General features: G+C 41.7%; 1 protein-coding gene across 1 annotated transcript; it reads left to right on the forward strand.

The window, feature by feature from the left end:
- Positions 1-5351: 5351 nt before the first annotated feature.
- LOC124556689 (epoxide hydrolase 4-like) lies at positions 5352-100962 on the forward strand. The gene is made up of 6 exons (XM_047130664.1): positions 5352-5834; positions 5910-6034; positions 69462-69737; positions 75218-75369; positions 82802-83053; positions 100176-100962. The coding sequence occupies exons 1-6, from the start codon at positions 5622-5624 to the stop codon at positions 100355-100357; spliced, it is 1200 nt and encodes a 399-aa protein (XP_046986620.1). The 5' UTR covers positions 5352-5621; the 3' UTR covers positions 100358-100962.
- Positions 100963-144179: the final 43217 nt, after the last annotated feature.

Raw genomic sequence — 144179 nt, forward strand, 5'->3', positions numbered from 1 at the left:
CAAGCTCTTATGTCAAACATATGAAGTATGTTCTCGGCCAAATGGAAAGTATGAAAGTCACATGAGACGAAAGCAGCGCATTTTCTACAGGAAATACGAAAGTGCCAAGACACCTAATTGAAAGTTTCGTACGTTTGTGTTTTTATTACAATATTTATACAGTAGACACGTAAGATGATATTATGTGACGGCTATTGCAAAACACAAACTGTTTCACTGTTGCGAAACATTACATTGTTCTGTTTCATTTGTTTCGAAACAGTTCCCTTTTGCTCATCTGTAATAAGAACAGTTAATATCTTGCGAATTGCGCAGGTCCCGCCAAAAAACTGTTAAGAACAATTATGCGAATTGACATAATGTGACCTGACGCAAACAGTTAATATCTTGCGAATTGCGCAGTTCCTGCCAAAAAACAGTTGAGAACGATCATGCGAATTAACATCACGTGACATGACGTGGCGTGTAACATGAATACATTTTAAGTACTTTATCCTGTTCTACAAAGAAGCATTTGACTATTAGCACTGTCTTTGTATTGCGGTACATAGATGTGTCCATTTAAATCCAAGCCGATTCAGATCCGCCTGGTTTAAGCAGTACGGTATTTACATTATATGCTGTTCAAAAGCCTTGTTTCTCCTTCGCAGACAAACAAAAGTTTCTTAAGATCTGATTACTAAAACGAAGCCTGCCTTTCGCTATACAATCGAACTCGTAAGATCTTTTCACCTTTCTGTTGTTTAATTCATAGGTACTTTTTGAGTATGGATTTAGGACTACTGAAACCACCTCTAAGGACTAAGGTTCAAAAAAATGGTTCAAATGGCTCTGAGCACTATGGGACTCAACTGCTGAGGTCATTAGTCCCCTAGAACTTAGAACTAGTTAAACCTAACTAACCTAAGGACATCACAAACATCCATGCCCGAGGCAGGATTCGAACCTGCGACCATAGCGGTCTTGCGGTTCCAGACTGCAGCGCCTTTAACCGCACGGCCACTTCGGCCGGCTCTAAGGACTAAGGCTTGTAGCATTTTAAGGCGCGTTTTCGCTGAGGTCGCAACATTGTTCGTGGCTAGTAATGGACTACCGATGTTCGCAACACTTAGATAATTTAATTATTGTTTGTTACTCATATTCTGTCTGTATCTCTTATATGTATTCTGCTATGTGCAGTATTGACCACCGTCATCTCTCATCACGCACCACCTTTTTTATACAGGGTGATTCAAAAAGAATACCACAACTTTAGGAATTTAAAACACTGCAACGACAAAAGGCAGAGGTAAGCACTATCTGTCGGCGAATTAAGGGAGCTATAAAGTTTCATTTAGTTGTACATTTGTTCGCTTGAGGCGCTGTTGACTAGGCGTCAGCGTCAGTTGATGCTAAGATGGCGACCGCTCAACAGAAAGCTTTTTGTGTTATTGAGTACGGCAGAAGTGAATCGACGACAGTTGTTCAGCGTGCATTTCGAACGAAGTATGGTGTTAAACCTCCTGATAGGTGGTGTATTAAACGTTGGTATAAGCAGTTTACAGAGAATGGATGTTTGTGCAAAGGGAAAAGTTCTGGATGGCTGCGAACGAGTGATGAAAATGTAGCACGCATCCAGCAAGCATTTGTTCGCAGCCCAGGAAAATCGACTCGCAGAGAGCTGCAAATTCCACAATCAACTGTATGGAGAGTCCACATTGGCACTTATCTGTCCGTAACTACCTGAACGTCAACTACCCGAGGCGATGGATCGGCCGCCAGGCAGCCTGTGACAGAGCGCTTCATCACTGGCCTCCAAGAAGCCCTGATCTTACCCCCTGCGATTTTTTCTTATGGGGGTATGTTAAGGATATGGTGTTTCGGTCACCTCTCCCAGCCACCATTGATGATTTGAAACGAGAAATAACAGCAGCTATCCAAACTGTTACGCCTGATATGCTACAGAGAGTGTGGAACGAGTTGGAGTATCGGGTTGATATTGCTCGAGTGTCTGGAGGGGGCCATACTGAACATCTCTGAACTTGTTTTTGAGTGAAAAAAAACCTTTTTAAATACTCTTTGCAATGATGTGTAACAGAAGGTTATGTTATGTTTCTTTCATTAAATACACATTTCTAAAGTTGTGGTATTCTTTTTGAATCACCCTGTATTTTGTCTATGTATCCTATATGTGTTCTACTACCGGTATGTGAGTTATGTGCCACTACTGTCATCTCTCGTCATATACCATCTTAACATAATTTTTCAAATTGACTTGTCCTATATCATGATGTGCTTTGCTGTACAAATTGTATGATCTGCAGGACCAATAATAAATCAAAACAAATCAAACATATTCGCAATACAAAATCAATGTTGCACAGCTGCGTCATTAGAGATCAAAGAAACATTGTTCGTGACCTGCTACCACTAAATTCCGCTACGCAGCGCTAGTGTTCATTTGCTCTTAGTGAGTGTTTTGTGTTTATTTTGCTGGAGTGTAGTGGTGCGTATGTTTTATGTGCCTTCATTTTTATTTGAAATGGAACAGTCACGAGACAAAATTTTCCAATCGATATCGCTCTATGAGGCAGAGGAGTGCCTGTGGAATTTACGTTGCGCAGGTTACAAAAATACCAAATATCTAACATGAGTCATTACAAAAAGTTGCTGCGGCGCTTGGCACTAGCAGCAGTGACGTGGACAAAAAAATTAAATCTCTCTTGTCTAAGTACCGACGAGAGAAAAGAAAAATAGAGGAAAGTAAAACATCTGGATGTGGTACTGACACACTTTACGAAACGAAGTGGTTTGGATTTAAATATCTACGTTTCCTGGATGATAAGGAACTATCTGAGATATGGCTGGCTTTGATAGGAGTCTCCTGACGCCAGAAAATGAAGAGTAACAACAAATCTTTGGTTCACAGGGATTGATTATCTGAAATTTGTGTCTTTCTTTGAAACAACTGGTCCTATAATATTCAACAATATTTCAAAATCTGACGGCGACATCCTAGTGAAATTACAAAAGCCAGAACCGTCTTCCATATTCAGCTCACAAAGCATGTCATTCCCGCCACGTCTCCTATAGTATGTTTTGGTCCTCCAACGTCGGACTAAGTCGTTTTCTTCATCTGTTTATTTCGTTTAGTATTATTAATGCAGCACCAAATGTCATTAATTCTTCCTCTTCACTTGGCTTAGCGTATGTCTTGATGTGAATACACACAGTAACCTATCAGTTCACCGCAGCAGACTATGCGAATACATAGAAAATCAGAATTGTTGGTCATAGTGTAAACGGGAATGCGAACAACGAACAATGTTGCCAACATGTTGAGGGAACAAGTTGCACACAATGTTCCGAACAAATACAGGGTGTTTCAAAAATGACCGGTATATTTGAAACGGCAATAAAAACTAAACGAGCAGCGATAGAAATACCCCGTTTGTTGCAATATGCTTGGGACAACAGTACATTTTCAGGCAGACAAACTTTCGAAATTACAGTAGTTACAATTTTCAACAACAGATGGCGCTGCCGTCTGGGAAACTCTATAGTACGATATTTTCCACATATCCACCATGCGTAGCAATAATATGGCATAGTCTCTGAATGAAATTACCCGAAACCTTTGACAATGTGTCTGGCGGAATGGCTTCCCATGCAGATGTGATGTACTGCTTCAGCTGTTCAATTGTTTCTGGATTCTGGCGGTACACCTGGTCTTTCAAGTGTCCCCACAGAAAGAAGTCACAGGGGTTCATGTCTGGCGAATAGGGAGGCCAATCCACGCTGCCTCCTGTATGTTTCGGATAGCCCAAAGCAATCACACGATCATCGAAATATTCATTCAGGAAATTAAAGACGTCGGCCGTGCGATGTGACCGGGCACCATCTTGCATAAACCACGAGGTGTTCGCAGTGTCGTCTAAGGCAGTTTGTACCGCCACAAATTCACAAAGAATGTCCAGATAGCGTGATGCAGTAATCGTTTTGGATCTGAAAAATGGGCCAATGATTCCTTTGGAAGAAATGGCGGCCCAGACCAGTACTTTTTGAGGATGTTGGGACGATGGGACTGCAACATGGGGCTTTTCGGTTCCCCATATGCGCCAGTTCTGTTTATTGACGAAGCCATCCAGGTAAAAATAAGCTTCGTCAGTAAACCACATGCTGCCCACATGCATATCGCCGTCATCAATCCTGTGCACTATATCGTTAGCGAATGTCTCTCGTGCGGCAATGGTAGCAGCGCTGAGGGGTTGCCGCGTTTGAATTTTGTATGGATAGAGGCGTAAACTCTGGCGCATGAGACGATACGTGGACGTTGGCGTCATTTGGACCGCAGCTGCAACACGGCGAACGGAAACCCGAGGCCGCTGTTGGATCACCTGCTGCACTAGCTGCGCGTTGCCCTCTGTGGTTGCCGTACGCGGTCGCCCTACCTTTCCAGCACGTTCATCCGTCACGTTCCCAGTCCGTTGAAATTTTTCAAACAGATCCTTTATTGTATCGCTTTTCGGTCCTTTGGTTACATTAAACCTCCGTTGAAAACTTCGTCTTGTTGCAACAACACTGTGTTCTAGGCGGTGGAATTCCAACACCAGAAAAATCCTCTGTTCTAAGGAATAAACCATGTTGTCTACAGCACACTTGCACGTTGTGAACAGCACACGCTTACAGCAGAAAGACGACGTACAGAATGGCGCACCCACAGACTGCGTTGTCTTCTGTATCTTTCACATCACTTGCAGCGCCATCTGTTGTTGAAAATTGTAACTACTGTAATTTCGAAAGTTTGTCCGCCTGAAAATGTACCGTTGTCCCAAGCATATTGCAACAAACGGTGTATTTCTATCGCTGCTCGTTTAGTTTTTATTGCCGTTTCAAATATACCGGTCATTTTTGAAACACCCTGTACATGTTCTGAGCTCAATGTAAACGCGCCTGTACACATGTTAAGCGCTTTTATGTTTACATTTACCTACGTTGAGAGTTAACTACACTTCTTGCACCAGGCTGATACTACACTTTTTAAAATGGTTTCTCACAAATAACCGCGCCATCTGTGAAGGTCTCATAGTGCAACTGACAACTTATTCTTCAATTTTAATTACAAAATACAAACATGTGAAGCTTTGAAAGAGATGAAACTGCGACTGCCAATGTGCATAAAAAAAGAAGAAATACTCAAGAACTCCCACCTTTCGTTGGTGTCAGATGACTACAAAGGTTTCACTTTCACATATAGGAGGGAAATATGGTAGTTACCTTAAATATTTTACTTGCATATCATTTTAGCTCATTCTATAACAACGATTTTCTCAAAAAGATTGTGATTCACATCTTTCTCCTTTAGTGCACTCATTCCTAGTTCCAGTGACTCACATCTTTCCCCTTTAGTGCACGCATTTCTAGTTCCAGTAACTGATGCGATTATTTCGTCACTGTTTTCCGTATCCTCATATCACAAAACCATGTACGTGACGATTAGTATTGAGTACTGGAAGTCTTTGATCATAGAGGTGAAGGACGCAACTGCGTGCCCGTAGACGTCAGTTTTAAAGTTCATTGCTTGGTTGTAGTTGGTGGTAAAATTTTGCAGTGAGTGACAGTCACGGAGAACGGCAAACATAATGAGTGAAAAAGAAGCTTGTGTTGTGAGCATATCGCATTGGGATACATTGCGAATACACGCAATATCGTGTGTTATTGGCAGCTGGGTTGTTTTCCGAAGACTCGTCAGATCATTATGGAGCCCATTAAATCTAAATCTACAGGATAGAGAGAAACCTCCTCAATGCCTGGTTGACTCTTCACTGGGGCAACATTCGTATATAAAAGTCAAAGTAAGTGTTGAAGTAATGTTTGTTGCACGTCTACGCACTGTACAGATCACCTTAAATTATCCATATTATCCACAGGGTGCCAAACTACATTATGTAGAAGCTGGTTCACGAAGTAAGCCGATGCTTTTGCTCTTGCATGGTTTTCCTGATTGCTGGTTAACATGGCGATACCAGATTCCAGCACTCGTAAAGCATTTCAGGTTGGTTGCTACTCAATCAAATATGCCGGCTGCACAGAAACGTGGAAATATGTTGTGTTGTCTTACTCTAAAACTGTATTGACAGTGATGGAACTATTTGTTTCCACATTTATAGCTATTAAATGTCAATTAAGGACTAACAACATATCAAGTGTTTAAAGATGCTGACAATCCAATCCATTATTTATCAGCACTAAATGCCTTCTCTTATGTGAAACTGTTGATGTGAACATGTTTCTCTGTTTGATATTAAATTAAACATTATAACACTGTGCCATGTGCTTCAGTGGATTGCAGTGTATGGATGTAAATGTGAAATATATTTCACATAAAACTTTATTTTCTAGGACATCAAGTAAAATATTTATACTTGTATTAAGATACACTCCATTCTGATGGTTTATAGAATATGACCATTTTGGTACCACAAGTATAGATGTGAATCACAACTGCACATGTCAACATTACGCAGTTAACTAATGACAGTTGTTAGGTCAACGGTAGAAAATTATCACTTTATCCTCAGAGGCTCGGATTGAAGTAAATGAGATTTGTATGCTTACATATGCATGGTAATTTTTGGTAGTGTTAAAATTCCCGGGTTATAGATACCTTTGCTAATGCAAAATGTTGGTTCTTCTTTGATAGCGGCTTATTCATACTAACCTTTTGTTATTCATTTTTATATATATATATATATATATATCTCTCTCTGCCGCTTAGGTCAACCAACACATTTACAACGCTTATGTGATAAAGCTATGCCAATGATTTGGCCAACATGATGCTTTTACGTTGTTTATATTAATAGAGGCATATTAGGGATGTGTGACATCCATTTAATATTTCTTGAAAGGGACACAGAGAGCAAATATTAGTACATTCCTAACTTTATTTGAAAGTGTTCTGGTGTTTAAATTTTGCATATCGACTGGAGACCATTCAAATAAATTGTTATTCAAGGGCAGTGTACTATTAGAAACATTGTTTTAATTTCTGCTGCTAGATGTGATGGACAGCATTGCAGCCTTAAAAAAACTAAACTGACCAGTTTAAACTGTTGTAACTGAATGGTATCCAAGTAGTTAATTATTTCCTTTAAGGCTAAATAAACACATTACTGTGTATTTTACTGGGAAGCATAGGTGTTGTTCCAGTATTTGTAAGCCAGAAATCATAACTAAATAAACTTGTTCATGGATTTTTATTCAGTACAATAATTTCATACTAATGAAGTGATATGCATACTGTAATCATTCTGCAGTGTTTATTTCTCTTGATAGCCAACTTTTGGCTTAAAAGGTCTTTGTGAAATAACATTAAGTTTGCACTTTCTCGAGAGGAAACAGTAAACTGAAACAGTTATTTTGCTTTGAAGTTTGTGCAAAGATAGCACTGCTGTGGTCACTGTAGTATTCTCTCTCTTCCCTGTCCAATTTCACTTAAAAGTATTCCATAATTCACACAGTCTATGGGATGCAGGAAGAAGGCCAATGGAAGTTGTGGACAGAAGCACAGAGATTTGAGTTTATAGAATACAGCAATATAAAAAAGTTGGTACTACAAATATTGCAATAAAAGCTGATTTCACTACTTATAAGTTTGAGTCACTGTGGATATTCACTGAAGAGTTAAGCTGTTGTACACATAAAAAAAAGTAAAAACCTCCTATCCAAGTGATAGAGAGAATCATTTAGCTTGTGAAGCCCATTCTAAGTAATAATTTACACAACCTGCAGATTGACCTTTGAATACACCTACCAGGTCAGTTACAGGGGCACCTGAACCATGGTGTAACTTGACATTTTTCAGATTAACAGTTCATTGACAGAGATGGAAAAAAGTGATAAGTGACACAAAAAATCCTTGGCCTGGCTTGGGACTTTAATCAGGGCATTGGGACCTTTTAAAAAGCAAAGAAGTATTATGCCTTCAGTATAAGGTTGTATGTAAATGAATCATTGGGCAGTTTTTATGATTATGAGCAGTAGAATTTCACCTGCCTATAGTAAAATATAGCACCCACTTTGACCTTGATGGTAGTGAGGTAGCAATAACACATTGTAGTATCTACTTTGAGAGTCCAAAAGTGTTGGGAAGCCCTTCTCATTCGTGACCACTCGAGAGCACCCACAATTCATGGAGATTGGTTAGAGCTGGGTCCAAGATGCACTAAATAATATTTAGGTCAGGTGACCTGACAATTTAGGATTGATACAGTTGTGCATTGTTTTGCTGAAGGAATTGCCAGTGGCATGATGTAAGTGAACAAACATCTGCATGTGGCTGGGTAAAAGGCTCCTGTACCATTCAGTGTCACAAACTTATTTCATTTAAATGCACAACTGTATGAGAGAAGCTTAAGTGTATGCTAATATGTGACGTGTAATGATAGTTGGACACTGTCTCCATGCTCAGTGTCAATGGCAGTGTTCTTGCCCATATGTTAATCTGTGTCATAGTCCATGTAGAGAGAAGAGGTGCATGTGTGGAGGCTGTGGCTTCTGCACTTCATAATTGGGGGACAGTTCTGTATGGTATGGCTATCTAGCTTTGAATTGGTGAGACGTTTGCTCACAGAGGCCTATGTATTTGATATTCAAATTTCTATTTATCTTTGATGGGATACTATCAAGTTGATGTCAGTGGCAATTGGCATTGATACTAGTAGTTTTCTCTGAATCAAAGTACCTTTGGGCTTATCATTTACATGATGGCACATGAGATTCACAATCACTAGAACATCTGAGATGGAGTGTCCTGGCCTTGACCAGATGTGCTGCTATCATGCATTTTGCTCATCATGTGTTACTGTAAAGCTGATGGTCAGTATAAGGTCTGAAGAGATTCCAGTTATGTGACACACTATTCTATTCAAAACACAATGACAGTCCCCAATCCAGTTGCTCATGAGTATTGTGTAACATTCTTAATGGCACTGTTTATTTATTTAGAGAGACTGGAACATCTATTACTTCGTGTAAGAAACTTAATCTTAGTTTTCAATCATCATTCCCTGAACTTTAAACCCTTTCACTATTGGATGGCTTGCACAGGTGCATGAAAATGACAAGATTTGGATACATAATACAATAAAATAAGTTTCGTGCAGTCTTATTGCTGGCAATGGGGGTATGGCCTGTGCATCCACCTCATTATTTTCAGTTTCAGATGCGATTGCATATGGGAGAACTGCATCTCATGACCAAGGAGAGATTATTCTGCATCCGATTACAATAAACTCATTTGAAAGTTACTGGCACACCTGCATTAAGGGACTACGGACTAGTCAGGATTGGAGACAGGACTAAAGATGGGGTGGCTGTTGTAATTGATGAGAGGTACCACTCCTCTCCCGACCCTCTTACCACTGCTGTCCAAGTAATTGAATTGGAAGCTTTTGTGCCTGCTAAAATCACAATGTGTTCTTTATAGTTTCCACTGCATGATATGCTGGTTGTAGATGCACTGACAGCTTTTCCAGGTACTCGCTCCACCCATTCTCTCAAGTGACTTCAGTGCATGTAGTGTGCTGGAAGGCTCAGCTACCACGTGCCCCAAGGGGTTGAATTATTGAGTGCTTCATCCATTCAGAGAGTATCTGACTTCTGAACTGTAGTCAGAGGACTCTTTCTTTTCTACAGCTACAAGATCTTCAGCAATTGACCTTTGTTTTTGCTCTCCAGCTATTGCAGACTCTGTCCAGGGGAAGAGGCTGCAGATTTTTATTCCAGTGAAACACACTTTCTTGTGTGTTTCCACCTGCTAAGTGGTACAGTGACAGGTTGAGACTGCAATGATGGATGCTCTAAAGGGCAAATTGGTCATGATACAGTCAGCAGGCCATCTTCAAACAGGACTGTGCCCAGGAGATTGTGGATCATATAACCTATCTGATCCACTGAGCTGCTGTCGATTTCATTTGCCAGTCTAGTAACCATCTCAGATGACAACCCGTTCCTTGGTGGAATAAATAATGTCACAGGCAGTCAGAGCCAGGCATTCAGCTTTGGAGAAATTCAAACACTGTCCAACTGCAAAAAATCTTTTGCCTTCAGGGCTGCGAGAGTACAAGCAAGGTGAGTGATAAAAGGAATGCTGAAAGGAATTCACCACTTCCATCAGTCGATCAGTTTCCACTGTGAGAGTTTGAGAATCAGTTTGGAGGATTTCAGCAGGTGCTGTACACCTCCCCTTATGGTTTTGATGAGAAATGGGGTATTTATGTACCTAGAAATGTGGCTCAGGTTTTTAGCTGTGTCATGTGGCAAACTCTAGAGTTCCAGGTGTTCTGTAGAACTGTAGAGACAAGAAGGCTCTGTTTCTTTTTGTGTAATAAGGAGTTCTACAATCGTCCATTCTCCATGTAGGAACCAGAATCAGCTCTGTCCGCAGCCAGAGACATTGCTCCAGGACTGGATCAGGTTCATTATGCCATAGTCATCTGTGCCCTAGGGCCAAAGATGAGCTCCTATCTTATTCCAATCAGATGTTGTTTGATGACTAGTACCCAACCACTTGGAAAGAGGCAACATTAATTCTCATATGGAAACCAGGTATAGGTTGTATCTACCATCAGAGTTCCTGGAGTGTAGCCCTTACCAGCTGTATGGGTGAGACTCAAGAACGCATGTTCGAATGCTGCCTTATCTCGCTGCTTGAATCCAGAGTTCACATGTGCCACTTTCAGTGTGGTTTCAGGTGCAACCATTCCACCCTTTAAAACTTAATTCCACTATAGTCAGTGAGACAGGAGTGTCTCTTATGCTGAATCCATTTAGTGACATTGTGACCATGAAAAGGTATATGACACCACTTGGAGGTAAAACATCCTTTGCCAACTTCATGAATGAGGAACTATGTTCATGACTGCTGCTTCTTATTCAGTTCTCCCTCAGTGCTAGATACTTTCTCTTTAGCATTTCTGATGCCTCACGTGACTCTTTATGTTAAACAGAATGGGGTCCCCCTAGGCAGTGTACTCATGTGAGAACTATGGCTGACAGTCAAGAAGCTGGAAACATGAAACAATAAAACTGGTTTTAGGTTCTCACTACACAAGACTACTTCTTAATTTTAACTGTGCTCATCATGGTTTTAACGAATTAGTGCTCACAGTGGGGAACAGTATTCTAAATTTTAAAGACAATAATGTTTTTTTTAATCTACTATTTAACTCAAAACTAACCTGGCTCCCACACCTGAAAGACCAGCAAACAAAGGACATAAAATCATTGAATATTTTGAAATACCTCGACGGAAAGATGTGGGTGAGCTGTCAGGTACTGCCTTATGCAATTTCTTACGGCATTTGTTAGATCATGATTAGATTACAGCATTGTGTTTGTGGATGAGCACATACTTTTTACCTCAACATGGTATGTGCTGTCCACCATGAGGGCATTTGTATATCATCTGAGACATAAGGGACCAACCCAGTTCAGAATCAGTGTGCAGAGAATGGTGAACCACCACTCCAGATTTGGCAGCTCCTCCTTCTGGCTTGACCGGTCCTGAAAAGTCTTATCATTGCCTCAGTCATGGACATGTAGTGCGGTGGGCAACCACAACTTTGAGCGGGTGTTCAGGAATCAGCTGCCTGTAACCAAGCCATTAAGTATCCCTCCCACTGTCTGTCTCATATATCTTGATATATTGGACTTCAGAATATCCAGCTGGGGATGGAACAAATTGCCATCTTATCTTCAGAGTCTTGATCTGATTTCAAGCTCAACACATTACAAGTTAACTTGTATTCGAGATTGTTTTTACAAATTTGTTTTCTTCAATTTTAAGTAAGTGCCATCATTTAATCATTATACATATGGTTGAATCCCAGCAAGGGAATGCTCTTGGCTGTTCAGTTGGTTTCACTGATAGGGTTTCCCAAGTACACCTTCTGGAACAATTCACAAACTATCGTGTGGAGTTATAAGACATAATGGTGGCAATGGAATGGATTCAGAGGCATCACAGTACAAGGTTTCTCATCTGACTTGCTCAGTGTGCTAAAAGTGTTCCACCGTGTGTGTCCAGTAGACATGTTGATTCATCTATGACACCTTAAAGTTGATCTATCTCAGAGGCAAGGTGGTGGTCTTTTGATGGGTACCTGGAGACTTCGGAACGCAAGGAAATGACTCAGCTGACAAAGCAGCCAAAGAAGCATGTGGGGGTGGTGTTGTACGTTTGAGTGTTGTCACCTTGCGTGATGCCATCTGATTGTGATGCCATCTGATTGTCTGACAGAAGAATCGTGCGTGATGAATGATTGGAAGTGGTGAGCAACAAATTGCAGTTGCACAGATCAACCTAGTAGGCATGGCAGACGTCATACCAACCACACCAATGGAAGTAAAGTTTCTCACCAGACTGTGCATAGGGCATTGCGGATTAACATATGGTTTCCTCGTGCGGCAGGATGAGCCACCATTCTCTGAAGTTCGTGCTGTGCAATTTTCAGTTCAGCATGTTTTAGATACTGACATAAGGGTGACCTTTGGTTTTGCTGGAGGTTTGCCTACCATCCTCACTGATGCTGACACTAATGTAAGCTCATTTTTAAATTTCGTGAACTGTTGGTTTTCTTCTCCAAAGTGTTGGCGACAAGAGATCAACATGCTGTGAATGAATAGCTTGTCAAGACAGTTCAGCATTTATATTACTTGATTTTGTTTCATAGTTTAGTGTGTCATGATATCGTTTTTAGAAATGATTGGTGGATTTAAATGCATTTTAAGCATATCTGCATATGGGGACAACCTTTGTTCCCCAAATGAGAATGGCACACTGACACTTTGTACAAGTGCTGATCACCACGCACGGGACTGCCCTACATAAAACATCATTACTTTCATTTCCCTTGTTTAGAGGTAAAATGCCAAGTGCTTAAATATAAGAAATGATAAATGTGGAGTAAGTGACTAACTTTAGCCAGTGCAAATACACACTACACAATGCTTCAGAAACTTTTTAAATATATTATGAACACATTATTTACTTTTGACGCAAACTTGCAAATTTTCAGTTTTTCTTTCTTGAATGTAAGTTGATGGTAGCTTTCATATCATCTCTAAGAATGTTAGTTTGTAAGTAATAGGCTTTGTACAGTTGCTGGTGGACTTAAACTGTGATGGACTCAAACCCTTGTCTACTGGGGGCAACAGTGGTGTTAACTGTATTTGCATTACTTCTTGCTTTGATTTGTTGATGTGCATAAATATTAATGCAAATGCTACACTCTCACATTAAACAGCTGGGAGTAACGTCATGAAATGACTCCAAAGATGTAAAGTAAGGATGACAATGATGTGTAGTAGATGCAGAAAACACCATGAAGAGAGTTTGACCAGATAAGATAATGGCTGTGTGTATACTTACTTAATGTTCACTTATGTTGCCAGAACATGTCAAGGCTGGTTTTCTCAGGCTTGAAGTGAAACTATATGTACTCAACCAGTTGAGGTGTGCTAATGTCAATGCACTAGATTTGTCACCATGTCATGCAAGTTCCAGGCAACATTTAGTAAAAATGGCAAAGCTGCTTCAGAACTCAGCACACAATGGTAGTTGCTATTCTGTAAATTATTCTAGAAATTGAGTTTGGAGTCACAAATGGGAAGCTTTTGTTCAGAAAAAGATTGAGATTATAGCTTACCAGTTGTATTTCTTATGCCAGAGCTTAAAGTATAAGATTGTTGGGCCATTAGTATTCATGTAATTTACATCTATGACCAAAAAATTAGTGAATACATCTATACTCAGCAAACCATTGTGAAGCGCATGTCAGGGGGTTACAGCCCATTGTAGCAGTTATTAGTGTTTTTTACTGTTCCATTCATGTATGGAGGAGAGGTGGAATTATTGCTTAAATGCTGTAATTAGTCGAATCTTGAATTTGTGACCCCTATAGGAGTGGTATATAGGGACTTGTAATATATTCCTAAATTCATCATTTAAAACTGTTTCTTGAAACTTCGTAAGTTTTCACTCGATTGTTTGTGTCTGTCTTGAAATGTCTTCTAGTTCAGTTCTTCAGCCATGTTCATAAGTCTCCCATAGGTTGAACAAACCAGTTACTATTAGTGCTGCCCTTCTTTGTATTTGTTCTATATGCCCAGTTAGTCCTACTTTTTGTGGGTCCCACAGACTTTAGCAATATTCTAGGATGGGTTGCACAAGTGTTTTCTATGCAGTCTCCTTTGTAGACTTGGTTTTTTTTCTTCTGTAGTATTCTGCTAGTGAACCACCTGCCATCTGCTTTACCCACAGCTTGAATCCATGTGGTTATCACTGCTACCTCGACTCCATAATGGATTATATTAAATTGAATCCATGTGATCATTGTTTCATTTCTTTACAAATTGGTGCACCAGAGTATTGTATGAGTTGGCAGATTACAACTGTGCCTCATTGATATTACAGTTATGATATGCAAGTTTTTTTTTTTTTTAAGTGCACAGTTTTACACTTCCGAATGTTTAAAGCAATTTACCAATCTGTGCACCACTTCAAAATTTTGTCAAGATCTGACTGAACATTTATGCAGCCTCTGTCAAACAATACTTCATTATAGATAACTCCAAGTCCTGCAAATAGTCTGAGGTTACTGTTAATATTGTCTACAAGGTCATTTGTATAAAACTTGAACAATATGGGTCTCATCATACTTCCATGAGGCATATTCAGAATTACTTCTACATCTATCGATGACTTTCCATCCAAGTGTACCAAACATTCCTCAGTCCAGTCACAGATTTAGCTTGATACTCGATATGATCATACTTTCATTAATAAATGTTGGTGTCATATTGAGTCAGATGCTTTTCAGATGTCAAATACTAAACCTACCTGATTGCTTTGCTCCATAGCTTTCAGGATGTCACATGAGGAAAAAAAAATGTGACTTGGGTTTCACTTGATCAAAGTTTTCAGAATCCATGCTGGTTACCATGGAGGAGGAGGTCTTTCTGTTTGAGGTACCTCAGTAATCTTTAATTCTACAACAAATGGATGGAAAGAATATTGGACAGTAGTTTTATGGACCACTTCTGCTACCCTTCTTGTAGGTGGGTGTGACTTTTGCTTTCCTCCAAATATTGAGCACAGTTTTTTGTTTGTGGGATCTGTGGTAGGTAATAGCTAAAAGAGGAGGTAACTCAGCCTCAAATTCAGTATGGAATCTGATAGGGATTCCAATGTTTAATATCCCTGTCACTGGATGACATTGATAGTGTTTCAGTGGTGTTGCAGCTCATGAGTGAAGAGTGCCACCAATGGCACAGACATTGTCTGTGGGCTCAGCCGTTCACAGTAGTGGGCTAAGCAAGCAGCTGTGGCTCTTTCGTAAATAGCATGCCACATAGCTCTTCCAGATCTCGCCTAGCTGCTATCTGAAAACCAGTCTTTCTATGGGTTTGAATATTCTGGTTATTACTGGCATTCCTTCTGTGTGCCACTCATGAAAAACTTGACAATGATTGTGTTGGGAGTGGACATACAACATTAGGCCCGGAAGCATTTTCAGTTTTAATGATTTTTGCAGTTTCTTGATGAGGTGCAGCAAATAGGTAGGATGCTGGTGATCTGGAAAACAGGGCAGTAGTGGTTAAGAAGGGAGAGAATAAAGACATAACATCACTGAAAAGCTATAGATCTTTTGCTTATTAAGCATCTTGGCCAAAGTTTAGGAACATCTGCTTCGTGATGGGTTGTAGGTGCACAGGGAGCTTTCGGGTCTGAGCCAGTACCAATGTGTGTTCAGAAAAGGGAAGTTTATCGATGATACTGGTAATAGATCTCCTCAGATTATAGAAAATTTGCCAACGAAGTATGCACTGTGCTCATGAAGCGAATTCTATAATTTTCAGTGCCCTGCGATGTTTGTGCACGGCAGTGATCTTGGGGATGTCTATAGACCATTGTAGTGGGCATAGGGTCCAGTGGCCTGCAGAGCAGAAACAGCAATCAAAACTATCGCTAAGGGTTGTCATCAAGGCTCCATATGTGGTCCATTGTTCTGGAATCTTACAAGGGAACTTCCCCATCGCACCCCCCTCAGATTTAGTTATAAGTTGGCACAGTGGATAGGCCTTCAAAAACTGAACACACATCAATCGAGAAAACAGGAAGAAGTTGTGTGGAACTATGAAAAAATAAGCAAAATATACAAACTGAGTAGTCCATGTGCAAGATAGGCAATATCAAGGAGAGCGTGAGCTCAGGAGCGCCGTGGTCCTGTGGTTAGCGTGAGCAGCTGCTGAATGAGAGGTCTTTAGTTCAAACCTTCCCGTGAGTGAAAAGTTTACTCTCTTTATTTTCGCAAAGTTATGATCTGTCCAATCGTTCATTGACGTCTCTGTTCACTGTAATAAGTTTAGTGTCAAGAAAGTTTCAAGTTTAGTGTCTGTGTTTTGTGACCGCACCACAAAGCCGTGCGATTAGTTGACGAAAGGACGTGCCTCTCGAATGGGAACCGAAAACATTTGATCGCAAGGTCATAGGTCAAGCGATTCTTCCACAGGAAAACACGTCTGATATATTCTATACGACACTGGCGACAGCATGTGCGTCACATGACAGCAATATGTTGTCGACCCACCCAACTAGTACACTTCGCGAATGGGTAAAAAGATTCTTCTACCTTACCCGATTTAGGTTTTCTTGTGGATGTGATAATCACTCCCAAAAAAGTGATGAAAACATAAGAGTTTGTCACATAAACTGAAAATAAAAAGTTAAAATTTTCACTCAAGGGAAGACTGGAACCAAGGATATCTCGTTCCGCAGCTGGTCACGCTAACCAGGGGACCACGGCACTCCTGATCTCATCTCTCCTTGATATTGCATATCTTGCGCATGGACTACTCAGTTTGTATATTTTGCTTATTTTTTCATAGTTCCACACAACTTCTTCCTGTTTTCTCGATCGATCTATGTTCAGTTATTCAAGGCCTATCCACTGTGCCAACTTATAACTAAATCTGAGGGGGGTGCGATGGGGAGGTTCCTTGTTGGTACTGAAACCCTGAAGGTGGCAGGGGTAAAATACAGGGAGCGAAAGGCTATTTACAATTTGTACAGAAACCAGATGGCAGTTACAAGAGTCGAGGGGCATGAAAGGGAAGCAGTGGTTGGGAAAGGAGTGAGACAGGGTTGTAGCCTCTCCCCGATGTTATTCAATCTGTATATTGAGCAAGCAGTTAAGGAAACAAAAGAAAAATTCGGAGTAGGTATTAAAATTCATGGAGAAGAAGTAAAAACTTTGAGGTTCGCCGATGACATTGTCATTCTGTCAGAGACAGCAAAGGACTTGGAAGAGCAGTTGAACGGAATGGACAGTGTCTTGAAAGGAGGATATAAGATGAACATTAACAAAAGCAAAACGAGGATAATGGAATGTAGTCAAATTAAATCAGGTGATGCTGAGGGAATTAGATTAGGAAATGAGACACTTAAAGTAGTAAAGGAGTTTTGTTATTTAGGGAGCAAAATAACTGATGATGGTCGAAGTAGAGAGGATATAAAATGTAGACTGGCAATGGGAAGGAAAGCGTTTCTGAAGAAGAGAAATTTGTTAACATAGAGTATTGATTTAAGTGTCAGGAAGTCGTTTCTGAAAGTATTTGTATGGAGCGTAGCCACGTATGGAAGTGAAACATGGACGATAACTAGTTTGGACAAGAAGAGAATAGAAGCTTTCGAAATGTGGTGCTACAGAAGAATGCTGAAGATAAGGTGGGTAGATCACGTAACTAATGAGGAGGTATTGAATAGAATTGGGGAGAAGAGGAGTTTGTGGCACAACTTGACTAGAAGAAGGGATCGGTTGGTAGGACATGTTTTGAGGCATCAAGGGATCACAAATTTAGCAATGGAGGGCACCATGGAGGGTAAAAATCGTAGAGGGAGACCAAGAGATGAATACACTAAGCAGATTCAGAAGGATGTAGGTTGCAGTAGGTACTGGGAGATGAAGGAGCTTGCACAGGATAGAGTAGCATGGAGAGCTGCATCAAACCAGTCTCAGGACTGAAGACCACAACAACAACAACAACAACAACAACAACAACAACAACCCCTGTTACATCTGTTAGGCATGGCGGATACTGCTGAAGATCTTTTTGCATATAAGAGTGAGATCCTAGTGGTGGTGTCTGTGGACACCAGGACGAAACTTGAAGAAAACAAGAATGATGTGCTACTTCAGATACAGCGTTGGTGCACAGGAAACACACTAATTATAGCTGTTCGTAAAAACACACACACTTCTGAAGCCCAGATATTTTCTCTCACCAGAAAACCACTGCTGAAGTTTGATGGCATCCTTATAAAGGGCAGAACTGTTTGCAGGTATCTGGGCATTCTCTTACACAAGGTGAACTTTCTAGAATATGTAAAATCTGTTACTCAGAAAGAAGCTAAAATCGCACACAAGACTGCCATGCTTGCACTGCTGACAATAAATTACTGCTGCATGTTATATGGTCATGTCAGAAAGCAATCTTCAACATTGTTATGGGCTTCACTGCTACCTGCTGGTTTCATTGACTTTGACTGGAGAGCTGCAAATGGAAACTGGGATGAATTCGGTGGAGCACACTTCTGAGGCTCGCTGGCGCCTTTTGGAACTAAGCCTCTTGAGGGTTTACTGGAGATTCTTGGCATATGTCCAATGGATATCGTTGTTACAGGTGGTGATGAATTGGTTGTTGCATGAACAGTAATTTTGTGGGTAAGAGATCACAGGAGCTCACATTACTGATAAGACATTTACAAGATTGAAAGTTAGGTGAATGGCGATCTGACTGGGACATGAGATGCACAGCAAAATGGGTATATAACATATTTCCAACCATTAGGAACAGATTCAAATTGCACAAAACTGCCCCTAATCGAGGTATGTTGCACCTATTAACAGGTTATGGTCTGTAGACCAAACATTTGCATTCTAGTGTCATTTTCAGCTGTCACCATTCCCAGTTAGTGTTGTAAGTGAAGAGAAATTTGTGGACTACAGTTAATCATTTCACATTGAATATCTAAAAGGCAACTGCTCAGTTTTTTTCTATAGTGTTAAGTGCACAGTAAGGATGCCAAATAAATGTCAGTATACATAAAATTAAGAGGAGCATTAAAATATATACATATATACATATGTAAATATAAAATGCAGTGGTCTCTCAAACAGGTATGCGTAGACTCCAGGATTGCCGAGACACACACACACACACACACACACACACACACACACACACACACACCTGTGTGAGCAATGTAGAATAGTGTAGCAACAGTGAGGTCTAGGAGTAGGTGTAGTTGTTGTTAGTCAGCAAGCCTAGAGTTCCTCAGAGCTTGTCAGTAACATGAGTACTAATAGAAGCTGGAAGTTATCAACATAGAACTTCAAGTAATTCCTTTTATTTTTATGTTGTTATTATTATTTGATTAAATTTTCAATATTCTGATTATGCTGTTAACATAGTTTAAAATTGTGTATATGTTTAGTAAGCAGTGTTAAGTCACCATGAGTACTGAACAGTAACAGGTCTCAAATTCATGGCAATCAATTGAATTGAACTGAAACTGTACCTCCGTTCCACTGACATTCTGTTTCTCCTCTTTTCAGTGGAATGAGAATTGAATTGGGGGAATTCTTGGGGTTTTCTTTCGTATAGGGACATTTTAAAACGGAGTTGCCCATTTTTGCTTTTGCTTCACTACCCACAATTTCAGTTCCTGTTTCACCAGTGAGTGCCTTGACACTCACTGTGGTGCCACTAACATCATTTACATATGACCAAAATTTCCCCCCTGCAGGCCTGGGGGTTAGAATAGGCGTGAAGTATTCCGACCTGTCATAAGAGGTGACTGCAAGGAGTGTCACACTTTTCGGCCTTTATGTGATCATCCCCTGTAGGGTTTGACCTCCATTTTTCAAAATTTTCTTGAAGAGCGAGCCAGTTGGGGAAGGGCGCCTTACATGGTGCATCGTGCATTGGGATTTTTAGCCCACTTTCTCGTCACGGCACTGTAGTCCTGCTCATCCTCCATTTCTTGAGTGAGGACACCTTCCTGAGTGTGTTTTCCTTCATCCACTATGCAGTGTCGTTTCCTGCGCCGACAATGACCATGGAATTCTTTACACCTCATATCCAGCAAGGTAGCCAGTCTGTTGTGGTACCCCCGACTACACAGGGATGGCTCCACTGATGCCTACGCCCTTAACTCCCCACATATGCCAAGGAGTATATGCCCGTGACCCTGGGGCATCGGGACTCCAAGCAATGGCCATCCTGCCAGGTGGCCTTCGCTGTGGCTGGGTGGCGCCCTTGGGGAGGGACCCTGGTCGGAGTGGGTGGCACCAGGGCAGATGATGTGCGATGAAGTGTACCACGTTATCAGTTGTTGGTGATCAAATGCCAGCAGTGTTCAAAGTCTCAGTACAATGCAAGGAAGTATGATCCCAAATCATTCCCCTCCCTGGCGACACCATGGGAGGAACACCAGGCTAAGGATGGCAGCGAATTTTATTCACCCTGGTACCTTGTATGTACGATAGCTGATGGGAAATCTTTCATGATGATGAAGCCACAGTTTTTGTTGAGCATTTAGAGGACAAGTTTGGGGAGGCGGAGGGCTTGTCCAAAATGAAATCTGGGTCAGTCTTGATCAAAACAGCATTCTCTGCCCAGTCACAGGGTTTACTTGCTTGTGACAAGCTGGGGGATGTTTCTGTAACCATAAGAGCTTGTATATGACCCTGGCTCTCATATTACACAGGGACTTTGTTTTGCAGTCCCACGATGAGCTGCGCGCCAATTTAGAGCGGCGAGGTGTACATTTCGTTTGGCATGCCCACCAGGGTCCAAGGGATAAACAGGTTGCCACCGGCGCCTTCATCTTGACCTTAGAGGGTGATATATTACCCGATAAGGTCAAGATGATGGTCTACCGCTGTGACATCAAGCCTATATCCCTCCCCTGATGTGGTGCTTTAAGTGTTGGAGGTTCGGCCATAAGTATTCCGCTGTACTTCCAGCCCCACCAGTCGAGATTGTGGACGACCATCGCATCTCAATACTCCATGTGCCCCACCTCCCATCTGTGTCAACTGCGAAGATAATCATTCACCATGGTCACCAGGCTACAGGATTTTACAGAAAGAGAGGAAAATCATGGAATATAAGACCCTGGACCGACTGACCTACGCTGATGCTAAGAGGAAATTCGAACGGCTACATCCTGTATGTATGACATTGTCTTACGCCAATGCTACAACAGTTCTAGCTCTGTCAGCTCCACCAACCTGTCACCTCTCAGAGCCGTAAGACTACACATGCCCCCTCCCTGTTGTTCCTGCACCACCTACTTCAAGAGCAACACTCCCCCCAACAATCGGGGATATCAGTCGCCACTTCTGCACCGGAGAAGTGAAAGTCTTCTTCAGCTCCTCTTGCTAGGAAGGGGTCCCTTGGGCCACTCCCTTCCCAGGTTGCTACTAGTGGTAAAGATGACACCCGGCAGTGGCTGAAGAGCTAAAAAGCAGCTGGTTGTAGGGCTTCACACTCATCCTCAGTCACAGAGACTGAATCGGTGAAGTCCTCCCAGCCAGGGAAACCCAAGGAGCAGCTAGAGAAAGCCAAAAAGAAGATCCCCAAGACCAAGGGAATTGAGGTGGCACCCACACCACTGCTACCTAAAAGCTCTGCGTCTGTGGATGAGGTGGAGATTCTGGCGTCCGCTGAGGACCTAGATCTCGCTGGACGCTCAGACATAATGGATATTGACTGCTTAGGCAAAAAGTCGGTGGCAGTAGGTGACCGTGAGGCGTAAACTGCCTCATTGAATGTTACATTCCTTCCCAGTCTCAAGATGACGACATCCTCAGTGGATTTGTGACCATTTTTTCCACCGCCTGGCTGAGATACGGCAGCTGTTAAGCTTTACATCTGCTTTCTGCATTGCCCTCCAGGAAACCTGGTTCCCAGCAATGCAGACCCCTGCCCTCTGCAGCTATAAGCGATATTACAGGAACTGTAGCGACTATAATCAAGTGTCAGGTGGAGTTTGCGTTTATGTTCTAAACTCAGTCTGTAGTGAAACTGTGCCCCTTCAAACACCTCTTGAAGCTGTGGCTAGCAGAATAAGGACGACACAGGAAATAACTGTCTGCAATGTATATCTTCCTCCAGATGGCGCAGTACTCCTAAATGTATTAGCTGCACTGATTGATCAGCTCCCTAAACCTTTCCTACTTTTGGGAGATTTTAACGCCCCTAACCCCTTGTTGGGTGGCACTGTGCTTATTGACCAAGGCAGAGATGTCGAAACTGTACTGTCTTACTGTTACAGTTTGACCTCTGCCTCTTAAATATTGGGGCCACCACACATTTCAGTGTGGCTCATGGTAGTTACTTGGCCATTGATTTATCAATCTGCATCCCAGGACTTCTCCCATCTATCAGCTGAAGAGCACATGACGACCTGTCTGGAAGTGACCACTTCCCCGTCTTGATTATCACTGCCCTGGTATCAGGCATACAGACGCCTGCCCAGATGGGCTGAAAACAAGGCGGACTGGGAAACTTCAACCTCTACAGTCACTGCTGAATCTCCCCCACACGGGAACATTGATGTGTTGGTTGAACAGTCCTTTCTGTGACAGAAAATGCGATACCTTGCTCTTCAGGGTGCCCCTGGCGAAAGGCAGTCCCTTGGTGGTTGGCGGAAGTCGGTGAAGCAATTAAGGAGCGTCGGTGAGCTCTACAGTGGCATAAGCAGCACCCTTCCTTGGAACACCTCATGCCCTTTAAACAGCTCCATGACCACATTCGCCAACTTATCAAACGACAGAAGCAGGAGTGTTGGGAGAGCCTCGTCTCGACCATTGGGTGCCATACGTCACCTTCCCAAGTCTGGACAAGGATCAAATGTGTTCTCAGATACCAGATCCCAACAGTTGTTCCCGGTGTTAACATAAATGGCGTGTTATCTACCAACGCAATCACGATTGCTAACCACTTTGCTGAGCCCTATGCTTGAGCCTCTGCGCCGTAGAATTACCCCCCAGCCTTTCGCACTCCCAAATGTCGGTTGAAAGGAAAAGTCCTCTCATTCACTATACGCCACAGTGAATCCTATAATACCCCAGCTACAGAGTGGGAGCTCCTCAGTGCCCTTGCACATTGCCCTGACACAGCTCCTGGGCCATATCGGGTCCACAGTCAGCTGATTAAACATCTCTCATCTGACTACAAGCGACATCTTGTCATAATCTTCAACCAGATCTGGAGCTATGGTTTTTCCATCACAGTGGCGGGAGAGCACTGTCATTGCGGCGCTCAAATCCTGTAAAAACCTTCTTGATGTGGATAGCTATCAGGCCACCAGCCTCACAAATGTTCTTTGTAAGCTGCTGGAACATGTGGTGTGTCGGCGGTTGGGTTGGGTCCTGTAGTCACGTGTCCTACTGGCTCCATGTCAGGGCAGTTTCCACCAGGGGCACTTTACCACTGATAACCTTGTGTCCCTCGAGTCTGCCATCAAAACAGCCTTTTCCAGATGCCAACACCTGGTTGCTGTCTTTTTTGATTTATGAAAAGCGTATGACACGACGTGGTGACATCATATCCTTGCCACATTATAGGAGTGGGATGTCAGAGGCCCACTCCAGATTTTTATCTAAAATTTCCTGTCACTTTGTACAAGTTGGTGCCTCCCGTAGTCCCCCCGCCTCCATATCCAGAATATCCAACTGCTGGCCAGTTACGTTGCACACGTTTGTAGTTCTCCTGCGCATCCGAATTACAGTCTCTTTTTCCTGCCCTGGTGGTTCATCTCCTGCATCGGTGGGTCTGGTCAGATCTTCCAATTACAGTTCATGTCCGATGCCTTCTTTCCGAACTGGAGTCTTTGCCTTTACCACCTATACTTGAGGTCCATTCACGTGCACCTAGGTCGCGGCTTCACCTGGACCTTTCACATGGCCCTAAGGATTCAGTTAACACCGCGGCTCTCCGCTGCCACTTTCTCTAGATTCTTTACATGTACTGAGGCCATGAAGTGGTTTACACCAACGGCTCAATGGCTGATGATCACATTGGATTCGTGTATGTCCATGGAGGACATATTGAACAGCATTCCTTGCCCGATGGCTGCAGTGTTTTCACTGCCGAGCTGGTGGCTATATCTCATGCTCTTGAGCTCATCCATTCATGCCTTGGGGACTCGTTTCTTCTGTGTACTGATTCCTTGAGCAGCCTACAAGCTATCGACCGGTGCTACCCTCAGTCGCTCAGTGGTGTTTGTCTGCCAACAGGCTATGCGGAAACTGCTTACGGAGATCGGCTTCTCTGCAACCGACCTGCATTAAGTACTATGCCACAAGATTTAGCAGCTTTGGGAGGCGGAATGGCATAACGTCAGTACTGCACAACAAACTGCGTGCCATTAAGGAGACTAAGAATGTGTGGAAGACCTCGAAGTGGGCCTCTCGCAGAGTCTCTGTGGTTCTCTGTTGGCTCCGTATTGGCCACGTTTGGGTGACACATGGCTACCTCCTGCACCATGATGACCCACCTCAGTGTGGTGTGGTGCCTGGCTGACAGTGGCCCGTATCTTAGTGAGCTGTCCTTCTTTGGCTGCCGTGCGACCGACTCTTCAGTTATCGGACTGGTTGCCATTAATTTTAGCTGACAACACCTCATCGGCTAATTCAGTTTCACGTTTTATATGTGGCGGTGGGTTTTATCATTCTATATAATTTTTTGTGCAGGTCTTTTGTCTTTTTGTGTTCTCCACTCTAATGCTTTTAGGCTGGATGTTTTAATGTGGCTGGCTTTTCCTTTTTATTCTCGTGGTCAGCCAGGCACAGTCATCTGCTCCCTTGTTTTTAGTTCTTCTACCTGTTTCTTGCTTCTCTCTGTGGTTTTCTTTTCCTGTTTTGTCCGTAGTAATGTTGGTTGTCCTTCTGGTTCTTCCATTCTCCTGTTATTGTGCTGTATGTCTCCTTTCTTTTCTTCTTTCCCTTGTGTAATTATTTTACGGGAACAAGGGACTGATGACCTCGTAGTTTGTCTCCCCCCCCCCCCCCCCCCTCCCTCACTCATTTAAACCAACCAACCAGAATTTCATTGGATTTTTTCAGTAACATTGTGCTACAGTAGTTTTTGGAGGCTTCACACATGGCTCTCTTGACAGCCAAATGCATTTCATTCTGCTTCTGTATGTACCCCTATGCTTTGTTTTAAACCTATTATGTGGTATTATCTGTTTCCTTAGAAGTTCTTCTACAATGTCTGTGTACCCTGGAGAGACCCTCCCATAATGTAGTGATCAACTGGGTATGTATCGTCCAGTAAATTGTCAATTATTCTTTTAAATTTGATCCATAGCTCCTATCAATACTCCAGTTCTGAGCTGTGAAAGTTCAGAGTTCCTCATTTAGGTGTGATACTACTGCTTCTTCATCTAGTTTACTGAACATATCAGTGTCTCTAAATGTTTTAGTTGTCCATCATACTTCAGTAATCAAAGTTGCTACAACTGCCTCGGTACAGTTCAGTGTGGACAACCTCAAAGTGATCACATTTATTTGTCGCCATTAGATCTAACATATTTTCATGAGTTGGGTTCTGAACTATCTGTTCTGTTTCATGGGGTGTCCTGTCACATACAAAACTGTAATTTTCCCAATTGATTGTTGTATGATTGAAGTCTCCTCCGCTGGCCGGTGTGGCCGTGCAGTTCTACGCGTGTCAGTTTGGAACCGCGTGACCGCTACGGTCGCAGGTTCGAATCCTGCCTCGGGCATGGATGTGTGTGATGTCCTTAGGTTAGTTAGGTTTAAGTAGTACTAAGTTCTAGGGGACTGATGACCACAGGTGTTGAGTCCCATAGTGCTCAGCGCCATTTGAACCATTTTAAAGTCTCCTCCAGTGATTACACCATGATATGCGAGCTTAAGTCATAGGTAGCCGAGGTTTTCTCTAAGGTTAGTTACATCAGGAAGCTAGTCTGGTGGTTGATAGAAGGATCCAATTATTATCTTATGCCCACCTTTGATACTGAGTCTTGCCCAAACAATCTCGCAGGCAGCTTCAATTTTTATCTTGATGGATTTGAGTTTTTTGTCTACTGTGACAAATACTCCACCTCTAATTCTCGTTAGACAATCCATTCAATAGATACTTAAAATTTCCCCAAAAAATCCCACTGATATCAACTTCAGGTTTTAACAAATTTTCTGTAAATAGTATTATGTGAACTTCACTGCTTTTTACAAGGGTGCACAGAAAACTAATGCTTCAGATTTTTTCGTGAAAACTCATAACGCTTTTAAAACAAAGCAAATGTTCTTAACATTCTAAATCTTTATTCATGTCTGCATATTTAGTTCTCAACGTAGTCATCCTAGCGACGAACGCAATTTTCTCAATAAGACACTGCTTTGTTGACACTATCACTGTAGAACGTTTGACTTTTCGATGAAGTGACAACCACGCCTTTGCTTATGCTGGTTGATTACTATCAGAGTGAAGTCCTAGAAGGGTATTTGTAAGTTTTGGAAATGGATGAAAATTGGATGGGATGAAGTTGGGACTGTTTTGGAGGATTATCAATGACAGTGAACCCAATGCATCAGATTATTACAGGTTTTGCAGTTCTCATGTATGGTTTGGCATTGTTATGATGAAGTGGGTGTTCCATATGTGGACAAACTCTTTGAAGTCAAAAGTCGCTTACAGTATGCTGTTTCTCACACACAAAGTCACGTTATTGCCACCATGTTACACACTACAATTGGGAGCCCTCTAGCAGCAGAGGGATGCAAATATTTAGACATGAAGAATAAAGATGTAGAAAATTAATAAAATTTGTTTTATTTAAAAAGTTTTAACACTTTTCACATAAGAAATTTGGAGACATTACTTTCTGCATGCTCTTGTTGTTCTTCAGACTTGGGCACTTTATTGTGAATACTTTGACAGTTAATCAGCTTTTGATGTTCTTGCCTGTGGGAGGGATTTATTTTGATCTTACACCGATACTTTCCATTATCTTTCAGATTTAGTTACCTGGTCTGGATGGAGAGTTGTCTAACTCAAAAAATCCTTGTGTGCAAGCTGCACACATTCAGGTGCCTGGGAACAGCCTCTGACATGTGGTGCACACCAGACCCATTTAGTGGGGCCTTACAGTTTTCTTCCCTATGGTGAAGTCTAGGAAGTCACTGTGTATCTTGTTTCAGAACCTTCAAATTCTCTGGTTCAAGCATTCCACTTGACTGAGAACCAGGGGACCACAATCTATTCTTTGAACAATGCTGCAGATATTCATCATTGTTGAAACTCCATGAGCAAAGCTGGTACTTCAGCCTTCTCTGCCAATTGCTGGAATGATCCAGGTATGACCTAGGAGCCCAGGCAACAGGTGCCATTTGTCCCAAAGTGAACCACAGTCTGGCACTACCACAGCACAGGTCTACATTGATGTTTTAAGCACGTTCTTGCTTGCCACTGTTGAAAAGCAATTTGGGGATGGAGATTGCATCTTTCAACACAATCGAGTACCTGTTCATAATGCATGGCCTGTGGTGGAGTGGTTACACAACAACAATATCCCTGTAATGGACTGGCCTGCACAGAGTCCTGACCTGAATCCTATAGAACACCTTTGGGGTGTTTTGGAACACCCACTGGTCACACCTGAACCATGAGCATGCTGCTATGCCACTTACATCAACTCAAGTCTGTTTAGAAAACTGACTCCATGTCTGTAATTGTACAGCTATGCCCAATAGTCCACATGACAAACTGTCAGCCTCCTCCTCCTCCTCCTCCTCTGATGAGTGAGATGCTGAAGTCAAGAGAATGACAAGACACTGCTATCATGCACTTTATGTCTTCGCGCATGATTTTCTTGTAAGAGGGTCAAAACATAACAATGTTGGAATAATGTGCTTTCAATATTAACCACTAGTCTGAGTCCTCTAAGCAATCTTCAATTCCATAGCTGTTTTAAAGAAATTTATTTCAGTAATGGTTTTCATCTCCTTGAGCAGTTTATTGTAAATTTTATTCCCTGATAGAAAGTCTGTTTTAAATTCTTTTGTTTGTTTTTCCTTGGTAGACACGAGTCCAAACTGGCTATTGATCCTTTGGCATTCTGGTCCAACGATTTTAACTGCCTGCCAGAAGGCATGGATGTAAATGACAGCCGCCAGACGATGCCCTTGTGATTTGCAAGCACTGCTGTTGCTGCCACAGCGCTATGCGCAGGCCTTTTCCGCCACGTTTTTCTATCGATGCTAATGATGGTCCTATAAAGCCAGCAGATTTTGTTTTGCTCTCTGGTCTAGGTATTTTGCCGTCTGTGTCGTCAGTTGTTGATGTGTGTGTCTGCGTTGTACTGTCAATTCCCTGTTGAGCAGTATGCTCCGGTCTCACTAGATTGTGGTTCCTAGAGTTCCACAATTAGATGTAAAACTGTTAGTGAAATATTTAGTAATGTTTTCCCTGATATGCACAATGGATTGATTGATGTATTCACTTGGTGCACTTAAGGATACCTAGTTCTTTAAACAGTTCTTTACAATGAGCCTGACTACCTCTTCCAGTTGTCATTCTTAATGGCCCTAACCTGCTTCTTAAAATTTGCGTCCACTTTTTGTCAGATCTCCAGAAAAGAATCCCATAGCTAAGAGTAAAGTGTAAGTAGGATAGTATGTCATCACAACACATTGGATGTTACATATAGGTGATAGAACCCTGAGCAAAACTTAATGATTTGCCAATGCTTTTGTGTGTTCTTTCTTTGTTAATTGGCAATCAGTACTCCTCCCTACCACTTTGTGTTTTCACACAATATATGGATTTATTGTCCATGGTTACTGCAACAAAATTTTTTCTCCTTTTTATGCTGAAGTGATTACTGTTTGTTTTCTTTATGATCAGTGTTAATTTATTACATACTGCCTAGTCATAAACATCCTTGAGATTTTAATTTGCTTTCTCTAATATGAGTTCTTGTGTTTCATCAAAAAAATGTCATCAGCAGATGTGTGAACTATCATTACATTTTGCACCCAGTTTTACAGGCAAGACTGGAACCAGTCATTTGCTATTCCTCTTACACATAGTGCTTCTTGCTTGTGTAGTAATAGTTTATGGCCAGCAGTGTGAAAAGCCTTGGAGAAGTCGAAGAATATGCCTACGACTGTCGTGCTTCTTCAAAACTTCGAGTACCATTTTTTGTGAACTCTTTAATTGTTGATGTTGTACTTGTTCCATTTCAAAAACCAAACCTTGCCGCATTAAAAAGGATGTTTTTATTCGTGTAACTCATTAATCTCATTTATGATTGAATCAGTTATTGTAGAGACTGCTGACAGTTAGGTTGGTTAGTTTAGTTATTTTAGTTAGGTTAGTTACTTTCATGTTCCATGGATCATTTTGCGTGATAGATCATCATAATGTAGAACGAGTTATTTTACATTCATATTGAAAATTAATTTGTACATCTAGTTGTACTTCAAACATCACCATATAATTATTCCCCTCCCCTCCCCCCCCCTCCCCCACCACCACCACCCGCCTCCCTCCTTCCACAAAAGGAAAACAAGACATACACACTGAGTCAGCAATTCCTACCCACCACATTTTACACATTACAGATGTAGAAATTCTTCTGCGGAATAGGAGTAGTTATCAAGGAGAAACTTTTTCACTTTGTTTTCAAATTTTACCTTGCTGTCTCTCAAGACACTGGGTATGTGGTCAAAAATTTTTGCTGCAGCGTTGTGCACCTCTTTCTGTGCTAAAGACAATCTTAATGTTGAGTACTGATTGTCATTTTTTTCTTCTAGTATTGTGGTTATGTACCTCTTTGTTCTTTTTGAATTGTAGTGGATTATTTACAACAAACTTAATGAGAGAATAAATATACTGTGGAGCAGTAGTCAGAATGCTCAACTCCTTAGTCAGATGTCTACAAGATGAGTGCGGGTGAGCACCACATATTATTCTTACAGTGCGTTTTTGGGCAATGAAGACCTTCTGTCTTAAAGATGAGTTACCTCGGAACATTGTTCTGTATGTCATTACTGAATGAAAATAAGCAAAACACAGGGTGATTCACAAAGATATGCAAATAATTTACTATGTTATTCTACAAGTAAAACTGAAGAAAAAAGTTCATATAAACATAGGTCCATAAATGTTTAGTTACTGAGTTACGGCTAACAAGATTTTGCCTGAAATTTAGCAACTTTGATAATATGAAGCCATTGCAAATGTGTATGAGGTTAAAGTAAAGCACAATTTCTTTTCTTTTTATTGCTCTTATGAATCTAATAAACCATGTCCCTGACGTGTATCTGCAGTAGTTTTCCAGAACATCCAGAGAAGCAAAGATTATTGTAAAAGTAAATTTGTTTACTGTCCATTAAGGATGTAGAAATGTTTGTGATTGTTGGCAGCTGTTAGTGAGTTGTTGTCATTTTCTAACCATGAAACAAGTTAGTTTTCTGCATTGTTCAGTGAAAGAACATAACAGTGTATTTAAGTGAATAAGAATTATTTGCTTGAATTATGAATGCAATAGACAAAATTAAGGACAACCCTGTGAAACTGAAACAAGCAACAAAATCTGTTCATACAAGTGCAGCTAAATGCATTGAATTCGGAGACATTTTTGAACATTTATTGTGAGTGTATTGTGAAATTACATGTACACTGTACAACTTCCTTGACACGGAGCTTTGTTTTTTTTTTTTTTTGGGTTTAACACGAATTCACGGGTGCTATTGTATTAATAAAAGCAGATTATCTGACACATTCATACAGTTTCGGTCAACGTTATTACCATCATTTTTCCAAAATTAAATTCTCTACAACTTCTGTTGAAAACTTTGTCAATTGTCTGGAATTAAAAAAAAAAAAAAAAAATTGGGCCAAGTAGTTAATAAATTAAAAATTTTACGAACTTACTTCTTTGTTTCTCTGGATATTCTGGGAAACTACTGCAGATACACTCCAGGGACATGTTTTATTATATTCACCAGAGCAATAACAACAAAATAAATGGAAATCGTGCTTTACTTTAACCTCATACACTTTTGCGATGGCTTCATATTAGCGAAGTTTCTAAATTTAAGGCAAAATCTTTTATTAGCCGTAATTAAACATTTGTGGACCTATGTTTAAAGGAACTTTTTTGTTTAGTTTTACTTGCAGAATAACATATTTTAATATTTGCATATCTTCGTGAATCACCACGTATACCAAATTACTGACTTCTCTCTCCCCAAAATTTGCTATGATTCTAAGTGCAAATGTGGCTGAACTAAGTTGTTTTTGGAGTTCCAAAAATGTGTTTTTTCCAATTTAAATACTCATCAATATGGATACCTAAGAATTTTGAAGTTTCCGCGCTATGTATTATTTCATCACCATGTGTTACATGTATCACTGGTACAGTAGCCCTAGGGATGCAGAACTGAATATGACGTGTCTTTGTGAAATTCATGGTGAGACCATTCGCAGAAAACCAGTCAATGATGCTTTTGAGAACTTTGTTCTCCATTTCTGTATGTATACTGGGAGTGGTCACAATACCAGTGTCCTCTGCAAAAGGAACTATTCTGCTTGTTGTACATTTGATGGTAGATAATTTACATATATGAGAAACATTAGTGGACGTAAGTTTGAGCCTTGGGAACCCCATACATGATTTCTCCCCAGCCAGAATTATGTCCCTGGATTCTGTTGGTTGAATTACTACTAAGTACAACTTTCTGCATTCTTTTTGTTAGATATGACATAATCCATTGGTTGGCTATACCATCAGTCCCATGGAACTTCCATTTATCTAGGAATACACTATGATTCACACAATCAGATGCCTTGGATAGGTCACAAAAATACATACCAGTCCTATTTTGTTATTTAATGCTTGTAATATCTGGTGTGTGAAAATGTAAATGACATTCTCAGTAGAGGAACCCTTCTGAAACACAAACTGTGACTTGCTGAGGATATTATTGTTGCCAAGGTGAGATACTATTCTAGAATACACCACCTTCTCAAAAATTTTGGAAAGTGATGTAAACAGTGAAATAAGTCGATAGTTACTGACATCTCTTTTACCACTTTTCATTAAGAGGGGTTTAACAACTGCGTATTTTAGTCTCTGGGAAAATGCCTTGAGTTAATGATGCATTACATATTTCGGACAATACCGGACTTATTATAAGGGAACAAATCTTTAGTACTCTATTGGAAAAACCATCAAAACCACAAGAGCTTTTATTCTTGAGAGAATACATGACACTCTTAATTTCAGAAGTAGAAATTAGTGGTACATTCAAGTGATGTAATTTTATGAGAGTTACTTTTTCAACATATTGCTGTGATCTTTCTCTTGAGCTGTTGTTCCCTATGCTTTCTACTATATTTAAGAAATGACTATTAAATAAATTTGCCACCTGTGACTTGTCATTTATAACTCTTCCATTCAATTTAATAGTAATGTTATCCTCTTTTGTGGTTGGTTGTCCTGTGTCTTGCTTCACTATATTCCATACTGCCTTAACTCTGTTGTCAGACATACTGATTTGGCATGTGCATGTTTCTTTTTTTTTTTTTTTTTTCCGATAACCTTTCTTAGTAATTTTGAGTAGTTTAAAAGTGTGCAACTATTGCAGGGTCTCTACTTGTTCTTGCCAAAATATATATTTCCCTTTTCATTTCACAAGATACTTCAATTCCCTTAGTGATCCATGGTTTTTTACATGGCTGTTTTATGTTCCTTCTGATTAGCTTCTGTGCAAAGCTATTCTCAAATACTGATATGAACTTGTTGTGGAATAGATTAAATTTTATTTTGGCATTTAGTTCTTTACAAATTTCATCCCAGGTTGTTTCTTGTAAACTTCTCTTAAAAAAGTTTGCTCTGTAGTCATTAATGATTCTGACTGGCTTCCACTTAGGTGCATCCACACTGTAAGGCACTATGTCATTTGTACTGACTAGCTGTGCATCATGATCAGAGAGAGCATTTGTTACTGATAAACAGTTATTTTCTTACTTTGTGCCTCGTCAAAGAAAACAATATCAATTAAGGATCTACTGTATTTATCCACCCGTGTTGGAAAGTTAACTACCGAGAGCAAATTGTAGGATCCAAATAAGGTGTCCAGATCATTCTTACTATCAGAATCCTTTAGAAAATTTACATTGAAGTCACCACAGACTATTAACTGCTTGCCGATGTCTGACACACAGCACAGTAAGGAATCCAGGTACTTCATAAATAATTCAAAATTTCCCAGTGGGGATCTATATGCAGTTACAATTAAAAGTGAACTGTTTTTCAGCATGAATTCACAAGTGCACTTCTTTGTGTTGATCACTACAAAATCCATTTGTGTCAATGCTTTTGAACTTGTGTTCTGTCTTAATATATGCAACAAATCCTCCTTTTCCCATTTAGTTCTGCACGAGTAAGCTGATAGACCATAATCTTTTATATGTAACTTATCTAACCTTGTGGTTATGTGGTGCTCAGACAAGCACAGGATGTCTATCTTTTCCTCTAAATTTTGCAGGCAAGCAAAAAGCTGTTGTACCTTATAACTCAGTCCTGTAATATTTTGGTGGAATAAGCAAAGCTTACTTTCTGTGCATTCTTGTGGGGCTCTTCTGTTATAGTGACTTCCTTCAAAACAGGGTGCCTGGAACTTGATTGTAACCTAAAAAAGGTGCCCCTCTGACAACAGTAACCACAGGGATCTTGCATTGTGTGATGCTGGCTCCCCGTACATTTTGTGCAAGAAGTTCAGCCAACCTATCTTTCCCTCTCCTATTCAGGTGCAGGCCATGTCTAGTATAACCCCATCTCCCAATTGCAGCAATGGGCACTGCACTCATATGAGAAATCAATTCAGTCAGTGGTAACCTGCTCAACTCAGAGTTAACACGGCTCACAGCAGTATTAATCCAGGGCTGGCCATGGCACTGCAGGACCCCCATGAAACTCGCATTCGTGTGTGTAGTTCCTAATCCTAGCTGTCATTTTCAACACTTTCTGCAGTAGCTGTCTTTAATAAGGGCACAATTTGTACGTGCTTTTGGTACTCTGGAGAAATACCTGGACTAAGGGACTCATTATGTCTGTCAGTGAGGTTTGTGTATTATGTATGCACTCCTTTAGTGCATAGACTGGAATGTTGTATATGCCTGCCGACTCTTTTTAATTTCTGTATTATCTTCCAGACTGTGAGCTCTGTTGTGGGAATCATCATTGTGCTTGCTGTGCAAGCCGTAGTGAGTAGTACATGAGGATTTTCTATTATTCCACCTCCATCTTTGATCTGTATGTTGTTATACTTATTTGCATTTTAGAATTACTTGTTTTGTGAAATCCTACACAACTTTGCTTCTATTTTGTGAATTAATCTTATTTTGTCATTTAATGGTTTTTTACAGCAAGTGGTAGTCTCCTGTATGTATTTTTTATACCTGTGATAGTAGTCTAGGAACTGTAGATTAGTATAGCACTTCTGTAAAAAAAACTGAGAAATTTAAGCACCTGGGAAGACTTTCTAGTACTTGCAGTTATGTCTATTTTTGTTAGCAGCTGCTGTGTTGAAGTGACCACTTTTGGAATTGCCTCCTCAAGAATTAATTTAAACAGTGTTCAGGATTTGTTTACCTGCAAATTTCCCAGTTCCCTAAATGTTTTTTTACATTCCAAGATGAGCCTTTTGTAGGCCTGCAGTTTTGTGTGTTTTACCAAGCCTGTTTGTATCTTCATCATCTGACAGTAATGCTTAGAAAGGCCAGTAGGTCATCCTATCAAAACTGGGGCCTGAGACAGGGATTTGTGTGACTTGATTCTGAATGCCTTGTCCAAAAATTACTTTAAACAGATAAAGAACAAGCAGCCCATAAGAAACATCAGACCCTCCAAAGATCTTACACAAGACCAGCCAGTATGGAACTAACATGACATGCCTGGAAAACAATTAATTGGATCTGCAGAGGCCACGGCATCTGTGCTGAAAATCTCTACTGATTGGGAAAGGCTTCATCTTCTCAATGTGACTGTGTGAATGAACACCAGAAGATCCATAACATTGTAACAAGCTGTGGCAGAAGAGCCTAACATGGGAACTTTGAAGATTTCTTTGAAGTGACAGAGGCAGCCCTTGAATGGAGCGACAAATTAGATATTAATGTATAGACTTATTTTTTAAATTATAAATTATGAAATTAATATATTTTTGTGAAACTATGTAATCCACAATTGTTAGTTGCTGTTCATATGTAATGCCATATACTAAATAAATATTATGCAGAATATTTATAAAGATAGGAATTGCTTAACAAGAATGACAGGATACAAATTACAGATTATCTGAGAAGTCAGCATTGAATATTCAATGATGAGGGCAGAGATGTGGAGCACAAATGGGGAAAAAAAAAATCAAAAACCTCATTAAATATGCATTACACAAGTATGTTCTGAGCAAGGTCGAAGAGAGCTGCATTTCAGATTGAAGAAAAGTCGGAACGTAGCTGGCAAATGAAAGACGAATGAAGTGAAAATTACTGTAAAGAGAGCTGCGAGAAGTGTTCAATGACTTGGAAAATAAAATTTTCCTGCCCTGCTGTTCTGGGGGTTAGAATAGGCTAGAGGTATTCCTGCCTGTTGTAAGAGGTGAGTAAAAGGAGTCCCACATGTTTCGGCCTTTATGTGATGGTCCCCTGTAGGGTTTGACCTCCATTTTTCAAAATTTTCCTTAAGAGCGAGCCAGTTGGGGAAGGGGTCCTTACATGGTGCATCGTGTCCATTGTGCATCGAGATCTTTAGCCCACTTTCTCATCGTGGCATTGCAGTCCCACCCATTCTCCATCTCTTGGGTGAGGACACCTTCCTGGGTGTGTGTTCCACCATACACTACGCAGTGTAACTTTCTGTGTCAACGATGACGATGGACTTATTCGTACCTCATATCCAGCATGGTAGCCAGTCTGTTGTGGTGGGGCTGCCATGTACCCTGTTGGTTGTAGCCCCCTGACAACACAGGGATCACTCTGCTGATGCCTGCACCGTTAACTCCTCACGTATGCCAAGGAGTAGATGACAGACACCCTGAGGCATCTTGACTCCTGGCAATTGCCATCCTGTCAGGTGGCCTTTGCTGCAGCTGGGTGGCGCCCGTATGGAGAGCCCCTGGTCGGAGTGGGTGGCAGCAGGGCAGATGACACGCCATGAAGCGTAGTAAATCATCTCTTGCTGGTGGTCTGCTGCCAGCAGTTTCTAAGCGGGCAAAGTCTAACTCCAATGCTAAGAAATATGACCCCAAGTCGTTCCACTCCCCGGCTATACCATGGGAGGAATGCCAGGCTAAGGATGGCAGTGAAGCTTATTCGCCCCGGTACCTCGTATGTACGAGAGTTGATGGGGAATCTTTCATGTCCATCAAGCCTCAGTTTTTTGTGGAGCATTTGGGGGACAAATTTGGGGAGGTGGAGGGCTTGTCCAAAATGCGCTCTGGGTCCATTTACGATAAAAACAGCATCCTCTGCCCAGTCATGGGCACTACTTGCTTGTGGCAAGTTGGGGAATGTTTCTGTTACCATCACGCCCCCTAAGAGCTTAAATATGGTCCAGGGTATTATATTCCACAGTGATCTTCTTTTGCAGTCTGACAACAAGCTGCGCGCCAATTTAGAGCAGCAAGGTGTTCATTTCATCCGGCGCATTGGGGTCCGAAGGGTAACCAGGTTGCCACCGGTGCCTTCATCATGGCCTTTGAGGGTGACACATTGCCCAAGAAGGTCAAGGTGAAGGACTACTGCTGTGAAATCCAGCCTATATCCTTTAAGTGCTGGAAGTTCGGCCATATGTATTCCCGCTGTACTTCCAGCCCCATTTGTTGAGATTGACTGTCCATCGCATCTCAATACTCCATGTGTCCCGCTTCCCATCTGTGTCAACTGCGAAGATCATAATTCACCTTGGTCACCAGACTGCAGGATTTTACAAAAAGCGAGGAAAATCGTGGAATATAAGACCCTGGACCAACTGACCTACAATGAGGCTAAGAGCACACTGGACTCGCATCCGGGAGGACGACGGTTCAATCCCGTCTCCGGCCATCCTGATTTAGGTTTAGGTTTTCCGTGATTTCCCTAAATCATTTCAGGCAAATGCCGGGATGGTTCCTTTGAAAGGGCACGGCTGATTTCCTTCCCAATCCTTCCCTAACTCGAGCTTGCGCTCCGTCTCTAATGACCTCATTGTCAACGGGACGTTAAACACTAACCATCACCACCACCTGAGGCTAAGAGGAAATTTTAGCGCCTACATTCTGTGGTAATGACCTCTTCATAGGCCACCGTTACGAGAACAGTTGTCACTCCATCAGTTCATCGAATTCCTGCTGCCTCTCAGAACAGACTACTACTCCTGCCCCGTGATGGTGGGGGCACTTCTTCCCTGTCACTTCCGAACCACCTACTTTGGGAGCAACAACCCCCCCCCCCCCACCCCCCCCAACCATCGAGGATTTCAGTCCCCATTTCTGAGCCAGAGAAGTGTAAGGCTTCTTTGGCTCGTCTCGCTAGTAAGGGTCCCTTGGGTAACTCCCTTCCCAGGTTTCTGCTAGTGGGAAAGATTACACCTGCCAGTGGCTGAAGAGCCCAAAAGCAGCTGGTTGTAGGGCTTCACACTCATCCTCAGTCCCAGAGACTGAATTGGTGAAGCCCTCCCAGCCAGGGAAACCCAAGGAACAGGGCGACAAATTGAAAAAGAAGACCCCCAAAACAAGGAACTTGGGGTGGCACCCACACCACCACTACCTACAAGCTCTGCGCCTGAGGATGGGGTGGAGATTCTGGTGTCTGTTGAGGACCTGGATCTCGCCAGACCCTCAGACACAATGGATATAGACTGTTCGGGGAGAAAGTCGGTGGCAGCAGGTGACCCTGAGGCGTAATCTGCCTAATTGAATGTTCCATGCCTTCCCAGTCTCAGGATGACGTCATCCTCCAGTGGAATTGCGGCGGTTTCTTACACAGCCTGGCTGAGCTACAGCAACTGTTAGGCTTTACTCCTGCTTTCTGTATTGCCCTCCAGGAAGCGTGGTTCTCAGCAATGTGGGCCCCTGCCCCCTGCCGTTATAAACGATATTACAGGAACCTTAGCAACTATAATCACGTGTCATGTGGAGTTTGCATTTATGTCATAAACTCAGTCTGTAGTGAAACTGTGCCCATTCAAACCCCTCTTGAAGCTGTGGCTGTTGCGGGCTTTCTAATAACTACGCACCCTCAGACTGAGTTCAAATATTAAAAGTTTTGGCTGGTTTCGATGTCTAGGGGCTGGGATATGTAGTTGCTGCATTACAGGCCAAATACTGCTGAGTCTACAGTATACGATAAGACTACACACATGAATCGAATGGTCGAAGGTTTCTATCACCTGGCAATTGTGAATTATGAAAGTAACATATAAATTTATAAATGAAAGATTGCGTTTAAATAAAATCTGCAGGTACTATCATAACGACTTTAAATGATGAGTACAATAGTAGTAGTAGTAGTAGTAGTAGTAGTAGTTTTGAGAATGTGTTATATTTCTGCAAAATACTTACTGGTGTCGATGATCTAGCAATTAAATAAAATATAACTTGAATAACAGGGAAACAATAGATTTCTACAGCACATAATTAGTTATGAACAGCAATACAGCTCGCGAGGTGTTCACCCCTAAACACACACTACATCTTCACTGTAGAATCCACGGAAATCTCACAAGTGCACAAGTCGGCACTCCAAAGTATTTCTATCTGCCGTGACCACATGCAAACTGCTCCACACTCTCAAAGTCTCTGCCGCGACTGTCTGTCCGTCACGCTGTCATTCCAGCACCCGTGTCCTGTGAGACTCTCCCCTCGTGCCGCACTCCCAGAACTCCCTGTCCTCTCTCAAAACAATGCTCTTCCCTCGCTTCCATCCAGTCTCCCCATTCACGAGCACTGTGATTGGCTAGAGCGCTCTTGCCATGTCTTTGGGCTAACGCACCCACACATTATTGAAACATACGGAATACTGGATTTACATTTAAATAACTTGAAATTAAATAAATATTCCTACAGCTGGACCATAAACATGCTCTAACACACATTACTAAATACATAAACAAATTAAATAAACATATATCAAAGAAATAGCAGTAAAGATAGGCCAGTAGCCTAATGTTCCTGTGCTTTCTAAAAAACAGTAAATATTTAACAAATTTCTTCATGAATAGTATACATCGAATATAAAAAAAGTCACAGATGAATACATATATTTATAAGCATGCTGCTACCATTTTTTCGTGTAACTGTGGAGTACTTATGGCCTGATGCAATCGATAGTAATCAGCCACTTTGACCTCCAATAATTTGTGTACTATAAAGTTTCATGCCTGTAATTAATACCAATTTAGGTTTACTCTAATAGCTTTCAAAAGACATGGTGATCGAATAAATCGAATGAAGCGTTTATATTTTGGAAATTGGTTGCTGGGTGTTACTTGTATAATTTACCTTCAGATACTAAACTTTAAACTAATAAAGATATTGAAAATCTGATTACACCATCAGAATCGTCTTGCAAATAATAGTATTGTACATGTTTCTTTTTGAGATATCATGATTCACCTGGCTACTATTAATTTCTATACGAACTGTGAAATGTCTGCCATTAAGGTTTCACGAAGTCCACCATCTTTGGCACTCTTGGTGTGTCTCCTTCTTCAGCATAGTGTCACCACGGTCCGTTGGCGGTTGCCGGAAGTCACTGAGGCAATTATAGAGCATTGGCGAGCTCTACACCGACGTAAGTGGCACCCTTCCTTAGAGCATCTGATAGCTTTTAAGTGGCTCCGTGCCAGTGTACACCTGCTTACAAAACGATGGAAACAGGAGTTTTGGGAGAGGTACATGTCGACCATTGGGTGCTGTACGTCACCTTTCCAAGTCCGGACGAAGATCGGACGTCTTTCTGGGTACAAGACCCCAACAGGTCCCTGGCGTTACCATCAATGTTGTGCTACGTACCGATGCAAACACGATTGCTGAGCACTTCGCTGAACACTATGCTCAGCAAAGTGCTGCACTGCATTGGAGACCTACCCCTGCAGCCTTTCGCACCCTCAAACGGCGGATGGAAAGGAATGTCCTCTCGTTCCCTACACGTCACAGTGAACCTTATAGCTCCCCATTTATGGAGTGAGAGCTCTTCAGTGCACTTACACATTGCCCCGACACAGCTCCTGGGCCAGATCGCATCCACAGTCACATGATTAAATGTCTCTCATCTGACTACAAACGATATCTCCTCATCGTCTTCAACCGGATCTGGTGGGATGGCATCTTTCCATTGCAATGGCGGGAGAGCACCATCGTTCCGGTACTCACACAGTAAAAACCTTCTCGATATGGATAGCTATTGGCTCATCAGCTTCACCAATGTTCTTTGTAAGCTGCTGGAACGTGTGGTGTGTCAGCGGTTGGGTCCTGGAGTCAAGGGGCCTACTGGCTCCATGTGAGGGCGGTTTCCGCCAGTGGTGGTCTACCACTGATAACCTTGTGTACCTTGAGTCTGCCATCTGAACAGCCTTTTCCAGATGCCAACACCTTGTTGCTGTCTTTTTTATCTACGCAAAGTGTATGACACCACCTGGTGACACCATATCCTTGCCACATTATACGGGTGGGGGGGCTCTCAGAGGCCCGCTCCCGATTTTTATTCAGAATTTTTTCTGTCACTCCGTACTTTTGTGCCCAAGTTGGTGCCTCCCATAGTTCATCCCATATCCAGTAGAATGTGGGTCTGCAGGGCTCTGTATTGAGTGTATCACTATTTTTAGTGGCTATTAATGGGTTAGCAGTAGCTGTAGGGCCGTTTGTCTCACCCTCTCTGTATGCTGAAGACTTCTGCGTTTCATACTGTTCCACCAGTACCAGTGTTCCTGAGCGGTGCCTACAGGGAGCCATCCGCAAGGCACAGTCGTGGGCTCTCGCCCACAGCTTCCAGTTTTCATCTGCAAAGTCGTGTGTTATGCACTTCTGTCGGCATTGTACCGTTCGTACGGAACCGGAACTTTACCTTAATGACGATCCACTCACTCTAGTGGAGACATCGGTTCTTAGGACTGGTTTTCGATGCCAGATTGACTTGGCCTCCTCACCTTTGTCAGCTTAAGTGGAAATTTCTGGCAGCACCTCAATGACCTCTGCCCCCTGGACAACACTGACTGGGGTGCAGATAGCTCTACTCTGCTGCAGCTCTCAATCCCGTCTTGACTGTGGGAGTCTGGTTTACGATTCGGCGGCATCCTGAGCATTGCGTGTACTTGACACAGTGCACCACTGTAACGTTCACGTAGTGATGGGAGCTTTTACGAAAAGTCCAGTGACCCAGTGTCCTGGTAGAAGCCGGAGTCCCTCCATTGCAGACTAGGCATGCACAACTGCTGGCCAGTTATGTTGCACACATTCGTAGTTCTCCTGCGCATCTGAATTACCGTCTCCTTTTTCCACCCGCAGCAGTTCATCTTCCGCATCGGTGGCCCAGGTGAGGACTAATGATTGTGGTTCACGTGCGATCCCTTCTGTCTGAACTGGAGTCCTTCCCTTTACCACCTCCCATCCAGGTCCATCTGCATACACCTCTGTGGTGTTCACCTAGGCCACAGATTCATCTGGACTTTATGCGTGACCCTAAGGACTCGGTCACTCCTGCCGCTCTCCACTGTCACTTCCTCTCGATTGTTGGTGTGTTCTGGGGCTCTTAAGGTGTTTACACCGATGGCTGATGGTCATTTTGGCTTCGCCTACATCCACAGAGGCTATTTTGAACAGCATTCCTTGCGTAACGGCTGCAGTGTATTCACTGCAGAGCTGGTGGCCGCCTCTCGTGTACTTCAGTATATCCGTTCGTGCCACAGGGAATTGTTTCTTCTGTGTACTGACTCCTTGAGCAGCCTACAAGCTATCGACCAGTGCGACCCAGGTCATCCTTTGACAGTGTCCATCCAGGAGACCATCTATGCACTGGACCAGTCCCGTCATTCAGTGGTGTTTGTGTGGACCCCAGGACATGTCGGAATCCCAGGCAATGAACTTGCCGACAAGCTGACCAAACAGGCTATGCCGAAACCGCTTCTAGAAATGGGCATCTCTGAAGCTGACCTGAATTCTGACTTACGCCGTAGGGTTTTTCGACTTTGGGAGACGGGATGGCATAACAGTACACACGACAAACTGTGTGTCATTAAGGAGACTATGAATGTGTGGAAGACTTCCTTGCAGGCCTCTCGCAGGGAATCAGTTGTCCTCTGTCGGCTCCGCATTGGCCATGCTTGGGCGACCCGTGGTTACTGCCGTGAAGACCCGCCTGAGTGTCGGTGCGGTGCCCGGTTGACAGTGGCCCATATTCTGGTGCACTGTCTCACTTTGACTACCTGGTGATGAAATCTTGGGTTACCGGACTCGCTGCTAATTTTATCTGACAATGCCTCAAAATTTTACGTTTTATTTGTGAGTGTGGGTTTTATCATTTGATCTAAGTTTTAGTGCATGTCCTCTGTCCCTCTGTGTCCTCCACCCTAGTGCTTCTAGGGTGGAGGTTTTAAGGTGTTGCACAGTGGCTGGCTTCTCCTTTTTTATTCCCATGGTCAGCCAGCCATGGTAATCTGCTTTGTTGTTTTAATCTTTTCATCTTGTTTCTTGTGTTTCTGTGGTTTTCTTGTCCCCTTTTGCCCATTTACATGCTCGTTGCCCTTCATTAGTCTTGTGATTTTCCTTTCATTCCATTTTGAGTTGTCAGTTCCTTTTGTTTTATTCTCCCACTTGTGGCATTGCTTTATTCGGAACAAGGGACTGATGGCCACATAGTTTGATCCCTTTCCCCCTCTTTTAATCCAACCAACCAATAAAATTTTGTCAGCCAATCTGAGTAAAACCCCTAAGAGGTTTTGGTCTTATGTAAAATCAGTAAGCAGTTGGAAATCATCTATTCGTTTGCTCAGTGACCCTACTGGTACCAAAACAGAAGCTAACAGAGATAAGACAGAAATACTGAACTCGTCTTCCGAAAGTTCTTGACTGCGGAAAGTAGTAATACAGCCCCTCCTTTCAACCATTGTACGAATGTCGAAATTTGCACCTACTGATGTAACAGACAGTGGAATAGAGGGACAACTAGACATTGGGACAAGATGGAAATGTCGTATGACTAGGGCCTCGTGTCGCATTGACTGTTCGCCGGGTGCAAGTCTTTCGATTTGACGCCACTTCGGCGACTTCGGCGTTGATGGGGATGAGATGACGACGATAATTAGGATAACACAACACCCAGTCCCTGATTGGAGAAAATCTCCGACCCAGCCGGGAATCGAACCCGGCCCCTTAGGATTGACAGTCTGTCGCACTGACCGCTCAGCTACCGGGGGCGGAAATTGGGACCAGATGAGACACCTATAAGATTCTGTGAAGATTATGCAAAAGATCTTGCTCCCCTTGTAGCAGCAGCTTATTATAGACTGCTGGAGAAATGAATGGTACCTAACAATGGGTGAAAAGCACAGGTCAGTCTTATTTTCAAGAAGGGCCGCAGTACAGATGGACATAACTATAGGCCTACATCATTGATGTCAGTCTGTTGTAGAATTGTGTAACACTTTTATGCTCAAGAATTGATGTTTTTGGAGAACAGATGTCTCCTCTGTAAATATCAACGAGGAGTCTGCAAATATAGAACCTGCCTAATTCAGCTTGCTCTGTCCCTCTGAGAGCCATAGTGCTGTAGACAATGGCACTCAGCTTGATGGCATGTTGCTTTACTTCAGGAAGACATTTGACACCATCCCACACTGCTGTTTAGTGGAAGAAAGTGAGCTTATTGAGCACCACACCAAATCTGCTACTGGACTCAAGACTTCTGCGGATGGAACTCAACATGTCACCCTTAACAGAGCAAATTTGCCAGATGTAAAGGTAATTTCTGGAGTACCTCAAGGAAGTGTGATAGGACAGTTACTGTTTACAATGTATATAAATGATCTAGTAGAGAGTATTAGAAGCTCTTTTTTACTGTTAACATGTGATGGATGGGGTTGTCCATAGGAAAGTAGCATGCAGAAGACAGTATCAATTTGCAGAATGACGTGCAGAGGATTTGAGTGGTGCAGGCTCTGGCAGTTGACCCTGAGTGGGAATAAATGTGACGCACTGTACATCCAAACGAAAACAAAGGCACTGCTGTACAGTAGACTGTTGATGAGAAACTGCTGGAAACAGTATCTACTGTAAGATATTTAGGAGTAACTGTCAAGAGTGACATGAAGTAAAATGACCACACAAATCAAACAGTGGGAAAAGCAGGAGTCACACTGAGATTCATAGGAAGAATCTTGAGGAAATGTAACTTGTCCATGAAGGAGTGACTTATAAGGTGCTTACTAAACCGATTCTTGAGTACTGTTCATCAAAGTGAGATCCCTACCAGACAGGACTGATAGAAAATATAGAGAAGATCCAATGTAGAGTGGTGCATTTCATCATGCAATTGTTTAGTTGGCACGAGAGAGTTTGAGATGCTCAACAAACTCCATTAGCAGTCGTTACAAGAGAAGCATTGTGCACAACAGAGGTTTACTGTTGAAATTTCTAGAGAGCAATTTCCAGGAAGAGTTGGACTAAATATTACTCCCTCCCATATACATCTTGTGTAATGACCTTGAAGAGAGAATCTGAGAAATTGAAGCCAATACAGAGGTGTACTGACAGTCATTTTTCCCATGCACTTTTTGTGAATGGAACATAGTAGACATAGATCTTTTACAAATACACCACATTTTTTTCCCCTGTCGATATCTGTAAGTACATGGTCTAAGACTAATGCTGAACTTTTTGATGCTCCAGTAGCAGTGTTAATCATTTGTGCCAAGCCAAAAGTGCTCAAAATGTTTAGGAAGGTATTACTAATTTCACTCTGTCTGCATATTACTATGTTTGTTTTTGGGGCCAAGACTCTTTCCAGGACTTCAGTTAATTCGTTGAAGAAAGAGTCCACATTCTCTATATGAGTAGTACATGTACAGAATGATTAACTTCTTGTACAAATGTAGCTTTGTTAGTTCAATGACTGCCAATTCAAAGTGTTTATCTAAACCAACTGTGATCGTATTTTCTCTGGCTGTAAAATGTGTGCCACCTTTGGCACGAATACATGATCCCTACCCCTAAGGAATTCCTAAAGTAGCAACTGGCTCATTCATATGTTGATAGCACTGTATGCTATATTTCATTATCTCTGCACCAGTACTATTTAAGCCGGCCGCAGTGGCCGAGCGGTTTTAGGCGCTACAGTATGGAACCGCGCGACCGCTACGGTCGCAGGTTCGAATCCTGCCTTGGGCATGGATGTGTGTGATGTCCTTAGGTTAGTTAGGTTTAAGTAGTTCTAAGTTCTAGGGGACTGATGACCTCAGCAGTTAAGACCCATAGTGCTCAGAGCCATTACTATTTAATGCAAACCACTGTGCTCTTCAAAGACTGTAATTCAACTTCAAGCTTGTGTTCTTAATTTTTAGTGGACTGTGTGCATTTTGTGGAGAATAGTTAATTATAAACAAATTTTTTGTGGTGTTTGTGCACTCCGGTGTGGTAGATGGTCTTCTGTGTGCACGTTGAAGAAATATCTAAATAGATTGAAATGCTGTTAAGGGATAGGAGCCTGTGGTCTTGATTTATCCTAAAAAAGACCTGGTTCTCTCCAACCCATGACAACACGTATTTGACCATATGTGGCCCCACACCAATGTGCTATACTCCAACTTAATCAACCTTTCTTTTCCAGTCCTGTTGGGAGCAGACCATGTGTATCTCCCGATAGTCCCCACTGACACCAGTGCAGTGTGCACATGGGTAGCAGTCACCAGCACCAACACAATCTCCAGCTCTGTATTGACTCGCTGTACAGCACTGCCAAGACAAGGCTGATCATGCTGTCAGAACAGCCCAGTCATGCTGAAATTGGTGCTACCATTTAGAAAAACCATCTGAATCTGTACTTTGCAAGCCATGTTCCCGTGTATGGCAGAGGGTACTTAATGTAGCAATCACTCCCCCATTTTCCAATTCCAGTCGAGAATGTTTCGCAGGAAGAACAATTGCTTGTAAGCTTCTGTGTGAGTTTTAATCTCTCTAATTTTATCTTCATGGCCTTTTTGCTAGACATATGTAGAAGAAAGCAGTATATTGGGTGGTTCTTCTAGGAATATACACTTTAACAGTAAGCCATACCGTGATGCAGAATTGTTCTCTTGCAACATGTGGCACTGGAGTTGGCTGAGCATCTCCATGACGCTTTTGCACTTACTAAATGAATCTGTACCGGAAATGTGCAACTCTTCTTTGGATCTTCTCTTTCTTCTATCAATCCTATCTGATACGGATCCCAGACTGACAATCAGTTTTATAGTATTAGTCAAAAATGTGTTTCATAAGCTACTTCCTTTGTTGATGGACTACATTTCATGAGGATTCTTCTAGCAGATCTGTCTGGCATCTGCCTTACCAGAAATTAAATTTGTGTGATCAATCCACTTTTAATTGCTCCATACATGTACGCAGAGATATTTTATAGCTGTAACTGCTTCCAGTGATTGTTCTGCAATTGTATATTTGTACATTAAAGATTCTTTCTGTCTATGCATTCGCAGTATGTTACATTTGCTTATGTTGAGGGTCAGTTGCCACTCCCTGCACCAAACATTGATCCTATGTAAGTCTTCCTGCATTTCACTCCAATTTTATAGTGTTGTGACTTCTCTGTATAGAACAGTGTCTTCTGCAGAAAGCCTCACAGAACTTCTGGTGTTATCTACGAAGTCATTTATATATACTGTGAAAAGTAATGGCACTATAACAGTCTGTCGGGGGCACGCTTGATGTTACTTTCACCTTTTAAGACTTCTCTTTGTTGATAATGATATGCTGCATTCTGTTTTCTAGAAACTCTTCAATTCAATCACACAGCTAGTCTGATATGCCACATGCTCGTATTTTCTACTGTAGGCAGTAGGTCAAACTGTATTGAAGGCTTCCCAGGAGCCAAGGAACACAGCATCTACTTGGGTGCCTGTATATACTGCTTTCTAGATCTTGTGGACAAAGAGAGTGAGCTGGGTTTTCCAAGATCGTTGTTTTTGGAACTGATGTCAGTTTCTACAGAGGTGATTTTTGATTCCAGAAATGACGTAATACACGAGCATAAAACATGTTCCAGAATTGTACAACAGACCGACATCAGAGTTATAGGCCTATAGTTTTGTGCATCTGTTTGATAACCCTTTTGGAAAAAAAGAATGACCCGTGCTTTTTCCAGTTATTAGGAAAGCATCACTCCTGCATGACAGGCACTCTGAAATCAGTCAGGGGACTGTGTAACGGAATGCTATGAGTTGAAACTGCTAAGTCCCAACAAGTCACTGACCTCTGGCAAGCTAAGTGCCTTCAGGAAAGTGCCATAGAAATGGAGCTCCACAACACCTTGAACTATAGCAAAGATGTTGTGACCTATAGAGATCAGGTCGACATTCTTGAGGAGAAATTGAAGGCTGAGGAAGGAATTGTTGATGTGCAAAATATATTGGAAAGGGTGAATGGGAATCTTATAAAATCTGGTTCCTTCATCCTTACCTTCAATAGCACAAAACTCCCAGATCATATAAAGGTAGGTTTCCTTCGTCTAAGTGTTCGGTCATGTGTCCCCAACCCAGTGTGCTGTTTTCAATGCCAGTGCTTTGGGTGCACTGCCTTAGGATGTAAAGGTGAAGCCACTTGTGGCAAATGTGGCAAGGCTGCCCATGATGGAGATGGTTTTTCCTCCCCTCTGATGTGTGTAAAATGGCTCTGGAGTAGGGATTGTAGTGTCTTTCTTGGAGAAAGGAAGATACAGGAGATTGACATCAAAATGCATCCCATATGGTGAGGCCAAATAGATCTACAACGCCATGCAGATTCCCACATTCACTGCATTTGCTTCAGCCCTTAAAAAGTTTCTTGTGAGAGTCAACACTTCTACACAAACGGAGGTTGCTAGTGTCATCACTAATACCTGCGTTTGTCAGTGCATGTGTCAAGCTGGGGTTGTTTCAGAGCCTATAGCCCTCCAAAGAATGTCAGATAAAGCAACAGTTGCCACTACTGCAGACCTCCCAGTACCTCCAATGCCAGAGCACATCAGGCACTGCTGCTATTGCTGCTGCGGTAGCTCGTACAAAGCACTCGCAAACTAGCAAAGCAAATGGGAAGCTTCCACTGCATGTAAAAACAGGCGGTAAATCATCAGATCGTGTCGATGTCATTTGACTTAATGAACTTATCACTTACCACCACCACCACTACCACCACCACCTGTTGTGGGCCCCCGACCTCGGTGGAAAGACAGGATGAAAGTGCAACATCAGTGGGTCCAGGACTCGTGTAGGAACTGCAACTTCTGGCACAGGCACAACCCCTGTGCTTTTGTTTACAGGAAACAACACATTTCAAAGCCACTGATACCCTTGTGCTACAGGGCAACACCCTCTTCCGAAAGGATGACCTGACTGGAGAAATTGACAAGGGAGGGATTACTGTGTTTGTCAATAACACAAACCATTCCTCTGCTCTCTCCTTGGTTACTGACCTACGAACAGTAGCCATTGCAGGTGGGTCAGAAGATCACTGACTGTTCCCTGCATTTAGCTCCATAGTATGCGATAGACTCTGAGGCTCTCGGACGTTATTGAGCAACTCTCCTGCCCATTTCTCCTACTGGGTAATTTCAATGACCATAATGTATTATGGGGCTCGAACTATAACTGCCCCAGGGGTCGAGTCTTGGAGAACCTTGTGATGTCTCAGGAGCTGTGCATCCTCAACACGGGCAGTCCCACTCACTTCTTTCGCTGCTAGTGGGTCATTCTCAGCCATCAATCTCTCTTTCTGCTCTCCAGCCCTTGTAGACGCGGCACAGTGGGAAGCAACTGATGACCTTCATTCCAGTGACCATTTCTCGCTGTGGATCCACCTATTGGATGGAGGAATTGGTGAACAGAAGCCACCAAAATCTATGATCAGTAGGGCTAACTGGACACTCTTCCCCCCCTGCAGGTCCGGGGATTAGAATAGGCCCGCGGTATTCCTGCCTGTTGTACAAGGCGACTAAAAGGAGTTTCAACCGTTTCGGCCTTCCATTTGATGGTCCCCCTTGGGGTTTGACCTCCATTTTTCAAAATTCTACAGAAGTATGAGCCTTTTGGGGAAGGACACCTTACATGGTGTACCACTGGTCCTAAGTGCACTAAGACCTTGGCACTCAGCATTGCACTGGCGTTGCAACCATACCCACTATTCCTCAAATTGGGCCACAACGCGTGATGGGTTGTCCAAGTTACGCCCATCGTGCATCTCCATCTGCACCAGCGATCATGATGGACTTTCCATGGCACCAGAAATCCAGCATGGTAGCCAGCCCGTTGTGGTGGGGTCGTCATGTACCCTCTAGGTTGTAGCCCCCTGACAACACAGGGATCGTACTGCCGATACCTGAGCTGCACCCTCCCCACGTCGGCCAAGGAGTAGATGCCCGTCTCCTTGGGGTATCAGGACTCCCGGCAATGGTCATCCTGCCAGGTGGCCCTTGCTGCGGCTGGGTGGCGCCCGTGGGGAGAGCCCCTGGTCGGAGTGGGTGGTATCGGGGCAGACGTTTCGCAGATGAAACGTCAACATGTATCAGGTCGCTCTGCGGCCGAGTCTTTCAAAAGAAAAGGTACCGTTTCTAGTTCTGATTCTCCTGCCCTTTCCCCCTTGGCCACTCCATGGGAGGAGGGACAGGCCCGCCGGCTTGGGGCGAAGTACTTCCCCCGCTATTTGGCCTGTTCTCGAACCGCTGGGGGGGACGTTCGCCACCTCCAAGCCCATGTTCTTTGTTCAGCACATTGAGGACGTCTTCGGGGAAATCGAGGCTCTCAGCAAGATGCGTTCAGGGTCCGTTCTTCTCAAGACCACCTCCGCCACACAGTCGGCGGCGCTCCAGGCGTGCGACCGCCTAGGGGACATCCCAGTATCCATTGTCCCACATCTGGCACTAAATAGGACGCAGGGGGTTATTTTTCATCGTGACCTCCTGCTACAATCTGATGAGGAGCTCAGGGCCAACCTGGAGCGCCGAGGCGTGCATTTCGTCCGGCGAGTCCAGCGCGGCCCCAAAGACCGTCGCATCGACACCGGGGCCTTTATCCTCGCCTTCGAGGGGGACGTTCTCCCGGAGAAGGTAAAGGTGATGTGCTACCGGTGTGACGTGCGCCCTTACGTCCCGCCTCCTATGCGCTGTTTTAGGTGTTTGCGCTTTGGGCACATGTCATCACGGTGTGAGGCTGAGCCCCTTTGTGGCGATTGTGGACGTCCTCTTCGTGAGGAACATACATGCACCCCACCACCTCGGTGCATTAATTGTCCTGGCGTCCACTCGCCTAGATCCTCATACTGCCCCGCATATCAGAAGGAGATGATGATACAAGAAATCAAAACTTTGGATCGGCTCTCTTATTCTGAGGCCCGGAAGAAGTACGACCGCCTCCATCCCGTGTCATTGACCACTTCGTTCGCCTCAGTTGTGTCCACTCCTTCTGCGGTATCCTCACCCCTATCCTGTCCCCCCTCCGCCTCCTCCGCCCATCAGGGGGCTCTGCCTCCGCCTCCCAAATCCCTCCCTTCCAAATCCTCCTCCCCGTGGCCCCCACCCCCTCTGCCCCAGGGGCCACCCTTCCTCCTCCTCCTCCTCCTCTCCTCCTCCCCCCCCCCCCCCCCTCACGCCACCTGAGAAGCGATCCTCTTCTCAGGCGTCCATCGGGGCAACGTTCCGGACCCCAGCTTCCGAGGTCCGGCGTTCCAAAACGGACCCCGCGCGTGAGGACCTTCTTCGGGTCCAGCCCACCATCCATGTGCCTCCTCGGCCTTCCAAGAAGGCCTCCAAGAAGTAGTCTCTATCCCCCTCTCCACCCCGGCGCGTTTCGTCTGACGCTCCATCCGTGAGTCGCTGCTCCCGGCCGTCCTCAGTTTCGCCGGGACGCTCTGCTGCCAGGCGCTCCGCCGGCCTTTCGTCGGCAAATAATGCGGCCCCTCCTACACAACCAGGGACAGCGGCCGCGGCTGGCGATGAGTCGATGGAACCGGATCCGCCTCTCGTTGGTTGTAACGTTGTTCCCTCGCAACCTGGCCCTCCGTGGCCGTCGAGGTGACCAGCTCTTCCCCAGTCTCGTTCCCCCAACCTTTTGACTAGCGATGGCGTTGTTTCATTGGAACATAAGAGGTATTCGATCTAATCGGGAGGAATTACAACTGCTCCTCCGCCTGCACTGTCCGCTCGTCCTTGGTCTCCAGGAAACCAAGTTGCGCCCGACTGACCGTATTGCCTTTACTCACTATACCTCGGAGCGGTATGACCTCACCCCTGTGGACCGTATCCCAGCTCATGGTGGGGCCATGTTGCTCGTTCGGGACGATGTTTATTACCATCCCATCCCATTGACCACCCCACTCCAAGCAATAGCTGTCCGCATTACTCTTTCTGCTTTTACTTTTTCAGTTTGTACCATCTACACTCCACCGTCATCTGCTGTTAGTCGGGCTTACATGATGCACCTGATCGTTCAGCTTCCCCCGCCGTTGTTATTGTTTGGCGACTTCAATGCCCATCATCCCCTTTGGGGCTCTCCTGCATCCTGTCCAAGAGGCTCACTCTTGGCGGATGTCTTCAACCATCTCAATCGTGTCTGCCTCAATACCGGCGCCCCGACTTTCCTCTCGGACTCTACTCATACCTACTCCCACTTGGATCTCTCGATCTGTTCTACCACTCTTGCCCGTCGGTTCGAGTGGTATGTCCTTTCTGACGCCTATTCGAGCGACCACTTCCCCTGTGTCGTTCGTCTCCTGCACCACACCCCATCCCCACGTCCTTCGAGCTGGAACATACTGAAAGCTGACTGGGGACTTTACTCCTCCCTGGCGACCTTTCCGGACCACGATTTTCCCAGTTGTGACAGTCAGGTCGAATACCTCACGGCTGTTATCATCAATGCTGCCGAACGTTCCATTCCTCGTACTACTTCTTCTTCACGTCGCGTTTCCGTCCCCTGGTGGAACGAGGCTTGTAGGGATGCTATCCGTGCTCGACGACGTGCTTTACGCACCTTTCGCCGCCATCCTACGTTGGCGAATTCTATTGAATACAAACGACTCCGAGCGCAAAGCCGTAGAGTCATCAAAGACAGCAAAAAAGCTTGTTGGGCCTCTTTCACCAGCTCCTTTAACAGTTTTACTCCCTCTTCCGTCGTTTGGGGTAGCCTGCGCCGGCTGTCGGGCATTAAGGCCCACTCCTCAGTACCTGGCCTGACCTCAGGTAATGAGGTCCTTTTTGATCCTGTGGCTGTCTCCAACGCCTTTGGCCGCTTTTTCGCGGAGGTTTCAAGCTCCGCCCATTACCATCCTGCCTTCCTTCTCAGGAAAGAGGCAGAAGAGGCTCGGCGACCTTCCTTCCACTCGCTGAATCTGGAAACTTATAATGCCCCCTTTACTATGCGGGAACTCAAACGTGCGCTTGGACTGTCCCAGTCCTCTGCTCCGGGGCCAGATGCCATTCACGTTCAGATGCTGGCACACCTATCTCCGGCGGGCAAAAGCTTCCTTCTTCGTACCTACAATCGCGTCTGGACCGAAGGTCAAGTCCCCATGCGTTGGCGTGACGCCGTTGTTGTTCCTATACCCAAACCCGGGAAGGATAGACACCTTCCTTCTAGTTACCGCCCCATTTCTCTTACAAGCTGTGTCTGTAAGGTGGTTAATGCTCGGTTAGTCTGGATTCTTGAATCTCGACGACTACTTACTAATGTCCAATGCGGCTTTCGTCGCCGCTCCGCTGTTGACCACCTTGTGACCTTGTCGACATTCATCATGAACAACTTTTTGCGAAGGCGCCAAACGGTAGCCGTGTTCTTCGACTTGGAGAAGGCTTATGATACCTGTTGGAGAGGAGGTATTCTCCGCACTATGCACAGGTGGGGCCTACGCGGTCGCCTGCCCCTTTTTATTGATTCCTTTTTAACGGAACGAAAGTTTAGGGTACGTGTGGGTTCCGTATTGTCCGACGTCTTCCTCCAGGAGAACGGAGTGCCTCAGGGCTCCGTCTTGAGCGTAGCCCTTTTTGCCATCGCGATCAATCCAATTATGGATTGCATTCCACCTAATGTCTCAGGCTCTCTCTTTGTCGATGACTTCGCGATCTACTGCAGTGCCCAGAGAACATGCCTCCTGGAGCGCTGCCTTCAGCGTTGTCTAGACAGCCTCTACTCTTGGAGTGTGGCAAATGGCTTCCGGTTCTCTGAAGAGAAGACGGTTTGTATCAACTTTTGGCGATATAAAGCGTTCCTTCTGCCATCCTTACATCTCGGTCCCGTTGTTCTCCCATTCGTGGACACAACTAAGTTTCTAGGGCTCACGTTGGACAGGAAACTGTGTTGGTCTCCACATGTCTCTTATTTGGCGGCCCGTTGTACACGTTCCCTTAATGTCCTCAGAGTTCTTAGCGGTTCATCTTGGGGAGCGGATCGCACTGTCCTGCTTCGCTTGTATCGGTCCATAGTCCGATCGAAGCTGGATTATGGGAGCTTCGTCTACTCGTCCGCTTGGCCCTCCCTCTTACGCCGGCTCAACTCCATCCACCATCGGGGGATACGTCTTGCGACCGGAGCCTTCTACACTAGTCCTGTCGAGAGTCTTTATGCTGAAGCTGCCGAGTTACCATTGACCTACCGGCGCGACGTACTGCTGTGTCGGTATGCCTGCCGGCTGTTGTCTATGCCCGACCACCCCTCTTACGAGTCCTTCTTCGCCGATTCTCTCGACTGTCAGTACGGGTTGTATGTGTCTGCCCTGCTGCCCCCCGGAGTCCGCTTCCGTTGCCTGCTTCGACAATTGGATTTTGCCCTCCCTACCACCTTCAGAGAGGGTGAGAGCCCGACACCACCTTGGCTCCAGGCTCCGGTTCCTATTTATCTCGACCTCAGCTCACTCCCGAAGGAGGGTACTCCGGCTGCAGTGTATTGCTCACGGTTTGTCGAACTTCGTGCTCGACTTGCCGGTCACACCTTTATTTACACCGATGGCTCCAAAACTGACGACGGTGTCGACTGTGCCTTTGTCGTCGGGGCCGCCACCTTTAAATACCGGCTCCTCGACCAATGTTCCAGCTTTACGGCCGAGCTTTTTGCTCTCCATCAGGCCGTTCAGTATGCCCGCCGCCACCGCCATTCATCGTATGTACTCTGCTCTGACTCACTCAGTGCTCTTCAGAGCCTTGGAGCTCCCAATCCGGTCCATCCCTTGATTCAACGGATACAGCAGTCCCTCCATTCTTTCGCTGATAATGGTGGTTCTGTCAGCTTTCTGTGGGTTCCCAGACATGTAGGAGTGCCTGGGAATGAGGCTGCGGATGCTGCAGCCAAGGCTGCGGTCGTCCTGCCTCGGCCAGCCTCCCATTGTGTCCCGTCATCTGACGTTCATGGGGATGTATGTAAGAGGCTTGTGTCGTTGTGGTGGGATGCTTGGTCATCCCTCCAAGGAAACAAGCTCCGGGCAGTAAAACCGCTCCCAACTGCTTGGACAACATCCTCCCGACCATCTCGGCGCGAGGAGGTCCTTCTGACCAGGTTGCGGATTGGGCATTGCCGGTTTAGCCACCGCTACCTGCTCTCCGGTGACCCAGCCCCGCAGTGCCCTTGTGGTCAGGCATTAACAGTGCGCCATGTTTTATTGTCGTGTCCCCGTTTTAGTCAATTTCGTGTTATCCTGTCCCTGCCATCTACCTTACCGGATGTTTTAGCTGATGACGCTCGAGCAGCTGCTCGTATTCTGCGTTTTATAACTTTAACTGGCTTGTCCAAAGACATTTAACCTTTTTACTTATTTTATCTGCGTCTTTGTCAGGTCCTTCTGATGTCCCCCCATCCCCTTGAGTTTTAGCAGATTCCATGTGCTCTAACACCAGTGACTGGGCGCTAATGACCTCAGCAGTTGAGCGCCCTTAAACCCTACCCAAAAAAAAAAAAAAATTGGACACTCTTCATTTAGCTATTTGTGTTTGAACACCATAAGAGCATGCAGAAATGGGTGGACCACATCACACGAGTGATCCATCGTGGTGCTGACCTATCGGAGGATTTCCAGTTAACAGTTGTTTACAAATAGCAGCAGTGCTGAAACAGAGATGTCTCCAGCCAACACCCAGCGACATCGCTCAGATGACTGCAGAGCATTTTACTGCAGCTACGGCCATTGCCAGCCAGGATCTGGCATTTCACTGCTGCTATATGAATGCGGCATGGGGCAAGTTGAGCTTAAGATCCCACAATTCTGAGTCTTACAACTGCCCTTTCTCCATCTGGGAGCTGGAATCAGCTCTATCTGAGGCTTGTGATACTGCAACTGCTCACAACCAAATCCAGTAGTGCATGTTTAGACATTTGGCAGCAGCATCAAAGCAAATCCTCCTCAATTGTTTTAATCTGATATGGAAGACAGACAGTTTCCCAACTTGTGGGGAGAGGCAATTGTAATTCTTCTTCTCAAACCAGGAAAGGACCATCCATTTCCCAGTAATTACTGAAGCATCACCTAATGAGCTGTGCAGGAAAGACGATGGGGTACGTGGTTAAGAAACCTGGCAACTCCTTAGCCACTCTTTGTGGATTCTGGCGATTTCAGTCCACTGTCAACGTCACCCTAATAGAGGCCGCACTGTCAAAGTCACCTTAATAGAGGCCGCTATTCAGCAGGCTTTCCTATGTAAACATCGCTGTGTCAGTATATTCTTAGATACCAGTAAGGTGTAGGACACTATTTGGAGACACAGTATTCTTGTACAACTCCATTTATGGGGCTTTCGTGGCCACTTCCCCATTTTCATATGGTCCATTCTGTCTAAGTGCCTTTTTAGGTCTCAAATTGGTGATGTGCTTTCAAACTGTTTTGAGCAGGAGAATGGTGTTCCTCGGGACAGTGTTTAAAGTGTTACCCTCTTTGCCAGAGCTTGAAAGGGTGACTTGAAAATGACCCATCAGTTGCAGTTTACATTGTGGAGGTTAGAGGACTGGGCTGCAAATATGGGTTTTCAGTTTCCTGCAGGTGTGTGTGTGTGTGTGTGTGTGTGTGTGTGTGTGTGTGTGTGTGTTCGTTCATTCATTTTAATCACTCTCGTCTATTTTTAATTTTCCTGATTTGCATATGAGGGACACCATTCTACAATTTAAAGGCTCGGTGAGGTTTTGGGATCTCATTTTTGATTCCAAATTGTCACACCTGAGAGATGTGAAAACCAGAACCCAGAAGGCACTAAATATTGTAAAGTGCCTTAGCCACAGATCATGGGAGCATACATGGGCATCTGCTCCAGTTTTAAAGGACCTTTATGTTCTCATAGCTAGACTATGGATGCATAGTGTGAGTGAGGCCATCTCACCTGAAGATTATTGATACTGTCCACCATGAAGTGCTTAGGCTGGCCACAGGTGCTTAGAGGACCAGTGTCTCTGTACAGAGACTGGGGAACCACCACTCACCACCATCTGGTGGCAGCTCCTCATGGTGCCTCAGGCATCTAAGTTTCTCGCAGCTCTGACTTCACCTGCATACCATACCATGCTATTGCTTGTCCACCTCTGGAACGCCTTTTCTCAAAGTGTCCACCAGTGACAATACCATTTGGCATCAGCTTGCAGGGCGTGCTGGAGTCACTTGGTGTGGAGCATATGTGACCCAAAATTGAGGATTTTAACTGCCTGCCTTGAGACTTCACTGTCTTCGACGCTTAATTATATGTGCTCTTGTGGCCACTGGAGCAGATGAGATGTTCTTCGTGTGCTAAATTCCTTGTCTGTTCTGATTCTCTGAGTGCCCTTCACTCTCTACAATTCTTGTACCAAACAGGTAAGGCATCCAAGACATCCTGCTCCAGCTGCAATGGCTGGGGAAGGTGGTGTTTTTCTGCTGGGTACCTGGATACATGGGTATTGTGGGGAATGAAAGGACAGATCTGGCAGCTAAGGAGGCATGCTGTTATCCTCGGTTATTTCAATGTACCAACCCCTGCATGCTGCAGCCTCACTGTAGAGGTACAGTGTCTTGCATTGATGGGAGGATGAGCGACTGGAAGTGACAGACAATAAGCTCCATCTATTAAAGCCCACAACACAGCCGTGGCATACCTCCTTCTGGCCATGTCGACGGAGTGAGGTCCTCCTTACTTGTCCCTGCACAGGCCACAGCCCTATGACACATGACTTCTTGCATTGGTGAGAAGACCCTCCAATGTGTGATGCTTGTGGTGTGCAGATTTTATTAGACTGCGTTTTATTGTCTGACCAGAGGGCAATGGCAGATTTGCCAATAGATCTGCCCTATGTTTAAAGTAACATTCAAATGAATGTGGTGAGAGTTTTAAGGTTTTGTGGTTTGTGCAACTTATTTCCTAAAATTTTGGGGAGATGTTCTTAATGTGTTAACAAGGTGACTGATTCTTCCATTTTTTGTGAGTGGTCAGCGAGTCAAATTGCCTTGTGTCTTTCTTTTAGCACGTCTGTTGTTTTACTTCTCTTTTAATCCCATGTAGAGTGCATTTCACTTTTTCTCCCTTGTCTTAAGGCAGGATGACACATTGTGTGAGTGAATGGGAATGTGGTGGGAGTGAGTGAATGCTAGTAATTTTATCTGCTGGTGACAATTTTTGTAATTCTGTCCACATTAGTTTCTTTTAATATGTGTAACGGTGCTGATAACCTTTGGTGTTAAGTGCCCTCAGTCTGAATGACCTCACCAAAGTTTCCCCACATTAAATAACCCCAGTGAAACCATTTTCTACAGCTCCCACAATCCATACAACTACTTTCCTATGGCAACTCCCACAGTTTCCACTCATGATGTATAGCAGAGAAAAAAAAAGATGTAATATATGAAACTAAAAAAAAAATTCTGAGCTCCATTTCCTTTATTTTACTATTAAAGGATGTAAACTCCAATAATGTGTTGAGTTTACTAAGAGTGTGAGATCAGTAATGTGTGATGGATGCATGTAAACAAAATGTTGGATAGAAGTTGTACCTAACCAAAATTCAAAACAAGAAGAGAGGTTTCCTAAATGTAAAGTCAGATTGCCAAATAGTCACTTGGGTGACAAGAAAAGACACACTAATATGGTTTTCCAAAGCAAAAGTACATAGTGTACATAAAGTCCGGGGACACTTTCAATTATTTATTGCACAAAAACCAAACATTGTACAGATATCATACGTATGTCATTTTGAAGAGAAACCCTGAAAGTTTTTCTTCATGTATACCACCACAGTGTAGTTTGGTAATTTGCCAATAGTCAGTGCTAGTTGCAAACATGGTGAGTTCAGGTGCGGAGCGAGCTGTGTCATGAAATGGCCTCCCCAATCACCAGATCTCATTCCGTGTGACTTTTTTCTGTGGGAACACATTAAAGATCTGGTGTATGTACTGCCTCTACCACACGATGTAGCAGAGCCCCGGGGGGGAATACAGGAAGCAACTAAAACCGTCGATGATGCCATGCTGGGATTGGTATGGCAAGAATTTGATTACCGTATTGACATCTGCCGGGTCACTCTCTTCAAAGTGGAATATGTATGACATCTGTACGATGTTTGGTTCTTGTGCAATAAATAATTGAGTGTTCCTGGACTTTATGTACACTCTTTATATACAAAACTACTCATGGACGTGCACAGTTTGAGAGAGATCGAAAATTTAGTTTATACTAAACCTCCAATATAATAACCACTAACTGTATTGCAAAAGATATCAATAATGTGAAACAGACAAAAAAACAAAACAAAAATAAAATATAAATACAGTGTTAATGTCTAGACAAGCACTAAAATTACACTTGTTATTCTGCCCCCATGTTGGCAAAGAAAGACACACGTACTGCAAAGTGTGTTGTATTTCAGGATGCCAGATAATGATGCAGAGGCTGGGGTTGGGTTGGGTTGGGTTGGGTTGGGTTGGCATCTGTATTAGGTGGTGGAACTGGGTTGTTGGTCAGGAAGCTAGTAATCCGTAACCTTGGATGGAGTAGCAATGGAGTGGTGAGGGATGCCTAGTTGTCATTAGATGTTCAAGAAAACAGCATTGTTCAAACATTCATTTATTGCTCAGCAACGTACAATAGTCGTGATGAAACTTGGAGGAGCCAGTGTACCCAAAGCCGAAGCTGTACACGGTCGGTGAGAAGGTGCTGTGGTCAGCTAGAGGCTGGTCACTCTCTGCCCCCGGTGTCACATGACTGGTGAAGTGATGATGGCAATGTTTTGACAAGGACTCTGACTCCAGCAGTGGGTGGCAACCCACAAGAGCAGTCACAAAGGCTAGAGGCAGCCACATGATGGGGGCAACACTGGGGCCTGCAGAATCATGCCGTCAAAATGAGCAGAAGGGAAAGTGTACTGGCTCTCCTAGTTCACTGGTTCCACTGCAACATCTCAGCTGTTCCACTTGTGTGAACCATGGAAGTACATGTTAGCACGGCAATTGCAGGTCATGAATGGAATCGTTCATGAAATTTATGTAATGAATTACGTGGATATAGTTAACTTACCTCAGTGGACATCAGTTCTCCGCTAGTTTCGACAATTTCCAAGCAGTCTTTGAAGTTTTTGAAGACTTCAGCTCCTTCAGAATTTGTTTAATGCCACTGAAAAATTAGCATTTCATATAATGAATCAGCTTAGGAATGATGTCCATCACATGATATTTGCAACATCCAAAGTTTGATATTTCAACACTAATGTGATCTATACTATTTAAACATTCATAGAAAATGTTGCCCCATGAACTGTCCTTGTAGGGTTTTACTGCGACAATATTTTCCACCTATAAGAATAGTGAAGGCGCCTTTTGATGGGTATGATCAATGTCTTCTCTGTAGAGGAGCAGTAATCTCTAATAGATATCAGTAAAGAGTGTAGCATCTAAGATAAATTCCCATTCAGGGTATACTGTATACTGCATACTTGTGGCTACAAATGAGTTGTATTTATATGGGTTTGTTCTGTCCTTGTTTCGCTGTGACATAAATTCCGGTCATGTAAGCTACAACAGAGCTGCAACTCGGGCATCAAGCAAGCAGAATGCTCACCACCTGGCAGTTCTACCTTTCTGCTGTGACAATGAAATCACATCTACGTTTGCAAGCCACAGCATGGAGTATGAATTTTCTGTTACACTCTCAAATAAAGGGAGGGGAAAAGATGGCTGTCTGTATGCCTCTGTACAAGCTTTAATTTCTCATATCTTTGTGGTGCTTGCACAAAAATCTATTAGTGGCAGTGGAATCATTCTGCAGTCACCTTCAAATGCCATTCTCTAAATTTTCTCAATAGTATCTTGCAAAAAGAAAATAGTCTTCCCTTTGGGGATATCCATTTCAATTCACAAAGCATCTCCATAATACTTGCATGTAGATCGAATCTACTAATAACAAATCTAGCAGCCTGCGTCTACATTGCTTTGATGTCTTCATTTAACCTTGCATGGTGGGGATCTCAAACATTGATTAGTTACAAAGAGTGGATCGCAGTACTGTTCAATACGTGGTCTCCTTTACAGATCCCCCCAGGGGACTCACAGTTCTTCATGGTGCCTGTGGGGCACCAAGCTGTTGCAGCCCATTCATCCTTCCTGGGCTGAATTTCCTTGCCTTGCCCTTACCCTCCCTCTGTGTCCTCACTCCTTCCTTGCTGCCTGCTCTTTCCCCTCTCTGTCTTCTTATGTGTGTTGATCTGGTTATCCCGCTAGTGTCCTGTATTCCTTGTGGTTTTGTTCCCCTTGCCTTTTCTTTTTCATCCTTCCTTTTTGGTATTTTTGGTCCCCCTTTGGGGTTTGACCTCCATTTCTAAATTTTCTCTCCATAGTGTGACAACAGTTGGGACAGAACTACTTCCCTAGCATCTTCGGTGTGGATTTCCCTCCCCCTTCCTTCTCCGCCATTAGACCCCTTCCATCCCACTAGGTCACCAGCACCTATCCCCCCGTTTCCCGCGTCTCCTCGAGGGGCGGATTTACAGCTTTAAATTAAATTGTTGTTTGACCGACTCCTGGGAGGCCATCCCCTGTCTAATAAACTTTACACAATTGAGGAGACTTGCACCACATGACATTCTTCCTTCTGTCTCACCTGCTGGGAATGTACCATCATCTACTGTCTTCATGTTGGCTATACCAGGTTGACCCATGGTTTTTTACTCTGCAACGAGCCCCCTCCCCCCTCCCAACTCTCCCCCACCCCTTTGTAATTGCCGGGCTCCCCTCACAATGATCAATATTTTGCTGGACTGCCCCTGCCTTTCTTGGCCATTTGTATTAAATATGCTCTCCAACATTCCTTATCTTGGGTGTTAGTGGATGGCCCTCACATGCTTACAGCTGTCCTCAGTTTTCTTCGTGGAAGTGGTCTGTCCATTCAGGTAGAAGTCCTTGAGTTTTTCCTCTGGAATTTCAGTCCCTCAGTTGGTGTTGGTTATGGAGGCCTTGGTCTTGTCTCCACACCAGCCAATTTCTCCGTGCCTTTTTCCCTAAAATTTATCTGGTCTGTTGTGCAGTTTGTTTCCCCTTTTCCTTTTTCTCCTTTCGCTGGTGTTGTCTCGTGTGTGTGTGTGTGTGTGTGTGTGTGTGTGTGTGTGTGTGTGTGCCCTGCTGCTCTCCCTGTTTCCACTCAACCCCTCCTGCTCTTTCCTCTTTCTTCTGCCCTGATGTCCCTTTTCTCTCTTCGTTTGCTTTTTATCCCTTCCCCTTGACTGGACTGTGCTGTTTGTGATGTTCCTCCCTTGATTTCTGCCATCTTAGGTAATGAATGGGACCGATGACCTGACTGTTTGGTCCCTCTCCCCCCCTCCCCCCTCTGCTGGCCACCATCAAACCAACCAACCAACCATCCATAACAGATGAACCACACTTTGCTAAAATTCACCCAATAAACCAAAGATGAACACTGGCCATCTCTACTACCATCCTTGTGTGCATGTTCCATTTCATATCACTTTGCAATGCTACACATAGATATTTAGTTGATATGAATGTGTCAAAAACCACACTACTGACATTTACATCTACATCTAAATCTGCATGGATACTCTGCAAATCACACTTACGTGTCTGGCAGAGGGTTCATCGAACCACCTTCACAATAATTCTGTTATTCTAATCTTGAACAGTGCGTGGAAAAATGAGCACCAATATCTTTCTGTGCAAACTCATGATTCCCTTTATCTCAGTATGATGATTTTTCTCCCTATGTAGGTCAGCGTCAACAAAATATTTTCGCATTTGGAGGAGAAAGTTGGTGATCGAAATTTCGTGAGAAGATCCTGCTGAAACAAAGAACACCGTTGTTTTAATGATGTCCATCCCAAATCCTGTATCATGTCAGTGATGCTCTCTCCCCTATTTTGCTGTAATACAAAACGTGCTGCTCTTCTTTGAACTTTCTCAATGTACTTCGTTAATCTTATCTGTTAATGATCCATTACCACACAGCAGTACACCAAGAGAGGATGGACAAGTGTAGTGTAGGCAGTCTCTTCAGTAGATGTGTTAAATTTTCTAAGTGATCTGCCAACAAAACTCTGTGTCTAGTTTGTCTGATGCCATATTTGAAAATTTCTATTGTCACCCCTATGTGGTGCCAGGCTGTGTGCTAACTACTTGATGCCGTGTAGCAATACTTGTATCAGCTGGTTGCTTCTACTGTAAGTACCTAGCCAGCCCTTGTCTGACCTGCTTCCATGAGGCTCTTGCATTACTGGTAGTGGTGCTTTATTCAGCCATGCTAGGTAAATTAGTTGCAGTGCAACAAAGTTAAAGATACGTGTACACTAGTTGCAGTCCAATGTTTGGTGAATATTGAAGAGGTGAGTAGACTGCCTCAGACCTATAAGCCTCTACCATCGCTGTAAGATAACCATTTAGATAAAAGAGACAATGTTGGAAAACTGGACTAAACCTGTCAGGTTGCACTCAGCTGATTCTTTCTGACAATTTTGAAGAGGACCCCCAAACAGCTTTAAAAACAGAGAAGCCAACAAGCCCTGCACATAATCTACTAACTGCTGCAGTTTCCCCAGTACATTGGAAGGCAAGGGACAGGAAAATCCTTCACTAATAAATGGCTCCCACTCTATAGTATAACAGAAATCAGTTCAGATCACAGGTAGAAGAGTATACTGTTGACGCATAAGGACCCATATTCTTGTATCTTCAGGAGACATCTTAGAGTGATACTGTTTTAATAAGGGGCAATGTCCTTAATAGTAAGTAGGCCTTCAGTGGCTAAGAGATAAAAGGGAGACTGCCTAGCTTTATTAATGATTCATGCAATTATTCACCTCCCCCTTTCACCACCAGCCAACATGTTGGAATCATGGTGTGCAAATCATGGTGTGCATGTACGTGTGTACCATTGGGCTACTGTATATTCCACAGATCTACCACTACACAATGTTCTAAGTGAAAAGATGGGTCCCCCCTTCATTTTATTTCAATGTGTGTAATTACGGCCACGGTATCGAATGAAAAGTATCAATACTGTACTCGTGAGTAGTATCGGTCAAAAAGTATTGTACTTCTGAAGGTATCGACAAAAAAGTATCGATACCCCCAAGTTATTGATGCTTTTGGTATCAATAGATTTTTCGAACAAAATGCAAACATTTACAAAATATTATCATAGAAAAATTGAAAGTATTAATGCTTTGAGGTATGTTTCCAAATTTTCTATGAAGTTCTTTTGTATAATTTGTACTTCATATCATACAAATTCAACATCTATCCATATTTTGAGATTTCAGAAATTTAAATGAACTTCACAACTTCCAGTCTAGTCGTAAGATACAACTGGTAAGCAATAATCTAATGCACAACACACAGTACAGTCTGCTCCATACAGCATAATACGTGCCTACGTAGAAGATACACGGCGATCCCTATGAATGTTTTAACATTGAAAATAATAAGCAATATTTCAAGTAATCAAACAATTTATTTAGTATAAATATTTCACAATATGAAATGCAAATTATGGTTATATATTTCTAACCTACCATTCTTCCTCTGCACAATCACTTAAAAATAGTTTATCCAACCGTTTTGGTGATAGCCTGTTTTGCGTTTTAGACATAGTACTGTCTGTTTTAGAAAACGTTCATGAAAGAGGACGTGGCATAACCTGGTGTCTTGAAAATGGATGTTTTTGAATCTGGGATCGAGTAAGCAAGACATGGCTACTAAATGACTATCTTCCACTTGTCTAAACCTGTGCTGAATCTTCTAAGGGTTCCTGCCACCCAGTCACTAGACAAATTCAAAGCATCTATTTGTGTTTTTAAACAGTTGATCATCGGTATAATTTTACTGATTGTCACATACTGCTCTCCGGATATTTCTTTAGAAACGTATTCCAATGACTTCAAAACATGAAGCAGATCTTTAATATTGTGCATTTATATGGCCAATGGAGTAGACGGTGCTTTCTCATTAAGCATCAGAATTTGACGCACGAAAGGAGCCAGTTTGATATGCCTCTCAAGCATATAATATACAGAATTACAACAAGTCTTTACATCTAAGATCGACTTCAAAGTAGTTCCAGTTTGTTCTTGCCTTAATAAATCACTCTGAATCACGCTTGACTTGAAATATTTAACATCTGTTACTTCATTACACAATAAATTAAAATCGTTGATTGACAGTTGATTCAGCAATAAGATTAATAGTATGGGCAAAACAAGATAAATGTTTCCCTCTACCTATTAATTTTGTAATACCGGCTACCATATTTGCACCATATCAGTAATAATAGTGGTGATTTTCTCAGGTTTGATATTCATTCCTCGACAAATTTCTTGCATCTGTTCAGAAATGTAGTCGCCAGTACGCCGTTGATCCAGTGTGAAGTAAGTTTATTATTATCAGAATAGTGGGCAGTGACACCTAAATAACTAGTGGTAGTCATTATCTCGGTCCATACATCACAGGTTAGTGAGATATGATTTAAAGTTTCGAATTTCAGTTCAATTTTTGGTCGCGTAACTCTGTAGGAACTGTCTAGATTTTCTTTGTGTGTAAGCTCTGAATCTTAAAAGATGGACAAACCTGACACATCAATTTCCAGAATCCACGACCTTTAACAATGTCGAATAGTCGTTTGTCCACACAAATAAAATAGAGACAATTTGCGCTACAGGGAGTTTGCTCTCCCTCCTTCCTCATACTATAGCTTTCTCTGTAGTGTTTCTCCAATGGAAAGTTGCTTCATTTTGTTAGATGGTCTGCTTTCTGCGTCCGTTGAATTCTCTGATGATTACACAGGGTTGAAGACCTTATCCCCAGAAGTGACGTCAATGTCGATAGGCTCACTGGGCGATGGCGATGATTGTTGTTGCTCTTTTATCTTCAGCCATTTTGGTGGTAACTTGATTGTCATGTGCCAGGTTTCCTTTTTCACTGAAAAATACAGGAGGAGTGGATTTTTTTAAACAAAAAATAAAAACTTCCAGTGTAGAACACCTCATACATGTGCTTTTTCAGCCGGCCACTGTGGCGAGCAGTTCTAGGCGCTTCAGTCTGGATCCGCACTGCTGCTGCGGTCGCAGGTTCGAATCCTGTCTTGGGCATGGATGTGTGTGATGTCCTTAGGTTAGTTAGGATTAAGTAGTTGTAAGTCTAGGGGACTGATGACCTCGGATGTTAAGTCCCATAGTGCTTAGACATTTGAACCAGTTTGTGCTTTTTCCTCTATTCTCAGATAGACGATGATTTAGTTTTTTTCTAAATAAAAATGAACTAGTTTCAGAAAAAGTAAAAATCTAAAAAGTATAATATTCTAAGAATATTAGTAAATTTACCTCGATATTGTGCTTGTGGGATGCTTTTGCAAATGTTTCTTCATATTTGATGTATTCCCCGATGATTTTAAGGTTTTGAAGCAAATTTTTCATTTCACTTCATTGGTGTTTAAGCGAGTGTAATAATTTTCACAGGCGCCATCCTAGGTGTGCATGCAAACCACTTGCTGAAAACTGACAAACCAATTTTTATTCAAACCAATTTTTATTTTCAAGAAAGCCATATTGTTCATTTAACATTTCTAACACAAAGTACCACGTGTGGACATATAGTATTTTGTTAGTGTTTTGAATAGCCGGTAGCGTTGCAACTGTGTTGCCAGCCTAATCTTTGTGGCACCGCAGTCGCATTGCGTCAGTGTCAACAGTCTGAGCTCTAGAAAGTACTCGCTACCTACCATGAAGTACTCATTGAGTAAAAGAATCGATTGCAAAATGTCGAGTAGAAAAGTATCGTTATCGATTATCAATACTTTTTTCTATGTCCCTACGTGTAATATGCTGCGATGTCCTCCAGTTGTCTGCCCTAGACATTGAGCTGTTGATAACATCTTGATATTAAGAAACACATTTTTCAAACATAAGGCGAAGTATATACTTGAGCACTGTTACGGGGTCAGTAATCGACAACAACCTATAGGGGCAGTTTCAAATTCTTACACAAAGTACTCAATGTGGAGTAGTCAATATGCTGCCACGTGAACCCTATTTGATATGGATACACATGCCAGATAAAACAGTACCCAGATGAAAGCTACAAAATATGTACAATAAGGATAATTTGATGCTGGATTGACTGTATTAGTGACACATGTGACTGTATTCCTGAAGCATCTGTCTTCCAGCTAACTAAGAGAATAACTTGTCTACTATTTAAGTAAATATTTCTGCTTTACAATTGGGTTCAGATGTTGGCCACCTAATGAAAACTTTGCCACCACTTTTTGGTTGGTGGCAGCAAAATCTATCAGAATGGGTAGAGATTGTGACAACTGTTCTTGAGAACTGGAAACCATACCATTAAACAAACATGAATATTGGAGGATTCTGTGGAGAGGTGAAAGATGCATTGTTAATGCTATAATGACAAACTTCTCTCTTGTGACAAATGAGGGATGCGTGGTCCAGACTGTGGCAAAATATTTTGCTATTAGGTTTCCATCATTACCAAGTGATTGTTGAAAGGAGCTTTTGGAACCACAGTTCCACCAATAATGCAATTTACAACTGCCTTTCACCATAGGAAAGCTGAATTCACCCTAATTTGTGATCCCAACACTGCACCAGGCTATGACGAAAACCAGTATGTGTTGTGGGCACCTCAGTGAGAAAACTAAAGAAGTCCATCAACCTGTTAATGCTATATGGGAAACAGGACAGATTCCTGACTTCTGGGAGGAACATCCTGTATTTATCCTCCTCAGAAAACTGAAGTACCAAACTTGTCCTAGTAATTATTGTAGTTTTTCTTCCACTACCTGCTTTAACTGATGGTCAGACAGTCAACTGATTATGGGCCTGGTTCTTAGAACCCAGATAATACTTTCTCCCTCTTCCTTTTATTTGTTGTTGATCTGTGGTACTACTTAGTCACAATATCCACAAACAAGTCCACACGAGAATCTTCTGTGGCACATGTTCATGTTTTATGGTTTTTCCTCTCGCTTCATTGTTTTAGATGATCTGGTGATGACCTGTCAGAATGTTGTTTTATAAGAGACAATTGAAGTGGCTTTCTCAGAATGACCTTTTTTTTTTTTTTTTTTTTTTTTTTTTTTTTTTTTTTTTTTTTTTAACAGCTGTAGGTAATGTTATATCCATAGCAAAGACACCCTTCAGTGGTCTTTGTTCATTTATTACTTTCGAATTTTCAGTTCACATTCTTAGCCTGGCAACAAGTCAACAGTTAGAAGGCTAGAAAAGTAAGCACTAAAGCTTGGCTCAAAGTTTTTCGACAGAAAAAATTGTTTTTCTTTTCACTGTTACATTCATGATTTTAATGTCAATGCCTGTACTGAAGGCGCCATTTTAAAAATGCAATGTTTTTTTTTTTTTTTTTTTTATTTTTATCAGAAGATTATGTGGTCTTCATGCATGGAGTGCCTGGAAACTTCATTCCACACAGTGCTTCATATGTTAAAGTGCATTGTTACTGGTATATGGGAACAGATTGAACTTGCCTGTTCCAATTTTATATAGCTGTATGGTACATAGATGATTTTGGATGCACATTGTATGAATGTTGGACCATGAGATCTGAAGGAACTGGATGAAATCCATTGTGACTAAATCACGCAGACCAAGGTGCATTTAGTACAAGGCCCACTCCAAACATTAGGCAGAGGCTGGCAAACTGGAACTTGAGTCGGGCAGCAACTCCTCATGATGTGGGAAGCATACAAATTATACAACGTACGCCAGGCACCTTCATTTCATTCTGTTGCTAGTGTAGTCATGGTAAGACTTTCATTAACTGTGTTCAAGCAATTAGTTCTTATGGGGTTTGTGCAAAGAACTGATTTTCAGAAATGAGAGTGAATGTTGAAGTAAATAATGACTTGGACTTCTCAAGAGTCCCAGAATTATTGGAAATTTAATGAATTTCAGAAAATTGAGCAGTCCCAATATATTTTCTTAGGTATTTGGTTTATAGTATTTTAGAGGAGCACAATAATTTTAAAATAGACTCCCTCAGCTCCATGCCTGTCTTCAGGCTTTTCCCATGAGAAACCTTAGCCATGTAAAACACTTAGTAATACAGAGTTGTGTAGACAATGAAGCAGAGGAGCTGTGAATGAAGGAAGAACTTTCTCATTTGCTCATATTCCATTAGTGGTCTTCTGATCTAACAGCAATAGGACCTCCTATTCCTCCCAAGACAGCAGCACGAGCACATTTTCTGCTGGCCACCAGACGACATAGGAGTAAGGTGAATTGAGTGAGCTGAGAAAACAACTGTGCATGGCACGTGCGCGTGCGTGCGCGCGCCTCTTTACAGTTCAGTGAGTACATCGAAGGTCCTGATGTCAAATGACCTAGATATCACCCCCAGCACGACACAGTTGCCGCAAGTGAAACCATCTTGCAATGCCCAGAGTACAGTGTCTGATATTATAGGAAACTAATAAAGCAACTGCGGGTGTAGAGTTTTTTAATTTTTTTATGACTAGTTCATACTGTTGTTGTAATTTTCTTAAGCTTGGAAAAATGTTGTTGGGTAAGGGAGTTGACTAATTTCTTTCTTTGTCAGTTGGCAGCACTGTTCTTACTCTAGAGTACGTACTCAACAAATTTTTTGCGTATAAAAATTTTGATATGTATGATTTGCTTTTTTTTTGTGCAGGGTTGTTGCTCTGGATCTTAAGGGATTTGGTGACTCAGATAAGCCAGCCTGGAGGAGGAGCTACCGTGTTGACACATTACTGGCAGAACTGAAGGAACTGATAACGGCTCTTGGAACCTCAAGCTGTACAGTTGTTGCTCATGACCTTGGCGCATTATTATGTTGGTACCTTGCACACCAATACCCTGATATTGTTGAAAAATTTGTGTGCATATCGTGTCCTCACCCAAATGTTTACTGGAGTACAGTTCCAAGAGAGAGTGTTTTCAACTCGAGGTAAGCGTTTTCCACCTAATATTACTTTGTATCAACAGAAGTTTGTTGAATTACCTAGTTTCTTTTCTGGTGTTGCAAATGAATGATATAAGTGTGTTTAGGCCTGAAATGGAGGATGATGAATTTTATCCATAGTGGATGCTGTTGAACTCTGTGGCTGTTCCTTTATAGGGTGTAGAAAAATTTCCGCTACCAGTCACAATAAAAGGTTATTTATTTGTCACATGATCGGTTTCAGGCTTGTGCTCATCCTCAGGTGTTTATATTGCTGGAGATCACTGTATAAATACAAAAAAAATTGCTGGTGACTAAACAGATAAAAGTGGGACAATTGTAAGTGGCAAGGCAGCATTTGTCAAAAATATATCTGTACGTACATAAAGATGAAGCATCATTATTATAGTTACGCTGTGATGACAGTTTTTCCACTTAGTTGCACACTTAACATTTTCATGTCCATATTTCAGTTTTATAAAGTTTAGCTGCATATTTCACTATTAAGATGTGCACTCATGAAATACACTGTGTTTACATACAAACATGTGGGCTATGGTCTAATAACTCAGGCGTAGCTGGTATAAAGATGTTGCTCATCCAGAAACATGTAGGTTATGGTCAAAGAACTTAGCCACAGGAAGTGCAAGTGTGTTGCACATGTAGAAACTTAAAAAGCTATTATAGACTGCAAAGTTTTTTGATACACATTATGAAATTTTTTGATCCACATTTTTGTCGGAGAACTTAGATCTAGAAAGTACAATGATGTTACACACATGAAATTTTGAAAGCTATTACAAATTATACAATGACAGTTACAGCTTGTGTTTGCCATATTATTTTTACAAATCACGGTAGTGACACTTTAACTGCTGTATGACTGCTACATTGAATTTCCATAGAATATTACTTTGTTATTATATCAGAGGATAATTAGTTTTTGTTTTTGAATATTTCATGAAATATGTGAAGATAAGATTTGTTTTTGCAAGCTCCACTTGTTTGTTGAGAATAAGGTCTGGTGAGTTATATCCACAGCTCTCTCACCAGACCTTACTCTCAGTGAACAAGTGGAGCTTGCAAACAAATCGTTTGTGGCACTGAGAAATTTGCAGAGAACAATGTGGGGCTTTACTGATGATAGAAATGAGAGAGAGTAGAAACTAGTTAAAAAAAGAAAGTCTTATACAAGTAAGGAAAGATGTAGGAAAAATGGGGAGAGAGCAGACCCAAAAGTGACTAAATTGCTTTCCTGTGGGTGGAGGGGGCACTAGTTTGGTTTTCTGTAGGATGCAACTACTATACCCTGTTGTGAATTTGACACTGTTTTCTATAGGATGTGCCATTTGGTCGGAGAATTTGTTTTCGTAACTACCAGTAAAAAGTCAGGGGTGGGGGGTGCAGGTTCAGTGAGTTGGTTTGTGCTTGTCAATTTCTGACCAACGATTGTCACTCAAAACTGAATTGTGGTTGTGGTAGAAGGGTCAATCTGTTAACATGCAGGTATCCTCGTTTTGGGGAAAATGAATGTTACTCATTAATATGCACTTAGGAAAATAACTTTAAAATCGATAACATTCATAGCTTGAACTGCATTAGTTGGTGTTTCCAAAATGTGAGTGTACTACTGCTCCCTCAGTGTACACAGTGTGTGTGTGTGTGTGTGTGTGTGTGTGTGTGTGTGTGTGTGTGTGTGTGTGTGTGTGTGTGTGTGTGTGTGTGTGTCCAGTACACAGCAACATCTACATGTATAATCTGCAAACCACTGTGAATTGCATGGCAGAGGGTATGTCACATTGTACCAGTTATTCTGGCTTCTTCCCAGTATATTCACATATGGAGTGTGGGAGGAATGATTGTTTAAATGCCTCTGTGCTTTCAGTAATTCTAATTGTATCCTCACAGCCTGTATGTGAGCAGTACGCAGGGCGTTTAGTATATTTCTAGAGTCATTATTTAAAGCTGGTTCTTGAAACTTTGTCAAGATAGTTTGTCTACCTTTGAGTCTGCCAGTTCAGTTCATTCAACAACTTAGTGACACTCTCTCATGGGTCAGGCAAATGTGGAACCATTTGTGCTGCCCTTCTCTGTTAGTCCTATTTGGTATGGGTCCCACACTCTTAAGCCATATTCTAGAACTAGTTCCTCTGCATGCTCATGCCCTGTGCTGAAGTTTAAAGTTCCTCATTGAGATTTAACATTACTGATGTTTTATCTAGTTTACTGAACATGTATATTTTTCTGCTTGTTTTACTTGTCATTTGTATTTTGGTAATCATGTTGCCAAAACTGCATCAGTCACTTATAACACTTTTGACGTGGACATTCTCAAAGAGGTCAAGTTTATTTATTGCCATTAAAATGAATATATTTCAGAATTACGAACTATCTGTTCTAAATAGTTTTCAGAGAAGGCATTTAGTAATGTTTCACAGGATGTCTTACATCATGCCCACCACTAATAAAACTGTAATCTTCCCAATTGACTGTTGGGTGATTAAACCCTCCACCAATGAGTACAATATGATTGAGGAACTTACATGCAAGTAAACTGAGGTTTCTGAAAGTCTTCAGTTATATCAAGAGATGAACCTGGTGGGCGATAGAAGAATCCAATTATTTCATGCACACCCCCGACACTGAGTCTCGCTCAAACAATCTGACACGTAGCTTCAGTTTCTGTCTCGGTGGGTTTGAGTTTGTCTACTGAGACAAATCCACCACCTCCATTTGCCTATCCTTTCAATTTACACTTAAATTTTCCCCAAAAATCTCACTGCTATTAATTACAGGTTTCAACCAGTTTTCTGTACCTAATATTATGTGAGCTCTGCTGCTTTTCAGCTGTGCTTCAAACTCTGGCAGTTTGTTGGGAATGCTTTAGCAGTTTGGCAGTTAACCGTTAGGACAGAAAGTAGCAGCCTAGTTTGTCACAAAACCTTCGAAGTCTCTGGTTTAGTCTTTCCATTTGACTTGGAACCAAAGGACCATAATCCTCTCTAGGGACAATGCTGCAAATAGTGAGCTTCATTGAAACTCCCTGTGCAAGGCTGGTGTTTTCAACCTTCTCTGCCAGTCACTGGAATGACCCAAGTATGACCTCAGATTGTACCGTGTAGGAATATTCTTTGATACTGGAAAAGCATATGACACTATGTGGTGGTAAAACATACTCATCTAGCTTCACAACTGGCCTTCTGTGGAAGGTTGCCATTTTTATGGTTGCCAATTTTATTAAAATTCTTCCTTTTAGAGTGCTCATTCCATCATCAAGTAGGAGGCATACTCTCGAGCAGTTTTATGCAAGAGAATGGTGTCCTTGTAAGGCACATATTGTTACCCTCAACATTGCTATAAAAGACACAACTTACACGGTAGTGTGTCCATTGAAGATGTCTTTGTTGTCAGTTGTATGATGATCTACTCCACCTCCTGTATAGCTTCTACAGCTAATCAGCTACAATTGACACTTGACAGACTGGAGGATTGGGTACAAGACAGGTTTTAAGTTTTCAGCAGATAAAATAATGTTTTCATTTTAATCATCCGCCACAATTTTAATGAATCAGAAATATTTTTTAATCAATCAGATTTCTGAGTGGCATTCGATCAAAGGCTCACATGGCTTCCACACTTGTGGAAACTTCGTGTACCAGCACTTACAGCCGTAGACTTTTTAAAGTATTCCAGCCTGAACGTTTGTCTAAAACTATTTTATGAAACATTTTTTCCAGTCCCGTTAGGATATGAGTGTATCATTTATGGTTTGCTATAACTTCATATGTAGATGTTGGACACAATACACTGTGGGTATCAGAATGACAACAGGGTGCTGAAGCTGTGAGCTATCACTTACTACCAGATGGCAGCTCCTGACAATACAACATTCCTTTAAAGCTAAGGCAGTCACATAATCTCCAACTTCCATCATTTTGCTCATCTCTAGCAGAGCCACTATTCGTGAACTGCCCATGGGTCAAAAAAGTCATTAGGGATCTGGACAAAGCACTTCTTAGCAAGACCAATGTAGATGCTATTGAGGTCCTCCTAGTGTTATCAAGCAAGTTGGCACAGTGGTTAGGCACTGGACTTGTATTCAGGACAACAGTAGTTAAAAGTCCTTGTCCAGCCATCCAGATTTTGGTGTTTTGTAGTTTCCCTAAATTATTTATGGAAAATGTTCTGTATTCTTCAACATTCTGAAGTTGTGCTCTCTCTAGTGACATTGTCCTTGATGAGATGTTAAACTTTAATCTTCCTTCCTTCTTGTCTTCTACATTTTGGGCTTATTCATTTTATGTAATTTTTAACTCGAGACATTTTTGAGGTGGGCAGCGTTGGTAGTGGTGGGATATATGTGGATTTGGTCTCGTCACAGGTGGGTCCTTCTGAATGTTAAGTGACACATTCTGAAACAGGTGCTATTACATTTCCTTTGTGTACAATTATAAAAAATTGTTCTGTAAGGAGAAATTTTTCTTCACTTCACAAACTGGAAACATTCATATCCAGCTTGGGCACTGAGAATCATGTTGTTGGGCACCCTAGAAGAAATATCATCCATCATCATCTGTGCAGGTGTTCACACTTCGGGTTGCCACTTCTGATAATACCATAAGTGTTAATTTAAAAATGTAAGTGTACTTTGCAACATCAATATTATTTTTAAATTTATAAGTACATATCCACTTCCAAATTCATTCATAAAATCAGTTTGTCATTTCTTTCATCTGTTTGCTCCTTCTGTGATGAATTTATTGGGTACAGACACTATATATCATATATCATCAAAAATTAAATTAAGTTTCCTGTATTATTTTCTTGTTATTACTACCTTGGCTATATTTGCTGCAACTTTTTTCAGCTGGCTTAGTTCATACTTCAGATTTGTGGATGTCTGTAAAATGGTGAACCTCCAGTGTCACTGTATTTTGAGACCTGCAAGAAATATATGCTACTGTTTCCTAATGCTGAATTGTTGCATCTAGCCACTGATTGCAGTATAGTGTAGATTATAAGTTCAAAGAAACATTCTTTCTGTGTAATCCTCATTAACAGGTTGATTAATCTTACAAATAAATTATGCTTTCGATTTATTGAAGTACATGTATGTCGTCTAAACAAAGTCTTCTACCAATCTGCATTTAGCATACTGTCTCAAACTAAAATTGTTTGCCAGTTATTTAAACCACCAATTTAACAGTACTGCATATTTGTTCCAAATATTCAGGGTGACCTATAAGAAAGTATGTGCACTTGTGTGCACATGCAGAGTATTTGTAGTTTCAAAGTAGTTCCATAGTCTGTAGGTTTTTAAACTGGAGCAAATAATATTTTTACTACTAATGCTTAATGTACATATTGTAGAAATGAAATTGCTGTTTTTAAGTATAAGAAAGTCTTAATTTGTAAACCTCTCGTACTTGAGGTGGGGGGTGCAGTTAACTTGATTGATGTTTGTAAAATATATGTCAATGTTTCAGCTGGATCAGTTTCAGTCAACTTCCTTACTTACCAGAAACAGAAGCCTTAAGAAATGGTCTGAGCATAATCAATCAGCGATACCCTCATCTTCAAAAAAAGAGTGATGCGGATGATTATCTTGTAGCAAACAAATATGCTTTTTCTAGGAAAGGTAAAACTCTGTTGATATTATTTGCTTTCACTTTCACTATCTCACAGCTTAATTGTTTCTACATGATGTAGTGGAAATGTTCCATTAATTTGTTAAACACAGGTAACTGTTAGTTTTATTATTAAGTGCTGTCTTGACTGGTATTGATCAAACATTTCTTCATGAGGTGTGGCCATGAAGTTTTGATTATTAGCCCAAAAAATAGTTAAAGTTCATATTTTTTTGTTTGTGTTGTGGGTCATTGCGTACCAGGACTGCAGACGTGTAGCTGCAAAGAAGCAAAACCTTAGACATCTTTTGAGATGATAATTAAAATTTGATTATATTTTGTACAAAAAGAGATGCGACTTTGGTTTATGGCTAAATCAGTGCTGGAAAGTGTTCTCTATTTGAGGGCTGCTGTTCGCAGAGAGAGATATATATACTTCGGCAAATTCATGATTTTGCACATAAACAATGTTCTAGCAAATTACTTGTCTGTGATATATGAAATGATAGTCTTAGAAGACCTGAAATTTCAACACAGTTTACAGTTAGCAGATGGTAAAGTTATATGCCGATATGAATATCCATGGATACATCTGCTGACTTCCATAGTAACAATTACTTTGCAGCAAAAACCTGCAGGGTTGCATATATCTGTGTGTCTATCTTCTGACACAACAAAATTTCTTGTGGTTAAAAGCACACTGTCAATACTACAGTGAAGTTTTTGTTTACTTGAATTAAAAGTTCCCAACATACATCATTGAATGTAGTGGTACCACATATCTGTAATAAAGTTGGATAAAATCTTGGTCAGCCTGCATACACTGACCTTGTGTTGCTGCGAGCTTAACTTGGGTGAAATCTATTAAGCATATTCCCAAAGATGTATCTGCCTCTTATACCCTCAGTTACAGTGGTGTTCAGCTAAAAAGGTGAGTGGAGGGGCAAATGCACAGTAACAAGACAGTGCACCATGTGACGCTGAAGCCAATAGCATCATTCCATTATTTCAGTCTATTTCATGCATTGCTGAGTGTGGTGATGTTTTCTCCAGTGTACGTGTGTTGATGGCTATTTTATTTGTGAAGTGTTTATCATGATTAATGGATCAGAAAAGTGACAAGTCTTTCACAAGCAAGAAAGAGTTGTAGTGTTCAGAGTGTATAACTTCATCAACAGTGTGTCTAAACCAGATGACCTGTCGTGACATAGTGCTCGATCCAATGTTGCCAACAGCATGGTGAGACCGACTGAGGGGTGTGGTGTGGGGCTGAGAACTGTGTAGCATATCTCTAATGAACGCACCTATCAAAGCCAGTGAATGAGTTTGAATCTTTTAAATCACTAGGGAAGTGATACAATTGTAGGAAGGAGGCAATCTGGATGATTCTGCTAAGAACGTTTCACATTGTACATTATTAGGTAGGTATTCGATAGGTGAATACCTGACTGCAGACAGTTTAGTTGTGAGAATGAGAGAAAACTTTGATTTTAACAGCAGTTGTTAGACAACACAAAGATTGTTAAAGGACATGGGATTTTGATATATTAAGATGAACAATGGGGGAAAATTCCTTGTGGAGAGAAATAATATTGTGGCTGTGATGACCACATTTTTAAGAACAATGCATGAGATTCTAGACAGTGGTATAGCTCACATTGATAATATCAGTGAAATCTATGTGAACCAGAATCATACATGATCACTGTGCTGGAAAACAAGTGATGGGCGTGGTTGTATTAAAGTTCCATTAGGTGAAGGTAATTGCCTTATTATTGTACATGCAGAGTCAGTAGACAGAGGGTTTATTCATGAGAGTAAACTAATGTTTAAAGCTTCAGAGTCAGAGTTCCAAGGATTACCACAGTGAGGTGATGTACACTGTATTTAAACAGAGGGTTAAAAAAAAATTATTGTTGTATCTCTGCCCAAATTCAGTTATTGTGATGGATGAAGACAGTATGCACTCACTGCAACTTAAAGAAGTACCTACTATGCATATCAAGGTAAGTGACATTATCGCTCCGGTTATCGAGCAACAGCATCCCTCAGTGGAACTGGTTGTCAATGCCAGCGAGCCAGCATACCATACCTATGAGACACGATAAATTACTTCACAACATGGCATCGAAACTGGCTTCTACTTTTCTGCCAGTAAGGCCGTATGTGTAAAGTTTTGCCATTGTACAGAGTTTCCTCCGCCTACCCTATATCTGGGCATGTCGACCTTCTGTTTGCAGACGTCGCCAAATTCTTGGGCCTTATGTTTGACAGAAAACTGTGCTGGTCTTCCCACATTTCATATCTTTCGGCTTGCTGTCTGTGATCCCTCAACACCCTCTGTGTTCTGAGTGGTACCTCTTGGGGAGTGGACCGAATGGTCCTCCTCTGTCTATATTGCGCCTTAGTGTGCGCAAAATTGGACCATCTATTCTTCTGCATCTTGACTCTGTCCACCACTGTGGATTGCGTTTAGCGTATGGAACTTTTTACACCAGCCCCGTGCAGAGCTTGTATGCTGAGACTGCTGAACCTTTGCTGTCCAATTGGTGAGCTGTCCTACTGAGCCATTACTCTAGTTACCTGTATTCCATGTCTGCCCATCCGACCCTTGCCCTTTTTTTGGACACCACCTTGGATAGGGTATGCAGGCAGCTCTTCCTCTCTCCTACCACCAGGAGTGTGCTTCTGTCAACTGCTGTGTTCTTTTTCCTTCCACTTTCCTAAAACTTTCTTGACAAATGGTGGTATGGTGCCACCTTGGTTTCTTCCCCGCATCTACCTGCTCCGTGACCTTTGTCAGCTTCCCAATGATAGTAACCCCCCTATAGTTTATCATTGGGCATTTGCTGCTCTAAATGGAGAATGCCACATTTATTTACACTGACGGCTCAAAAACCACATCTGGTATTGAGTGTGCCTATATTGTTGGTGAAACCCATAATAGATTTCGTCTTCCCGACCAGTGTTCGGTTTTTACTGTGGAGATTTACGCTGTTCCCCAGGCTGTCTAGTACATCTGTCACTATAAGCGGCTATAGTATATCATATGCTCGGATTCACTCAGCTCCCTCCTCAACCTCCAAGCTCTTTATCCCACCCACTCTCTGGATTCAGGACTGCTTCCACTTGCTCCTGATGGGGGACGTCTCTGTGGCATGCCTCTGGATCTCGGGGCACGTTGGAATTCGCAAAATGAGGCAGTTAATATAGCGGCCAAGGCTGCAGTCTCTCTTCTTCAGCTCGCTGTTTGCGTGATTCCCTTAGCCGATCTACAGAGCGTTTTATGTCGTCCTGTTGTTCTGTCATGGCATACACATTGGCCTACGCTTCCTGATAATAAATTACGGGACGTAAAACCTCTGCCCTGTGCTTGGACCTCTTCCTCCCGGCCTCGTTGTTGGGAGGAGGTAATTTTAACAGGACTCCAGATAGGGCACTGTCTTCCTAGCCACTGACATCTTTCAAGTGGCAATCATCCCCTGCTTTGTCCCCACTGCTCTCAACCATGGACAGTGAGAGACCTTTTACTTCAGTGCCCCTATTTTAATCCACTTCGCACCTGCTTACAGCTGTCGCCTGATACGTCTTCCCTTTTAGCAGATGACAAGCGCTGAGCTGATCGTATCCTTGAGTTTGTGTCAGTAAGATGACATCGGTCATTTGAAGCTCTTTTTTGGGGACAACCACCCCCCCCTCCCACCCCTTCAGTAGTAGTTTTCTAAGATTTCCGTCCTTTTCTAAATTCCGTCCTTTTTGAGTTTTGCTCCCATTGCTGCTGAATTAACATTCAGTTTTTTACCCTTCCCTAAGCCACAGAATGGGCACTCAAAACTGTAGCAGTTCTATGCCCTAAAACCATGGGAAAAAATCCCCAACCTCTTCTGCCTTAACACTAGAGCACCCACATTCTTTTCAAGCTTCTTGCACACCTATTCCTATTCAGACCTATCCTGCACTGTCTGGTTTGCCCATTGTCTTGATAGGTCTATTCTTTCAGATGTCAGCTCGAGTGACCATTTTCCATGTGCTATGTTTGCTGACTCCTATCCCACCCGCATGCACGCCCAAATGGCAGCTCACTGGGCTGACTCGTGGCTTTACTCCATGGTGACCTTTTAAGAACAAGATTTCCCCAGTTAGGTGGAATATCTCACAAACATTATCCTTACTGCTGCAGAACGTTCCATTTCTTGGGCTTCCTCTTTACAACGCTTTGTCCCAGTTACTTGGTGGACTGAGGCACGCTGCGGCACAATTTGTGCACAGGGACGTTCTCTCTGTGTTTTTAACCGTCATGTTACGATGGCAAACTGCATTCATTATAAACAGATGCGTGCAAAGTGTCATTGTGTTCTTCAGGATAGCAAACAAGCTAGCTGGATTTCATGGCACAAGCTAGCTGGATTTCATTTTAACAGTTCCACCCCTTCATCTGTCATGTGGGCCAACGTCCAAGAGCTCTCTGGGACCAAGATCCATTCCCCAATGTCCAGCAAACGATGTTATTGTGGACCCTATTGCTATCTCCAACACCTTGGACCATCATTTTGCGGAAGTTTTGAGCTCTTCCCACTATCCCCATGCCTTCCCCCATCGGAAACCAGCTGGGGCGGCTTGGCCAAAACCCTTCTTATCTCAGAATCGTGAGTGCTACAATGCCGCCTTTACTATGAACGAGGTAGATCATGCTCTCAGTTCATTCCGATCCTCTGCACCAGGGCCAGACACTGTCAACATTCAGACGTTGTAGCACCTTTCTCTTGCAGGCAACCACTTTCTGCTTAACATGTACAACCGCATCTGGGCAGAGGGCACATGTCCCGGATGCTGGCATGAAGCCACCGTCATACTCATACCAAACCTGTAAGGACAAAAATTTTCTTTCTACCTACTACCACACCATCTCTCTCATCAGTTGCGTTTGCAAGATGATGCAATGTATGATTCATCCCCGGCTGGTATGGTGGCTTGAGTCTCACAATTTATTAACAAATGCTCAATGTGGATTTCAAGCGCAGTGCTCTGTAGTTACCTATCACGTTACTTTGTCCACCCATGTCATTAATGGTTTTCTGCGGAAATCCCAGACTAGGGCTGCTTTTTTTTATTTTTTTATTTTTTTATTTTTTTTTATATATATAGAAGGCCTAAGACATCTGCTGGAGAACTGGCTTCCTCCATACTCTACACGTGAGGCTTCCGTCTCCGCCTGACCTGTTCTCTTCAGGAATTTTTGAAAGACTGAGTTTTCAAGGTGTGTGAGGGTTCTGCCTTGTCGGACACCTTTATCCAGGAAAACAGTGTGCCTCGGGGTTCCATCCTGAGCGTCGTCTTCTTTGCTATCGTCATTAACCCTATAATGGCTTGTCTGCTGCCGGGCATCTCCGGCTCCCTTTTTGTTGACACTTTTGTCATCTATTGCAGTTCTCCACAGACCTGTCTCACTGAGCGGCGTCTTCAGCGATGTCTTGATCATCTTTACTCCTGGAGCTTGACAATGGCTTTCGTTTTTCCACTGACAAACTGTCTGTCTGAATTTCTGGAGGCACAAATGGTTTCTCCCACCATCTTTATATCGTGGGCCTGTTGCACTTCCATTCATTGAAACTATGAAATTCCTGGGGCTCATGCATGATAGGAAACACTCTTGGTCCTCCCATGTGTCTTATCTGGCAGCCCGATGTACGCGGTTCCTCAGTGTCCTACGTGCCCTCAATGGTACTTCCTGGGGTGGCGATTGAACCACCCTTCTCTGTTTGTATCAGTCCCTTGTTTGTTCGAAACTTGACCATGGGTGCTTCGTTTATGCATCTGCATGTCCATCCCTCTTACGCAATCTCAACACTATCCACCATTGTTACATCTGTTTGGCCACTGGCGCCTTTTACACTAGTCTGGTTGAGAGTCTGTATGCTGAAGCTGCTGAACTACCACTGTCCTACTGCTGTGACTTTCTCCTTAGCAGGTATGCATGCCACTTGTGTGCCATGGGTATGGGGTGCATCCCTCTTCTGTTACCTCCTGTAGTCTGCTTTCGGCTTTCGGCACTTGCTACGGCAGCTTAACTTAAGACCACCTGCAACTTTCGTGGTGGGTGTGAACCCTTCACCATCTTGGCTTCGTGAAGCAGCCCAAGTTAACCGTGGCCTTGACTAGCTTCCTAAGGACACTAGTCCAGCCTCTTTCTATTGCCTTCAGTTTCACGACCTTTGCATGGAACTTCATGGTAGTACATTTGTGTACGCTGATGGCTCTCGGACTGCACATGGGGTCAGGTGTGCCTTAAATCATTGGCACCTGTGTCTTTCGATATCGGCTTCTGGCACAGTGCTCAGTGATTACAACCAAGCTCTTTGCCCTGTATCAGGCCACGGAGTACATCCGGTAACATAGTCTTTTCAGTTGTTACCTCTACTCAGGCTCTCTCAGTGCCCTTCAAAGTCTGTGCGATGTACACTGCCCATTCCTTAGTGCAATGGGTCCAGGAAAACTGTCACTTGCTCACTCTTGGTGGAGCCACTGTGATGTTTGTGGGTTCCTGGTCATCCTCCAGTCCCTTGTGTAGGCTGTTATTAACACCCCAACAAAAATGGCTGTGTCTGAAGTGCTACCATGGCTGGGAAGTATGGGGCACTGATGAATGGCATCACATCGTGTTAAGTAAGGTGGTAACCTGGTGAGAGGTTCCATTCTTCCAATGTTTTGGAGGCACACAGTGATGTTGCTCCTAGCATCATGGTGTGGGGAGCCATGGGGTATGACTTCAGATCATGACTGACTGGTAGTGATTGAGGGAACTGTGACAGCACAGCGGTACATCAAGGACTTCCTGCATCCTCAGGTGTTAATTCTGATGTGACCGTGTTGTGGTGCCATTTTTCAACAGGACACAGATTAGCCCCAATTGGCATGTGTATCTATGAACTGTCTGTATGATGAGGTACATTGTGGCCAGCGAGAGTTTGCACATCTGCCCCCAAAAGAAAATGTATGGGACTTGTTCAAATGTCAACTTGGTCCCAGGGCCATTATCCAGAATATAAAGGACCAGTTAAAACAGTTGTGGGCCAGCTTGCCCCGGGAGAAGATAAAACTGCTTTATGACGCCATTCCAAACTGAATTGTGCAGGCATCAGGGCCTGTAACATCATACTGCTAGATGGGCTGAAACTATCAAGTTTTTTTGTAAATTTGACTCATAACTGTAATTAGTGAAATAACTTCACATATCCTCTCAGCTCCAGAAGTTTGATTTCATTTTATCTTCTCCTTCTGAGAGCTTCACTTTTTTGTCAGGCATTGTATATAAGCACATATAATTTTATGAAGGAAAAGACACGCATCATTCAGTACTTGGTTTAGAATTTAAAATGGCGTATACAGCATGTACATATTTACTGTTGGTGTGTAAATACTGTAAGCTTTCATTCCATCTTTCAGAGGATTGGACTGGAGCCATCAACTATTTCAGAAACCTACCTTTTCAAAGAATAAGTCCTGTCTGTGAACCAGTGAAGGCACCGTGCATGTTCATTACTGGCAATCGGGATCCATGTCTCACTCTGGAAAGTATTGTCACATCAACAGAGTTCACAGAAAAATTCCTTGTAAAAATTGTAAATGGAACTGGACACTATCCTCATCAAGAGAAGCCTGAAGTGGTCAACAAAATGATAATTTCATTTCTTAATGGTAAATTTCATTATTAGTTCAAAGTATGTTAAACATGTTGCACTCCATTATTTTTAATTTGGTATTGAGTACATCTCTCTTCCAGTAGGATACTAACATTTAGCAAATATGTCCTCTGTAACTATGAACTAACCATCTTAATTAACTGCTTATCACAACCCTATAAATTTCCTACATTCAGCTGCTAGCTAATATCTCAAAGATGTTCAGGCTCACATGCAGTTCCTCTTTGTCAAAATGTATTGGCTCAAACTCGTCTAGGGGTTGAACCGCACGTGTTGCATTACACGCCCTAACTTAGACCCTTGTGACCCTTTGGTTAATTGTCTGGCTGATGGCAAGTTTGAGAAATTGTATGAAACATACAACGTTCATGTAACATACAACGACAATAATAATAATAATAATAATAATAATAAGCACCCGTATAATCTAACACAGCCACACATCGATCAAGACACATCCAACACATGGCTAAGAAAAGGCAATATATACAGTGAGACGGAAGGATTCATGATTGCAATACAGGGTCAAACAATAAACACCAGAGATTACAGCAAGCATATTATTAAAGATCCCAATACCACAACAGATAAATGCAGACTTTGCAAACAACAAATAGAAACAGTAGATCACATCACAAGTGGATGTACAATACTAGCAAATACAGAATACCCCAGAAGACATGACAATGTAGCAAAAATAATACATCAACAGCTTGCCTTACAACATAAACTTATAAAACAACATGTTCCCACATACAAGTATGCACCACAAAATGTACTGGAGAACGCTGAATACAAATTATCCTGGAACAGAACCATTATAACAGATAAAACACCACCACATAACAAACCTGACATCATACTCAACAATAAAAAGAAGAAATTAACACAACTAATCGAAATATCCATACCCAATACAACAAATATACAAAAGAAAACAGGAGAAAAAATTGAAAAATACATCCAACTGGCTGAGGAAGTCAAGGACATGTGGCATCAGGATAAAGTTGACATACCAATTATACTATCAACTACAGGAGTCATACCACACAATATCCACCAGTACATCAATGCAATACAGCTACATCCAAACTTATATATACAACTACAGAAATCTGTAATTATTGACACTTGTTCAATTACCCGAAAGTTCCTAAATGCAATGTAACATATACCGTACAGTTAAAAGGAAGTCACGCTTGATCAAAGTCTGCGTCACCTTCCATTTTTAACCAGACATAACGTCTGAGACAAGAAAGAAATAATAATAATAATAATAATAATAAACCCCGTGGAGGCCCGGGAAAAGACTAGGCCTCCGGTATGCTCTGCCAGTCGTAAAAGGCGACGAAAAGAACAAACTACTAAAGGCAGAGGATGAGATGGTCAGATGAAGTTAATCGACACCTCATGTTCTGTTATTACCAAGCAACAAACTTAGGAACCAACACAACTGGATACAGATCACAAGTATACACAACATTTATTACCAGATACCCAGAATTAAAATTTTTAACAGAACGACGACTAGCTGATCAGATCCGCACAATAATCAAAAGTAACAGGATACCCCAGTCAGAATTAGAAAACATCAAACAACAAGTACAACAAATACTGGAACAAAATAATGTGCAATCAGAAGAAGAAGAAAATACAGTAATGGACTCAAACATCCCCGATCAAACAAACAAAGAACAACACGCATCAATTGAACAATCAGAGGAAAACAAAATCTTAAGACAGCCACCAGAACAAGCACAGATAGAACAAGGAAGTGACACATGTTAGATGTAGAAGAAAAATTTCAGCTGACATATATAGAATACAAAGACACAAATACAGACATTAGACCATTCTTGCATAGACCACCAAATAACCCACAAGTCGAAACAACAATAACAACTATCAACACAGTCATACACAACAAAATAAATGAAAATAAAACTATGGAAGAGTTCATATAGCAGCACTCAGCACACCAAATATACACACTAGGCAGAGATCAGAACAAACAAACACACAGAAGAAACCCACAAAACCAGCATGGCAACACAGGCTACAGATCAGAATAGAAAAACTGAGAAAAGACATCGGACAGCTAAAAATTTATTATAAATGAAATATCAGACAAAAACGAAAAAGGTTAGGTAAAATCTCACAACAAGAAGTGATAGAGCAATTAGATGAAGAGAAGCAGAAATAACAAGCATTGGCCAAATGACTTAGAAGATACAAAAAAAGCGAAAATAGAAGGAAACGAAACCAAACATTCAACACAAACCAAAATAAATTTTACCAGACAATAGATAACACACACATTAAAATAGACAATCCTCCAACCACAACACATGGAACACTTCTGGAGCAACATATGGTCAATCCCGGTACAACGTAACAGACATGCATGGTGGATACAAGCAGAAACAGACACGTACAAGATGATACCACAAATGCCTGAAGTGATAATTTTGCAACATGAAGTCACCTGAGCAATTAATTCTACGCGCAATTGGAAAGCCCCTGGAAAAGATAAAATAGCAAATTTCTGGCTAAAGTAGTTCACCTCAACACATTCACATCTAACTAAATTATTTAACAGTTACGTTGCAGACCCACACACATTCCCATCTACACTCACACATGGAATAACTTATCTGAAACCTAAAGATCAAGCAGACACAGTAAACCCAGCAAAATATCGCCCCATAACATGCCTACCAACAATACACAAAATATTAACTTCAGTCATTACACAGAAATTAATGAGACATACAACACAGAACAAAATTATAGATGAACAAAAAGGCTGTTGCAAAGGAGCACGATTGCCAAAAAGCTTTTGATAGTGTACCCCACTCATGGTTACTACAAATATTGGAAATATACAAAGTAGATCCTAAATTGATACGGTTCCTAAACATAGTAATGAAACATTGGAAAACCACACTTAATATCCAAACAAATTCAGATAATATCACATCACAGCCAATACAGATTAAGCGTGGAACCAAGGAGACTCATTAACTCCTTTCTGGTTCTGCCTTGCTCTGAACCCACTACCCAAGGTGCTAAATAATACAAATTATGGATATAATATTACTGGAACATACCAACACAAAATCACACATTTGCTATACACGGATGATCTAAAACTACTGGCAGCAACAAATCAACAACTCAACCACTCAACCAATTACTAAAGATAACAGAAGTATTCAGCAATGATACAAATATGGCTTTTGGAACAGACAAATGTAAGAAAAATAGTATTGTCGAGGGAAAACACACTAAACAAGATGATGACATATTTGATAACCACAGCGACTGGAAAAAACAGATGCCTATAAATATCTAGGATGCGGACAAAAAATAGGAATAGATAATACAAATATTAAAGAAGCAGTAAAAGAAAAATATAGACAAAGACTAACAAAAATACTGAAAACAGAATTGACAGCAAGAAACAAGACAAAAGCTATAAATACTTATGCTATACGAATATTGACCTATTCATTTGTATTTGTGAAATGGAGCAACACAAAACTAGAAGCACTCAATACACTTACACGATCACAATGCCACAAATATAGAATACATCACATACATCCAGCAACAGAAAGATTCACATTAAGCAGGAAGAAAGGAGGAAGGGGATTTATCGACAAAAAAAACCTACATTATGGACAGGTAGACAATTTAAGAAAATTCTTCATAGAACGAGCAGAAACTAGCAAAATACACAAAGCAATCACTCATATAAATAAATTGGCTACACCACTGCAATTTCATAACCACTTGTACAACCCTTTAGATCACATAACATCAACAAATACGAAGAAAGTAAATTGGAAAAAGAAAACACTACATGGCGAGCACCCGTATCATCTAATACAGCCACACATTGATCAAGACGCATCCAACACATGGCTAAGAAAAGGCAATATATACAGTGAGATGGAAGAATTCATGATTGCAATACGGGATCAAACAATAAACAGCAGATATTACAGCAAGCATATTATTAAAGATCCCAATACCACAACAGATAAATGCAGACTTTGCAAACAACAAATAGAAACAGTAGATCACATCACAAGCGGATGTACAATACTAGCAAATACAGAATACCCCAGAAGACATGACAATGTAGCAAAAATAATACATCAACAACTTGCCATACAACATAAACTAATAAAACAACTAGCTCCCACATACAAGTATGCACCACACAATGTACTGGAGAATGATGAATACAAATTATACTGGAACAGAATCATTATAACAGATAAAACACCACCACATAACAAACCTGACATCATACTCACCAATAAAAAAAATTAACACAACTAACTGGCTGAGGAAGTCAAGGACATGTGGCATCAGGATAAAGTTGACATCATACCAATTATACTATCAACTGCAGGAGTCATACCACACAATATCCACCAGTACATCAATGCAATACAGCTACATCCAAATGTATATATACAACTACAGAAATCTGTAATTATTGATACATGTTCAATTACCCGAAAGTTCCTAAATGCAATGTAACATATCCCATACAGTTAAAAGGAAGTCACACTTGATCAAGGTCTGCGTCACTTTCCATTTTTAACCAGACATAACGTCTGAGACAGGGAAGAAATGATGATAATATTAGGAGCTAAATTAACGACCCATAAATGATGTAGACCATACAGTTGTGATTTGGTTAGAATAATGTTTATTCAGAAAGCAAACTGGTAGTGAAAGTGATTATATATAGAATTACTATTACACTCGAGTGAATATCCATGTGACGCAGTTCGATCATTCAGTCTCATCGCGAATTAAAAGTCCATACTCCACCTTGTTAACTACATGAAACGTTAGTTTACACCAGGCATGTGGCTTCTCATCACTCAGAGACTAAGTCCTGCGATACCACAAAATGCGAAATTTTCTAAGTTGTTTCACTTCCTAGCTACCTAAAGACTGACAGTCTGCTTTCACATCATCACCACCACTGTCCCTCTGCCCGTCCCTGTGCGCGTTTCCTGTTCACCGAATATCCTCACTCAACTGACTAGTGCAGTTACCTTTCCTGAAGCCGTCCACCTGTTCGGCCACAGCTTATTCTACATTATTTTACATTTTAACATATTTAAATAGTCAAAGCTTGACCACTTTCACGTTCTAAATAAAGTAGCAATTATATGTATTACCTAATAAATGTTAAATTCTTTTACATGAAACCAATACAATTTCCTTCTTAACTTTGAATGTCATGGCCAGTAGCCTTGCACCAATGTGCTTTCTGATAGATAGATAAATAAATAAATAAAGAACAAAAGTAACTGTAATGCACTAAACTTTACAACAGATATTCTATTACCTAATGATTCAATAAGATGTCGTGCTGTCATAGTTCAGTGTTTTGTGTGGAGGAAATGATGATCTGATGCTTAACTGAAAATACTGGTAATTTAAATTTACTGTATCTTTAAACAAATAAAGTTACAGAGTTGATATTTACAACATTTGTCATTTTAATGATGTACTTCTATATGAAATGTCGATATTTAAGATCGACCAAAGCATTCAGATTTCAGCATTCAGGTCTTTGTTACAAAACTTAATTTCATTTTAACAGCAAATACTAAACTATTATAAATATGATCCAATATTCAAGTTTTATTGGGATCACCATGAAAATTTATTAAGGATGGTAGATTAAAATTGCTGTGGCTTCATTCTCTGAATTACTACAAAATTAAATAGTTTTTATAAATGTTTCCCTTTATGGCCAATCTTAGGTGTGGCATATTTAACACTCCCTGGCCACAAACAGCTTCTACAGGGTTTCCCTATGACGTAGGTTCTTGTCTGTCTCACTCGCACACTACAGCACTTAGGCCTCATTCAGCACAATAAACGCCTGTGAATTTCCCCATCTCGTTATGAAGCTGCGCTCTTTGTGGCACGCAGTCCTAGACGACAGTGTTCTTTCCCAATTCCTGAAGGCTGGCTCTTTCGGCCATATACTTAAATGAGAGCGAAATGCTCGTTAACTCACAAGCTGCAGAATGATAAACTATATTCCATCATGGTACTCCTAAAATGTTTGTTTGTATGTCTTGTATGTCCTTTCACTGTGTGATTAACTGTTGAAACTAATGAACTTAAAGGATCAGCTGTAGAGGTAGCAACTGTATCAGATGAAGCACATTATAGTGTATATTAGGAATCAAATGATGAACTTGCTTAGCTTTTTCTTTTGCCTGGACATAAAGGCCTGACTCATAAAAGCCTAGATCAAACAGTCTCTCATAATATTAGGAGCAGCTGAGGTGAATAACTTCAACAGCTGCTTGAAGATTACATGAAGATCACAGGATGATCAGGGCAGGATCTACAGTGTGTACAGTATTTTAAACAGCATTCCAAATTTGCCCTGTATGAATTAAAGTTTGGCAAATGTTTGGCTAAATTGTTGGGAATTTTTTTTTTTGGGGGGGGGCAGGGGGGGGGGGTGTACATAGTCCTTTTCAGAGTACAGGTGGGTGCGGCAAATTTAATAAGCTGATGCACATAGTTTGCTACTAGGACTCTGTCAACTTAACTTTTCAGAGAGACTGAAGCCATATCAGTGTTTCATTCAACTCTCATAAACCTGCATTTGAGGATAAAGTTGCCCTGTTTTGTATTCTGTTGGGAAGAGCAATCATGTAAAGCACTTTGATTCTCTTGTGTTTTACACTTGTACATGTTGTTATGGGTGATACTGTTCATAATTAGCTCATCCAGTGGCAGTGTTCCTTCACCTCTGAAGATTCTCTGTGTAGTTTGCGAAGTCAGCAGTTTGTAATGGTGGTACTGTAGAGTGAACCACGAACCTACTATGCTGTCATAATAGGAGGAGAGGTGATACTCCTACGTGGCGCGTCCCAGGTGGCGGATAGGGAAGTCCTCACCGGTTTACCGGCGGACTTGAGTGAAATAAAATAGCTCTTGCAGACCAAACACACCCTCTGTGGTTAACAACCATAGCTGTAAATCGGAGCTTGCTCCAACTAAGGGTGACAACCTTCGAAAGTCAAAAATGGAAAGGTCTTTTAGGAAAAAAATTCCACCGCCCTGCTCAAAAAGGCAGGAAAAGGCTACATCGGATTCGGTAGGTAGTCAACTAGAAGACAGTAATGAATCGGAGTGTTTGCAACCATCAAAATGCACACTAAAACACAAAAAGAAGATTAAACATGAGCAAATAAATTATATAGCAACACACAACATAAACTCACTACTTCAGACCGGAAAACTCAAGGAGCTCACAGATGAACTAAATAAACAAAAAATTTTAATAACAGGGATCCAAGAAATGAGAAACACCACAGAGGACCCATTTTTATAATGGGAAACCAGGACCGAGGGCAATGAAACACTGTCCCCAGTTCGGAACAGGGTTTTTAGTAAACATAAAAATAATAGATTCAGTAACGGACTTCCAAGCAGTATCACCAAGAATAGCGACTCTAAGCTTTAAAACAATGAATAAAACCTATATAATAATAAATGCTCATGCCCCAACAAATGAAAAAAATTGTCTAACAAAAACAAAGAAAGAGGTAGATAAATTTTGGAACCTTCTAGAACAAACTGTGAATAGAGTAAATAAAAAGAATGTAAAAATCTTATTGGGAGATTTCGATGCTCAGTTGGGAAAAGAAAGGAAATATAAAGATATAATTGGAAAATGGAGTCCACATAAATTTACGAACAAAAACGGTCAAAGACTCGTAGAACTCTGCAGAGAACACAACCTAATATCTAAATCAACATACTTTAAGAGGAAGCCAAGTAAACTTAAAACATGGAAACATCCAGACTGGAGGAAGGGGGAGTGGCAGCTAGACCATGTCTGTATGGACAAAAATTTTCATAAGGAGATCCACAATGTTAAAGTACTGAGAGGAGTAGACACAGGCTCAGACCATTATATAGTTAAAATTAAAATGAAATTCACTCCGTTAAAGAAGAGGACTGGAAAAACTAATAAAATAAAAAGGAGGTTTGACCCACATCAGCTAATTAAAAATAATAAATACCAACAAATAACACAAACCATCAAATTAACAGATGATCTAGAACAACTAGTGCCTAATCTTAAAAAAGAAGCAGAGAATCTAGCTCCCTTGAACCCCCGAAGGAAACATGCCTGGTGGACATCAGAATGTGACAAATTCCATGAAGATAGACACCAAGCATGGTTAAAGTTTCAAACACACAAAACTGAAGATAATGCCATCAACCTAAAAAATGAAAGAAAAAATTCACACAAAATATTAGAAGAATCAAGAGAGGATTCCATAAAGATATTATAAACTCCATAGAAGGTAATTATCATAAAACCAACTCCAGGAACTACTATAAAATCTTTGGGAAACAACAACAACAACAACAACAACAATATGAGGCCCCTACACTAATACTGAAAGATGAAGATGGAAGAATGACACACAGTAACAAGGAAAATGCAGAAATCATGGCAAAAGCATTTAACAAACTTCTGAATTGCGAGGAACCCAAAGAACTCCTACAAATCAACATAAATACCCCAGTAAAAACCAAACCTAACAAACTAGACCCTCCAACTTTCCAAGAAGTAGAAAAAATTCTTAAAGAACAAAAAAATATAAGGCATGTGGAGAAGATCAGGTTTTTGTTGAAATGTGGAAATATGCAAGTGACACAGTCAAAACCACCTTACACATGGCTCTAACAAAAATTTGGGTAACAGAACGATTCCCCGAACATTGGACCACAGCTGTCATCCAACCACTACACAAAAAGGGAGTTAAAAGCAACCCAAACAACTACAGAGGAATCTCTCTCCTAGATTGCACATACAAAATTCTGTCCAAGATCCTATATGAAAGAATCAAGGAGCAATTAGAACAGGAGTTAGGGGAATATCAGGGAGGTTTCAGACCACGGAGAAGCTGTGCAGAGCAGATAATTAGTTTAAAATTGATTATGGCATACTACAAGAAATGGAACAAACCTCTGGCAATAACATTTGTAGATTTTAAGAAGGCATATGACTGTCTCCACAGACCTTCAGTATTAAAAAATTTTAAGAAATCTAGGACTCCATCCAAAACTAATTAAAATAATACAACTCACTCTAACCAACACCAAATCAAAAGTGAAGTTTAGAGGAGAAATTTCGGAACCATTCCTCATAAAAACAAGCTTAAGACAAGGTGACTGCCTATCACCATTACTGTTCAACTGTGCACTGGAATACATAATGAGAGAATCGTACAAGGACAATCCAAAGATGATAAGAATTCGAAGTGCAAAAGATGATATTAGCTTAAACTGCTTGCGATTCGCTGATGATCTTGCTCTCCTAGCCAACACCGTTCAAGAAGCCAGGCAACAAGTGAAATCACAACAAGAAATAGCAGAGAAAGTAGGCCTTAGAATATCATTTGAAAAAACGGAGATTATGCTAACTGATCCACCACTTGCAAACAAAATTACAATAGGAGAACAGGAAATCAAAATTGTCGATAAATTTAAATATTTAGGCGAAATAATAACATACAATCTAAATGAGAAGCCATCATGGCAGAATAGAATAAAAAAACTGAACTATGCGAATTACATTACCAAAACTACATACAACAAAAAAAGCCTATCTATAGATGCAAAATTAAAACACTATAAAACAGTTACACAACCAGAAATAACGTATGCAGCTGAAACTATCTTCAAAACAATTAATACAGCAGAAATTGACAGAATACTAAAAATAGAAAGAAGAATAATTAGGACATGTATAAATAAACAGTACAAAATAAATGGACATTCGAGAATAGCATCAAATGAAACAGTATATAAGAAAATAGAACCAGTCATGAGCACGATCAGGAAGAAACGCATCTCATTCTTTGGACATCTGATGAGAACTCCAGAAAACAGAATTATTAAAAAAAATAATACAAAAATTGTGGAATAGCAAGAGTGACATTAAATGGATCACAGAAATTAAGGAAGATATAAAAGAACTCCAAATTACAGTAGATGACCTAAAAAACAAGACAGAGAAAACCAGAATACTGCAAGACACGCAAACCAGACTACAAATGAAAATCAATAAAAGGAGTACAGGAAGAGTGGTCTCAAATGAAGAAAGAAAGAAAATATCTGAAAGAATGAAGAAATATTGGGTAGACAGAAGAGCAAAACACCTTTCATATAAGAATAAACGCAAATAATTATATTACTTAAATATCATATTAAGTTATTGTTGAGCCAAATTGTATCCCTGTGTAACAACTTGTTTATAACCTTGTATTTTTGACTACAGTGGTCCAATGAAGGCCATAAAATAAATAAGCAACACAACAACAACAACAACAACAACAACAACAACCAGACATTACGTCTGAGACAAGAAAGAAATAATAATAATAATGATGATGATTATTATTATTATTATTATTATAAATGAAGAACAAAAAGGCTGTTGCAAAGGAGCACGAGGATGTAAAGAGCAACTGATAATAGATGCAGAGGTGACATATCAAGCTAAAACTAAACAAAGGTCACTACACTATGCATACATTGATTACCAAAAAGCTTTTGATAGTGTACCCCACTAATGGTTACTACAAATATTGGAAATATACAAAGTAGATCCTAAATTGATACAGTTCCTAAACATAGTAATGAAAAATGGGAAAACCACACTTAATATCCAAACAAATTCAAATAACATCACATCACAGCCAATACAGATTAAGCGTGGAATATACCAAGGAGACTCATTAACTCCTTTCTGGTTCTGCCTTGCTCTGAACCCACTATCCTACATGCTAAATAATACAGATTATGGATACAATATTACTGGAACATACCCACACAAAATCACACATCTGCTATACATGGATGATCTAAAACTACTGGCAGCAACAAATCAACAACTCAACCAATTACTAAAGATAACAGAAGTATTCAGCAATGATATAAATATGGCTTTTGGAACATACAAATGTAAGGAAAACAGCATAGTCAAGGGAAAACACACTAAACAAGATGATTGCATATTGGATAACCACAGTGACTGCATAGAAGCGATGGAAAAAACAGATGCCTATAAATATCTAGGATGCAGACAAAAAATAGGAATAGATAATACAAATATTAAAGAAGAAGTAAAAGAAAAATATAGACAAAGACTAACAAAAATACTGAAAACAGAATTGACAGCAAGAAACAAGACAAAAGCTATAAATACTTACGCTATACCAATATTGACCTATTCATTTGGAGTAGTGAAATGGAGCAACACAGAACTAGACGCACTCAATACACTTACACGATCACAATGCCACAAATATAGAATACATCACATACATTCAGCAACAGAAAGATTCACATTAAGCGGGAAGGAAAGAGGAAGGGCATTTATCGACATAAAAAACCTACATTATGGACAGGTAGACAATTTAAGAAAATTCTTTATAGTACGAGCAGAAACTAGCAAAATACACAAAGCAATCATTCATATAAGTACATCGGCTACACCACTGCAATTTCATAACCACTTGTACAACCCTTTAGATCACATAACATCAACAGATATGAAGAAAGTAAATTGGAAAAAGAAAACACTACATGGCAAGCACCCATATCATCTAACACAGCCACACATTGATCAAGACGCATCCAACACATGGTTAAGAAAAGGCAATATATACAGTGAGACGGAAGGATTCATGATTGCAATACAGGGTCAAACAATAAACACCAGATATTACAGCAAGCATATTATTAAAGATCCCAATACCACAACAAATAAATGCAGACTTTGTAAACAACAAATAGAAACAGTAGATCACATCACAAGCGGATGTACTATACTAGCAAATACAGAATACCCCAGAAGACATGACAATGTAGCAAAAAAATACATCAACAGCTTGCCTTACAACATAAACTTATAAAACAACATGTTCCCACATGCAAGTATGCACCACAAAATGTACTGGAGAACGATGAATACAAATTATACTGGAACAGAACCATTATAACAGATAAAACAACACCACATAACAAACCTGACATCATACTCAACAATAAAAAGAAGAAATTAACACAACTAATTGAAATATCCATACCCAATACAACAAATATACAAAAGAAAACAGGAGAAAAAATTGGAAAATACATCCAACTGGCTGAGGAAGTCAAGGACATGTGGCATCAGGATAAAGTTGACGTACCAATTATACTATCAACTACAGGAGTCGTACCACACAATATCCACCAGTACATCAATGCAATACAGCTACATCCAAACTTATATATACAACTACAGAAATCTGTAATTATTGACACTTGTTCAATTACCCGAAAGTTCCTAAATGCAATGTAACATATACCATACAGTTAAAAAGAAGTCACGCTTGATCAAGGTCCGCATCACCTTCCATTTTTAATCAGACATAACGTCTAAGACAAGAAAGAAATAATAATAATAATAATAATAATAATAATAATAATAACTGTAGAGTGAAATTTCTTTGCCTTGTTTTTAATGGGACCACAGATTTTTAACATCATAAGTGGGGAAAACAGTGCCAAACAATAGCTAATTTGGTCATGAGAAGATTTTTCTCAGGAGTAAAAATGTGGGATTAAGGGTACCATATTTATGGCAATATATGATCTCTTAGCACCTCACTACTATCTCACCAAGTTATAATTCAAAATGTGCCTTTTTGGGAACACATTTGGAATACCACACCTGGTAATTGGATAAGAGTTGTCGTGTCAACAAACTATCGATGTATCGTACACCTTAGACTAGGTACCATAGGCATCCACAAGGCGGTGAGATGTGGCACTAGCCTCTCACTCTTATGGAGTGTAAAAATTCTGTATTTCATTCATATATGGAGCGAATAACCATAAATTCTCTGGGATGTAATAATTTGTATAATAATTTTTTAGTGTCACCCATAAAATTTATTTCTTATTCTCACAATTCAATGGTCAACTCATATATACAGGGTGGTCCATTGATAGTGAGTGGACCAAATATCTCACGAAATGAGCATCAAACGAAAAAACTACAAAGAACAAAACTCGTCTAACTTGAAGGGGGAAACCAAATGGCGCTATGGTTGGCCTGCTAGATGGTGCTGCCATAGATCAAACGGGTTTTTTAAAATAAGAACCCCCATTTTTTACTACATATTCATGTAGTACATAAAGAAATATGAATGTTTTAGTTGGACCACTTTCTTCGTTTTGTGATAGATAGTGCTGTAATAGTCACAAACGTATAAGTACGTGGTATCGCGTAACATTCCGCCAGTGCGGACGGTATTTGCTTCGTGATACATTACCCGTGTTAAAATGGACCGTTTACCAATTGCAGGAAAGGTCGATACCGTGTTGATGTATGGCTATTATGATCAAAATGCCCAACGGGCATGTGCTTTGTGTGCTGCTCGGTTTCCTGGACGACATCATCCAAGTGTCCGGACCGTTCACCGGATAGTTAGGTTATTTAAGGAAACAGGAAGTGTTCAGCCACATGTGAAACATCAACCATGACCTGCAACAAATGATGATGCCCAAGTAGGTGTTCTAGCTATTGTCGCGGCTAATCGGCACATCAGTAGCAGAAAAATTGCGCGAGAATCGGGAATATCAAAAACTTTGTTGTTGAGAATTCTACATAAACATAGATTGCATCCATACCATATTTCTATGCACCAGGAATTGCATGGTGACGACTTTGAACATCGTGTACAGTTCTGCCACTGGGGACAAGAGAAATTACGAGACAATGACAGATTTTTTGCATGCGTTCTATTTAGCGACGAAGCATCACTAACCAACAGCGGTAACATAAACCGGCATAATATGCACTATTGGGCAACGGAAAATCCACGATGGCTGCAACAAGTGGAACATCAGTGACCTTGGTGGGTTAATGTATGGTGCCCCGTTATGGGAGGAAGGATAATTGGCCCCCATTTTATCGCTGGCAATCTAAATGGTGCAATGTATGCTGATTTCCTATGTAATGTTGTGCCGATGTTACTACAAGATGTTTCACTGCATGACAGAATGGCGATGTAATTCCAACATGATGGATGTCCGGCACATAGCTCGTGTGCGGTCGAAGCGGTATTGAGTAGTATATTTCATGACAGATGGATTAGTCGTCGTAGCACCATACCATGGCCTGCACATTCACCGGATCTGACGTCCCCGGATTTCTTTCTGTGGGGAAAGTTGAAGGATATTTGCTATCTTGATCCACCGAAAACGCCTGACAACATGTGTCAGCGCATTGTCGATGCATGTGCGAACATTACGGAAGGCGAACTACTCGCTGTTGAGAGGAATGTCGTTAAACGTATTGCCAAATGCATCGAGGTTGATGGACGCCATTTTGAGCATTTACTGCATTAATGTGGTATTTTCAGGTAATCACGCTGTAACAGCATGTGTTCTCAGAAATGATAATTTCACAAAGGTACATGTATCACATTGGAATAACCGAAATAAAATGCTCAACCGTAACTACGTTCTGTATTTTAATTTAAAAAACCTACCTGTTACCAACTGTTCATCTAAAATTGTGTCATATGTTTGTGACTATTACAGTGTCATTTATCACAAACCGAAAAAAGTGGTCCAACTAAAACATTCATATTTCTTTATGTACTGCAAAAATATGTAATAAAAAATGGGGGTTCCTATTTTAAAAAAAACGTAGTTGATATCCATTTGACCTATGGCAGCGCCATCTAGCGGGCCAACCATAGTGCCATCTGGTTTCCCCCCTTCAAGCTAGACAAGTTTCGTTCTTCGTAGTTTCTTCGTTTGACGCTTATTTCGTGAGAGATTTGGCCCGGTCACGATCAATGGACACACCCTGTGTGTGTGTGTGTGTGTGTGTGTGTGTGTGTGTGTGTGTGTGTGTGTTTTCCACCTTACAGCTTTCATTGTTGTAGGAACTGGCAAAGCTTCTGGTTCATCCTCATCTTCACATTATTATTGTTTTTCATCCATCTGTTCCTGCAAGGCTTCATAAATTGTTGTGGACTGGCAGGCGGCAACACCTTCGTTACATTCAACATATGCGTTGAAGTTAAGATGGTCAGCGTTTTCTTCTTGCCCTGTTATTTAGTATCTGATGAAAACCAGTTTTTTTAAAGTAATTTGAGATTGTTGGTTCCTGCATGGAATCCCAGGCACTTCTTACAAAGTGCGTAGCACCCAAGGCCATTATCTTTGTCACTGCATTATAAAGACATGCTGTCTGCTTTGGCATAAGAATCTTTATGTATTTTTGTTACAGGCATTTTATAATGACTTAGTTGAGTGGATGAAGGTGGCTTATACGGTTTGAAGGAAAAACACTCAATTTATAGTACATAGATATGACATATCTTTGGGATGTGGTGTACAGTGGTCATCAAACAGGATGATTTTCGTAGTTCTAACACCTGACCTTGCATCCCAAACATGGAAGAATTATTTGAATATAGTTGTCATTCCCCATACTTTCTCATTAGACATGTATTTGCTTCGAATGTCCAGACAATTTTTGAAGAATTGTTCACTCTTCGCCTTTCCAATTATGGTGCCACCAACTTCTCAGTTCCACTTTCACTACAACATAACAAAGTTAGTCTCTCTTTACTAAATTTTCCGTTGTGCCATTTCTTTTTCTCTCCTCCGAACAGAGTTTTTTCAGGTATAAAGTGAAAAATAATCCCATTTCATCTGGGACTGTACTTTCCGTGATAGATGAGAGTATTTTTCCGTGACTCGACAGTATAAAGGTTTACACTTCCAGCCTCACATCGAAGCCATTTATACACTAAATTACATCTGTTGTTGAACCTTTTGATCCAACCACTGGGTGCTTTGAACTCTGTGAGTTTTAGCATGAGCCACAGTACCACAATTGAAATACTCAAAGCAGGAACTTGTTTTACACATTACAATAGCCATTTTCCAGTTCTGGAAACTGAGTGTCTTACACTTGTTTGTTTGTCATTTCCACCTTCCAAATATGCTGCATTAATTACTTTCTCATTTTCTCACTGTTGTATTTAATGTTGGAGGAATGTTCAGTTTCTTTGCAATATCAACATGCTTCATGTGTGTGTTTTTGTCAGTTTCCTGAATAATGGTTGACTTTTCTTCGTCTTGTTAAGTCTCACTGTCATTCATGATGTTTCAGTACACCATTCAGCACACAAAAATCATGGACTGAGAGTGAGTCATACACTAAACATGTACAAAGAAAACCAGTGTCTGAGTTACATGTTATTAAATATTCAGTTTATTGTTTTGCTGCTACAACTTCACCTCTACCTGCAATTAGTACTTGTCAGTAGAAGTCTGAAATTGTCAAAGCTACTGCCAGCTTATATGAACTACTTCAGCATGTCGTTTCTGCAATAGAAAATGGTAAGAATGGTGCACAAAGTTGCCGGCACTAAACAGCGTAGTTGGCCTACTTGTTTCTTCACCCATCAGCCAGAAACATTGTACTCCTTCCATTCTCAGAGCTCTCGATGGCAAAATTTTCAGCGGCCAAACAGTACAGATACTGCCAAATGTCAGTGCACTAAGCAGGGAGGGAGAATGTATAAATGAGTCATTTTATCACAAATTTACTACAGTTGAGAGTAGGGCTTGACCACTTAAGAGTTAGCCATACTAAAAGATGTATACATGTGTGAAGTAACTTTCTAAGAGTTTTTAGGTACTAAAACTCTGATACGACATGCCATACTTGATACTTTTCTTCTTCAGAAAATGAAAAGAGAAACCGAGCACCCAGCTGTTTCGAAAAAAGTTATAGAGTAATTATTGCACACACAGTCGTAACCTGCCAGGAAATTTCAAATCAGTGCACACTCCGCTGCAGAGTGAAATTTCATTCTGAACTGTATTTGTAATTTAACTATTGACAGCAAGACTTCATTCCTAGGATATTATCCATTTGTGTACTAACTGTAGGTCGCTCACTTCCAGGTTAGTGTCTTTTATTTGACATTATGTAGAAACTTTATTTTACTTTTTTGCAGTTAATGAATCTCCTGAGAAAGTGGATAAACCTGTTCAAAAAGGTCTGATGGACCGCATGTTTGGAGCAGTCGCATCTACTGTGAAATATGGAAATCAAATGTTTGATGTTGTTCAGAAGACTAGTAATATAGTACCAGGATTGCAGCGAAAATCTTCAGTACTGGGACAGAGTGCTAGCTGATGACACCATTAAAGGTAAAAAATAGGGGTTTTCCAGGTTCCTTCAGAAATCTGGTGGAAAGTCTGATCTCTTGTTAACTACATGAGACACATAGTTCACTGTTCATGTATCTTTTGTAGTTGTTTTACATTGTCCTGATATGTAGAACGTTGGAGTCAAATCTTCATTTTCTTATAATGTTTTATACAAGGAGTATATTTGTATGGCAACTGATATTTATTTTTAGAACACCTTTTGTACAAAATATTTTTGTTGTAAAATGTGCGGGATGTAACATTGGTGTAAAGACTGAAATTGTATTGTAAGAATTTATTCTTGCTGAGTAGATAAAATTATGCAGTGTGTACTGTTCATTCCATGTCACAGTGGTAATACCTATAAATTTTAGTTGTGACAAAAACTTAAATATTTCTTTTTGTTGAGACTATTCAGTAATAAGGTGCTAATTTGTACATAGACATGTTGTATATTTTATTAAATTATTGAAACCAAAGGCTGTTTAAAACTGCAAAACTGTTCAATAAGCTTTACTGCAAATTGTTGTCTACTGCTATGCAGATGATGTATCTATTTTTTTGTTAATAAATGGGAATTTTTCATAAAAATCCAGTGTAACAATTTTGTTAGTCTAACTGCTGATATGTTTAGTGAAAGGCACAGCACTTTCCTAGTAAGTATATTAACTACTTTTTTCTGTTAAATATGATTATCCTCAGCCATTCGTCCTGATTATAGTTTTCTGATATTAGGACGCTGTTGGTGTTGTTTTCGTTGTTTTTCAAGCAACTACTTCATAATATTTTTGCATTGAACAGGCTCTGGAAAACAAATATGGGACCCTATGACATGGTGACAACAGTGTTCTAACAATCTTATTTTTCCTTCTTTTAAATTGAATACCAAATATAATTTCTCCCTCTAATACAGTAGACAGGACTGTTGTGATCCCATGTTATATCATATCTAGCATTAATTAGCTGGTAGTAGCTTCCTTGGTTGATGATAAAGGACTATCCCAGTAAATAAGATATCCTCCATCCCCATGCAGTCGGTACATAATTTTACCAGTTCGCACCACATGAGTGCAGAGGTTTATCATTAAGTCTGATAAGTTTTGATGAGAGAAATTCAGGACATATTTCAGAATCGTCTTCGATTGTTGATACCTAAATGATTGTGCACCTGGTTAAGTCATGTCATATCCATTATACTTATGGTGTTAAGATATTTCAATATGTGTGAAATTTTAGAAAAGACAAGGTAGCCTCCCATGTATTTATGAATGATTGCCTTGTTAACATGCACCTAGTGTGCTTGTCGGTTACTGGGTTTGAGTCTGATCTCTGCAGTGTCATTAAGGATTGTAGAAGTCATTATCTGATCTGCAGTTTTCCTGTGCTATGGAATCAGTTCCATACTGTTCAAGTTTTGTGAGGGTATTGTGAAAGCTGTGCAATTCATTACTTTTCTGTGTTTCAGGCACACTGCACATATGCCACGAACACTTTGTTTATGGTGTCGACATTTCCATCAGTCAATTCCCTGACAGATAGGGGGAAGGGAGAAAGGATGAGAGAAGTAGACAAAAATCAAATCCAATCAGATAATGTAATATTCGCTCTCACACAAAAGGCCCATACAGAAAACTGTGATTTGTAAAATATGTTGAGTTTTTTGTGTAGATTGCCTTGCCTCAAAGCACCACATGGCAAAAAACACCTAAATCATTCAAAAGACTAGATAAGTAAAAGACTGAAGAGTTATTAGTATAGTCTCCAGTGTTTCAAGATTACAGCTGTGTAAGTCATTTTCTGTTTCGTTAGCTGTCTGATTAAAGTGTTCAGATTACTAGTGTTTGCATCCCGGTTTCCTTTGGAACTGTAGCTGTCTGAGGATTGTGGTAATGACATTTCTTTGTGGAATATTATCCAGAATTAAACTAAATTGTAATCTTCACCACAACGGAAATGGCTTTCGAAAGGAGACACCACTTAATACTATTATTTTTTCCACAGTCAACTGCAACCTGGCATTGTATTATGTATGTTTTGCTTATTAACTTCTATGCAGGGTGAACCAGAACTCCACCGACAAACTTTTGGAGATGGTAGTATGGACCAAAACTAGAAAAAATATCTAACATGGAGTCTAAAATGCCTACCTAAAGAGCTGTGAACAGCTGTTAATATTTTATACTGTGAAAAACAGCTCTGCTGCTGTACAAGTACATACTGCAGCATGTCCACATGCATCAATGACCATCCAGCAGTTGTCGATCACACTGCTGGGGAATGAAACGCCTTAGCACAAGAAATCCTTAACAACGTTGTGGCCAACATGAGAGATTGTTGCACTGTGTGCATTGCCTTATGTGGTGATGACACACCCTGTTAAGAACTAGACCCCACACTTTTAATGTCAAGGGAGCCATCATGAAGTGCAGTGACTTCAGTGTAATTACATCTACAGCTACATGGTTACTTGGCAATTCACAGTTAAGTGCCTGGCAGAGGGTTAATCGAACCATTTTCATACTACTTCTCTACCGTTCCACTCCTGAATGGCGTGTGGGGAAAAAGGAACACCTAAATCTTTACGTTTGAGTTCTGATTTCTCTTATTTTATTATGATGATTATTTCTCCCTACCTAGGTGGGTGTCAACAAAATACTTACACATTCGGAAGAGAAAGTTGGTGATTGAAATTTCGTAAATAGATCTCGCTGCAAAGAAAACCGCCTTTGTGTCAGTAACTGCCACCCCAACTCGTGTATCGTATCAGTGACACTTTCACCCCTATTGTGGGATAACACGAAACGAGGTGCCCTTCTTTGCACTTTTTCGATGGCCTCCGTCAATCCTACCCAGTAAGGATCCCACACCGCGCAGCAATATTCCAGCAGAGGATGGGAAAGTGTAAAGTAGGCTCTCTCTTTAGTGGGTTTGTTGCATCTTGTAAGTGTTCTGCCAACAAAGCACAATCTATGTTTTGCCTTCCCCAGAATATTATCTATGTGGTCTTTCCAATTCAAGTTGCTCGTAATTGTAATTCCTAGGTATTTAGTCGAATTGACAGCCCTAGATTTGTGCAATTTATCGTATACCCAAAATTTATTGGATTTCTTTTAGTACCCATGTGGATGACCTCGCACTTTTCTTTGTTTAGTGCCAATTGCCGCTTTCCGCACCATACAGAAAATCTCTCTAGATAATTTTGTAATTGGAATTGACCGTCTGGTGATTTTACTATATAGCAAAAATTACTGCATCTGCAAACAATCTAAAGGGGCTGCTCAGATTATCATCTAGATCATTTATGCAAATCGGGAACAGCAGGGGGCCTATGACACTACCTTGCGGAATGCCAGATATCACTTCTTTGTTTTTGAATAAAAGTGTCATTTCTGTTTGTCTCATTACGTTTTTCTTTCAATTACCTTCTGTACTCTACTGCAGCTGTTCTTTCTATGAATGGTCTAAGCTTCATTGAGCTGTGTTACTTGGCTGTGACACATCATGTGAAAGTTATTTTCATTCGTAAGTTTTGCATACCAGTGTACATTATTTTGTTAGTCCAAGAAACTGCAATTCAGGAAAATACAACCTTTGAGAAGCATATATCTCAAAATTTGAGAAGTAGGCTTACATATGCCCTCCAATTAAAGAACCACATAGCAACAAACTCGCACTACTCTCAAGACATAGTAATATACACAGTATAAAATCAAAGTGTGCACTCACAATTATCAGTATTTCACAGAGCACTATAATGTGAACACTGGTATGAAAACCAGTGCTATATGTGTGTGTAAATTGTACAGTGAAGGGAATGTTTCTGAATGTAGGTGGTAAGTTTAGTGGAGGGTCTTTCCCCTTGTCTTCTCAAACTTGACTTCTTATAGTTTTCCCATTGTGCCTATGGATTCACTAAATCTCATATTTGTTGTTACCAGCAGGAAGGTCTGCTTGTGCACGTGTGCCTTTGCTGGGCTGAAATGTTACCAGCCAGACTGCAAACACATCCTTGTGAACAGGCCTCCATTCAGTCAATGGAAAGATATCCTAAGCTAAACATAGCTCGTAATAATAATAATAATAATAATAATAATAATAATAATAAACCCCGTGGAGGCCCGGGAAAAGAATCGGCCTCCGGTATGTTCTGCCAGTCGTAAAAGGCGACGAAAAGAACAAACCACTAATAGGGCTAACCCCCCCTTTTAGTGTGATTAGTTGGTTCAGGACAGAACTAAAGAAGCCTCGGACAAGCGCCGTCATGGTCGGGGACGACGCTTGAACCCTATGCCCGCCCACGATGGTAACGACACTGCTAGCCAACTGGAAAATGATTTAAATCCAAATAGAGGTGTTTTGCAGGATATGCTTCCTGCAACCACCCTAGAAGGAAAACAAAGACAGAGGATGAGATGGTCAGATGAAGTTAATCGACACCTTATGTTCTGTTATTACCAAGCAACAAACCTAGGAACCAACACAACTGGATACAGATCACAAGTATACACAACATTTATTACCAGATACCCAGAATTAAAATTTTTAACAGAACGACGACTAGCTGATCAGATCCGCACAATAATCAAAAGTAACAGGATACCCCAGTCAGAATTAGAAAACATCAAACAACAAGTACAACAAATACTGGAACAAAATAATGTGCAATCAGAAGAAGAAGAAAATACAGTAATGGACTCAAACATCCCAGAGCAAACAAACAAAGAACAACATGCACCAATTAAACAATCAGAGGAAAACGAAATCTTAAGACAGCCACCAGAACAAGCACAAATAGAGCACGAAGTGACACAGATGTTAGATATAGAAGAAAAATTTCAGCTAACATATATAGAATACAAAGACACAAATACAGACATTAGACCATTCTTGCGTAGACCACCAAATAACCCACAAGTCGAAACAACAATAAAAACTATCAACACAGTCATACACAACAAAATAAATGAAAATACAACTATGGAAGAGTTACAACTACTGGTTTATATAGGACGACTCACTACACTAAATATACACACTAGGCAGAGATCAGAAGAAACCCACAAAACCAGCATGGCAACACAGGCTACAGATCAAAATAGAAAAACTGAGAAAAGACATCGGACAGCTAACACAATTTATAAGAAATGAAATCTCGGAAAAAAAACGGAAAAGGTTAGGTAAAATCTCACAACAAGAAGCGACAGAGCAATTAGACGAAAAGAAGCAGAAATTACAAGCCTTAGCCAAACGACTCAGAAGATACAAAAAAAGTGAAAATAGAAGGAAACAAAACCAAACATTCAACACAAACCAAAAGAAATTTTACCAGACAATAGATTACACACACATTAAAATAAACAATCCACCAAACATAACAGACATGGAACACTTCTGGAGCAACATATGGTCAAACCCGGTACAACATAACAGGCATGCACGGTGGATACAAGCAGAAACAGACACATACAAGATGATACCACAAATGCCTGAAGTGATAATTTTGCAACATGAAGTCACCCAAGCAATTAATTCTACTCACAATTGGAAAGCCCCTGGAAATGACAAAATAGCAAATTTCTGGTTAAAGAAGTTCACCTCAACACATTCACATCTAACTAAATTATTTAACAGTTACATTGCAGACCCATACACATTCCCTGATACACTTACGCACGGAATAACATAACTGAAACCTAAAGATCAAGCAGACACAGCGAACCCAGCTAAATATCGCCCCATAACATGCCTACCAACAATATACAAAATATTAACTTCAGTCATTAAACAGAAATTAATGACACATACAACACAGAACAAAATTATAAATGAAGAACAAAAAGGCTGTTGCAAAGGAGCACGAGGATGTAAAGAGCAACTGATAATAGATGCAGAGGTGACATATCAAGCTAAAACTAAACAAAGGTCGCTACACTACACATACATTGATTACCAAAAAGCTTTTGATAGTGTACCCACTCATGGTTACTACAAATATTGGAAATATACAAAGTAGATTCTAAATTGATACAGTTCCTAAACATAGTAATGAAAAATTGGAAAACCACACTTAATATCCAAACAAATTCAGATAATATCACATCACAGCCAACACAAATTAAGCCTTGCTCTGAACCCACTATCCAACATGCTAAATAATACAAATTATGGATACAATATTACTGAAACGTACCAACCCCAAATCACACATTTGCTATACATGGATGATCTAAAACTACTGGCAGCAACAAATCAACAACTCAACCAATTACTAAAGATAACAGAAGTATTCAGCAATGATATAAATATGGCTTTTGGAACATACAAATGTAAGAAAAACAGCATAGTCAAGGGAAAACACACTAAACAAGATGATTGCATATTGGATAACCACAGTGACTGCATAGAAGCGATGGAAAAAACAGATGCCTATAAATATCTAGGATGCAGACAAAAAATAGGAATAGATAATACAAATATTAAAGAAGAAGTAAAAGAAAAATATAGACAAAGACTAACAAAAATACTGAAAACAGAATTGACAGCAAGAAACAAGACAAAAGCTATAAATACTTATGCTATACCAATATTGACCTATTCATTTGGAGTAGTGAAATGGAGCAACACAGAACTAGAAGCACTCAATACACTTACACGATCACAATGCCACAAATATAGAATACATCACATACATCCAGCAACAGAAAGATTCACATTAAGCAGAAAGGAAGAAGGAAGGGGATTTATCGACATAAAAAACTTACACTATGGACAGGTAGACAATTCAAGAAAATTCTTCATGGAATGGGCAGAAACTAGCAAAATACACAAAGCAATCACTCATATAAATAAATCAGCTACACCACTGCAATTTCATAACCATTTGTACAACCCTTTAGATCACATAGAATCAACAGATACGAAGACAGTAAATTGGAAAAAGAAAACACTACATGGCAAGCACCCATATCATCTAACACAGCCACACATTGATCAAGACGCATCCAACACATGGCTAAGAAAAGGCAATATATATACAGTGAGACGGAAGGATTCATGATTGCAATACAGGACCAAATAATAAACGGCAGATATTACAGCAAACATATTATTAAAGGTACCAATACCACAACAGATAAATGCAGACTTTGCAAACAACAAATAGAAACAGTAGATCACATCACAAGCGGATGTACAATACTAGCAAATACAGAATACCCCAGAAGACATGACAATGTAGCAAAAATAATACATCAACTACTTGCCATACAACATAAACTAATAAAACAACAAGCTCCCACATACAAGTATGCACCACACAATGTACTGGAGAATGATGAATACAAATTATACTGGAACAGAATCATTATAACAGATAAAACACCACCACATAACAAACCTGACATCATACTCAACAATAAAAAGAAATTAACACAACTAATCGAAATATCCATACCCAATACAACAAATATACAGAAGAAAACAGGAGAAAAAATTGAAAAAAAAAAAAACATCCAACTGGCTGAGGAAGTCAAAGACATGTGGCATCAGGATAAAGTTGACATCATACCAATTATACTATCATATATAAAAACAAAGATGAGGTGACTTACCGAACAAAAGCGCTGGCAGGTCGATAGACACACAAACAAACACAAACATACACACAAAATTCAAGCTTTCGCAACAAACTGTTGCCTCATCAGGAAAGAGGGAAGGAGAGGGGAAGACGAAAGGAAGTGGGTTTTAAGGGAGAGGGTAAGGAGTCATTCCAATCCCGGGAGCGGAAAGACTTACCTTAGGGGGAAAAAAGGACAGGTATACACTCGCACACACGCACATATCCATCCACACATACAGACACAAGCAGACATATGTCTGCTTGTGTCTGTATGTGTGGATGGATATGTGCGTGTGTGCGAGTGTATACCTGTCCTTTTTTCCCCCTAAGGTAAGTCTTTCCGCTCCCGGGATTGGAATGACTCCTTACCCTCTCCCTTAAAACCCACTTCCTTTCGTCTTCCCCTCTCCTTCCCTCTTTCCTGATGAGGCAACAGTTTGTTGCGAAAGCTTGAATTTTGTGTGTATGTTTGTGTTTGTTTGTGTGTCTATCGACCTGCCAGCGCTTTTGTTCGGTAAGTCACCTCATCTTTGTTTTTATATATAATTTTTCCCACGTGGAATGTTTCCTTCCATTACATTGATATCATCAATTATACTATCAACTACAGGAGTCATACCACACAATATCCACCAGTACATCAACGCAATACAGCTACATCCAAACGTATATATACAACTACAGAAATCTGTAATTATTGATACTTGTTCAATTACCCGAAAGTTCCTAAAAGCAATGTAACATATCCCATACAGTTAAAAGGAAGTCACACTTGATCAAGGTCTGCGTCACTTTCCATTTTTAACCAGACATAACGTCTGAGACAGGAAAGAGAGATAATAATAATAACTAACAAGCATAGCAGTCAAACAGGACATGGACAAGTGGAGACTTGGACAATTTGTTGTCTTGAAGTGTCCATCCTTGAATACAGCTGAGTGCGAGGGGAAGAAGCATCACATCTTTGAGAGATACCATTTTCCTACAAAATAATGGGTTCATTCCTATGGAAGTAATTCCTGGAAAAGCTGTTGTTTGCTCGTAACCACTTTAAGTCCAAATGGAAGAGGGAAAATATGTTTTACACCATACGCAAGACAGTCTGTTTTTAAGGAGTGAGTGTTAGTTCATTTCATCTCGTGATCTCAGGTACTAGGTTCCTGCTTTACTCTAATAATAATAGAATGATATGCTTGAAATCAGCCCAATGTCCATCACTATAACTCTTGTATTTACTCCCGTCTTTCTTGGCAACACCACAGCATCTTTTCTGGAAATGGCACATAGAATATTATAACCAATATATATATATTACTTTTAGTATTTCAGAAAACATTCTGACACATTTCAAAATTTATGACCATTTTTGAATAGGTATGTGTGTGAAGTAGATTTAAGAGGTGCTTCCAAACAATTTACTTTCTCACGTCCTTGCTGAGACAATGGAGCTTCCTGACGCATTAAGTGAAATATTGTTTAAAGTCTAAAGACTTATGTGTTTCAGGAAAGATTGTGCTTTCCTCTTCTTTAAATTGAGATCACCAGAGGGGTCTCAGTGCATCATTTCTAATAACACTTCTGCAGCTTGTATGCTAGCATTTTTATCAGCTTCAGGTAGGTCCTTCAGCATTTTAATGTGGTACAGCTTCTTTCCCAATCGAGGTGGAGAATTCTTAAGACACTTGTCCGATGATTTTGGTTTCCCATGCTAATCCCATACTTGACTTTCCTGGCCTTCTAATCATTGTGCCTTGAACATTTATGATGTTATCTTCCATTTGAATATTTTTTAGGCCAATTAATCAGTTCTTGGCACACTTAAAGGCGGTATTGTCTCCGATCACTTGACAACACTCTTGGTATGAATTTTGTGGACACTTGATGCATGTTCAAATCTTCAGTTAAAATTGCCTGAACTGCATAGAAACTTAAGTTCATCAGCCATCTCCGTAATGGTAAGTCTCTGATCAGAGTGCAGTAAGTCATAAACTTTCACATTATTTTCATTCGTTTTTGAGGTGGAAGGACGTCTGGACTGTAGTTCATCTTCAAATGATTCGTGGCCATTTCTAAATCTGTTGAACCAGACACAAACATTTGACTGACTCATACAATTATCTCCAAATGCTGTTCATAAGTCTCAGAAGCTGATTTATCGGTTTTAAAACAAAATTTCACACAAACTCGTTGCCCCGTTTACGTCCATTTTCCCGCAGACAGAATCTGGCAACAAGCCCTAACAGACCCACATTCAACCAGCTGTCACAACGACTTAAATATAGGAAAAACAAGTTCCTGTCTGAGGGAGTTAAAGGACAAGGCAATGATTCACTTCCCACGCTCTGTGTAACTGCCCGGCCAACCAGTAAGCAGTAGCAGATCTATTCTTAAAACTTTCCAATCACACCTCGTATCATCTGATGCAGACTGCATTCTTTCCAACTAGAGTGCGGAGGACAATAACACAACTACAGACATTATTTTTGTCCATTCTTTATTACCAGAGGAGCATTCCGTTAAAAAAGAGTAAATGGCCTTTCAAACCACGATGCACAAATTTTAACACTAAAAGGAATTTGTGAGTGCACGTGTGCTGCCACACATACATGCATACATGTTAAATGTAATTGCAGACTTAGTATAAATGTTAATCCAGTGGTAACAGAGACCTTGTAAAACCTCTTTAAACAAAAGTGGCAGTATGTCTACAGTGCTGATAGCAGATATGATAAATATAATGCTTTCCTCAACGTATTTCTCATGCTCTTTGAAAGCTACTTTCCATTAAAGTGTTTTCAACAGGGTAGTAAAACTAACAGGCAACCTGGGTGGTTGGCTGGTGGGATAAGGATATCATCCAGAACACAATCAGAATTATGTAACAACATCAGAAACAGTCACAATCAGGCTGCAGAAGCTCATCACAAGCAGTACTATAAGTCAGTTTCTTGAAAATGTTATTGGGAAGGCAAAAAGCATTTGGTATGCAAATAGTTAATTCCCAGGAAAATATTAAAACATGAGGTCAGCCATGAAGGAAGTGTCTGGCCAACAGTGCAAGGTCAAGGATATAAAGTCGATATGTAGTGAAGATGTGTTTTTCATTGATAAGTAAGACACATGTACATTAATTAACAGTAACTTTCAGAATACAGCAGATGATTAATACAAAAACTTAGTTTCTGTAAGGAATCATTTAACCCTCGTAGAAAACATCTTTCCAAGACTGCTATCTGGAACAAACCTCAGTGATACTGACAAAAGGAGAGACTGAGTCAATAATCAAATTCCTGAAGACTTGAGGACTGTCATGGATATGGTGGGGTATGTAGCAGAGTACTGAAGCACTGTGCTGCATATGTTAGTCCAGTAATTAGCCGTATTTTAAATATTTCTTTAGGAATGGTCAGTTTCCTGACTGATTAAAGTATTTGATAGTGAAACCACATTATAAAAAAAGGGAAAGGGATAATGTACACAGTTTTAGGCCCATTTCTATGCCATCCGTGTTTGCCAAAGTTATTGAAAAGGTAAAGTGGTAAGTAAAGTTCTGCGATCTGCAGTCTAGCCCTTGATGGGCCAATCAGGCCTTACCAACCGCTGTGTCATCCTCTGCCGGTGGCATCATTGGATGCAATATCGAGTTGCTTGTGGTGCTCCTAGTTGTTGTTGGGTTTCTTGATTTTAGAACTGCTACTGATTAGTTCGGTAGCTTCTTAGTTGGCTTCGTGGGGCTGACTGCACCCCATACCTGTCCTCCCATAAAGGAAAAATACATGACAGTGCTGGAAATTGAACCTGAATCTCCCTCCCCTGGCGTCTCCCCCTTCTTCCCGTGGTAGTCAGCTGCACTGACATCTTAGCTGTTGAGGCAGACACATATAAGGGTCATTGATTATAATTTGCTGGCAAATATACAGTTTGGTTTTATAAGTGGTTTAATGACCAAAACTGCTGTATGCCCTTTTCTCTGTGAAACACCAGATGGATTAAACACAAATTTGCAAACACTACGCGTCATTGTTGATGTAACTAAGGCGTTTGTATTGATCATGAAATATTCCTGCAGAAGTGGGACCATTATGGATTGAGAGAAGTAGCTCACAGTTGGTTCCTTCATAAAGCAAAAGGTCATTTTCTGCAGAAATGGGAATGGCTACGACGTGGAGTCTGACTGGGGCACGTTTAATTGGTTAGTGCCCAGAGGTCAGTGTTGGTCCTGTTGTCCAATTAAACACAAAACATAATATTTTGAATTCAAAGATGTTATTTGGAAACTTCCATTGTTTGCTGGTGGATACTAGCTTAGCACCGAAGGAACATTGAGTGCAACATGGGGAATGCAGTTCAAGACATAATTTCACAGTGTCTACAAAACAAATTATGCAAAATCACAGTAAGACTCAGTTTTGACAGCTTCTAACCCATAATTCAACTAAAACTGACATTTTTACTACACAGAATGGGCATATGATTAGTGGGTCTGAACAGTCAAAATTCCTGTGTTCAGATAGATGGTAAGCTGCCACAGAAATCCGCGGCCGCAACGCTGCGGTCGGCGTTCTGCGCATGCGCACTGGGTACCTACATCTGTTGTCTACGCACTGACGTCATTACAGTCTGATTCTTTCTTGTTTACGTTGCGTACTGAGTGTTTAAGATGCCTCCGATAATCGTGAGCCCCGCCGACTGTCAAGTACGGGCTGTTATAAGATGTCTTAGTGCTAAAGGCCTAAAAGCGATCGATATTCTTCGCGAGATCTGTGCAGCTTACGGAGAAAACATTATGAGTGATGGAATGGTAAGAAAGTGGGTGAGAGCATTTAAAGATGGCCGCACAAATGTGCATGATGAACAACGGAGTGGGCGTCCTTCTGTCGTTAATGAAAGTTTGGTGCAGGAAGTGGACAATAAAGTGAGAGAAAACAGATGCTTTACGATTTCCTCCTTGCGGAATGACTTTCCTAATGTTTCTCATAGTGTTTTGTATGGCATTGTGACTGAGCACCTGAATTACCGAAAATTGTGCACACGCTGGCTACCAAAAATGTTGGTGGATGTGCACAAAACCAAACGTGAAGACAGTGCATCAACTTTCCTTGAGCAGTACCACAACGACGGTGATTTCTTAAGCCAGACTGTTATGGGCGATGAAACATGGGTGGCCTACGTCACACCAGAATCAAAGCAACAGTCCATGGAATGGCGGCATTCAGATTCACCCAGAAAAGTGATGTTTAAGCAAACAATTTCTGCCCGGAAAATCGTGTGCACAGTTTTTTTGGGACAGAAAAGGAGTACTGCTTGTGGAATTTGTGCCTCGTAATGAGACAGTCAATGCAGCAGCTTACTGTAAGACATTGCACAATCTGCGCCGTTCAATTCAGAACAAAAGACGTGGCAAGTTGAGCAAGGGCCATCGTTTTGCTGCAAGACAATGTCCGTCCGCATGTGGTGAATCAGACCAAAGATCTCGTCACATCTTTTCGATGGGAAAGTCTAGATCATCATCTGTACAGCCATGATCTTGCGTCCAGTGACTACCATCTGTTCCTGCACTTGAAGAAACACCCGGGCAGTCAGCGTCTTCAAGACGATGACGAAGTCAAAACAGTGGTGATGCAGTGGTTAACAAGTCAGGCGGCAGACTTCTATGAGGAGGGTATTCAAAAACTGGTACAACGTTATGACAAGTGCCTCAGTATTGACGGAAATTATGTAGAAAAGTAGATTAAGGTACAGGCTTTCAAGTAAAAATAAAATTAGTGAGATATCTTAGCACGTCTTTTTTTAATTTCAAAACGGTACTTAAAAAACGCGCCTTGTATATACTCAGCAGGTTGTTATCTGCATAGGATTCTTGTAAATTTTGTTTAATCTATTATTTGCTTTTATAATGTTAATTTCATATACTGACTCATTCTGTGACCGTGGAGATTTGCTCCTCAGTTTGTCCCCACGGAACTAGACGTGTAAAATTCTAAAGTAGACACCAGGCCTTTCCAACTGGTGCCTACAAGACTGTACGAGGATTGATCTATGATCGTGGGACATGTTATTAGCCAATCCTCCAGCCATTATCGCCAGTAGATGAATCCTGATGATGCCGCTGCTTCTTTATTCGAGGAACTCCTCCTTTGGCTTCACAAGGGCTGAATGGACCCTGTTCTAGACCGACGATGTTTATTTCCAGTCTGATTCTCAACTCGGCAGCACATAATGATGTCAAAAACAAGTTTTTGACTAACCACTGGAAGAAAGACTACCACAACCAGGACATTAAATTTTAACAGTAGGAGTTTATTGCAGACAAACTGTTAGTAAAAGGTAAATATAGTTTAACACTGGATTTTACTACAGATAACTACAAATCGGAATTTCGTTTTTTCGTTTCTTCATTGTAACAGTTATTGTTTAACATTTAAAAGAAATAATTACTTTTATTTGTCGCGCTCATTTCTCCACGGAACCGCGCCGATTCCGTTGTATGATATGAAAGTGTTTCTGACAAGCCTACCTCACACCCCACAGGCATCACTGGATGTGCGGATCTGGAGGGGCATGGGTCAGCACACCGCTCTCCCAGCCGTATGTCAGTTTACGAGACCGAAGCCGCTACTTCTCAATCAAGTAGCTCCTCAGTTTGCCTGACAAGGGCTGAGTGCACCCTACTTGTCAACAGCGCTCGGCAGACCGGATGGTCACCCATACAAACGATAGCCCAGCCCGACAGCGCATAACTTCGGTGATGTGATGGGAACCAGTGTTACCACTGCGGCAAGGCCATTGGCTATTCGGGTAGTTAAGGCAGACGAAAATTTAATAGTCGTGGAGGACTGGAATTCGATAGTAGGAAAAGGGAGAGAAGGAAAAATGGTAGGTGAATATGGACTGGGGGTAAGGAATGAAAGAGGAAGCCGCCTGCTAGAATTTTGCACAGAGTGTAACCTAATCATAGCTAACACTTGCTTTAAGAATCACGAAAGGAGGTTATATAAGTGGAAGGGGCCTGGAGACACTGGAAGGTTTCAGATAGATCATGTAATAGTAAGACAGGACTTTAGGAACCAGGTTTTTAATTGAAAGACATTTCCAGGGACAGGTATGGACTCTGAACACAATTTATTGGTTATGAACTGTAGATCAAAATTAAAGAAACTCCAAAAAGGTAGGAATTTAAGGAGATGGGACCTGGATATACTGAAAGCTCCAGAGGCTGTGGAGACTTTCAGAGGGAGCATTAGGGACTGATTGACAAGAACAGGGGAAAGGAGTACAGTAGAAGAAGAATGGTTAGCTTTGAGAGATGAAATGGTGAATACAGCAGAGGATCCAGTAGGTAAAAAGGCGAGGGCTACAAGAAATCCCTTGGTAACAGAAGAGATACTGAATTTAAGTGATGAAAGGAGAAAATGTAAAAATGCAGTAAATGAAGCAGGTGAAAAGGATTACAAACGTCTCAAAAATGAGATCGACAGGAAGTGTAAAATGGCTAAGCAGGCGTGGCTAGAGGAAAAATTCAAGGATGTCGAGGCATATGTCACTAGGGTACGATAGATACTGCCTACAGGAAAACTAAAGAGACCTGTGGAGAAAACAGAGCCACCCATATGAATATCAAGAGCTCGGATGGAAAATCAGTCCTAAGAAAAGAAGGGAAGGCAGAAAGGTGGAAGAAATCTACAGAGTGTCTATATAAGGGCGATGTACTTGGGGGCAATATTATGGAAATTGAAGAGGACGTAGATGAAGATGAATTGGGAGATATGATACTGCGTGAAAAATTTGACACATCATTGAAAGACCTAAGTGGAAACAAGGCCCCGGGAGTAGACAACATTCCACTAGAACCTTTGATAGCCTCTGCAGACCTTCCATCACAAAACTCTTCCATTTGGTGAGCAAGATGTGCGAGACAGGTGAAATACCCTCATACTTCTAGAAGAGTATGATAATTCCGATCCCAAAGAAAGCAGGTGTTGACAGGTATGAAAATTACCGAACTATCAGTTTAATAAGTCACGGCTGCAAATTATTAACATGAATTCTGTATACACGAATGGAAAAACTGTTAGAAGCCGATCTCGGGAAGATCAGTTTGGATTCTGTAGAAATATTTGAACACGTGAGGCAATACTGACCTTACGACTTATCTTAGAAGGTAGGTTAAGGAAAGGCAAACCTATGTTTATAGCATTTGAAGACTTAGAGAAAGCTTTTGACAATGTTGACTGGAATACTCTCTTTCAGATTCTAAGGTGGCAGGCGTAAAATACAGGGAGCGAAAGGCTATTTACAACTTGTACAGAAACCAGATGACAGTTATAAAACTTGAGGTGCATCAAAAGCTAGCAGTGGTTGAGAAGGGAGTGAGGCAGGGTTGTAGCCTATCCCCGATGTTATTCAATCTGTATGTTGAGCAAACAGTAAAGGAAACAAAAGAAAAATTTGGAGTAGGAATTAAAATCCATGGAGAAGAAATAAAAACATTTATGTTTGCTGATGACGTTGTAATTCTGTCAGAGACAGCAAAGGACCTGGAAGAGCAGTTGAACGGAATGGACAGTGTCTTGAAAGGAAGGTATAGGATGAACATCAACAAGAGTAAAACGAGGATAATGGTAAGTAATTGAATTAAATAAGGTGATGCTGATTAGGAAATGAGACATTTAAAGTAGTAGATAAGTTTTGCTATTTAGGGAGCAAAATAACTGATGATGGTCGAAGTAGAGAGGATATACAATGTAGATTGGCTATGGCAATTAAAGTGTTTCTGAAGAAGCAAAATTTGTTAACATCGAGTACAGATTTAAGTGTCAGGAAGTCCTTTCTGAAAGTGTTTGTATGGAGTGTAGCCATGTATGGAAGTGAAACATGGACGAAAAATAGTTTAGACAGGAAGAGAATAGAAGCTTTCGAAATGTGGTGCTACAGACGAATGCTGAAGATTAGATGGGTAGATCACGTGACTAATGAGGTGGTACTGAATAGAATTGGGGTGAAGAGGAATTTGTGGCACAACTTGACTAGAAGAAGGCATCGGTTGGTAGGACACGTTCTGAGGCATGAAGAGATCACCAATTTAGTACCGGAGGGAATGGTGGAGGGTAAAAATCGTAGAGGGAGACCAAGAGATGAATACACTAAGCAGATTCAGAAGGATGTAGGCTGCAGTAGTTATTTGGAGATGAAAAAGCTTGCACAGGATAGAGTAGCATAAAGAGCTGCATCCAACCAGTCTCCGGACTGAAGACCACAACAACAACAACAACAATAACAGTGCTTTATTGGTCATAGTCCTTCCTCTGACCTGTAAACTGACTGATCCAGTCAGCTGTAGGAGGACTACCAGCTTAATTTGGTCTAGGAACCTTAGCACAGCTTGGCACTATCACACTGAAAAATCACTTCCTGGGGCAAAACAAGTGCTAAGTGACAGAAAAAATTCTCAGACTGACTGACGTATAAAAATTTCACTCTTTAATACAACAAATTATCTGGCAAGTTGCAAACAGGTCAATGGAATGACATGTGGTCACTGCGATGAACTGTGATTCGCTGACTATCAAAGACTAACGAAAAACCGTAGCAATATCTTCCTAAAATTTGTTTTCTGCAGTTCGGTGACATAAAGTAAATTATTCTTTAATAAGGCCATTATGTTTCCATAAAAAAGACGTATTCTGCTACTTTTGTATGCTTAATTGTTGGGACAGTGGCTAATAATTGAGGTTCGATTTCATGGGAGTACACCAGTAAGTTTCCCAAACCAGTTTTAGTCATTCATAATTTTCAGTTAATATTCGACAAGACGAGATTTTCAATAAAGTCCAGCGCAAACAAACCCACAAATGTTTCGCTGAAATATTTAGAAGTCCAAAGCAGTCTCCTCCATTCAAATTCTAAGTCCATAACACCGCAGAAAAATGTTTTTCTTTCTAAGTGAAAATAGTTCAAAGTCTATACCAGAAAGGATAGTCAATGCTGTTACGAACCATCCAGGATATCTATCTGCCGATAGCGCACGGGGACTGGTCGTCATATTAGTTGTCTCTGCGAAATTAATTCGCATTTTGTGAATCTCGATTGACGTCAGCTGTTTGTGACAGATAAAAATTTGTGCAGGACCGGGACTCCAACCCGGGTTTCCCGATTACCGCGAGCGGAAGCCTTAACAACTTAGTCTATCTGAGCACGCTTCCAGGCTCGACCCAAACTTCCATATGTCACGGGGTCCACATCCCTTACACTCACAGATTTCGTGATTCTCGCACAGGGAGAGATAAGAATTTTTATCGTCATTTTAACACGTCGAGGTGTGGACACAATATTGATGGTTACAATGTCTGTGACTATACAGTGTATGTACATGTAGCCGAAGTGGTTGAGCCGACCGCTCGGGAAAAGTGGGAAATTCGGTTTCGAGTCCCTGTCCGGCACAAATTTTCATCCGTTGCATGCAGCTGACGACAATCCGGATTCGCAAAATGCCAATCAATTTCGTAATATTTACCGCAGTTGTAATCGTCAGAACAGTGTCTGCTCCTTCAGACATGCATATATGTCTGAAGGACATTGTAATATGAAGATACATACACAGACATTGTAACCATCAATAAAGATATCCCTTCGCTGTACTGAAGGCAAATCTCCATTTCGCTGCCCAGGATACCAGATCGTCGCAGGCTGTTTGGGGCCTGAGCTGGACGTTCACGCTGCACGTATACATGAGAGGTGTAGTTATCAGCTCCAAAAATAACGTTACAAAATTAATTTTTTATTTGATTGCAGGTACTTGAATACACTCCTGGTGCGCATAGGAATTCCGGCACCACAGTACCAAAAATGGTTCAAATAGCTCTGAGCACTATGAGACTTAACTTCTGAGGTCATCAGTCCCCTAGAACTTAGAACTACTTAAACCTAACTAACCTAAGGACATTACGCACACCCATGCCCGGGGCAGGATTCGAACTTGTGACCGTAGCAGTCGCGCGGTTCCAGACTGTAGCGTCCAGAACCGCTCGGCCACCTCGGCCGGCACCACAGTACCGTAGCACGCCACTAGAAGAGAGAAAAAAATATCGCGCGGTCTACTGATGAAGTGAAATGTCGTGCGGTAATTGGTTTGCTGCATCTGAAGTGGAACACCGCTGCCACAATTTATTCTGCGTTGATGGCAACAATTCACCGCCATATGATACAGTGGTTAGGTGGCGCAGATACTTCTAGCATCGTCAGAGGAAGAAGTGGCAGGTCATCTTTCCGTGCTGTGAATTGCCAATAATCGTAAGACAAGTTGAGGCCTTCGTGATCGAGGTTTCTGCATCACATTCGAGGCGACGGTAGAAAAAGTAAAAATCAGCCACGAAGTAGTTTTCGATACCTTGCACGACATTCTGAAGGCGACAAAAATCGCCGCTCACTGGATTCTGCGACTGCTCAGTTGCGCGCGCAAATTCAAGCGGCCCACCAGAGACGGTGTCGCCAAACGTGTCCTTCCTTTGGTTTCCGAAAACCGAACAAGAGAGCAGTACACAAATTGGAGATGGGACGGTAGTAAGGATGGAACCCGAGCCTAAGGCTGACCAGTCTCTTGCATATCATATACGCCATAAGAACAATTCATACTAACACTGGGAGGTAAATAAGTTAGACACAACTGCAACTGAAAAAAGCCGCCTACACTGTCACAAACCAGCACCCAGCATTATGCTACTACCAGTAATGATGTAACTTCCCGGATCCTCCCGAAACCATCTGAAGATGAACCTGAAAAGGTTTGAAAACCGGTTTATGGAATAAAGCATTATTATTCAAAAAAGTGACTGGTTGTAGTTGTGTATGACTTATTTATATTCAATATACAGTCACGGTTCTAAAATATCCGTAATGGATAAGCATAATCTGTTGATATCACGCCAGGTAATTAGAACAATGCGCGAATTTCGGCAATGTAAACTTAAACTAAGGAAAAACATCCTTGCAATAAGATTTAACAAGAAGTGTGTCTCAGAAAACGTGACTCCAAATTATATCAGAATAAGTCCGCCAGTATCTCTTCTGACAAGCAACAGTTGTAAAGCGCATGCTGGATGCTGGTAAAGTGTAAACTAATATAGCTCGTGTGAAAGTGTTCTGGACATCAAAATGGACGCAGACATATCTGAAAAAAGCCGCCTATACTGTCACAAGCCAGCACCCAACATTATGCTACTACCAGTAATGATGTAACTTCCCGGATCCTCCAGAAACCATCTGAAGATGAACCTGAAAAGGTTTGAAAACCGGTTTATGGAATAAAGCATTATTATTCAAAAAAGTGACTGGTTGCAGTTGTGTTTAACTTATTTACATTTAATATACAGTCACGGTTCTAAAATATCCGTAATGGATAAGCATAACACTGGGAGGGCCGCTTGAATTTGCTCACGCAACAGCCTGATTGGCTAACTTCAATGCTAATTAATTTGGATACGACGCAACGTATCGACTTTTTTCCTTCATTATTCCTCAGCACAAACCACCTTACAACACACAAGCTTCTCAGACTTTTTCTGACTGCCCTGTATATATCTGTCATAACTCTTCTGACTAGTTTTATGCGGCCCGCCAAGAATTCTTCTCGTGTACCGCCCTTATCATCTCAGAGTAGTTTTTGCACCCAACGTCCTAAATTATTTATTGCGTGTATTCCGATCTCTGTCTTCTACGGCTTTTACCCTCTAACAGCTCTCTCTAGTTACTCCCTGATGTCTTAACACATGTCCTATCATCCCGACCCTTCTTCTTGTCAGTGTTTTCCATATGTTCCTTCTTCGCCGATTCTGCGGGGAACCTCCTCATTCCTTACCTTATCAAAATGGTTCAAATGGCTCTGAGCACTATGGGACTTAACATCCGAGGTTATCAGTCCCCTAGAACTTGGAACTACTTAAACCGAACTAACCTAAGGACATCACACAACACCCAGTCATCACGCCTTACCTTATCAGTCGACTGCTCATACCCATTCACAAAGCCCTCCGAAGTGAAGCAGCAGAGGAAATGTTGCAGCTATGTCCGTGCGACCCAGATCACTTTTTAGCCATCTTATCGCCGTGGGCGAGTGGTTCCTGTATCTCTATGACCCCGAGACAAAGAAGCAAAGCAAGCAGAGCAAACATGTGGATTCACCATCACCGAAAGAGGCGAAGAACCAGCGATAGAGCAGTGTGACGCTCTTTGTTTTTCGGGACAGCCATGGCTTGTAAGGCTTGTAAGGGACAAACCGCCACAGGAGCAGACTACCGAAATCCCCAAGGCGAGGTTACGGTAGGCTGTCAAGAAGACTCACCTCGGGAAGCTTTACAAGGGGGATGTTTTGACTCCACAACGCCTAAGCTCACTCTGTAAGGGACAGAATCACGCATGCTGCTCCTTTGGGCTATAAAACTTTTCATCGCTCTCATTTTCTCCTCATGTGGCACCTATTGACTTTTTTTCTTGTTTCCTCGGATGAGGAACCATTGCGTGCCAGGCATTTCCAGAATGGCGACGAGGTGATGATATGTTTCCTTAGCAGCCAAAATGTAGAGTTCTGCAACTAACGCCGGCGGGTGTGGGCGAGCGGTTCTAGACGCTTCAGTCTGGAACCGCGCTACCGCTACGGTCGCAGGTTCGAATCCTGCCTCGGGCATGGATGTGTGTGATGTCCTTAGGTTAGTTAGGTTTAAGTAGTTTTAAGTTCTAGGGGACTGATAACCTCGGATGTTAAGTCCCATAGTGCTCAGAGCCATTTGAACCATCTGCAACTAGCGTCTCCGCCAAATCACCCATCGTTGGGAAAAATGTGTCGCACTGAAGCGTGAATTTGTAGAGAAAGACCAACATCATCACAAAATTAATAGAGAGCGAAAAGAGATCCAGATTTTCTTCAGTACTTCTGCAAATGTCCTTATTTCCTCTTTAGCCATAATTACACTCTAAGTTCAGAATTACTTTCCCAACGTGTCATCGAAAATGATACAGAAAAACCATTTGAAACTCTGGGACGTGACTGTCTAGAAGGAAGGGAGTTTATTGTGTTCCGTCCAGTCAACGGCGTGGCTTAGAAATGAACCACGCAAGGAACTTGGGCGTACCATATCAAAGGAAACCATCCCAGTATTCGTCTGAATTATTAAGCAACCTTTGGAAAACCTAAATGTTTATGGCCGGACGAGAAGTTGAAAATAACTCTTCCTTCACTGGAATGTCTACAAAAAATTGGAAATTTGTGGTAAGGTCTTATGGGACCAAACTGCTGAGGTCATCGGTCCCTAAGCCTACACACTACTTAATCTAACTTAAACTAACTTACGCTATGGACAACACATACACCCATGCCCGAGGGAGGACTCTCGAACCTACGTCGGGGGGAGCCGCATGGAGTGTCTAGAACTGCCCACATTCACTAATAAGCATGAACTCGACTTCGCGCGTTAGTAATTTTTCATCCTCTTTGATTCGAGAAAGAAACATGGAAACTAAAACACAATTAATTGCCGAATGTACATCATGCTTTAGGAACAATGATTAGCTGATATGACGGAACTTTATATACTTTTCCACGTTGTGCCCCACCTGAGCTCCGACTTTCATATTTATCCACACTTAGAGCACGTCTTTCTATCACGACAGTATATTTTGTGTCTTTTATGGTTACATTTTGTAACGTAAATTACCTCTTCGATTTCAGTACGAATGGGCAATTGAACTATATTATAATTAGAAGATCCGAAAAGTGGGTCACGACTTTCTGCAACGAACTATTAACTTAGCATGTTTCGGTACGTTTTACACATACCACAGCAAACCAAAGTCGCATAGATGGACCACAGTTTGAGCCATAGTCGTCTCCGTTACTAACGGTGTGTTTTGCCCGTGCACTTTTCCTTCGGCGGACGGAGTAAAGGAGAGGATGCTAAAAAAGAGAATATGTTCCCTCCATATGGCTCTGCGTTGCCTGCGATAGTGTGTCATAGGGCACGATAGCCGCACTTTCGGAGTAACCTTCAGGCCTACTCAAACAGTTCCATTCGGAGAGCAAGAGACGAAGATTAGAGCTTAGTGTCATGAAAATGGATAAAGACGTTGGAGGAAATAGTTGGTGGAGTTGTCACCTTTCGCTTGCAATGATGTCGGGTACCACGGAAGACCTGCAAGAGAATGATTGGCCGAATACTGGAACACTACCCGTACCAATTAAGTGTCCTGTGCTCACACCAATGTGCCACCTCGCTTGGTAAGCAAGAAACAGTTTCTTTTTGGAGATGAAAAATTAGGGTTTACCGTCCCGTCGACGATGTTATTAGAGACGGGGTACTAGGTCGAAATGCGACTGGTCATATCAGTTTGTATTTTCAAGGCTTTCCCATGATCATTATTAATATTAATTGAGCATTCATTATATTATACTTTCCATTACGTGTTTTGGAGGACCTACCTCCATCGTCAAGCGTATTTATTTTTATTAATAAGGAATGGATGTATTGTATGTGCCATGACTTTTGGATAACCTGTGATACTGTCCTACAGCTGATAGAAAAAAAAAGATATGCGGATGTTCTGGTTATGTAGCTGAAAATAACTACAGTTGCAAATACTATTCAGTATCCACCGGCTCCTTTTCCAGTTGTATTTACATCACATGCATCAAATACTTGGTCAGCACAAGAAGTGGAATGATGACATAGGCTCAGTCGTGGGCAGAGCAGGCAGTAGGCTTCGGTTTATTGGTGCAATACTAGGGAAATGCAATCCATCTACAAAGGAGATTGCTTACAGATCATTCGTGCGACCCATCGTGGAATATTGCTCGAATGTGTAGGATCCGTATTAAATGGAACTAGCAGAGGATATTGAACGCATACAGAGAAGGGCAGCACGAATGGACACGGGTTCGTTTCACCAGAGGAAGAGTGTCACTGAGATGTTGAAATAACTGAGCTGACAGAATCTTAAAGGTAGACGGGAACTATCCCGAGAAAGTCTACTGCCGAAGTTTCATGAACTGGCTTTAAATGATGACTCTAGGAATATACTACAACTTCCTACATATCGCTCCCATACGAATCGCGAGGACAAGATTAGATTCATTACAGCACGCATAGAGGCATTTAAACAATCATTCTTCGTGCACTTCGTACGTGAATAGAACGGGAAAAATCACTAATAACTGGTGTAGTGGGACTTACCTTATACCATGCACTTCATAGTGGTTCGCAGGGTATAGACGTAGATAGATACCCTTCCTACACACCGAACTAAGCAAAGATGGTGTATTAGGGGCTAACATGTTCAAAGGACATAATTGTATAAACAATAATAACACCGTCAACAGTGCCAAACTGTTTATCAAAAGCTAAAACTGCAATAGCCCGATAAAACAAATGGTTCAAATGGCTCTGAGCACTATGGGACGTAACATCTGAGGTCATCAGGCCCCCCAATAAAACAGTTATACATATTATGGTGTACACTGAATTCCGCAATCAGACCCAAAGCACTGTACGATGCTGGCAGATCGGTCGCCGAATCATCATCTGCCATATGGCGCCATTAGGATGCGGTATGGGGGCCATGCGGTCAGCTCCCCGCTCTCCTGCCCGTTGTCGGTTTCCAGATCTTTGGATCCGATACTTCTCATTCAAGTAGCTCCTCAGTTGTCATCATTAGCTTGAGAGTATCCCGCTTCAGTCAAGGAAATATCCTTGGCAGTACAAGGATTTGAACACTGGTCCTCCGAATGGCAGTCAGACGCGCGAACGAAAGAAAATACACAATTTCACCTCCGTAGCTTATATATATATATATATATATATATATATATATATATATATAATGTGTGTGAGTGGCCGAGCGGTTCTAGGCGCTACAGTCTGGAACCGCGCGACCGCTACGCTCGCAGGTTCGAATCCTGCCTCGGGCATGGATGTGTGTGATGTCCTTAGGTTAGTTAGGTTTAAGTAATTCTAAGTTCTAGGGGACTGATGACCTCAGAAGTTAAGTCCCATAGTGCTCAGAGCCATTTGAACCATTTTTTGTGGGTGAGTGAGTGGATCTGTTGATTTTAAGAGTCAATCGAGACAATTCTTTATTTAGAAACCATCATGGAACATGCAAATAATTAGCTACTCAGGTAAATTGAAAGAGAAGGGAGGGGCGGTGTAATCAGCCGTGTCCTTTCAAAGAAATCATTCCAGCATTCACCCTGAGTGACTTGGGAGACTCACAGAAAACGATAATCCGTATGGCCGCACGGGGACTTAGATCGCCGCCCTCCGAAAAGCTCGAAAGCTATTAAGATTAAGGACCAACTGTCTAGCCCTCTGTGGGCGTCATTTTCCACAATTATTTTTTAAAAGTCTGGCTCGTACTCAACTTATACTGCAAATACGTTTGCAGCATTTATTGTCTTCCGAAAAGCTTTTGGCTCAGTATCGCACTCTGCTTATTAACAAAAGTACTATCATATGAGGTATCAAAGAGCGTTTGTGACTGGCTTGAGGATTTGTTGGTAGGGAGGAAGCTACGTGGGGATAGGGGAATTAGGGCTGTAGCTGGTAGGATGGGTAAACATCAGAAAGAGGAAACTTCTTGCAATTTCCTGCGGATAGGATATGGAAGTTGTGAAGGTGGAAGGAGGGAAGCACGTCTTAGCAGAGCCGAAGTATCAGCCACGCGCAGCTGGAGAAGATTGGGAGAACATAGTGGTTTTGTTCTTCAAACATGTAGGATTTATTGGATTTGCGAAGACGTTCAAGGAATTTCAAGACAGGGAATTTATTAGCTGGTAGAGAATGCTTGTAAGAGAAGCAAGACGGGTAAGGAAGGCTAGCAGGAGTGCTAGGACTTGCAAGCAGTGGGAAAATATTTGGAGTGTGGAGGTCCATTCTACGTTGATGAAAGTGACTATGGGGCGGATAAGGCAGAGGACTGTGGGAGAATGTGATCTCCGCGTACAGCCTCTCAGTTTTTTTACCTACAGTGTGCTTCTTGTTGGATGGTTAATAGAGGGTGTTTGCGATCGGGGGCTAGTCCAAGATATTTAAGGGTGTTAATAAAATAGACGGGTTGCTTATGGATAGCGAAGTGGTGATGAAGGAGATGGAAGTGACGAATAGTACGATTATTTCCTTTACCTGGAGTCCACTATCTTGCAGTATTTCAGGAACTACACGTAACGCCTGGACTGTCATTACATTTATTTCTTTACCACCACGATTCCGGCATCTGCGTCATTCTCAAGTAACAGCTCACTATGAAGTGTGCCAATGCATTATTCATTACTGGTAGGAGGACAGTGATCTGTCAATACATTTACATATTTCACGTCACATGAATAAGAAAGTAAGATTACTCGTCATCTATATGAAATTAACTAGCACTTCGTATAATAATTCCTATCGAATACATGTAAATACTGCACTCTCTTTTATTAAATTTTATTTACTTTTATTTGTTTATTTTATAAAATAACAGCGTGGTATTCACTCGAATTCGACAGGAATTATTGTATCAAGTGCGACGTCATTTTATATAGATGGCAAGTAATCCTGTTTTCATATGCATATGACGTGAAATATGTATATGGTTGACACGAGGACAAAGTCCTCTTAACGGCAGTGAATACGCATTGACGCATTTCACAGTGAGCTATTACTGGAGACCGGCTCAATGATCCAAACGGTAACGGTAATTAAATAAATTTAATGACAGCGAGTGAATCAAGAGCGATACTACGAACTGAAATAGCACACTCGCAACCTTTCCCCATGACAACTGACTTAACAAAAGAAAATGCACTGTTATGTGTACTGTTTAACTTGACCCTGGAGAAAATCGAAGAGAGAGCAAAGTTGAAGAGCTACGTAGGAAGGTGGCAGGTACCAGATATTTGCTTACATGCAGCAGAAGTGAAGGAGAGTGAACAAGATCTTGGGGAGATATACAAGAGGGTCGCCATATCAGCAAGTAAAGCTGGGCAATTCATCAATAAACAAAAAACAGAACAAATTCAAGTAGGCATAACTACATATACACAACAGTACTTCACAGTTGACGAAGACAACTTCAGATCCACTGATCAGTCCAAGTACCTGGGAAGCTGGTACAATGGTTACAAATACCTATAGACCTAAATGAAAAAAATTCTCTTGCTCCAGATGTCTGTATACCCTCAGAGATACGTTCAAGTCTAAAGCTACATCACATACTGCGAAAATGAAGATTTACAATGCCGTTATGAGTTCCATTTTTCTGTATGGCTCAGAAAACTGGACACTAAGTAAAAGAGAGATGCAAAAGCTTCTAAAATTTGAAAGAAGGGCGATTAGAAGACACTGGTACCTGGTGAGAGACGGAGGTACTTTGTGAGCAAGGAAGAATAATGAAATTTATGATATCATGAATCAGACCAACGTTTTATAATGTGGAAAGACCAGACGGCTCCAGTGGGCAGGTCACATAATCCGTATGCCAGAAACCCGACTTCCTAAGCAACTTTTCATTGCCCACAATACAACAAAAAGACCCCAGGGTATGTTAAGAAACAGACGAGAAGACGACGTAAAGAAAGATGCGGAAGTTCTACATCTACATCTACATTGATACTCCGCAAGCCACCCAACGGTGTGTGGCGGAGGGCACTTTACGTGCCACTGTCATTACCTCCCTTTCCTGTTCCAGCCGCGTATGGTTCGCGGGAAGAACGACTGTCTGAAAGCCTCCGTGCGCGCTCTAATCTCTCTAATTTTACATTCGTGATCTCCTCGGGAAGTATAAGTAGGGGGAAGCAATATATTCGATACCTCATCCAGAAACGCACCCTCTCGAAACCTGGCGAGCAAGCTACACCGCGATGCAGAGCGCCTCTCTTGCAGAGTCTGCCACTTGAGTTTATTAAACATCTCCGTAACGCTATCACGGTTACCAAATAACCCAGTGACGAAACGCGCCGCTCTTCTTTGGATCTTCTCTATCTCCTCCGTCAACCCGACCTGGTACGGATCCCACACTGATGAGCAATACTCAAGTATAGGTCGAACGAGTGTTTTGTAAGCCACCTCCTTTGTTGATGGACTACATTTTCTAAGCACTCTCCCAATGAATCTCAACCTGGTACCCGCCTTACCAACAATTAGTTTTATATGATCATTCCACTTCAAATCGTTCCGTACGCATACTCCCAGATATTTTACAGAAGTAACTGCTACCAGTGTTTGTTCCGCTATAATATAATCATACAATAAAGGATCCTTCTTTCTATGTATTCGCAATACATTACATTTGTCTATGTTAAGGGTCAGTTGCCACTCCCTGCACCAAGTGCCTATCCGCTGCAGATCTTCCTGTATTTCGCTACAATTTTCTAATGCAGCAACTTCTCTGTATACTACAGCATCATCCGCGAAAAGCCGCATGGAACTTCCGACACTATCTACTAAGTCATTTATATATATTGTGAAAAGCAATGGTCCCATAACACTCCCCTGTGGCACGCCAGAGGTTACTTTAACGTCTGTAGAGTTGTAAATGAAGTCAATGGTGAGGAAACAGCAACAGACAGAATGCTGTGGTACCTGATTGTTGACGCAGCACACGGACTACAGGGCCAGTGACCGCTGGATGAGAGAGAGAGAGAGAGAGAGAGAGAGAGAGAGAGAGAGACCAGGGGAACATGTTGTCGTTTCTAACAGATTACCATGATAACTGAGCAGATTTTTACGGGATTGACTCTGGGGAATCAAATGTTACACCAGGGGGTGTCGTTACTGAGTTGAATATGGAAGCAACGTCGAGAAACGGGCGGTCGGGTGGAAGGCAGAAACTCGTTCGTACTTCAAGAAGGGATGCTTGATACAGTGTAGGAAGACCATTGGCACTCGGAACAGCTTCCCGCCATTTCGGAAAGGATAAATACAAAAAATAAAAACATATATAGCCGTCCTTACGATTTTATTTTATTTTGTCGCTACCGGTTTGAGCGCTTCACTGCCTGATCTTCAGGCTGTTTTGATGCGGTACAGGTTGATACAATCCCCATGCATAACCCATCAGTTGCCAACATTACTGGATTCGCAGATAATGTGTCAGCACTCCAACCATCAACTGTCAGTTCAAAAAAAAATGGTTCAAATGGCTCTGAGCACTATGGGACTTAACAGCTGTGGTCATCAGTCCCCTAGAACTTAGACCTACTTAAACCAAACTAACCTAAGGACATCACACACATCCATGCCCGAGGCAGGATTCGAACCTGCAACCGTAGCAGTCGCACGGTTCCGGACTGCGCGCCTAGAACCGCGAGACCACCGCGGCCGGCAACTGTCAGTTGACTGATAGTGGCAAGGTCAGGTAATTATGATAGAGGTGGAGAGCGACCAGGCACTCTTATCTCCAAAGTAGATCATAAAGGCTCAGTAATGTTGAGATCTGGTGACTGTGGTAGCCAGGGGAGAAGCGACAATTCATCCTGGCGCTCACAAAACCAGTCCTGTGTGAAAAGGCGCCCTGTCGTATTTGAATGCAGCATCGGCACTGGGGGACAAACATTGTATCATGGAATGAACCTGGACAGGCAAACTGGTCACGTAATTCTTGAGTGTAATGCCACCTTGCAGAGCAACCGTGGGGCCCACGGATGGAATACCCCGATATGTCTGTCCAAATCGTCACCGAATCCCCGCTAGGTTTGACTCTTGGGACGTAAACTCGGCCAGATACTGGAAACAGCGTGAAGCAAGACCTAGCAGACCAAACGACCTCTATTGACCCACAGGCCAGGTTTTATGGCTTCGGCACCACGTTTTCCTTTTATGGGCATTTGCATCACTGATGAGTGGTTATGCAGTTCCAGCTCTCCATGCAATTTCCCGCTTATGGAGCTCCCTTCGTGTTGCTTTGGTACTAATAGGTACAGTTCTATACTGGCTTTTTCAGCTGTCGTCCGCTTAGTTTTCGTCTCAGCTCTCTTCAGTGACTGGCCGTCACGATTACTCAACATACACTTTCGTCCGCGTCTCGACTTACAGGATAATGTTTCTCTGTTTCCCTGTATTCGATATAAATCTTCGATACGGTGCTGCTTGAAACACCCAACACTTCCGGTACCTCGTTTACGGAAGCATCCACCATACGAGCTCCAGCTATTTTCCCACGTTCGAATTCACTTGGCTCCGACATAATGCACTCACAAGTACACAGATCACTGTTCTGACCGTGGCTGAGACAATGCAATGAGGACACTGCTCAGGTGCCGTTCGTAAACATTGCAACCTGCAGACTTTGCCAGCGTCTGGATTTATGTTCGAGTGTACATTTTTCGCAATGTTTCCATTTTTTGTCCGACCCCTGAATAACTTGAATACGAAATTCATATATTTCTAAGAAGTCACGAGAAGAGATAGAGAAGGGTGGAAACGAAAAGTCGGGTGCCTTGTGTAGCAAGAGAAATAAATGTCAAGTCGAATTTGCGGTTCCGCTGTGTACGCAGGACACCTTTAAGACGTAATGGCTGCGAGCAGCGCACGGCGCGGATAATGCGAGCGGAGTGTACCCGCCGCGGGCGCGCGGACAGCACGACAAGACTTTTAGTCACGATTCGATGGCTCCTCTGTGCGATCCCGTTGCCGCTTAGGACCGCTGCGCTGCGCTACGCTCCGGGCGGCCAAAAGACACGCTACGATGGTTTCGTTATTATAACAGTATTACACACCGCCTTTATCTTCTGCCTACATACATGAAATTCATGCATCAAATCTCTCGACCGTATCATAGTAAACTCGGTTAGGGCGGGTCTCTCCCAGATTCAATTATAATCTCATTTCTCTTTTGTATACGGCAAGCAGACGAAGTCAGGATGTAGATTAGTTTAGCCGGAAACCGAATATCCCTAAGGACATGTTGAGAGTTTGCTGTGCATTTTACCTGGACGTTATAGCGTAACAATCCATTCTAGAGATAATTGCGTTGCTGTCGGTGGAGGGACAAGTCCATTTTGTTGGTAAATGATCCGGGAGGTAGAGGTAACGCGATTACGGCTGTGAAACAAACGGCGTGGGGAGCGTCCCCTGCGGCGGGCGCCTGCTCCACATACGCGCGCGGACGCGCAAAAAACCCGCGCCGCAAACTTGCCGCACTTCAGAAAGCGATACAAAGCGAATGCAGCCGCCTCTGTCCAAATTTGATTCGCGTGTGATTTCTCTTATCGCGCTGGCAATATCTGCGATCTGATATCGCGGCGGCAGCCGTGCGTTAACAGCGCTGCCCTAGGCTGCCGTGTTTATTCCGACGTGGTGTGAAAAAGATTGCTTCCGCAGCAGTCTCTTTTTTCTGTTTGACGTTCCATCTGTAGCGACACCATTAAAGTGGCCCACCATTCTCAGGTGTGGTGACGCTGTCGTCTCTCCCGTCCAGTTGAAAAGTGAACTTCTAAAACCCGACTCTGAACTGATCGTACAACAAATGTTGCGTCCGCAGCTCGTGGTCGTGCGGTAGCGTTCTCGCTTCCCGCGGTCGGGTTCCCGGGTTCGATTCCCGGCGGGGTCAGGGATTTTCTCTGCCTCGTGATGACTGGGTGTTGTGTGATGTCCTTAGGTTAGTTACCTTTAAGTAGTTCTAAGTTCTAGGGAACTGATGACCATAGATGTTAAGTCCCATAGTGCTCAGAGCCATTTGAACCATATGAACAAATGTTGCTCACGTGGCCTTCAGTCCGAAGACACGTCTATCCTACATATACATCTACATCTATAGTCTACAAACCACTGTGCAGGAGTACTCCCCATTGCTTCACTTAATAGAGTTTCTTTCTGTTCCATTCACGCATGGAGCGTTGTAATTAGTCTAATCTAGTCTTTGCGATACTTACGAGAGCGATACATTGAGGTCAATAGTTCATTCCTAGATTCCTCACTTAAAGCTCAGACTTCGTAAGTAGGCTTTCATAGGATAGTTTGTCTCTTCTGGCAGTCCAGATTTTTCAGCATCTCCATGACGCTCTCCAATGTCTCGGAAAAACCTGTGACCATTCGTCCTGCCCTTCTTTGTATGATTTCAATACTCCCAATATACATTTAGTATCTACATCCGTATCTACATACATACGAGAGTTGACTGAAAAGTAATGCCTCCACCTTCGTAACTCTTCAACAGTTGGCAGCTTTGGTATGCGGCAGGTACTGACTTGTTCCGTAGCCTCTTCGCTACAGCTCCAGTTCGTGGGAAGCCTTAGCATAGAACGGTTCTGTTGTTACAGTGTAAATTATGGAACCCTGCGCAGACGGTCAGTCAGTGGGATTTAAGCAACGTGCAGTCATCGAATTCCTGACAGCAGAAGGTGTCACCCCAAAGAAGATTCATCAGAGAATGAAAGCAGTTTTTGATGACTGTGTTGATGTGAGTATTGTGCGTCGTTGGGCGAGTAAGTTTAAAGATGTTGAGGCAGGAACATCTGACCTGCGTGACAAACTAAGAGTTCATCGTACATCCATATTTAAATTGGATGAAGGCGGGACACAGCTGGTATAATTTTTATTAAAAATGAGATTCCTCCAGCTGTATTTAAGATTTTATGTTTACTTCGCTACTAGTTTCGACGTTGCGTCAACGCCGTCTTCAGGGCAGTACACTTTGATGAAATCAGTTGTGTGTGTCTCAGTCTAGCAGTCCGCTAGGTGGAGCACGTGCTCCGAGGTAAAGCACGTGTTGGTATCACCGCGGACTGCTAGACTGAGACACACACAACTGATTTCATCAAAGTGTACTGGCCTGAAGATGGCGTTGACGCAACGTCGAAACTAGTAGTGACGTAAACATAAAATTTTAAGTACAGCTGGGGGAATTTCAAATGGCTGGTTCAAATGGCTCTGAGCACTATGGGACTTAACTTCTGAGGTCATCAGTCCCCTAGAACGTAGAACTACTTAAACCTAACTAACCTAGGGACATCACACACACATCCATGCCCGAAGCAGGATCCGAACCTGCGACCGTAGCGGTCGTGCAGGTCCAGACTGTAGCGCCTAGAACCGCTCGGCCACTCCGGCCGGCCGAGGAATTTCATTTTTGATAAAAACAAAGAATTGGACGTCCTTTGACAGCAACCACCGAGTTACCAAGCAAAATGTTGATAGATTCATTCAGGAGGATCTTCGTATCACACAGAGAGAAACTGCAAGCACAATCGGCATTTCACAAGAACGTGTGGGTCACATTATTGCTTTGCTTGGCTATCGGAAGATCTGTGCACAATGGGCACAACTTCTCTCGCGTTAAGAGAATGAATGTGACGCCTTTCTCCATTCAATTGTGACAGGAGACGAAACGTGGGTACACCATTACGACCCGGAGACGAAACGTCAGTCTATGGAATATCGGCAAAAAGACTCGCCCCAGAAAAATAAATTCAAGACGCAGCCCTAAGCTGGAAAAATCGTGGCCACAGTGTCGTGGGACACAGATGGTGTTATCCATGTTGTTTTTCTTGATCGTGGAACAACAATAAATTCGGAGCGTTACATCACAACGCCGCGAATTCTGAAACGACGGCTAACAAGGGTTCGAAAGGAAAACGGAAATGATTCTTGAGTTTCTCCCGGCGTATTTGATAATCAAAATATCCACGGGTGTGCTGCCGGTCTATAGTGTCCAACGGGCACAATATTTCGGCGATCATACATGTCGCCATCATCAGGTGAACATCAGTGTGTCGACTTCTTCCATCATCAGGTGAACATCAGTTCACCTGATGATGGCGACATGTATGATCGCCGAAATATTGTGCCCGTTGGACACTATAGACCGGCAGCACACCCGTGGATATTTTGAAAACGGAAATGTTTTACTGCAGCATGACAATGCCAAATCACACACTTCACGTGCCACCACAGCAGAACTTCAGAGACTGAATCTCACCACCGTACGGCATCCTCCATACAGTCCAGATTTAGCGCCGTCTGACTTCCATCTGTTCCCGATAATGAAAGACAATCTGCGGGGACATCATTATGCTTATGATGAAAACGTTGCGAGAACTGTGAGGCTGTGGTTGTGGAAACAGTGTGTCGACTTCTTCCGTGACGGCTTCAGAAAACTTGTTCATCGTTGGCAGAAATGTATCCAATTGGCTCGTGATTATGTGTAAAAGTGAATATTGCAAATTAAAGGTCACTTTCTAAGGATTACTCTTGCGTTCGATTTATTAAATATTCCCATCCAGGCCCAATTAACGAAGGTGGAGGCATTACTTTTGATTCAACCCTCGTACATCGCAAGTCACCGTACGTTGCGTGGCCAAGGGTACCTTGTACCACTTCTAGTCTTTTCCTTTTCCGTTCCACTCGCAAACAAAGCGAGGGAATAAACGCCTATCTACGTATATGCCTATGTACGAGCCCTAATTTCTCTCATATTATCTTAGTGGTAGTTACGCGAGATGTACAGTCATGGACAAAACGAGCGAGACCCCTCGCCTTTTCGTTATGCTGATCCGCACAGCTTTACAGTCTGCTACATAGCATAACAGGCAAGGCGACGAAGCGCTACCAACATACTATGCAAGTTCGCTCAGCTGATGTGTTGAGATAGCTAGCACTAGAGAAACTCGCGCTTCGAAGACGCCACAGCATCGTCTGCCACCACTTCGTGGGAAACGAAATACCCCAACTATAAGCCAATGTGTTGTATTCGCATATCTGTGACTATGACTTGGATCCAAAGTGTGGTTATGGATAGTGCGTATGTTCAGATTGCGAATCTAACATCATGAATAAAGACAAGGGGAAATGAATTAGGCGTCCTTCCTCATCCGTAAAATCAAATACATTTTAGTTATTCTTTCTTAAATGAACTGCGCAGAAAATCATCACCAGAAGTGAATAACTTTTTAGCAACACCATATGACATTAACAGCTTGCCAGCGCGGGTTAGCCGTGCGTTCAACGGCGTCATATCGCGGATCGCGCGGCTTCTTGCGCTTTCAGTTCGAATCCTTCCCCTGGCATGGCTGTGTTTTAGGTTAAGTAGGTTTAAGTAGTTCTAGGTCTAGGGGACTGCTTAGGTCTAAGCAGTTTGGTGGCATAGTTCTTAAATCCATTTTTTGACCTTTTGGGTAAATTTTCTTTACATAAACGGCCGTATGTTTAGATTGCGTTGACATAGCTCACTTTTTTTTTACACCACGAAGGGACCGTATACCGCAGGAAATGCGATGCATTTCCGCTTATTATGTCTGTGGTGTCACCGCCAGACACCACACTTGCTAGGTGGTAGCTTTAAATCGGCCGCGGTCCATTAGTACATGTCGGACCCGCGTGTCGCCACTGTGTGATCGCAGACCGAGCGCCACCGCAAGGCAGGTCTCGAGATACGGAATAGCACTCGCCCCAGTTGTACGGACGACATTGCTAGCGACTACACTGACGAAGCATCGCTCATTAGCCGAGCAGATAGTCCATGGCTACGACCTAGAAAGGCGCCATTAGCCTTACATAGCAATTGATAATTATCGTCTAAAGCATGTCTCAACAAGAACGATGTATACAAGGATGGATTAAAGTTAAGTATTCCAAAAGCAACGTACTTTTCTTTATAGCATTCATTGAGCGTCCTGTTTCAGACTTCACGATATTCTGCGTGAGCTTATAGCGTGCATATCGGCCCCCTTAAAATAACACTGTGTCGGCACTTCTGTCGACACATCAATGTCCACCCGTACTCGAGGTAGACGGGTTTAAGGGGTTGGGTAGACAGATAGACGGTCAAGAAAGCGAGACTAGTAGGGTTCCATTTTTACCGATTTACGTGACGAAATCCTAACAACGAAAATAGCTACCACAGTTACTGAAAATGAGGGCGGCATAATAATTTACCCTACTCTTTATTCGAAATGTTCCAGTTGCAGTCGATACAGCAGCATATTAATCGTAGCTACGCTTTCGATCCAAATCACGTTTACAGGAATGCAAATAAAATCCATTTGCCTATACACGTGGTAATTCAGATCCCACTATTAATGCCACCGCATTTTGGATGTGCGAGCGTTCCCATTGCTAGCTAGCTTAAGAAACACTTTGACTAATGAACGTTTTCTGGCTGTGGCGAGTCTAATGGAGAATTAGAAACATTGTAGAATACGTTTGACAGCTACGTCGCCGTTTATTTCCTGGGGTCGTGCAGAATTATCCTACTAAATTTACTCGCTAATAACAGTTTTTTGTTATTTCGATAAACATCCCGAATGATTGTCACATAAGCGGTGACATAAAGGTAGACAATTCATGTTTTTGAGTCCAGAAAGCTCTATGTAACAGAAACTGCATATCATTTTCCATTTTCATTGCGAAATTGCCGGCTTATTCAAGTTTGGGGTAATAATAGAGGGCTGTTTTCCTGGGTTGTCTGCTAGCGCAGTGGAAGGTGTTTGCTACTGCAAGGGAGGTCTGGTTTGTTTTCGGTTCTAATCTCGATGAAAGCAGATAGACTGTCATTAAAGCAATTTTAAGAAATTCTCGTTCCCCCAATACGTTTTATTGCTACATTTATTCTGTACCGGCGCCCTGTGGATGTCGATATGAAACTCTTGTAGAATTTCATACTTGTTACTGCCTACTTTTCCTACTTCCGTCAACAATTGAATTGACGTAAGTGTGGCACTGAATCTTTTTCAACTGAATTTCGTTACGAATCTTCACGCATTGCTAAATTTGCACACGTTCATGGTAGGTCAGCAACGGTAATCGAGAAAGACTGGTCTGAACGTTGACACAGATCATTTAGAGGCCGAATGCGCATAATATTTTGCTAATTCGTAACGATCTGGGGTACTTTGTCTTGCTAAACAGTTATGTTATCTCGATAAGCTGAAATTCATTCTTATTAGCACAGTTCATACTTATTAGCGTTTCTTCTTTCATTTATATCTTATATTTAGGTGTTGTGGTCAACACACTAATCAGCATTAATATAGACTTACACATGATTGAAAACAGTCTGGCAAATTTCGGATAGTTTTTTAGTTTCACACCTGTGCATAGTATGTTGGTAGCACTTCGTCGCCTTGCCTGTTATGCTGTGTAGCAGACTTTAAAGCTGTGCGGGTCAGCATAACGAAAAGGCGAGGGGTCTCGCTCGTTTTGTCCACGCCTGTACAGTGGCAGCACTAGGATAGTTCTGCATTCGGCCTAAAATTCTCTCTACAGTGTTTCTCGAAAGAACGTCGCCTTCCCTCCAGCGATTCCCATTTCACTTCCCCAAGGATCTCCGTAATGCCTGGGCGTGATGAAGAGGAATCCCTCCGAATTTTTATGTGAAAACTCTTAAAGATTTTTAAATAAAACAAGCCGGCCGCTGTGGCCGAGCGGCTCTAGGCGCTACAGTCCGGAACCACGCTGCTGCTACGGTCGCAGGTTCGAATCCTGTCTCGGGCACGGATGTGTGTTGTCCTTAGGTTAGTTAGGTTTAAGTAGTTCTAAGTCTAGGGGACTGATGACCTCAGATTTTAAGTCCCATAGTGCTTAGAGCCATTTGAACCATATTTAAATAAAGCAAACATTATAAAAGTTTTACGTCTTTACTCTTCGTGTCTAAATACGTAGTCGCCCTGGCGACGAACACATATGTCGCAACGAGAGACAAGTTTGTTGACACCGTCACGCAGCCACAACCTCACCTCTGCTTGCACCGCTTCATCACTGTCAAAGAGAAGTCCTCGAAAGTGTTCTTCAGGTTTTGTAAACAGATGAAAATCGAATGGGGACACGTCGCGACTACATGGAGCACGATGGATGACAGTGAACACAAGATGTCGGATTGTCGCAGCGGTCGTGTGTGTTCTGCCACTGCCATGCTGAAGCAGATGGTGCTCCTTGTGCGGACCAGCTCTTCCAATTCGAAAACTAATTGCAGCACACTGTTTCTCATGCACCGACATGGTTAAATTACGCACGGCCATGTTGCGCGCTACGATTCGAAGCTCTCTAGCGGCAGACGGCTGCAAACATGTAGACATGAAGAAGAAGATGTAAAATGTTAATAAAGTTTGTTTTATTTACAGAGCTTTCACAGAAAAAAATCGGAGGCATTACTTTATATTTCGCCCTCACACTTGCTTTTTTTTGTTCGAAACTACTGCTAACAAATCGAGCAGCCCGTTTCTGAATTTCTTCGATGTCTTCCTTTAATCTGATCTTTTGGGCATGCCAAACACTCGATCAGTACTCAAGAATAGAACTAATCTTCTTTATGTACTTTATGGATGAGTTACACTTTCTCAAAGTACTCCCAATAAAACGAAATCGATCGTTCGACTTCCCTACTACCAGCCTGACGTGCTCGTTTCATTTCATACCACTTTTCAAAGTTATGCCTAGATATTCAGTCGATGTGACTGTGTCAAGCAGCACGTTACTAACCCAATATTTTGACGTTACAGGATGCTTTTCCTACTCATCTGCATTAACTTACATTTGTCTGTATTTAGAACATTCTGTCATTCCTCGCACCAACTAGAAATTCTGTCTAAGTCATCTTGCTTCCTCCTACAGTCACTCAACGACGCACACCACAGCGCACAGCGTCGTTGAAACAATCGCAAAATGCTGCTCACCCTGTCTACCAGATCAACCAGCCTATCACACTTCCCTGAGTCACTCCTGACGATACCAACGTACAGGGTTCTTCGAGCCACTCACATATCTGGGAACGTATTCCGTATGCTCGTACCTTCGTGGGGCACCGTCTCCAGAGCTTTTCGGAAATCTAGGAATATGAAATCTTCTTGTTGACCTTCATCCATAGTTCGCAGGTTATCATATGAGAAAAGGAGAGGCTAAGTTTCGCACGTATGATAGTTTCTAAAGCGGTACTGATTCGTGGACAGAAGCTTTTCCGTCTCAAGGAAATTTATGATATTCGAAATGAGAATATATTCAAGAATTCTGCAGAAAACCGATGTTAAGGATATTGGTCAGTGATTTCACTGTTGATATTTGGCCGGCAGAGGAAGGAGGGTTGGTGACGCGAAGTTCCTGATCACCAGTCTTCACGCCAATGTCCTGGATTAAACTCCACTGCTCTCTGTAGTGTCTCGTGAGGTGAGGGCATGTCGGAGACGTTATGCAAGGCGACTCTCACTAGGTTTCACCCTCTCTCTTCTTTCATCATATAACAAAAACATGACGCTGCGCTGTACACGAAACCATTACACTCCCATACACTCTACAGATGCACACACGACGTAGTTCCCACATATCAGCGCAATTGTGCGCGGAGGAAGAACACTCTTTCTGATAGGTAGCTGAACCCGGCCCGTGGGAATCCCAGAAAACAATGTTCTGCGACATTTACGTCTACATTAAGGTCGCCATTATATGTTGTTCTTTCCACACTGCTGGGTGGGTATGACGTGCAGTAAGCATATAAGTTATTTTGGTGTGATGTCGCTTGATAATACACAAGGAGACGAAATTAGCTAATACAAAATAAAAAATGTCATCATATGACAAAATTTCAAAAAAGTAAACTGCTTATTTGAAATAAAAAGAAACAGTGTGACGCAAGAAAATTACTTATCCTCGTCAACTGGGGTTATCACTAATTTGTTGCATATATCTAATTACAAAATTGCGGTCATATTTTGCTTCTATTAAACAAGTCTAGCGACTTCGCAGCTTAAGTTGCTGCATTTGCGGTATAAAATTACACTTAAACTTTGTTTTTTTAGCCAGAAGTTTGTGACAGCTTTGAAATAGTTTATTTAGCAAGATTTTTGCAGCTTCCATTTGCGTCCTATAGAAAGACCTTGTTGTTGTTGTTGTTGTTTTTATGGTCTTCAGTCGAAACACTGGTTTTATGCAGCTGTCCGCACTAATTCGTCCTGTGGAAGCATCTTCAGCTCTGCATAGCCATCGTAGCCCACATACATTTTAATCTGGGTACTTAAGTCAAGCCTCGGTCTCCTTCTACAATTTTCCACCCCTAGTCTTACGTTCATTACCAAATGTCGATTCCTTGACCGTCAGGATGTGTCCCACCAACCGACCCCTTCTTTTAGCCATTTTGTGCTCTGAAGTTCTTTTCTCCTCGGTTAGATTCAATGCCTCTTCATTATTTATCCGATGTATCCATATAACCTGCAACATCCCGTAGCGCCACGCTTCAAAAACTTCGATTCTCTTGTTGTCCGAACTGTTGATCGTCCACGTGTCACTGCCACACAAGGTTACACTCCAGGCAAAAACCTTTAGGAAAGACTTCCTAACGCTGAAATTTATATTACGTGTTAAAATATTTCTCTTTGTTTAGAAACACTTTTCTTGCTAGTGCCAGTACGCATTTTATATTCTTTCTGTTCCAGCCATCATCAGTTGCCTTACCACCTAAATACCAAAGCTCTTCTTCTGCTACATTTTATGTCTTATTTCGTAAACTAATTCTTTCAGCATTACCTGATTTAATTCGACTACACTCCATTACCATTGTTTTACTTTTGTAAATGTTCATCACAAAACTTCTTTTCAGGGCATTATCCATTCTGTTGAGGTTGTCTTCCAAACCAATTGCCGTCTCTGACAGAATTACAACGTGATCAACAAACTACAAAGTTTTATTTCTTTTCGTTAAATATTAATTCTCTTTCCAAATTTTTCCTTGGTATCCTTCACGGCTTGATCAAAGTACAGGCTAAATAGTGTCGGGGATTGGCTGCAATAATATCTTACTCCCTTCTAAACAACTGCTTCTCTTTCATGTCCTTCAACTCTTACAACTGCAGTCTGGTTTCTGTACAATTTGTAGACAATCTTTCTGTTCCCGTATTGTATCCCTATTGCTTTTAGAACTTAAAATGTGTATTACAGTCAACATTTTCAACCGACGTAGAGAATAAACACTGAAGACGGAGACTTAAAGAGCCACCCAAAAATAAATTTGAAGATATAAATTCTACTTCGGCTGGCTTGTGACAAACGATCGAATATCCGTGGTGGTTAAGTTAATGGAGCTACATCCGAGAGGAGCAGATTTCAAATCACTGTCCGGCCTGCCAGGTTTTACACTGTCATTCTTTTCTACTTCTTTTTCTTGTGCGTTTGTCCCGCATCGGCGCAGGGTCGGCCAGGTTATTAACTTACTCGGCACGGTTAATTTAAGGAGTGGTCGGATGCCCTTCCTGTTGCCAACCCATTACCCCCTAGAAGGGAATAGTTTATTTGTGACCCAACTGTCTACGTATGATGTGATTCGTGCGAAGGTGAGCGAAAGTCTTCTAAATATTGGGAATCGTGTAACTGAGGCGGGACTTGGATAAGAGATCTGTATTCACCTTGTGAGATGTGGAAACAGTCTAAAAACCACATCCAGGTTGGCTGACCAACTCTCGCCGTTAATCCTCCGGTCGAATTCTATCCGGAGCTGGGCACACTCCTCCTCCCTGGAAACGGCTCTTTAACGCGCACGGCTATCCGGGCGAATAGAGTCAGGTAATAATTAGTTTCCCTACACTGCTTAAACCTCCAGGCGGATGCGACGACAGTTCCTCACAAAAGTGTAAGTCCGATTTCTTTCCTCATTCTTGTCCGACCCCTGAGTATGATCTCTAACGACTACGTCGTCGAGGGGTCGTAAAAACCTAATATTCTTTGAGTTTTCTTTATGTGTGTCATATCACGAGAAGGTTGAAAATACTATTTTAGCGCAGTTTTCCTCGCAGCTGTGTTGAATGACTGGAAAAGAGTATGCTTCCCTTTTTTAATTCTGTTGGTCAGAGCTCACAAGGAACCCTTCTATTGCGAGGTCGCAAAAGGTCAATCATGTTTACGGCATTCGACGCCCTACATTTTATCTACGACACAACCACAATGTTGGCTGCTGCTGGCAACAAAAGGCGGGACTGAAAGTATCCAGTCGTGAGCGCAGCATGAGGCTCGGGAGTGTAGTTCAACTGCTTAATCGACGAGTAACTCTCCACAGTGTTACAGTGCTAGTGGTGTTGATATAAAGCAGAGCAATGACAATGATAAACAAAGCAAACATTGCATTATATCTACAACGACAGTTGTCGAAGTTGACATTCGTCAGAAAGGAACCCAAGGAATTTCTCAGAGTGAGGAACTGGCGGATTAAATGTTAGCGATTCGGCAACATGAGTCAGTGGTGTGTGGTGTCGTACACGCTCGACTGTGCGGAAAATGTACATGACGAGTACAATGGTACAATACGTGATATTGAAACATGTGTCGAGCCATGTAGTTTCTCATCCATGTCGGACAGGGAATCGTTGTCCAAAGAGCGGGTACTAAACATAACGATGATCATTCGCAGCATAGTAAAAAACCAGTTATGAACAGATTTCTAATAAGTCCACATCAATATGAGCGAGTAATGCGTACGGAAAAGTACGCATATTCATGGGAGGACAAGGCGCACTTGTGTCAGCGCGTTACAGGATAGTGACCTACTTTGCTATGCACATAAAACCGCGCGGCATAGATTACAACGATTTCAAGGGAGACAGTGGATGACTGCATAACTTCAAACAGTGCTATACAACTGGAAGACGTAAGATAAGGAAATTTTGAACATAGCGTCAAATTGACGATGGACAGTAAACTGAGGAATCGGCCCGACAATTTGTAGATTAGATCAACAAATTTATCCCAACGTTCAGCAAGGAAATTGTTTTCAACTCTGACCAATCGGGGTTTGAAGAGGAAATGCATACGAAAGGAACCCAGGAAATTAGGGGTCGCAATAGAGCTGTATAAAGACCAACTGAAGTAAAAAACGCATGAGAATGGGACATGTCGGAACAATGTACGGCCCGTTTTAGGAGAAACGAACAAGATTTTTTGCGCCGGTTTGTGACCGCAGATGAAACTTGGGAGCACTACTGCACCCCAGAGGCAAAACAACAGTCAAAGCTGTGGAAACATGCTGATTCTCCGCCACCAAAGAAAGCAAAGACAATTCCTTCGGCTGGAATGGTCATGGCATCAGTGTTCTGGGATGCGAAGGGGATTCTGTTAGTAGATCATCTCCCCACTGGGCAAACAATTACTGCAGAATACTATGCTAACCTCCTGGGCAAATTGCAACAAAAGATACGTGAAAAAAGGCCAGGTTTAACAAGGAAGAAAGTCATCTTCCATCAAGACAACGCGCGCCCGTACACCTGTGCAGTCGCCATTGTAAAATTACACGAACTAAAGTATGAATTGTTGCCACACCCGCCTTATTTACCTGATATGGCTCCGTAAGACTTCCATCTCTTCCCAAAACTGAAAATTTTTCATGGCGGACAAAGATTCACTTCGAACGAAGAATTGATAGACAGAGCTGACAACTATTTTGCAGGCCTGGAGGAAACTCATTTTCGAGATGGGATCAAGGGACAGGAACATCGTTGGACCGGGTGCGTTAATCTACAAGGAGACTACATTGGAAAATAAAAAAGTTTCAGTCATGTAAATACTTTTTTTCTATTCTGTTCCAAGAACTTTTCAACCACCCTCGTATGAGCACGCCTTTTGGCCAATAACTGGTCAAAATAATTGCTTTTACTTGATTCCTGGTCTGCGTTTTAATGTATCACACTCCTCTAGAGCAAATTATCCCTCCTGAAAAGTGTATGACATTGCAATTCATACCAATTGGTACCACTGGACAAATTCAGCCTCTGCATGTTATTTTTTCCGTGTCTATTAAGCAAATCGGACTATCTGCAACTACGCCTTAAAGGATAGGCTCCACGCCAGACTTCCGCATTCGGTTGCATGCTATCACATTCCAGCAATTCTCAGATTAGAGAGATTACATTAGATTAGATTAATACTAGTTCCATGGATCATGAATACGATATTTCGTAATGATGTGGAACGAGACAAATTTTCCAATACATGACATAATTAAGTTAATTTAACAACATAATTAAGTTAATATAACAACTTTTTTTTCTTGATTTATATCTAAAAATTCCTCTATGGAGTAGAAGGAGTTGTCATTCAGAAATTCTTTTAATTTCTTCTTAAATACTTGTTGGTTATCTGTCAGACTTTTGATACTATTTGGTAAGTGACCAAAGACTTTAGTGGCAGTATAATTCACCCCTTTCTGTGCCAAAGTTAGATTTAATCTTGAATAGTGAAGATCATCCTTTCTCCTAGTATTGTAG

The sequence above is a fragment of the Schistocerca americana genome, chromosome X (assembly GCF_021461395.2).
Source record: "Schistocerca americana isolate TAMUIC-IGC-003095 chromosome X, iqSchAmer2.1, whole genome shotgun sequence".
Classification (NCBI taxonomy): domain Eukaryota; kingdom Metazoa; phylum Arthropoda; class Insecta; order Orthoptera; family Acrididae; genus Schistocerca; species Schistocerca americana.

Coding starts and splice junctions, on each gene's coding strand:
- LOC124556689 (XM_047130664.1), top strand. CDS start 5,622: ATGAGTGAAAAAGAAGCTTGTGTTGTGAGCATATCGCATTGGGATACA. Junction 5,835..5,909: donor ATTCGTATATAAAAGTCAAA/GTAAGTGTTGAA, acceptor TATTATCCACAG/GGTGCCAAACTACATTATGT. Junction 75,370..82,801: donor ATATGCTTTTTCTAGGAAAG/GTAAAACTCTGT, acceptor TCCATCTTTCAG/AGGATTGGACTGGAGCCATC.